Raw genomic sequence first — 142,078 nt, forward strand, 5'->3', positions numbered from 1 at the left:
TTCCTTCCAAGGGAGTAGGCTTATTAGGTATATTTTTATTCGTCTTGCAATTTTTCTGTGCATGTCCTCTCTTATGACAACTAAAACATTTAACCTGCTGATTCGCTTGTTGTTTCAAGCCCGTAATGGCTTGAGCCAACAATTGCATCTTATAGGGTTCTGATCCAATATCATGACAAACCTTAATATAATTTTCTAGAGGCTTTCCTTGTGCTTTGAGAGGCTGTAAAACCTTTGGACATTCTGAATTTGCATTATCATAAGCAAGCATCGGTAATAACATATCCCTTAATTCAGTTTGAGCAATAGTTCTCACCAGATTTTGTTTTAATTGGGCAATAAAATCAGTATAAGTTTCTCCATGAGATTGTTTTACATTAACAAAAGAAGAATAAGACTGTCCCGGGGGGCTAACCTTTTCCCATGCCCTAAGACAAATAAATCTAATTTGACTTATAAGTTGGTCATTGAATTGTAGTTGTCTCTGCATCCTTTGATATGCCCCTGACCCTATTAATTGCTCCACAGTAATATTAAGAGGAGGATTAACAGCTACATTTCTTTGAGCTTGTTGAGAGGCTTTATCTTGCCACCAGGTTCAGAATTGTAAAAATTCTGAAGTGGATAAGCAGGTTCTAGCAATCATTTCCCAATGATATGGAATGAGTCATCAGACTGAGCCAACCCCTGAATAAGACCTGTGGTGTAAGGAGACGTAGTTCCATAGTGTGTGCATGCCTGTTTAATCTCCTTAATAGTTTTGAAAGAGAGAGAGGAGTATGTTCACATTGTACTCCGCCTTGTGGAAGTTGAACATTAGGGGGCACCTCAGTCACGATAACAGGCAAAACCAAAGCATCAAGGTCGCCTTCCCGCCTCGCTGCTTGTACAGCTTGCTGAAAAGATGAGAGAGTAGGTGCAGATGTCTTCGGTGTTATGACCACAGCTCTACATACCCCATCTCCTGTGTATTGGGATCTAGTGAACTATAGGGGCTCCGGCCAAGGAGCCGAAGGCTGGGAGACTGGTGATAGAGGGAAAGCTTCAGGACGGTGTCCCGTTTAACATGGGATTTAGGACTCAAAAATGGAGCCTCTCTCCCCTTCCAAAGGATTACATTTCCCTTTATCCAGATTTTCATAAACATGAGGCGGCCGGACAGGCAACTCCTGAGATACAGGAGAAGCAGGAGCATCAGATTCTGAATCAGAAGAGTCAGACCGTTCAGATTGTAAAGGAGCCGGAGGAATATAAATAAGGTTACACAGAGACCACACACTTACAGGAATGCGTTCCTCAGACTGACAGGCTCTACACAAACAACGCATCACTTCTTGCCCCTCATTAAGACGCAAAGTCCCCTTTTCTGGGTCCAACCAGTGACAGTGCTTATGAATTGCTTGAAATAGTTTCCAAAAAATTCTCTTTCACTCTCACTCCAGAGCTAGGTAGTAAAGGTTGTTAGAAGCACAATATAGTCGGCATGCTTAGAAGGTGATTGCCCCATTGTGTCCCTGATTGACAAATCCACAGGGCAGGGAGGGTGCGGTACTCACCAAGTGCTTCCACTGTCCTCTGATCTCTCGGCTGGAATTCCCCGCGTCTTCTGGCACTGTCAAAAAAAGCCTCAAAAGCTGCTTGCACTCTCAGGACCCTGTTCGGGCGCCAGAAGTAAGGACCAGCCCAACAACGAACTGACCTGAGGAAGCGGTGCCGCAGAAGAATAAGGAAAAAGAAGACTCAGAAATAAAGTGGGGGGTCAGGGGGGCTGATGCCATTCACAGGGAAAAGCCCAGATCCTAATCCTAGCATGCCTTTAATTGTTAACATCCACTTCCTCAGTTCGTGCTCTAGAGATATCTGTTCTTTACAATCTCAGATCAGGGATAAAGATACACAATGCACAGTCCTCAATGTCAAACCCTCAGGCCTTTCATGACTTTGTTTAGCCCTTTGGCTAGTGACGCCCTTTCTCAGCAACTCCCTCAAGGCTCTGCTTAAGGGAACAGTCACTAACAGTTTTCCATCAGTCACATCAGTACTTCAACACCTTGTTTTCAAGATGTCTTTCCACGCTGTGCTTTTTACTGCTCCCAGCCCTTCACCTGGGGGTGATGAGAAAGTCATTCTTATTTTTCAAAGAAGCCCTGTTAATTACAGTACAGGCCTGTGCATAGCCTATTCCCTACACAAATCGGACCCTGTCACATCCTCTCAGAGCCTGAGGGGCTCCTTCTCTCAACCTCAGAATATCTGCGTAACTTCCTCACTCCAGGCCTGGAAGGTCCGTGGAGCTGAGCCTCCTGTTCTGTTCACAGCTGCACTTGGCCCCTAGCCTGGTGCCCCATTCCCAGGCCAGCGCTGAAGGGGATGGAGAGAAGGAGGCAGGCCCACCGTTAGGCAAATTATATAAGTAGTCTTGTTCAGGCTTCAAAGACAAAGCAGAACAGGCTTCTGACCTTGCTTCTAAGCTGCCTGGACACTGCCCTGACTGTGAGTGCCCTGACTGTTTGCTCTGAATACAAGACCTGTGGCACCATAGATAAGATAGTGGACAAATCTTGAAACTGTTGAACCCTTGGAGGAGCCCAGGTCAACCAAGCCCCAGGCTTAGCAATAGTCTAAGTTTTATAAGATAAAGCAACAATATTACCATGAAACCAGAGCGGCAATTTGCTCACAGATTGGTGATGATTTATCAGTTTGTGTCCTGGGATTGCAAGTGGGAACCCCAGACTGCAACCTTTGAACTCTCACCCATGGAGCAGACACGCTGCCTGGGACCCTTTCCCAACTGGAACTCCAGCTGTGCTGTATCACAGGACTTGCCAGTGCTGTTTGAGTCTGGAGGTCAAAACCCAATTGGGTGATGTATTTTCTGCTGTTTCTATTTCTCTTTTCTTTTAATGTTAGTATATTGAAAATAAGCCAGATAATTCCCTAATAAATACTGGTATTATTTATTTGTGTATAATGAGTGGCTTCCCTGGTAGCTCGACGGTAAAGCGTCTGCCTACAATGCAGGAGACCCAGCTTCGATTCCTGGGTCAGGAAGATCCCCTGGGGAAGGAAATGACAACCCACTCCAGTATTCTTGCCTGAAAAAATCCCATGGACTGAGGAGCCTGATAGGCTACAGTCCATGGGGTCACAAAGAGTCACACACTACTGAGTGACTTCACTTTCACTTTTCAATGAGTGGCTTATTTTGTTAACAAATCCTTTGAACCTGAGACGGAAGTGAAGACTTTCGGGAAAACACTCACTGACCACCGTCTTCTCCCCACAGATCCTGTCCTTCACAGGGATGATAGCAGGGGGTCTCCAGGATGGACACAGGGTCACCATAGCCGGGATTGTTCTTCCCTCAGGCAGAAACAGGCACCAGAAACTGTCTCTCAGCCTCACCCCTGAGTGAACCACAATGCTGTCAGCTCAGGAGGGTCCACCCAGCATCCTCTGAGCACCCAGGCCTGGCTCAGGGGATGGGAAGGGCCGGCCCTGCCAACAAGACCCCTGCCACCCGCCATAGCATCCAGGGCACCACTAACCAGACTCTCCAGAGACAGGGGGATGGAGGCTCACGGTTAGGGAGGGAAGCAGGCCAGCCCAGAGGCGGAGTTCTGGGGCTGAACTTCCTACAAGATGACCCAGAGTTACAGAAACAGCAACTAGTTCTGTTTCCTACACCCACCCTCATCTACTTCAGAAACCTCATTTGAGGTGATCTGGACATAGTTAAACTTGTCATCAAAGTTGTAATTCTATCTCTTCCAGTTTTAAGGTGTTTGCTGCAAAGACCTTAAAATCAATTCGAAATATAAATATCTCAGCTCTGTTTCCCATCCCCCGCCTTCCTGAAGGGCCTATCAGGGAACAGAGGAGGGCCTACACACATTCTCAGAGTTGGCAGGGTGCTCAGGTGTTCATGCAGCCCTGGCGGAACTCTGCTGAGCTCCAGGTGGTGGAGAGACCTGGGACCTGTGCCCCATATGTGTGGGGTCCACATGGGCTGCACCTTGAGGTCCACAGTCCACCGACGCCCCTCTGGACATGTGGTCTCTCTCTGAAGCCTCTCTGTCCAATTCCAGCTGGCTTCTGTCCCTGCTGGTCCTCTCATTACTTTGCATGGGGTCTGGGACCTTCTGGATCCTTCCAGGCCCCTCCCCCCACAACCCTACCTTCACTTGTCCATTCTAGATAACTTCCTCTGCCACGTCCCCTGCCAGGTGACACAGCCTCACTGACCATGGGACTCTGAGAGCTCTGAGTGCACCCAGGGGACTCGGAGGGAAGCGAGGCACCCAGTTCCCCAGAAACCCTCCCAGCAGGGGAATCGGCACCTTGACTCTGAACTTTCATCCCTTTCTCTCCCTCTCCCTCCCTCTCCCTCTGCTGACCCTTCCTCCCAGCACAGGATGGCTTTCTACTCCCACTCTGTCTCTAGAGCCTATCTCTACCTCTGACGGTCCCTCTTCCAATGGGAGCTGCTGTTCTCTCCTTCCCTGGGGTGGAATTTTCAAGGGAACCCAGCAATGAAGCTAGAGAGTGGCAAAGGAAAAATTACACCCAGATATTTCAGAAACGAAGGTCCATCTAGTCACGGCTATGGTTTTTCCAGTGGTCATGTATGGATGTGAGAGTTGGACTCTAATGAAAGCTGAGCGCAGAAGAATGGATGCTTTTGAATTGTGGTGTTGGAGAAGACTCTTGAGAGTCCCTTGGACTGCAAGGAGATCCAACAAGTCCATACTAAAGGAGATCAGTCCTGAGTGTTTCATTGGAAGGACTGATGTTGAAGCTGAGACTCCAATACTTTGGCCACCTGATGTGAAGAGCTGACTCATTGGAAAAGACCCTGATGCTGGGAAAGATTCAGGGCAGGAGGAGAAGGGGATGACAGAGGATGAGATGGCTGGATGGCATCACCATCTCAATGGACATGGGTTTGGGTGGACTCCAAGAGTTGGTAATGGACAGGGAGGCCTGGCATTCTGCAGTCCATGGGGTCACAACGAGTCGGACACGACTGAGCAACTGAACTGACTGATTTCAGAAACATTATTCTCCAATTTTAAGAGGAACAGGGACTTAAATTTTCTCACTCTAGAGTCACTTGGAGTTTCCTTTCCTTTCTGTATTCCCAGAGGGAGCAGTTAGGCTCCAATTTACACCAGTTCCCAAGGGCCCTGATGGCCGAGAGCTCACACAGCACCCTGGTGTTCAGGATGCATCCATAAATCACCCCCTTAGTGAAAAAGTGAAAGTGAAAGTCTCTCAGTCGTGTCCAGCTCTTTGTGACCCCATGGACTGTATAGTCCATGGAATTCTTCAGGTCAGAATACTGGAGTGGGTAGCCTTTCCCTTCTCCAGGGGATCTTCCCAAACCCATCTTTACCAGCTGAGCTATGAGGGAAGCCTCGCCCCTTTAGGCGAGAAAGCAAAGGGCTCTGGAAGCTTCCCTGAAGCCCAGTGGTCAGGATTCCATGCTTGCACTGCAGAGTGCAACGGTTCGGTCCCTGGTAGAGAAACTAAAATCTTGCAAGTCAATCCACAGAAACACAGAAATAAAAACCAGGGTCTACAGGTAGAAGGTCTATGAAGCGCCTCTCTTGGGTGATGTACTGTCTGGTTTCCCGCTCCCCCAGGTGTGCTGTGGACCTTCAAACCGACTCTGGGGACAGTGACATTGCCTTCTACTTCTACGCTCAGTTTGAAGATGACAGCGGTGACTATGTGATCTGCAACACAAGGCAGGAAGGAAAATGGGGTACTGAGGAGAGGATTTGTGAGATGCCCTTCCAGAGGAGGGAGTAAGTTTGAGCTCTGCTTCCAGGTAGAGAGCTCGGAGTTCAAGGTGAGTTGGAACTCTCCTCTCTCTTCACTTCAACTGCCTGTGCCTCAGCTCAATCAGACCCAGGGAGCAGCCTTTAACTAGTCACGTGAGCAACATCTTTGTACAGGGAACTATCTCCTTATAAGACTGCAGTCTCCTGACATACCCTCACCTGTATCTACAGGCACACCTATTACTTTTACCCCAGAAATAAGCACCAGATAAGTCACCGTGGTGGTTTTTGGACTCCTGGGTGTTCAAAGTTCAAGTTATTTCCATTTCTCTGTGTAGCCTTTCTTCCCCTCCAGGTCCCTGGGAACATTACTTTTTCTGTTACCTGGTTGCTGCCTTTATCCAGGTGTTATTAATGGCTTAGCTTTGCAGGACATTTCACATGGCTTTTGCAAGCAGAGCACTGTCTCTGGGCTTGAGGGGGAGGGGGGTGAGTCCATCTGTGTCTGTACTTCTCTGTGTGAACACGAATGTCCCCACCTTCTCATCATGCAATGTGATCTCACCTCTCCTCTGCTCCCCAGAAACATTTGTCGAACCCAGATGAGCCAGGACTAGAAAGATAAACCTACTGTGATAAACCAACAACCAGAAGAATTAAAAAGCCAACAAGTAAATCCACGTAGAGATTGTGTTTGGATGCCCTTTGGCTCCCAAGCATGTTCCTGTAACTGGCAGAGCTCTGAAGGTTGATGCCCAGACCTACAAGGAATAAACATGAAAACTAGACTCAGGTTTAAACTTCTGGTAGCAGGCATCCCAGAGGCTCATCTCGATAGGTGATGGTGTATGGGGACCTCTTCACTGTGTACCCTTCAATGAAGTCAACACCATCTACATCGTGGGCGCCATGCCTGCAGAAGTTTCCAAGTCAGGCTGCCCACTTGATACCTGTCCCTTCGGCTGGGTTTGGGGTCCCATTCTTTGTGCCCAGGGCCTGCTGCATGAACCCAGAGATGTCAGCCAGTCTCCTATCCAGTGACTCTGGGGATGCGCCTCCAGCTCCCCTGTGCCGGCCTTCGTGTGTCGCTGTCTCTGTCTGGGACACCCGCTCAGTCTCCTGGACTCCTTGGCCACTCGTGTCTGTTTCTCTCTATCCCCACTCTGCTTAGGACGCTGTGTGGTTGTTGAAAGAACCCAGGCTTGCAAATCAAACTGAATCCTGCTCAAATCCGCAGCTCTGCCATTCTCATCAGCTGGGGGGATCTTAGACAAGTGACTTCACTTCTCCCAGCCTCAGTTTCCTTACCTGTGGAAGGAGCATGGTCTCTGCTGTCCCATGGGTCTTTGTGTGAGTTCAGTGAGGCGATACATGTCAGGAGGCACAGAATAGCCTGTCTGGGCCCCACCTGAGTCTATCTGACCCTCTCAGCGCTTTCGAAGTTTTGAATATCTACAATTCAAAAAGTTTAGGAGGTCAGGAGCAGTTTGCAAGATGAAAGAGTTCTGGAGTTGCCTGGTGGTGGTGTTGGTTCCACAACTATGGGAGTTGCTTCTATACCATTAAACTGCACAGTTAAAAATACCTAGATAATCAGTTTTGTGTAATGTGCATTTCACCATCATATATATAGAAAAAAAAAAAAAAAAGTCAGGCAGATTGCTTCTTCCTCCTGAGTATGGAAAGGGCCCAGGATACAGATTTCCTCCAGGGTGCTAATCAGAATTTCTAGACTGAGTGATTAAGCCTACATTCCTGGGGAAGATCAAAGCTATTGTTCTGTCAGATGTTAAACCTGGGTTTGCTATCATGGGCTTTAGCAAAGCCTGTGGTTTTCCCTTTCACTATTCTCCACTTCATAAGGGATTTGATTTAGGTCATACCTAAATGGTCTAGTGGTTTTCTCTACTTTCTTCAATTTGAGTCTGAATTTGGCAATAAGGAGTTCATCATCTGAGCCACAGTCAGCTCCCGGTCTTGTTTTTGCTGACTGGATAGAGCTTCTCCATCTTTGGCTGCAAAGAATATAATCAATCTGATTTTAGTGTTCACCATCTGGTGAGGTCCATGTGTAGAGTCTTCTCTTGTGTTCTTGGAAGAGGGTGTTTGCTGTGACTTTGCTGTGACCAGTGCATTCTCTTGGCAAAACTCTGTTAGCCTTTGCCCTGCTTCATTCTGTACTCCAAGGCAAAATTTGCCTGTTACTCCAGGTGTTTCTTGACTTCCTACTTTTGCATTCCAGGCCCGAATAATGAAAAGGACATCTTTTTTGGGTGTTAGTTCTAAAAGGTCTTGTAAGTCTTCATAGAATCTTTCAACTTCAGCTTCTTCAGCGTTACTGGTCAGGGCATAGACTTGGATTACTGTGGCATTGAATGGATTGCCTCGGAGATGAACAGAGAGCATTCTGCCGTTTGTGAGACTGCATCTACGTACTGCATTTGGACTCTTTTGTTGACTATGATGGCTACTCCATTTCTTCTGAGGGATTCTTGCCCACAGTAGTGGATATAATGGTCATCTGAGTTAAATTCACCCATTCCAGTCCATTTTAGTTCGCTGATTCCTAAAATGTCAATGTTCACTCTTGCCATCTCCTGTTTGACCACTTCCAATTTGCCTCAATTCATGGACCTGACATTCCAGGTTCCTATGCAATATTTCTCTTTACAACATCAGACCTTGCTTCCATCACCAGTCACATCCACAGCTGGGTGTTGTTTTTGCTTTGGCTCCATCTCTTCATTCTTTCTGGAGTTATTTCTCCACCAATCTCCAGTAGCATATTGGGCACCTACCCATCTGGGGAGTTCTTCTTTCAGTATCCTATCCTTTTCCCTTTTCATACTGTTCATGGGGTTCTCAAGGCGAGAATACTGAAGTGGTTTGCCATTCCCTTCTCCAATGGACCACATTTTGTCAGAACTCTCCACCATGACCCGTCCGTCTTGGGTGGTCCTAAACGCATGGCTCATAGTTTCATTGAGTTAGACAAGGCTGTGCTCCATGTGATTCGATTGGTTAGTTTTCTGTGATTGTGGCTTTCAGTCTGTCTGTCCTCTGATGGAGAAGGATAAGAGGCTCATGGAAGCCTCCAATGGGAGAGACTGACTGAGGAAGAAAATGGGTTTTGTTCTGATGGGCGGGGCCATGCTCAGTAACTCCTTAATCCAATTTTCTGATGTTGAGTGGGCTGTGTTCCCTCCCTGCTATTTACTTGGGGCCTAACTATGGTTGAGGTAATGGAGATAATGGTGACCTCCTTCAAAAGATCCCATGCATGTACTGCTAAATCAAATCCCTTATGATTATACAGTGAAAGTGAGAATTAGATTTAAGGGACTAGATCTGATAGACAGAGTGCCTAATGAACTATGGATAGAGGTTTGTGACACTATCCAGGAGACAGGGATCAAGACCATCCTCAAGAAAAAGAAATGCAAAAAAGCAAAATGGTTGTCTGAGGAGGCATTACTGTGAAAAGAAGAGAAGTGAAAAACAAAGGAGAAAAGGAAAGCTATACCCATTTGAATGCAGAGTTCCAAAGAACATCGAGGAGGGATAAGAAAGCCTTCCTCAGTGATCAGTGCAAAGAAAGAGAGGAAAACAATGGAATGGGAAAGACTAGAGATCTCTTCAAAAAAATTAGAGATACCAAGGGAACATTTCATGCAAAGATGGGATCGATAAAGGACAGAAATGGTGCAGACCTAACAGAAGCAGAAGATATTAAGAGGGGGCAAAAATACACAGGAAACTATGCAAAAAAGACCTTCACGACCCAGATAATCACGATGGTGTGATCACTCACCTAGAGCCAGACATCCTGGAATGTGAAGTCAAGTGGGCCTTAGAAAGCATCACTACGAACAAAGCTAGTGGAGGTGATGGAATTCCAGTTGAGCTCTTTCAAATCCTGAAAGATGATGCTGTGAAAGTGCTGCACTCAATATGCCAGCAAATTTGGAAAACTCAGCATGGGCCACAGGACTGGAAAAGGGCAGTTTTCATTCCAATCCCAAAGAAAGGCAATGCCAAAGAATGCTCAAACTACCACACTGTTGCACTCATCTCACATGCTAGTAAAGTAATGCTCAAAATTCCCCCCAAGCCAGGCTTCAGCAATAGTTGAACTGTGAACTTCCAGATGTTCAAGCTGCTTTTAGAAAAGGCAGAGGAACCAGAGATCAAATTGCCAACATCCACTGGATCATTGAAAAAACAAGAGAGTTCTAGAAAAACATCTATTTCTGCTTTATTGACTATGCCAAAGCCTTTGACTATGTGGACCACAACAAACTGGAAAATTCTGAAAGAGATGGGAATACCAGACCACCTGACCTGCCTTCTGAGAAATCTGTATGCAGTTCAAGAATCAACAGTTAGAACTGGACATGGAAGAGCAGACTGGTTCCAAATAGGAAAAGGAGTACGTCAAGGCTGTATATTGTCACCCTGCTTATTTAATTTATATGCAGAGTACATCATGAGAAACACTGGGCTGGAAGAAGCACAAGCTGGAATCAAGATTGCCAGGGGAAATGTCAATAACCTCAGATATGCAGCTGACACCACCCTTATGGCAGAAAGTAAAGAGGAACTAAAGAGCCTCTTGATGAAAGTGAAAGAGGAGAGTAAAAAGTTGGCTTAAAGCTCAACATTCAGAGAACTAAGATCATGGCATCTGGTCCCATCACTTCATGGCAAATAGAAGGGGAAACAATGGCAACAGTGACAGACTTTATTTTCTTGGGCTCCAAAATCACTGCAGATGGTGAGTGCAGCCATGAAATTAAAAGACGCTTGCTCCTTAGAAGAAAAGCTAGGACTAACCTAGACAGCATATTCAGAAGCAGAGACATTACTCTGCCAACAAAGGTCCGTCTAGTCAAGGCTACGGTATTTCCAGTAGTCATGTATGGATGTGAGAGTTGGACTAGAAAGAAAGCTGAGCGCCAAAGAATTGATGCTTTTGAACTGTGGTGTTGGAGAAGACTCTTGAGAGTCCCTTGGACTGCAAGGAGATCCAACCAGTCCATCCTAAAGGAGATCAGTCCTAAGTGTTCACTGGAAGGACAGATGTTGAAGCTGAAACTCCAGTACTTTGTTCACCTGATGCAAAGAGCTGGCTGACTCATTTGAAAATACTCTGATGCTGGAAAACATTGAAGGAGGGAGAAGAAGGGGATGACAGAAGATGAGATGGTTAGATGGCATCACCAACACAATGGGCATGATTTTGAGTAAGCTCCAGGAGTTGGTGATGGATAGGGAGGCCTGCATGCTGCATGGGGGCCCATGCTGCTCCATGGGGTCCCAAAATTCAGACATGACTGAGCGACTGAACTGAACTGAACTGACTGGTTCCCCACTTCTGAGAAAACTCTCAACCTAACCAAGAGATGCAATCAGATTTAAGGCGTTAGCATCACTCTCAGCTGCTGATCTATAGTCCGCACAGCTTTGTTCACCTTTGGTGTGATATTCAATGGTCATAAGGTATATGTTTAATCCTGTGACACTTGTAACAGAACAAGACCCATGGAGGCTTCCTGGGACAACCGCACCCCACTTCCATGTCTGGTGGTAAAACTTAAGCTAGGCTTTCCCAAGTTTCCAGGAAAAAAATTAATCAGCAAAGTGAGAAAATACAGAAGCAAAGGAAAACAACCAAGCAAGACAACATGATAATAGTTTAGCCATTAAACGCAGTCAAGGACCTTTAGTTCCTCCTCATGGGCTATAGGTAATATTCTGAGCCAAATCCTTTGTGCTGTTTTGCAGATATAGAAACCCCAACCACGTGGAAGGAGTTAACTGTAAGCTGCCCACAAGGACATAGAACCTGGAAACTTGATGTTGATTCCCGTTTACCTCACCACCCACCAGTCTGAAGACATCCATGAGCTAATCACATATCCTGCAACCCTCTCCCTCACCCTGCGTTTAAAACCCTTTCCCTGAAAGGCATCAGGGAGTTTGTGTGCTTTAAGCCATAGCTACCTGCATTCCTTGTTTGGTGCCTCCAATAAATGCTACACTGTCCTTCATCATAACCCAGGATCAGTAGACTGGCTTTACCAAATGTGAATGAGCTCTTAGTGAGTGGAGGTAAATCTGATCTAGATAGTGATGGATAGATTGGAAATTTGGATGATAATTTCAATGGAAAGATTACCTTCTTTAGCAATGGACTGGGGGATACAGATAGGGCATTATCTTTCCAGATCAATGCAGAGGAAAGAAAAGGAGGAGGAGGAAGGGTTTCATGCTTAGTTAAATATGAAGTCTTAATCCATTATCCCCGCCAAAGGCAGCCTGCCTGAATGTCAGCTACTGTTCTTTCTTATCTGTTTGACTTGGAGGTCTCCAGCACTTGTCAGGAACAGGTGGCAGGTGGGGTCATCTTCACTTGTGAGATGTGTATTCAAGATTCAAGAGTTTGACTACCATCTGGGCAGCTGAGAGGACCTGGTCCAGTTCCTTCCAAGGAGATTAAAGGGCAGTGTTTGCTCTTGGTGATTCCAAGCAGATGGTAGAAGACAACTGGGAACATTCCTTTGTTGAGTTGTAGCCAGATGTGTGAAGAAACTAGAATTCAGGATCCAGTCTACTTTGCAGGTATAAGACAAAACCTCAAAGACAATTAAGAGCACTAGAATCTAAGGTCTACAGAGGTGCAAGTATAATTATTCCATGAACAATCCACTTTCCCCAGCTCAAGAGTGGCTTCCAGAATACTCCTGCCCATTATGCCAACTCACCTGTTCAGTTCAGTCAGTTCAGTCACTCAGTTGTGTCCAACTCTTTGCGACCCCATGGACTGCAGCATGCCAGTCTTCCCTGTCTCTCACCAACTCCCGGAGCTTGCTCAAACTCACGTCCATCAAGTTGGTGATGCCATCCAACCATCTTTTCTTCTGTCGTCCCCTTTTCCGGCCTTCAACCTTTCCTAGCATCCGGGTCTTTTCCAATGAGTCAGCTCTTCACATCAGGTGGCCAAAGTATTGGAATTTCAGCTTCAGCATCAATCCTTCCAACGAACACTCAGGATTTCCTTTAGGATTGATTGACTGCTTTCTCCTTGCAGTCCAAGGGACTCTCAACTCACCTGCGTCCAGTACAAAGATGTAGGGCCTGAGGGGCATCATGAAGGAATATGTCCCATGTTGCCCGGGACCCAAAGTACACGTGCAGTGGAGAAAAGCAGGTCATTGGAAAGACAGAATGATCTTTCTACTTTCTCAGTAGAGAACATGTCCAATCTTCATCACATGAAGAAGCAGAGTATGAGGCCAAAAGAAGAAAGTCTTTTGGTGCCAAGATATTAGTTAATAAAAATAGTATTTTCCCAGATTTTTGTGATGTTTAGAGTATTTGTCAACAGCTTTGACTTGAATATGGTGCCCCGCCATCCACCCAATTCACATGACCACTGTCACCCATTGTGGCCCCCAGTAGTTTTTATTTTGGAGAAGGCAATGGCACCCCACTCCAGCACTCTTCCTGGAAAATCCCATGGATGGAGGAACCTGGTGGGCCGCAGTCCATGCGGTCGCTAAGAGTCAGACACGACTGAGCGACTTCACTTTCACTTTTCACTTTCATGCATTGGAGAAGGAAATGGCAACCCACTCCAGTGTTCTTGCCTGGAGAATCCCAGGGATGGGGGAGCCTGGTGGGCTGCCATCTATGGGGTCCCACAGAGTCGGTCACAATTGAAGCGACTTAGCAGCAGTAGCAGCAGCAGTTTTTATTTATGGAAGTGGTAATATTTTTCATTTATGGCAATGATGCAGGGCTTCTTTAAACACAACAAATGCCTATTAGTCGTTTAAAGGAAATTGGGAAGTAAGGCTGATTGGTCCCAAGGGAGTCACACAAGCCTGAAAGCACGTGCCTGCTTAATCAGCTGATAGGGCACAGATTCTTCCCCGAAGGAGGAAGTGTGACCGGATCGTGATGTTGAGCGTGCTGCATCCCCTGGGGCTGCAATTTCTTGTCCTCCTCACCCCTACTTCTGCCATCCAAGGAAAGGACATCTCCGACCCTCCAGAACCCAGCCCAAGGGCCGCCTCCTCTCTGAATGCTCTCAGGGCCTCGCAGGTCAGATACCGGAGGGCACAGATGGAATCTATGGGGTACTTGCTTTGTGTCAGGCATCAGCTAAGCGCCTTAGAAGCTTTAGCTCATTCAGTGCTCACAGCAGTCATGTAAAATAAGGCCCGGGATTAGCTGCTTCTCACAGAAGAGCAAATACCGAGGCTTAGAGAGTGGTGGTGGTGTTGTTCAATCACCAAGCAGTGTTCAACTCTTGGGACCCCATGGACTGTAGCCCACCAGGCTCCTCTGTCCCTGGAATTCCCAGGCAAGAATATTGGAATGCATTCAGATCTTCAGGTGATCTTCCTGACCCAGGGATGGAACCTGAGTCCCACATTCGGCAGGCAGATTCTTTACACTGAGCCACTTGGAAAACCTTTAGAGAGATGTAGGGGAGCAAATTTTGTCACCCCCAAATATGTGCTTTTGCTTTCCCATGAGGATTCATTTAAACTCTTTTTTTTTTTTTTTTTTTTTTGGCCTCAGAGCAAGCAGTATCTTAGTTCCCCTGACCAGGAATCAAAACTGTGGCCCTGCAGTGGAAGCGCAGGAACACACAGCCTTAGCCACAGGAAAACCAGGGAAGTCCCCAGGCTGATTCTTTTTCAGAAATGGAAGACCCAAAGTTTTCCTGAAGTTGTTCAGCCACTCAGTTGTGTCTGACTCTTTGAGATCCCAAGGATTGCAGCACGCCAGGCTTCCCTGTCCTTCACCATCTCCCAGAGCTTGCTCAGACTCATGTCCATTGAGTTGGCGATGCCATCCAACTCTCTCATCATCTGTTGTCCCCTTCTCCTCCTGCCACTCAATGCCAGAAAGAATGTAGGTAAAGGGTCTGTTCCAGAAATAGAGCCATGACCAGTGATATCTATGGAAGAACACAGGTGAGGTGTGGTGGGGGAACCTGGAAGAGCCTCGAGATTGGAGTCGCCTCTGTGCCCAGCAAGCACTTATTTACCAAACATTTGTTTTTCTGTGCATAGCCTTCCTCCTCATTGAAGTCCCTAGACATTACCCTCAACAGTCCCTGGTGTCTTTAGCTGAGAGTGGCGTTTAAGGTGAGGGCTTTGACTCTTTTGTTGGGTTAGTTCTTCTGTATCTCTCACTTGTATATGTGTTATTAAACCCTTGTTAGATTTTTGTCCTGCTAATCTGTTTCATGTCAATTCGTTTCTTAGACCAGCCAGAAGAACCTAGTCAGGTACAGGAAAATTTCTTCCTTCTCCAACATCCATGTTGTGTCAGAATTTCCTTCCCTTTATTTATTTATTTATTTATTTTTTTCTGGCTGTGCTGCGCAGAGTGTGAGATCTTAGTTTCCTGACCAAGGATTAAACTCACACCCTTGGCGGTAAATGGGCAGAGTCCTAACCACTTGACCAGCAAGTAATTCCCAGAATCCCCTTCCTTTCCATGACTGAGTGACATCTCATTGCATGTACAGACCACATTTCACTTCTCTGGTCATCCATGATAGACTCTTGGGCAGCTTCTATCGCATGGCTGCTGTAAATAATACCACGAACACGGGTCTACATACATCTCTTCAAGTCCCTGCTTTCCCTTTTTCAGGGTATACACCCAGGAGGGGAGTTTTTGGATCATACGGGAATTCTATGTTTAGTTTTTGGAGGAATCTTCGTACTGTTTGTTGTCCATCTCAGCCTATGCACAGTAATGCTAGCCATTCAGGAATACCTGGGGCCTTCACGGGGGCCATTACCACTGGTGGGAGCGGCAAAAAGCCTTTCCCCAGCGGGAGACCAAGTTGTGGCTGAACAGGACCTTGGAGTTCCTTTTACAGTTGCAAGACACAGATTAGCAACTATCATCACGGAGCCCAAGGATTATTACCCTCAGGGCCTGAGGGCCACACAGCGACGATGGGCAGTGGAGAGGAGAGGGAGCGAGCACAGACCTGGAGTTCTGCCTTTTTTGGGATCCGAGGGTGGGGTTCCTTGAACCCCAAATAAAAACCAAATATCAGTAACCTCAAACATGCAGATGACACCATCCTTAAGGCAGAAAGCAAAGAGAAACTAAAGAGCCTTTTGATGAAAGTGAAACAGGAGGGTGAAAAAGTTGGCTTAAAACTCAGCATTCAGAAAACGAAGATCATCGCATCTGATCCCATCACTTCATGGCAAATAGAGGGGGAAACAATGGAAACAGTGACAGATTTTCTCTCCTTGGGCTCCCAGATCACTGAAGATGGTGACTGCAGCCATGAAATTAACAGACATTTGCTCCTTGGAAGAAAAGCTAGGACAAACATAGACAGCATATTTAAAAGCAGAGACATTACTTTGCTGACAAAGGTCTGCATAGTCAAAGGTATGGTTTTTCCAGTAGTCATGCATGGATGTGAGAGTTGGACTACGAAGAAAGCTGAGCACTGAAGAATTGATGCTTTTGAACTGTGGTGTTGGAGAAGACTCTTGAGAGCGCCTTGGACTGCAAGGAGATCCAACCAGTCAATCCTAAAGGAAATCAGTCCTAAATTGAAGGCAAGAGGAGAAGGGGATGACAGAGGATGAGATGGTTGGATGGCAACACTGAGTCAATGGACAAGAGTTTGAGCAAGCTCCGGGAGTTGGTGATGGACAGGGAAGCCTGTCCAGCTGTAGTCTGTGGGGTTGCAAAAAGTCGGACTGAGTGACTGAACTGAACTGAGCTGAATTAAAGGGTGGGGTGCTCAGGCAGGAGCCAGGGGGCGGGAAGAGACATTTGAGTTCTCTCACATGATTATCTAGGTTCCCCAAGATTTTCTAGAAACCAGAACTTCATGGGCTAGGCTGGCCTGGCGCCTTGCATTGAAGCTGTCTCCAGCTGGAGATGTTTATTCAAAATGTGTCTTTGAAAGGATGCTTGAGCAAAGAGAGGCTTAATGCTAGGCCCTTAGGGTCAGGCACAGCCCTGCGTTTCCCATCACAGCCTCACCACTTAACATTCCCAGAGCTAGGCTGCTGGACGAGATTTCAGGTTGTAAACAGCTGTGTCATCACCACCCGGACCGAGCTCCAGACATCCTCAGCACCCAGATGGCTCCTGCAGGTCCCTCATAGTTGGCTCCCACACGAGTAACCACTTTTCTGATTGGTTGTTGGATTTTATGTCATCAAAATGCTCCCAGCCTGTGCTCAGCTGTGTCTGGCTCATGGGCTCAACCGTGAGGTTCGTTGATGACCTTGCCTGTATCCTCAGTCCCTTTTTATTGCAGAGGGCTAGTACGCTGTAGGTATATCACCATTCATTTTTCCTTTCTCCGACTTGGAAACAGCGGTGTGCTTCCAGTGCGGGGCTGTGATGAGTGACGCTGTTATGCACGTGTGCATATGCTCCCGTATCTCTTGGGTAAATATCTAGGAGCAGAAGAGTCAGGACACAGGAGAGGTAGAGGTCTGACCTTATTATGACCCACCAACATGTTTTCAATACTGTTGTTTTACACTCCAACCTGCAGTGAATGAGTTCCAGATGCTGTGTATCCCAGTCAATGAGGAAATAGTCCCTGCTGCCCTGGCGTCCAAGAGGATTGCAAAGAATGTGTCCTTCTTTTCCTCTTATTGCTCCAGCTGTGTCTTCTGCATCTTAAATCCACTTGAATTCCGGTAGATCCAGGGATCTGCTTGGGATGGAGGGTAGATAGAGGAAGCAAGTGGGCTCAGTCTATAGGAACACCTCAAAGAAGTCAGTCTTTGCAAATTCTGGGGCACCCAGGTAAGTGCCAGAAGGGAGAGAGGTGCGGACCCATGTGCGGACCTAGGGACACCTGCTCCCCCTCAGTGCCTGTAGGATGTCAGCTGCCTGTCCGGGCTGGACCCTAGGGCCCTGTCCTTAGGGCACGGTGGGACCCACTTGACATCATGGAAGTCTATCGTCGTTATGTCTTTCCTCCCCACCCTGCATCCTTACCCAGCTGATCCGGAGTCTCTGGTTCAGTTAATCATTTCCTTTAACAAGGTGCTCGCGCCCATTAAAAACAGTTTATTCAATACATTGCACCCACTGTCATGTCACTTGAAATTTCATATTATGTCTGAGACCTCTCTGCTCCCCATTCTAAAGCCCAGATTTAAGAGAGAGAAGAGAGAAATTCATAGAGAGGGGGGATCAGAAGCTCCCAGAACATCATTGTACACAAGGATAAGGGAACCTCCAGTATGAGGTTTTCTATTTGTACGACATTTCTTTCTACATGATAATGTTTATATGTGAGGAATAGAATTTTAAAGGGGAGGAAGATCACTTTAAGAACCAAAGTAGCCTCATATGGCTCAGGCTGCCACTAATGAGCTGTGTGACCTTGGGCATGACCCATAGAGTCTCTGAGCCTCAGTTCCCCTGTCTGCAAAATGGGTATAAGCAGGCCTTCCCAGGAGCACTGTCATCCCATACACAGGCAGGTCCCATCACTCGGGCTTGTTGTCTGGACATTCATGACACAGCCACTCGCTCAGGGGCAGTGTCTTCTAGAAGCTCGCTGTGGTGTGCATGTGGTGAGGATTCCTGAACATACATGAACCTCTATGAACTATCTAGTCTCGGATCAGAGAGCAGGAGGAGAGCAGAGAGAAAGGGTCCTGGCTGAGGAGCACCCACTTCCACTCTCAGCCCTCCTCCCTGCCTTTCTCCTCTTCTCTAAGCCCACATCGTCTTACTCCTGGCTCGTCCCCATTGGAGAACTGCTGCGTCGTTTTGGATTCTGTATCTCGTTATGTCCTCTCCTCTCAGGGCCTCATCACTCAGCGTGCAAAGTGGCAGTGGGCACAGAGGTGGTGGAGAGGTGCCCTTCGTGGACACCCAGGCTGCCTATGAGAATCCAGTGAGTTCCCGGGCTGGGGGCAGCCTCAGCGGGCGGGAAGCAGCAGCTCTGGGGCTCTGAGGAAACAGCTCCTGCTGGTGACTGGGGGTTGGGGGAGGGTGGCGTCCTAAAGAAAACACAAGGACAGATACGCCAGCTAGGGCAACCTTACCCACTTGTGCCCCACCCCCGTGTCCCAGGTGTCACTCTGGGTTGGAGCGGGTGTGGAGCGCATGTTTGTGCCTGTGACACACGTTTCCTGAGCTCTCTCCAGGTGCCTCTCCTGTTCTAGGTGCTCAGAGGAGCAAGAAGGACCTACGTAACAACTAGGAAGGAGTTGCTGGGGTTTTTTTTATTGTTTTGCATGAAGGGAGAGGCAAGCAGAGCCTCTGGGAGAGTAACAACTCACCATGGCAGCAAAGGGTACTTACCTTAAGAAGTCCTCCCTGGGTTCAGCCACTTAATAACTGGGTGACCTCAAGCAAATGGGCCTCAGTTTCTGTATCTGTATAATGGGGATAATCCTCCAGTCACCGCCCAGGGCTGGGGGGAAGATTAGTGACTTAGTCCATTAAGAGAACTTGAATGGTGTCTACCCCACCGTGGATGCCACAGAGGTGTTTTAAATTGTCAGGAGTCTGCGGACAGCAAGGAAGCCCTCCTGAGGAGGTGTCAGCCTGCTGAGAGCAAGGCAGGGCGGGTCAAGGGTCAGGGGTCAGGGAAGCAGGTGCCCCTGCGCTGTGGGGGCACAAATGGCTGCCTTTTTGCTTCCTTTGTGAAGGCACTGTCTTAGGAAGCCTTGCTTAAACCAGGGTTCCCCAAACCCCAGCCCACAGACTGGTATTGGTCTCTGGCCTGTTAGGAACCAGGCTGCACAGCAGAAGTTGGGTGGCAAGAGAGTTAGAAAAATTTTTTGTGTATTTCCAGCCACTCCCCATCACTCCCATCCCCACGAGCTTAGAAACATTGTCTCCCATGATACCAGAACCTGCTACCAAAGGTTGGGGACAGCTGGTTTAAATCCTTATCATCCCCATATCATACACATAAAACTGAGTTTTATAGAGGTAGACGCAACTTGGCAAAGGTCCCTAGAGAGCAAGTGGCTGAGGAAGGAGGTGCCCACAGAGACAGCCCTGGGAGAGGAAGAGGCGGGCAGGCGGCAGCAGCCCAGGTCCCAGGAGGTTGCTATGCTCTCTGTGTCCTGGCCCGGCCCTGCAGTAGGTGCCTTTTCCGGCCTCAGCTTCCTGAGAGGCTGGACAGGTGGGCTGATGGAGCCCTTCACAGGTGGGGGTGGAAGGGGGGCAGCAAGTGCTGGGGGGCTGCTGAAGCTCACACTCAAGCCCACAAAGAGAAGGAGGCGGGCCCACTGACCACTGTGTTCTCCCCGAAGCCCCTGTCCTGCACAGGGATGATAGCAGGGGGTCTCCAGGATGGATATAAGGTCACCATCATCGGGACCTTTCTTCCCTCAGACAAAAACAGGTACCGGAAATTGTGGTGTCTCTCAGCCTCACCCCTAAGGGAGCCACAGTGCTCTCAGCTCAGAAGGGTCCCCCCAGCATCCTCTGAGCACCCACATCTGGCTCAGAGGAAGGCCCGGCCCTGCCAGCAATGCTCGGCACCCCTGCCCCCTGTCCACAGCATCCAGGGCACCGTTAAGCAGACTCCCCAGAGAAAGAGGGGAATGGAGGCTCACGGTCTAGGGAGGAAGCAGGCCAGCCCAGAGGAAGAAGTTCGAGGACTGAACTTCATACACGATGGCCCAGCGTCGCAGACACATCAACTTCCTTCCTTCCTACAGCTGCCTGCATCGACTTCGGGAACCTCGTGTGGGCTGACCCAGAAACATTTAAACTTGCCTCACAGTTGTAATTTGGTCTCTTTCAGTTTCAAGATCATTTCTGGAAAATGCTAAGCCAATTCAAAACATTAGTATCTCAGCTCTGTTTCCCATCTCCCTCCTTCCCAAGGTGGGCTGTCTGGGAACTGAGAACTTGCACATATTCTCAGAGCTGGGAGGGGTCCTCAGGTGTTCCCAAGGAGCTCTGCTGAGCTCTGGGGGGCTGGGAGGCCTGGGGCCTGTGCCTAGTTTGGGTGGGGTTCTCATGGGCTGCACCCTGAGGTCCACAGTTCCCACAGGAGCCCCTCTGGACATGTGGCCTATCTTGCAAGCCTCTCTGTGCAATCTCAGCTGGCTTCTGCCCTCACTGGTCCTCTCATCACTTTGCATGGGGCTCAGGACCTTCTGGATCCCTCCAGGCCCCTCCCCCACAGCCCTACCTCTGCACCTGGAATCTGGATGATTTCCTCTACCACTGCCTCCCCTGCCAGGTGACACAGCCACACTGACCATGGGACTCTGAGAGCTCTGCATGCACCCAGGGGACTCGGAGGGAAGTGAGGCACCCAGGCCCCCAGAAACCTTCCCAGCAGGGGAATCGGCCCCTTGACTCTGAACTTCCATCCCTCTCTCTCTCTCCCTCTGCTGACCCTTCCTCCCAGCACAGGACGGCTTTCTACTCCCACTCTGTCTAATAGAGCCTGTCTCTACCTCCGAGGGTCCCCTTTCTGGTGGGAGCTGTTGTTCTCTCCTTCCCGGGGACGGAATTTTCAAAGGAACACAGCAATGAAGCTGGGGGACTGCAAAGGGAAAATGACCCCCAGAGATATTTCAGAAACACTCTTCATTTTAAGAGGAGTAGGAACTTAGATTTTCTTGTTCTAGGATCACCAAGAGCTTCCTTTCCTTTTGGTTTTTCCAGAGGCAGCAGCTAGGTTCAGCTTTAAGCCAGCTCCCATGGGGCCTGCTGGTTGAGTGCTTACAGAGTGTCCCAGTGTTGAGGACAGCATCCAGAACTTGCCCCCTTAAGTAAGAAAGCAAACAGGTTCTCAGGAATTCCCTGGTGGTCCAGTGATTAAGACTCCACGCTCCCAGTGGAGAGGGCGCAGGTTCCATCCCTGACTGGGAGACTGACGTCTTGCAAGCCAAGCCACAAAAAATATAAACCGAAACAAAACACAGGATCTCCAGGCAGAATATCCATCAAGGGCCACCCATGGGTGTGGTCCAGCACCTAGCCCTGTGGGGAGGACGTGGGGGCGAGGCATCTGTCTGACTTCCGTGTGTTAGCTAGGGAGCCTGAGTGACCCCAGGAAGCTGCGAAACATAGAGGTACTGGGTTCAGGCAAGGTGGTGGAAGTCAGACCCTCACTCCCTGGAGAAACTCAGATTGGACGGACTTGATTTGGAAACATGAGTGAGTGCCAACTGGGAAAAGGCAAAACAAACATTTACTGTGCCCCCTCCCTGATAGCTCAGCAAATAAAGTTTACGCCTGCAACGTGCGAGACACGAAAGACACGGGTTCCTTCCCTTGCTTGGAGAGAGGCCCTGGTGGAGGAAATGGCAACCCACTCCAGTATTCTTGCCTGAAAAACCCCATGGACAGAAGAGCCTGGCAGGCTACAGTCCAAAGGATCTCAAAGAGTTGGACAGGACTGATTGACTACGCATGCTTGGTGAGTCAGGTCCCTTGGAAGCTCCTTTTGTGTTCACGCTTCTTATAGTCACGGCTATACTCAGAGAAAATTGAGACGTGAGGGGCTTTCTCAGAGGAGAGTTGAGAATAAGTGTTACTTGCTCGGGAGCATACTTGGGCTGCCTCAGTCATCATTCCCGAAGGAAGGCAGTCACCCCCTCTCTGGGTGAGGCAGCTTCAGGATAGCAAGGTCACTGCAAGTGACAAAGAGTGCAGCGCTGGGGTCAGGGTCCAGGCCTGCTGACCTCACTCAGGTCAGGTGGACACACAACAGCCTCCACTGAAGGGCAGACACACACTCTGAGATCCCAACACCTGGAGACCTAGTGTTTATTGTGTCTCCTTTAGACACCATCTCTGTAGGTGTCCCATCAATGCACCTGTTCCTTCTATTTGTCCTCTTCTTTATCAGCTGAGCAGACCTGGGCTGGCCTCCAGTGAACCGCCACTTGTCCCCAAAGACTCTCATAACCAGGCACATCTCTCCCCTTCCATCTTGGACACAAATTTCTTTACCCATTCCCTCCTTATTTTTCGAAAACCACACTCTAAGGGCAAACTGTGGTAACTGCACAAAAACACACTAAATGCAATTAGGTAGACAAAAGCGATGGCAGCAAACCAGGCGCGGCACCAACCAGCCAACGCAGATTGCTCACAGGTTCCCAGACGGGTGCCAGTCAAAGTGCGAGCACCTCCTGTTCCCGCCCTTGGCAGTCAGCCAGCACACTGTCTGATTTCCCACCATCCAGGTTTGCTGCGGGCTTTCAAACCAGCAACAATGACATTGTCTTCCACTTCAACCCTCAGTTTAAACATAACAGGTGTGTGGTCTGCAACACAAGGCAAGAAGGGAAATGGGGGACTGAGGTGAGGATCTGGGAGGTTCCTTTCCAGAGGGAAGGTCCTTTGAGCTCTGCTTCCACTAACAGAGCTCGGAGTTCAAGGTAAGTTGGAACTCTCCTCTCTTCGCTTCAGCTGCCTGTCCCCCAGCTCAGTCAGGCCCATTGAGCAGTCTTTAAATAGTCACGTGAGCAACACCTTTGTACAGAAAAGAGGACCATTTCCTTGTAAGGCTGCATTCCCCTTACACATCTTCACCTGCATCTGTGAAGGTACACCTGTTCCTTTTTTTACTCTGGAAATAAGCACGGGATAAATCACCACAGTGCTTTTTGGCCTCCGGAGTCTAATGTTCAAACTATTTCCGTTCCTCTGCTCTAGCCCTTCTCCCAGGTCAGGTCCCTGGGAACATTTGTTTTTCTGTTACATTGTTGCTTAGTTCTGCAGGGCATTGCACATTGCTTTTGCAAGCAGAGGTGTCTCTGGGCTTGGGGAGACGGGAGGGGAGCTGGCCATTCATCTCTTCCCATTCTCCATCCCCTATCCTGGTTAGGTGGCCGTGTGGTTCTAGAAAGAACCCAGGCTTGGAAATAAAACTGAATCCGGTTTGAGTCTCCTGTTCTGACATTCTCATCGGCTGGGAGATCTCAGAAATGACTTCACCTCTCCCGTCCTCGGTTTGCTCACCTGTGGAAGGAGCATGGTCTGCTGTCCCAGGGGTTTTCGTGTGAGTTCGATGAGGCACTCTACATCAGGGGGCACAGAATAGTCTGTCTGGGTCACAGCTGAGTCTATTTGACCCTCTCTGTGTTTTCAAATTCTTGAATGTCTACAATTCATAAAGGGCAGAATGTCACAGAGCATCAAGCTGAGCTCCCTGAGTCATACAGCGAATTCCCAGGGGCTATCTATTTTACTTATGGTAATGAGGGATGGGAGATGAGAGGGAGGTTCAAGAGGGAGGGGTCATATGCATACCTATGGCTGATTCTTGTTGATGTATGGCAGAAATCAACACAGAAACCAGCAATATTGCTTTACAATATTTTAAAGGAATTATCCTCTAATTAAAATTAAATAATTTTTTTTTTTAAAGAAAAGGTCAGGAGCTGTTTTGCAAGATGAAAAATTCTAGAGCTACAGGGTGGTTTGTTGGCTCCCCGTCTATAGGAGTCAACTTCACATCGCTAGACTGTACAGTTAAAATACTAAAGATGGTCAGTTCTTTGTGATGTGCATTTCACCACCATTTAGGGGGGAAAAAAAGGTCAGAGAGATTGCTTCTTCCTCCTGAGGATGGAGAGAGCCCAGGAGGCACCTCCAGGGTGCTGACAAGAAAATTCCAAACTGGCTGATTAAGACTACATTTCTGGGGAAGGTGGAAGCTGTAAGTAGGCCAGGTATTACATCCAGGTTTGGTATCAAAGGCTTTAGCAAAAGTGTCTTCATTTTGACCTTGTGGTTTTCTCTTTAAATATTCCCCACTTTTGAGCAAACTCTCAGGTTAACCAAGAGATAAGGCATTGGCGTTACTCTCAATAACTGATCTGGAGTCCCCATCGCTTTGTTGACCTCTGATATGGTATTCAGTGGTCATGATGTTTTTGTTTAATTTCCGTGACATTTGTAACGGAGCAGGGCCAATGGAGGCTTCCTGTGACAGACCCACCCCTACCTCCCTGTCTGTAGTAAAAATGTTAGCCTCCTAGGCCTTTCCCAAGTCCAAGGAAAAAAATTTAATTGAAAAAGTGAGAAAAGTGCAGAAACGGAGGAAAACAGTCAAATAGGTCAAAATGACAATAGTTTAGCCACTAAACATGGTCTGTGTGTTTAGCTCCTTTAGTTCTTCCTCAGGGGCGATACATAATATTCTGAGCCAAATCCTCTGTGTTGTTTTGCAGACGTAGAAACCTCCACTAGGTGGAAGGAGCTATCTCTACGCCACCCACACCCATGTAGACCTCAAACAGGCTGGAACCAGAAGCTTGATGACACTGACTCCCATTACCTCTCCACTGTCAACTACAAATTGTCACTTACCAAGAGCATTGTCAAGGATGGAACAGCAAAGGCGTTTGCCATCTGCCTCTACGGAGAGAAAACCCCATGCTGCCGATGACCTTCAACAACCCTGAGGGAGTGCAGGGTGGAGGGAGGCACTCTGTGCTCCAGGGAATCAGGTGGGACAGGTCTTCAGATAGTTGGATGCTTTTAGGAACTGCTACTGCTACTGCTAAGTCACTTCAGTCGTGTCCAACTCTGTGTGACCCCATAGATGGCAGCCCACCAGGCTCCCCCATCCCGGGGATTCTCCAAGCAAGAACACTGGAGTGCGTTGCCATTTCCTTCCCCAATGCATGAAAGTGAAAAGTTAAAGTGAAGCCGCTCAGTCGTGTCCGACTCTTAGCAACCCCATGGACTGTAGCCTAGCAGGCTCCTCCACCCAAGGAATTTTCCAGGCAAGAGTACTGGAGTGGGCTGCCATTGCCTTCTCCGCTTTTAGGAACAGATTTTATTATCTCAATGCTTGCATCTCCTCATATCTAGGGAGGGAAGTCGCTCAGTCGTGTCTGACTCTTTGTGACCTCATGGGCTGTAGCCTACCAGGCTCCTCCATCCATGGAATTTTCCAGGCAAGAGCACTGGAGTGGGTTGCCATTTCCTCCTCCAGGGGATCTTCCTGACCCAGGGATTGAACCTGGGTCTCCCACGTTGCAGGCAGGAGCTTAACCATCTGAGCCACCAGGAAGCCCTATGTCTAGAGAAGCACTAACCCCCTTCATGGTGACATCAGATCCTCATGACTAACAAAAAGCCTTTTGTAAAATGAGTGTTTCATGGTATTGAATCCCTCTTCACCAAAACCTTACGTATTGACCTTTTCCCACTGCCGCTTTGGAGCAGTCTCTCAGAGCTATCTGCATGGCAGATAAAGATGGAGAAGCTCTATACAGTCAGCAAAAACAAGACCGGGAGCTGACTGCGGCTCAGATCATGAACTCCTTATCGCCAAATTCAGACATAAATTGAAGAAAATAGGGAAAACCAGTAGACCATTCAGGTATGACCTAAATTAAATTCCTTATGCTTATACAGTGGAAGTGAGAAGTAGATTTAAGGGACTAGATCTGATAGACAGAGTGCCTGATGAACTTTGGATGGAGGTTCATGACATTGTACAGGAGACAGGAATCAAGACCATCCCCATGGAAAAGAAATGCAAAAAAGCAAAATGGCTGTCTGGGGAGGCCTTACAAATAGCTGTGAAAAGAAGAGAAGCAAAAGGCAAAGGAGAAAAGGAAAGCTATAAGCATCCGAATGCAGAGTTCCAAAGAAAAGCAAAAATATAAGGAAGCCTTCCTCAGCAAACAATGCAAAGAAATAGAGGAAAACAACAGAATAGGAAAGACTAGAGATCTCTTCAAGAAAATTAGAGACACCAAGGGAACATTTCATGCAAAGATGGGCTCAATAAAGGACAAAAATGGTACGGACCTAACAGAAGCAGAAGATATTAAGAAGAGGTGGCAAGAATACACAGAAGAACTGTACAAAAAAGAGCTTCATGACCCAGATAATCACGATGGTGTGATCACTCATCTAGAGCCAGACATCCTGGAATGTGAAGTCAAGTGGGCCTTAGAAAGCATCACTATGAACAAAGCTATTGGATGTGATGGAATTCCACTTGAGCTAGTTCAAATCCTGGAAGATGATGCTGTGAAAGTGCTGCACTCAATATGCCAGCAAATTTGGAAAACTCAGCAGTGGCCACAGGACTGGAAAAGGTCAGTTTTCATTCCAATCCCAAAGAAAGGCAATGCCAAAGAATGCTCAAACTACTGCACAATTGCACTCATCTCACACACTAGTAAAGTAATGTTCAAAATTCTCCAAGCCAGGCTTCAGCAGTACGTGAACTGTGAATTTCCAGATGTTCAAGCTGGTTTTAGAAAAGGCAGAGGAACCAGAGATCAAATTGCTAACATCCCCTGGATCATTGAAAAGCAAGAGTTCCAGAAAACATCTATTTCTGCTTTATTGACTATGCCAAAGCCTTTGACTGTGTGGATCACAATAAACTGTGGAGAATTCTGAAAGAGATGGGAATACCAGAGCACCTGACCTGCCTCTTGAGAAACCTGTATGCAGGTCAGGAAGCAACAGTTAGAACTGGACATGGAACAACAGACTGGTTCCAAATAGGAAAAGGAGTACATCAAGGCTGTATATTGTCACCCTGCTTATTTAACTTCTATGCAGAGTACATCATGAGAAATGCTGGACTGGAAGAAGCACAAGCTGGAATCAAGATTGCCAGGAGAAATATCAATAACCTCAGATATGACACCACCCTTATGGCAGAAAGTGAAGAGGAACTAAAGAGCCTCTTGATGAAAGTGAAAGAGGAGAGTGAAAAAGTTGGCTTAAAGCTCAACATTCAGAAAACGAAGATCATGGCATCTGGTCCCATCACTTCATGGGAAATAGATGGGGAAACAGTGAAAACATTGTCAGACTTTATTTTGGGGGGCTCCAAAATCACTGCAGATGGTGATTGCAGCCATGAAATTAAAAGACACTTACTCCTTGGAAGGAAAGTTATGACCAACCTAGATAGCATATTCAGAAGCAGAGACATTACTTTGCCAACAAAGGTCTGTCTAGTCAAGTCTATGGTTTTTCCAGTGGTTGTGTATGGATGTGAGAGTTGGACTGTGAAGAAAGCTGAGTGCTGAAGAATTGATGCTTTTGAACTGTGGTGTTGGAGAAGACTCTTGAGAGTCCCTTGGACTGCAAGGAGATCCAACCAGTCCATTCTGAAGGAGATCAGCCCTGGGATTTCTTTGGAAGGAATGATGCTAAAGCTGAAACTCCAATACTTTGGCCACCTCGTGTGAAGAGTTGACTCATTGGAAAAGACTCTGATGCTGGGAGGGATTAAGGGCAGGAAGAGAAGGGGATGACAGAGGATGAGATGGCTGGATAGCATCACCGACTCAATGGACATGAGTCTGAGTGAACTCTGGGAGTTGGTGATGGACAGGGAGGCCTGGTATGCTGCGATTCATGGGGTCGCAAAGAGCCGGACACGACTGAGAGACTGAACTAAACTGAACTGAACTCACAGCTATCTGAGATGGTGCCTCCCAGGCTATAATCCTCATTTTGCCCCAAATAAAACTTAACTCACAACTCTCATTTGTACATCTTTTTTCAGCCAACACCACCAATCAGAAGATATCCATGAGCTGATCATGCCCCACTGAACCCTCTACCTCACCCTGTCTTTAAAACCTGTTCCTGAAAGCCATGGGAGCGTTCAGGCCTTTCAAGCGTTAGCTGTCTGGACTCCTTGCTTGGCGCCTGCAATAAATGCTGTGCTTTCCTTCCCTGCCACCCAGTGTCAGTAGATCGGCTTTACTGCAGGTGGGTGAGCTCTTAGCGAGCAGAGGTGAATCTGATCTAGTTACAGGTGGATTGGAAACTTAGATGATAAATTCAGTTCAAAGATTACCTTCCTTAGCAATGGCTTGGGGGATTTAGATGAGGGTATTGTCTTTCCAGGTCAATGCTGGAGGAAAGGAAAGGGAAAAGGAGAAAGGGTCTCATGCTTAATTAAAGAGTTGACTCATCATCTTGGGCAGAAGCAGTTTACCTGAATGTTAGCTACTCTTCCTCCTCAATTTGGTTCAAGGTCTCCAACATTCGTACAGCACCAGGTATCGGGTGGGGTCTTCTTCACTTGTGAGATGTGTATCCAAGGTTCAAGTTCCTGGAGCTTGACTGCCATCTGGGTAGTTGGGACGACCTGGTACAGTCCCTTCCAAGGAGGTTAAAGGGGAGTCTTTGCTCCTAGTGGTGTCAAATCTCCTGATGGAAGATAACTGGGACTCAGTTTGGTGAGTCACAGCCAAACTAAGTGCTTTCCAGCCTCAGCTCAATCAATGCTCATGACAATCATATCAAATAAGGCCTGCAATAGGCTACATCTTGCAATGATGAAAGACTGAATCAGTGTAGGGAAGCAAAATTTGCCATCCCAAAATGCATCACTTGGGCATAAGGATTCATTTAGGCTGAATCTTTTTAAGAACCTGAAGACCTGAAGATTTTCTTGTTACTCCCCCTCAACTGAAGCAAAGAATGTAGATAAAGGACCTGTTCCAATAATAGAGCCGTGACCTACGATATTTACAGAACATGGGCGAGGTGTGCAGGGTTTCACCTGTACAGATCAGAGTTCACTCTGCACCCAGCAAGCACTTATTTGCCAAGCATTTGCTTATCTGGCTTCTTCCTCATTGAAATCCCAACCATTACCCTCAACATTCTCTTCTGTCTTAGCTCAAGGTGGTATTTAAGGTGAGGGCTTTGGCCATTTTGGTGAGTTAGTTCTTCTGGGTCTCTCCCGTGTATATGTGTTATTAAACTTTTGTTAGATTTTCTCCTGTTAATCTGTCTCCTGTCAATTTAATTCTTAGACTGGCCAGAAGAACCTAGAGGGGTAGAGGAAAATTTCTTCCTTCCTCAACATTATCAAAGTCCACATGTGCTGAAACCTGGGTCAGAATTCCCCTCCTTTCAAGGCTGAATGAGATTGCATTGTATGTTTGGACCACGTTTTGCTTATCTAGCCATCCATGATAGACACTTGGGCTGGTTCTGTCTCTTGGCTGTTGTAAATAATACCATGAACATGGGTGTCCCAACATCTCAAGTCCCTGCCTTCAGTTCTTTAGGGTTTATACCCAGAAGTGGAATTGCTGGATCATATTGTAATGCTATGTTGAGTTTTTAGAGGAACCGCCATACTGTTTTGTGACATCCGTCTCAGCCTACGCATGGTGATGCTGTCAGTTTAGGAACATCTGGGGGCGCTCACATGGGTCTTTAGAACCTGTGGGAGCCCCCAGGTCATTAGCCCAGCTGGAGCCAGTGCAGTGGCTAGACTGGCCCTTGTGGTTCTTACTCCTGTTACAGGATGCAGCTCAGCAACAACCATCTGGGAGCTTTGAAAAAAAAAAAGGATTATTATTCTCAAGTCCTGAGGGCGACATACGGAGATCATCCAAACAGGAGGTGGGAGTGGGGGCCCTTACTAGGGTCCAAGGTTGGGGTGGTTAAGCAGGGACCAAGGAGCAGGAAGAGACATGTGGGGCCCCACACATGGTTACCTAGGTACCCCCAAAGCTTCCCAGGAAGGAGAATGTCATGGGTGAGGCCAGACTGGGTGCTTACTTAGAAGTTGTCATACAGCTGGTAATGTGTTTACACAAGATGGGTATCTTCGAAATAGATGCTTTGACAATCAGAGGCTTAACGCCAGGCCCTTCGGATCAAGCACATATACCACACTTCCCATCACCACCTCCCCATTAAATATTCCCACCCACAGCACAAAAGGCCTCCTTCCTCCACATCCTCATCAATACTTGTCAGTTTCTGGCTTTTCAAGAGTGTGAGGTTGCCGACACATTTAGAACAGATCCTACCATCTACGATGCAGAGAACGGAGAGCCTCAGACAAGTGTCTGGACTTTGAATAATGGAGCTCTGAGGGCTGCCTCTCACCTCCTTAAGACCAAAGCCAGGCCCTGGGAACAAGTCTCAGTGACTGCACGGTGATGCCAGGCCGCTGAGGTCAACCGTGCCAGGCACTGGGTCTTGGAGACGCCTCCCTACTATCTCCATCACCTGAAAACCCATTGGCCTTCGTGTTGGCTGTTGCCCCTCCCTGCAGGGCAGGAGCAGAGGACCCTGGGCTCTCCTTTGGGGCTGGACTTCCTGGGACTCACCTCCAAGCCACCTAGCAATGCCAAAGTGAGTCCTTCCTGGAACTCTAGCTGTCCTTGTGTCTGCCTGGGCCCTGGGAGGTGTTTTGTGTTTTTTTTTAATATATCTAAAAATGAAAACAGAACTTTATTGAGATATGATTCAGGTAAATCCACAGACCCTAGTCTGCTGGATGAGTTTTTATGTTGTAAACAGCTGTGTGGCCACCACTGAGGTCAACCTCTAGGACATTTCCAGCACCCAGATGACTCTTCAGGGTCCTTCTCAGTTGGTGCCTCCACAGGTCATCACTATTCCGACCAGATGTTGGGTTTTGTGTCATCAAAATGCTCCCAGCCTGTGCTCATTTGTTTCTGGCTCCTGTGCTCAGCTGTGAGTTTCAGTGATGAACTTGCTTGTATCTTCAGTCCCTTTTTGTTGCTGAGGGCAGCCCACCGTAGGGCCTCCCTGTGCCTCAGACCATTAAGAATCTGTCTGCAATGCAGGAGACCTGAGTTCGATCCCTGGGTTGGGAGGATCCCCTGGAGAAGGGAATGGCAACCCACTTCGGTATTCTTGCCTGGAGAATTCCGTGGACAGAGGGGCCTGGTGGGCTACAGAGCATGGGGTCGCAAAGAGTCGGCCACAATGGAGCGGCCAGCGCTTCCGCTCTCAGTCCATTGCAGGCATATCACCATTCCATCTTCCTTTCTCCTGCTGGTGAACAGTTGCGTTGTTTCCAGTAAGGGGCTATGATAAGTGAAGCCGTTACGCACACGTGTGTATGTTCTCATCCATCTCAAGTAAATATCAAGGAGCAGAAGAGCCAGGACACAGGAGCGGTAGAAGGTTGACTTTATTATGATCCACCAGCAAGTTTCCCAACCTGCAGTGAACGAGAGTTCCAGTTGCTCCAGATCCCAGTCAATGAGAAAACAGTCCCCTTGTCCCTGGTGTTGAAGAGAATTGCAAAGAATTTTCCCTTCTTTTTCTCCTTTCTATTCCAACTGTGCCACCAGCCCCTGCTCCTTAAATTCGGTCAAGTTTCAGTTGATCCAGGAATCTAGTGAGGATGGAGAGGGGAGAGAGAAGGCATACAGCCTCAGCCTATGGGGACATCTCAAAGAAGTCCATCTTTGCAAATTCTGAGGCACAAGAAGGGAGCAGCCCTGGAGCACCTGCTCCCCACTCGGTTCCTTAAGACCCTCGACTGCTTGTCCAGCCTGGACCCTCGGGCCCTGTCTCTGCCACATGGTGGGGGGGACCCTCTTGACTTCAGGTAAGAATATTGTTGCTGTGTCTTTCCTCTGCATCTCCATCCACGATCTAGTTGATCCTGAGTCTCTGTTTCAATCATTTCCTTTAACAAAGTGGTGGAGCCAATTAAAGACAGCTTATTCAATATACTGCCCTGGTATCCATGTCAGTTGGAATGTCTGGGACTTATCCGCTCCCCATTCTAAAGCCCAAAATCAAGGGAGAGAGAAGAGAGAGACTGGTAGAGAAAAGGGTCAGAAGCTCCTGGGGCATCATTGTACACAATGCTCAGGTAACTTTGGGCTTCCCTGGTAGCTCAGCTGGTAAAGAATCCGCCTGCAATGCAGGAGACTCCGGTTCAAGTCCTGAGTTGGGAAGACCCCCTGGAGAAGGGATAGGCTACCCACTTCAGTATTCTTGGGCTTCCCTGGAGGCTCAGACGGTAACGATTCTGCCTGCATTGCAGAAGACCTGGGTTTGATCCCTGGGTTGGGAAGATCCCCTGGAGAAGGGAAAGGCTACCCACTCCAGCATCCTGGCCTGAAGAATTCCATAGACAGAGGAGCCTGGCAGGCTAGAGTCCATGGAGCTGCAAAGAGCCAGACACGACTGAGCAACTTTCACTTCCCTTCACTTCAAGGTAAACTTCAATGTGAGGTTTTATATTTGCAAGACATTTCTTTCTACGTGATTATGTTTTTCTTTTCTTTTTTTCCATGCCAGGCAGCATATAGACTTAGTTCCCTTGTCAGGGATCAAACCCATGCTCCCTGAAGTGGAAGTGCAAAGTCCTAACCACTGGACTACCCGGTTTTATAATGTTTTTATATTAGGAATAGAATTTTAAAGGAGAGGATACCTTTTCCAGACCCTACTGATGCTTTTGAACTGTGGTGCTAGAGAAGACTCTTGAAAGTACTTTGGACTGCAAGGAAATCAAACCAGTCCAATACCAAAGGAAATGAACCCTGAATATACATTGGAAGGACTGATGTTAAAGATGAAGCTCAAACACTTTGGTCACCTGTTGCAAAAGGCCAACTCATTGGAAAAGACCCTGATGCTGGGAAAGATTGAGGGCAGGAGGAGAAGGGGCGACAGAGGATGAGATGGTTGGGTGGCATCATGGACTCAACGAACATGAGCTTGAGCAAGCTCCGGGAGATGGTGAAGGACAGGGAAGCCTGGTGTGCTGCAGTCCATGGAGTCACAAAGTGTCAGACGCAACTGAACACCACCAACCCCGAGTGGCCTCCGATGGCTCAGCTGCCACTGATGAGCTGTGTGACCTTAGGCATGACCCTGAGGCTCTCTGAGCCTCTGTTACTCTGCCTGGAAAAATGGTTATAGTCAGGCCTTCCCAGTACCACCACCACCCCATGCACAGGCAGCCCCCGTCTGCATGGGCCGTGCCAAGCAGTCCCACCATTGTCTGGACTTTCAAGACACAACCTCAACATCAGGGAGTGTCTCCTGGAAGCTCGCTGTGGTGTGCCTGTGGTGAGGATCTCTGAGCCTACAGGAAATTCTGGGACCTATTCTGACTTGGGGTGGAGCACAGGAGAGAGAGGAGAGAGAACACTTGGCAAGGAGCACCTGCTTCCATCCCCTGCTCTTTCTCCACCCATTTCCTCTTGCCCTGGGCTCCTCCCCATTGAATAACTGCCAGATTGCTTTGGTTTCTATTTCTTCATTAAGCCAGCAGGCGAAGTGGCTGTGGCTACAGAGGCGGTGGAGACATGGCCTTTGGTGGTGCCCAGGCTTCCTACATAAACCCAGTGAGTTCCCGGGGCTAGGGGTGGCCTCAGCTGGGGGAGGGGAGGGACAGGGGTCACAGCTCCTGCAGGTGACAGGAGCTCTTGCAGGGGATGGGGGAAGGGGGGCATCCAAGTAAGAACACAAGAAAGGCAGACACGCCAGCCGGCATGATCCTGACAGAATTTCTGCTCCGAGCTCGTCTTGTCCCCCTAGCACCACTCAGGGCTGCAGCGGATGAGCATCACCAGGATTCAGGAAGCAAAGTTTTACTGAACTTTCTCTGGCTGCCACTCCTCTCTAGATGCCCAGTGGGGGAAGAAGGGCCCACATCATAACTAGAAAAGAGATTATTAATCTTTTTTCTTTTTGCACGAAGAGAGAGGTACACAGGGCTTCTGGGGAGGCTAACAACCCAGCTTGGAAGCGAATTGCACTTACCTTGAAGATGGCCTCCCTGGGTTCAACCATGTACTAGCTGGGTGACCACAAGCATCCCAGGTGGCTCAGTGGTAAAGAATCCGCCTGCCAGGGCAGGGGATGCAGATTCCATCCCTGGTTGAGGAGGATTTCTTGGAGGAGGAAATGGCAACGCATCCAACATTCTTGCAGGGAAAGTCCCATGGACAGAGGAGCCTGGCGGGCTACATTCCAAAGGGACATGACTAAACAGTTGGGCACGACTAAACCACTGAGAAGTCATGCATATGTGACCTCCAGCAAGTTGCTTTACCTCTCGGGGCCTCAATTTTTGCATCTGTACAACAGGGATAATCCTCAAGTCACCGCCTAGGGCTGGGGGAAGAAGTAAGCGAGGCAGTCCACTGAGAGAGCTTGAAAGGTGTCCGGCTCACTGTGGAAATGTTTAGAATCAATAGGAGTCTGGGGGTGGCAGGGAAGGCCTCCTGAGGAGGTGTCTGCTCCCTGAGGGGTGAGAGAGTAAGGCAGGGCAGGTCAAGGCTATCTGAGAAGGACTCTCTGGGGAGTTATGGGGGAGAGAGGGCACTGTGGGGTGCAATGCAAGGGCTGTGTCTTGTGCCCTTTGCCTCTTGTGTGGAGGCCCCATTGCAGGTGGCCTTGTTTAAACCCTGTGAACCTTATCATCCCCAGGTCATAAATGGAAAACAGGTTCAGACAGGTGGAAGTCACTTGTCAAATGTCCCCAGATTGTAAGTGACCAAGGAAGCAAGTGCCACGGAGAGAGCCCTGGGTGAGGAGGAAGCAGGCAGGCGGCAGGCTGGGTCTCAGGAGGTTTCTATGCTCCCTGCGTCCTGGGCCTGGTCCTTCAAATCTCCCAACCTCAGCTTCCTGAGAGGCTGGGCAGGTGGGCTGCTGGAGTCCTTCCTGGGGAGGGCTGGGGGGACAGCAGCTACTGGGGACTGCTGGGCTCCCACCTCCCCGGGCGCCCCGCTGGGCCTGCCTGCTCCAGGCAGTGTCCAGTGCCCCTCAGCCCACTTTGGGGGGCTCCTGTTGGGGTTGGAGGAAGCTGCCCCCCACAGTGGGTGCTTCCACGGTGACCCTGGGGTCAGGACGTGACACCTAGGCTTCCTTCTCCCTCAGATGGGGGACCTGGAGCCCCTTCCAGGCCCTGACATTTTATTATTCTAAAGACACATTTTTCCTTTCTAATCCTTGGGTTCAAAAGCCAAGGATTTGAAACTAGAAGGAAATTTCTTCTATTGACAGCAGGGCCTCAGAGTCTGGACGAGAAGGAGGCTGGTGCAGCCCCCCAGGGACCAGCAGCACTGTTCACCCCATGTGGCCTCCCGCCCCCAGGTCACCCAGTGACCTCTAGTATCCTGGACCTCACTTCCTCCCAAGTGCAACGTGAGAGTCACTCCCCCGGCCAATCGGCTGAGTCACTGCCTCCAGGAAATGCCTCAGGAGCACCCCTATTGCTCGCCCATGCCCCGCTCTGGTCTCATCTGGCCCAGCCCCCAGAGGGCCAGGAAGGCAGCAGCCATCAGAGTCAGGACAGGACTCGCTGTTTGGTCCCAGAGGATCAGGGCTTCATTGTGAGGAGCGGCCCGGGTCAGGGCTAAAAGCATGGGTGTTGGGATTCAAACCTGTCTGTATCACTGCCCAGCTGAGTGACTTCGGGAAAGTGGGCAACCTTCTTGTTCCTGTTTCCTCATCTGTAAACGTGGTACTAATAGTGACCAGCAGGGCTGGGAAGATGAGTTAACTCAGACACGGAAGGGAGGCCACCAGAAGGGGAGCGGTGCTGCCCCCTGCGGGTGAGCCCCCTCGCCAGCTATGGCTGGGTGGCCTCTGTGACACTGGGTCTCCAGAAGGGGGCTGCCCACCTCTGGCCAGCAGGGCCTGGTTCCTCTTTCTGGAAGGATCTAAAGACGAGGGAAAGATCTTCAGTCTCCAGGCATGGCCAGGAGCTGAGACCTAGTTCGATCCCAGCAGAAGGATTAAGTCACCCTGCTGCAGATAGCTACCCTTGTCCCGTCCTTCCAGCCAAGGGCTTTCCACTTAGCCTTTCACCTAATCCTCTCAAGGACACTGCCAGGCTGGCCTCGCTAGTGTCTCACCGTTCTGAGGAGGGAACTGGGGGGCAGACAGGTCATGTGACTTGGTCAACATCAGAGCTGCCGGCTTGGGGAGTTGGGAGGCGAGTCCATGCTGTGGAACCATAAATCCAACTTAAAAATCCTTCTTCCGGGTCCTCTAGGTGCTGCTGTTTCTTGCTAAGATCACAGACACACAACACACACATGCCTGGAGGGGTCCTCGGCCAGCCAGGCTTAAAGCAATACAAGTTCATTCTGTTACAGTTCTGAGGTCAAAATCTAAAATCAAAGTGTCAGCAAGGTTGTTCTCTGCTGGAGGCTTCAGGGGAGAACGTTTCCTTGCCTTTCCCAGTTTCCAGAGGCTGCCCGCTTGCCTCGGCTTGTGGCCCCTTCCTCCTTCTTTAAAGCTAGCAGCTTCTCACTTCTGTTGCCACATCTACTACTGACCCTCCTCTTCTGCCTCCCTCTTTGAGGACCCTGTGACTACACTGGGCCCATGCCGACAATCTGCAATAACCTATCTCAAGATCCTTAACCTAATCACATCTGCAAAATCCACTTTGCTGTATAAAGTAGTATATTCACAACTTCCAGGAATTAGCATGTAGACATTTTTGGCAGGACAGAGGGGAGGGTGGTAATTATTCAGTCCACCCTACCCTCCTTGGAGTCAACCAATATTAATGGTTTGTTTGAATCATTCCAGAAATGTTTTTACATAATGCTTTGTTTATAATTAGTCAATATATGTATATAGTCTCTCCCACAGAGAAGGCAATGGCACCTCACTCCAGTACTCTTGCCTGGAAAATCCCATGGATGGAGGAGCCTGGTAGGCTGCAGTCCATGGGGTCGCTAAGAGTCAGACACGACTGAGCTACTTCACTTTCACTTTTCACTTTTATGCATTGGAGAAGGAAATGGCAACCCACTTCACTGTTCTTGCCTGGAGAATCCCAGGGACGGGGGAGCCTGGTGGGCTGCCATCTATGGGATTACACAGAGTCGGACACGACTGAAGCAACTTAGCAGCAGCAGCAGCAGCCTCCCTCACCCATTTTTAAAATAATCCATGTGGAATCATTCCATATCAATTCTCAGAGTTCCCTTCTTCCTCTTCTTATGAAGTCTCCATAAAGCCCATTGTATGGAAATACCAAATTCTTCCCAGTGGACTTTTGGACTTGCTTCTGATTCTTTACAATTATAATGCAGCTATGAATAATCTTGTCTTTAGGACTATACTCAATTTGAAACAATCTTGTGTTTCAGAATTTGAGGATGCCACTTAAGACATTAAAATCTCACAAAGCTTTCTGGGGGAATCATTTCCTAAGATTCTTTACTGCCTGAGCCACAGCTTTCTTGGTGGCTCAGAAGTTAAAGAATCTGCCTGCCGTGCAGGAGATTTAGGTTCAATCCCTGGGTCAGAAAGACCCCCTGGAGAAGGGAATGGCAACCCACTCCAGTATTCTTGCCTGGAGAATCCTACGGACAGAGAAGCCTGGCACTATAGTCCATGTGGTCGCAAAGAGTTGGACATGACTGAGCAGCTAACACACACACACAGACACATTTCCTAAGATTAACTGTACTGCCCGCCCCCGTGGCCCACACAGGGCTTCCTCCATCCCACCTTCCTTCGGTGCCCTGAGGACCTCATCCCATCACACTGCGCTTTCAGTTCTTTATACCTTCATGTGAATATGCTTGAGGGAGGCGCCCATGCTGCCAGAAGGATATATTTTAAGCCTTGTCTTTCATAATGGTATGAAAGTCTCTTAAGAGGCTTCAACGACCAAATAAGGGGATTCTTCTCCAGGAAAGTCCGCCATGCTGGTCAGCCTCACTGGGTCAGGCTGATTCTACTCCAAAATCACTGACATGGACAGACAACAGAAAGAACTCAGAGATGCAGAGATGTTGTAATTTGCTTAAGGTCACCAAAGTATTTACTGGCAGAGTTCAGACCTGACCTGGGGGGCCACAAAAGACACCTCTGCCCAAGGTGCACGGAGAGCACAGTCTGTCTGAATGGGGTCCTGGCATCACTGGGTATCTCCCAGGGCCAGCTGTGCACACCGGGCTCGGAGGGGTTTCCCTGGATTCTGAGTGGTTGTGCGCCTCAAGGACACAGGGTAGGACTGAATTGGGCTTGTGGGTGCTTTTTTGTTTGGCCTGCACGGTGTTTACTTTAATTTGCTGCCAAGGAAAATGTATAATGTGGAGAGAACAGTATCATCAACAATATACACCCATCCCTCAGTTTCAACTCTTGACTTATCTGCTTCACTTCTAGCCAACCCTCCTTCCCTTCCCATCCCTGGATTATTTTGAAGCAAATCTAGACATATTATCTCATTGCAAACATTCATTATGTGCTCCTATCACAAAGAAACTCTTTTAAAAGGATTTTTGCCCCAGAAAGTAGAAAGCTTTACAGAGAAAAAAAAATCCAGATTCCTGTCTTCTCCTAATAAGCTGGAAGCTCTGTCCACACTGGACTGGAAGGTAATCACGGTTACAGCTGAGTGGACACTGCTCTTTGGATGAGGAAGATGATGCCTACTTTGCCGCAGTCCCCACCACTCCCGACTGTCCCCTACCTGGCCAGCTCAACTATGCAAATCATCTGCCTCATTTCTGCGCATTGCATGTGTGCATGTGTGTGAGTTTTTTCCTTCTTTTTTTAAAAAAAATTTTCTATATTTTTATTTTCCATTGGAGTATAGTGGCTTAACAATGCTGGGTTAGTTTCAGGTGTACAGAAAGTGATTCATCATACATATATATGCATCTATTCTTTTCCAACTTCCTTTCCCGTTTAGGTTGCTCCATATCATTGAGCAGAGTTCCCTTGCTATACCGTAGGTCTTTGTTGATTATCCATTTTAAATAAGCATTTGATTTTTGTAGGGAATTGACTTAAAGGAGAAGGGAGACAAGACTTCAACAGCTTGAAAAACGTGAAAATTGACTAGGAGATAGTACAGTGTGTAAGGCAGTTTGTAGAACCCCATTAGGCATTTGGAAGGAAGCTTCCAAAGTTGAGGTGTTAACTAATTTAGGAATTTTGTTCAGAGACCAGGGTGGAAGCGGTGGGGGGGTGGGGGTGGGGGTGTAGAGAGACAACGTACTACACGATGGAATCTTCCACAGACTTTCTCATTCAATCATGAATCTCACCCCAAAAGTGGGGTTTATCCCTATTTCACACATGAGGAAACTGAGGCAAAGAGAAGTAAAGTAAGCTTCCCAAGGCCACTCAGGTAACGAGCAGCAGAATCAGGATTCAAACCTGGACAATGCCTGGCTCTAAGATGAAGCCTCTTCACCAGAACCAAGGATCCTTTATTTATTTAATTATTTATCTGCTTTATTAAAATCTTTTTATGTCTGCACTGGGTTGCGTGCAGGCTTTCTCTAGTGTGGCGAGAAGGAAGCAGGAGGCACTGACCGCCATCTCCTCCCCACAGGTTGTCCCCTTCACTGGGACGATCCAAGGGGGTCTCCAGGATGGACACAAGATCACCATCATTGGGACCGTTCTTCCCTCAGGCGGGAACAGGTACTGGGAATTGTCTCTCTCAGCCTCGCCCTGAGTGAACCACGGTGCTGTCAGTTCAGGAGGGTCCACCCAGCATCCTCCAAGTGTCTGCACTTGGCTCCGGGGATGGGAAGGGCCTGGCCCTGCCAACACTGCATGAGACCCCGGCCACCTGCACGTAGCATCCAGGGCACCATTAAGCAGACTCCCCAGAGACGGGGGGTGGGGGGGTGGGGGTGGGGTGGGGGGGGATGGAGGCTCACAGTCTAGGGAGGGAAGCAGACCAGCCCAGAGCAGAGTTCTGGGACGGAACCTCATACACGACGACCCAGAGCTGCAGATACGTCAACTTCCTCCATTTCCTGCAGTCACCTGCATCTGCTTCAGAACCCTCATGTGGGCTGACGTGGAAATATTTAAACTTGCCTTCAAGGCTGCGGTTTGGTCTCTTTCGGCTTCAAGGTCTTTGCTGCTAAAGTCAATTCAAAATATAAATATCTCAGCTCTGTTTCCCATCCCCCTCCTCCCCGAGGTGGGCTGTCTGGGAACACAGAAGAGCTTGCATATATTCTCAGAGGCGGGAGGGCCATCAGTGGCTCAAGCAGCCCTGACTGACCTCTGCCGAGGGCTGGGTGGCCCAGAGGCCTACAGCATGTGCCTGTGTGGGTGGGGTCCAGGTGGGCTGCACCCTGAGATCCACAGTATACACCGAGGCCCCTCTGGACACATGACTTCTCTCAGAAGCCTCTAGATGACTTCCTCTGCCACTGCCTCCCCTGCCAGGTGACACAGCCTCACTGACCATGGGACTCTTGAGAGCCCTGAGTGTCCCCAGGGGACTCGGAGGGAGGTGAGGCACCCAGTTTCCCAGAAACCGTTCCAGCAGGGGAATCGGGACCCTTGTTTCTGAACTTCCATCCCTCCCTCTCCCCCCTTCCCTGTGCCGACCCTTCCTCCCAGCACAGGAGGGCTTTCTACTCCACTCTAACAGACCTGTCTCTACCTCCGAGGGGCCCCCTTCCGATGGAAGCTGCTCTTCTCTCCTTCCCTGGGAACACAGCCATGAGGCTGGAGGATGGCAAAGGGCAAATTACACCCCGATATTTCAGGAACACCGTTCTTCACTTTAAGAGGAACGGGGACTTCGATTTTCTCACTCTAGATTGGAACATCCTTTCCTTTTTTTGTTCCCAGAGGGAGCCTCTAGGGCTCAGGTCCCAGCCAGTTCTGTTGGTCTTGCTGGCTGAGAACTCTCCAAGCACCTTAGTGTTGAGGACAACAACCCAAACTTACCTTCGTAACTGATAAAGCAGTGGGTTCTCAGGGTTTCCCTGGAAGGTGCGTGGGCACCCTTCCGCGCTTCCACTGCAGCGGGCAAGGGTTCCATCCTTAGTTGAGGAACTAAGATCCTGCAGGCCATGCTGCACAGTCCAAACAAACCAAAAACCAAAAATGGGCCCTGCAGATAGAGTGTCCACTGAGGGCCGCCCATGAGTGTGCTGCAGCGCCTGGCTCTGTGGGGATGACACGGGAGCGAGGCACACTCTATGATTGCTGTGTGTTGGTTGGGGAGACCAGAGTGACTCTGAGAAGCAGGCTGTGAACCGCACTGGTTCTGAGTTCAGGCAAGGTGGTGGGACGTAATTCTTGCTGGAAAACCTCAGATCAGAACTTGGTTTGGGGATGTGCAGGAGTTCCACCTGGGAAAAGTCCCATCGACAAACATCGACTGCACCCCCTTCATGAGCCAGGCCCCTTGGAAGCTCCTTTTTTTTTTTTAGCCATTACCTTAGAGTCATGGCTGTACCCAGAGGAGGTTGGGAAGGTGAGGAGAGATGGGAACAAGCAATCACTTACTAGGCATCATCCCCGAAGGCAGGCAGTCACCCCCTTTCCTGGGTGGGGCAGCTTGAATAGCGTGGGCTTGGTCATTGCAAATGACAAACAGGGCAGAGCTGGGCTCGGGGTCCAGGCCTGCTGACCTCACTGGGGGCAGGTGGACACACGATGGCCTCCAGTGAGGGGCAGACACACACACCGAGGTCCCCACTGCCGGAAAGCTAGGGTTTATTCTACGTCTCCCCTTTAGACACCGTCTCTGTAGGCGGCCCACCAGGGCCATAAGTCCTTTCCACTTGCCCTCTTCTGTCCCAACTTAATGGACGTGGGCAGGCCTCGGCGACCACTTGATCCAAAAGGCTCTCACTTCCAGGCACATTTTTCGAGTTCCAACTTGGATACAAATTTCTTTACCCATAGAAATTCACACTGTAAAGGCAAAATGTGGTAACTGAACAAAAGCACATTAGTGCAAATTAGGTGAACAAAACAGACAGCAGCAGACTAGGGCTGGGCACCAACCAGCCATGCAGGCTGTGTGTGGATTCCCAGATGGATGTCAGTCAAAAGTTTGAGAACTTCCTGTTCCCACCCTTGGGAATAAACCAGGACACCAAGCACTGCCTGACTTCCCTCCACCTAGGTTTGCTGTGAACCTTCAGACCGGCTATAACGACCATGACATTGCCTTCCACTTCAACCCTCGGTTTGAAGAGGGTGGGTATGTGGTCTGCAACACGAAGCAGAGAGGAAGCTGGGGGCCGGAGGAGAGGAAGATGCAGATGCCCTTCCAGAGGGGGGGTTCGTTTGAGCTCTGCTTCCAGGTACAGAGCTCGGAGTTCAGGGTGAGTTGGAACTCTCCTCTCGTCGCTTCAGCTGCCTGTCCCCTGTCTCGATCAGGTTCCATGTATGGTCTTAAAATAGTCACGTGAACAACACCTTTGTACAGAGAAGAGGATCATTTCCTTGTAAGGCTGCAGGCCCCTTACACACCTTCACCTGCATTTACAAGTGTGCCTGTTGCTTCATTTACTCCAGAAATAAGCACCAGAGAAGTCACCATGGTGCTTTTTGGCCTCCTATTTCCATTTCTCTGTTGTACCCCTTCTTCCACTCCAGGTCCCTGGGAACATTTCTCTTCCTGTTACCTTGTTGGTGCCTTTATCCAGGTGTAATTAATGACTTGGTTTTGCAGGGCATTGCACATTGCTTTTGCAAGCAGAGCAGTGTCTCTGGGCTTGGGAAGAAGGAGGGGGTGGGGTGAGTCCATCTGTGTCTGTGCTTCTCTTTGTGAACACAAATGCCGCCACGCCCTTGTCACGTAACCTGATGTCACCTCTCCTCTGCTCCCCACCAACATTTGTATGTATATTTCAATATGCATATTTCAGTAATACCCCAGGTGAGCTATGATTAGAAAGACAAACAACCAAAAGAGTAAGAAAGCAATGACTGGAGCCAGACAGAGCTAGTGCCTGGATGCCCTCTGGGTCCCAAGCACGTTCCTGTGACTGGCACATCTCTGAAGGCTGATGCCCGGATCTATAGGGAATGAATGTGGAACCAGATGCAGGCCTAAGCTTCTGGAAGCAGGGGTCCCGGAGGCCCAGGTGTGTGCCCACCTGGCTGGAGCCCCCTCCCTGGCATGTGCACGTCTCTCCGCAGGTGATAGTGAACAGGAACCTCTTCACGCAGTATGCCCACCGCGTGCCCTTCCACCGCGTCGATGCCATCTGCATCACGGGCGTCGTGCAGCTGTCCTCCATCAGCTTCCAGGTCAGACTGTCCACCCAGCGCTCGTCCCCAGGGGCTGGGTGTGGGGCCCAGTTCCCTGGGCCTGGGCCCTGCTGTGTGGACCCAAAGTGCCAGCCGGTCTCCTTTCCACGCCCCTGGCTCCCTTCTCCTCCTCGTGTTGCTGTCTCTGTCTGGGACACCCGCGCAGTCTTCTGGACTCAAATGCCACTCATCTCTGTTTCTCTCTGTCCCCACTCTGCTTAGGAGGCTGTGTGGTGGTAGAAAGAACCCGGGCTTGGGAATCAAACAGAATCCAACCCAAACCCCCAGCTCTGCCGTTCTCATGGGCTGGGCGATCTTAGACACATGACTTCGCCTCTCCCAGCCCCAGTCTCCTCAGCTGCGGAAGGAGCAGGGTCTGCTGCCCCACGGATCGCTGTGTCAGCTCAGCGAGGTCACAGCCATCGAGGGCACAGAACAGCCTGCTGGGCCACTCCCAGGTCTATCTGATCCTCTCTGCGTTTTGAAATTTTTAACATGTAACCAACATCTGAAAGGTCAGGGGCAGTTTCACAAGATGAAGGAGTTCTGGAGTTGGATGGTGGGGATGGTTGCACAACTGTGGAAGTCAACCTAACACCATGACCCACACACTTAAAAAGAGTTTACGATGGTCTGTTCTGTGGGGTGTGCATTGTGCCACAGTGCAGCAGAAAAAAGGTCAGGTAACAGCACACAGAAGTCTGGATTTCGGTTTTTTTGTGTGAAAACTGGGAAGACTGGGGTATGGTGGGCCCACACTCTGTGGGGCCTCAGGCTACTGACTGGAAGCTGCCGCCACGACTCTGGTATCTGTGCATGCACCTGGAGATGGGAAAGGCACGCGGCCGGCCCTTAACAAACACAGGGTCCTCTTCTTTGGTCTGCATCTTCCATATTCCTTCCCTCCTTAACTCTCTCCCATGGGGGTGGAGGAGAGAGGAGAGAAAAGTAGAGATGGAGAGAGAGATGGAGGTGGAGAGAGAGACAGAGATGGAGGTGCAGGTGGAGAGAGGAAGTGGAAAGAGAGATGGAGAGACGGTGATGGAAAGAGAGAAGGAGGTGGAGATAGAGAGATGAAGATAGAGAGACAGAGGTGGAGGGAGAGATGGAGAGAGATGGAGAGCGAGATAGAGGTGGAGAGAGAGAAAGGCAGAGAGAGAGGTGGAGGTGGAGAGAGATCGAGGTAGAGAGAGATGGAGGTGGAGGGAGAGATGGAGAGAGATGGAAAGAGAGATGGAGGTGGAGAGAGACAGAGGTAGAGAGAGATGGAGGTGGAGAGAGATGGAGAGGAGATGGAGGTGGAGAGAGACAGAGGTAGAGAGAGAGATGGAGATGGAGAGAGACAGAGGTAGAGAGAGATGGAGGTGGAGAGAGACAGAGGTAGAGAGAGAGATGGAGGTGGAGAGAGATGGAGAGGAGATGGAGGTGGAGGGAGATGGAGAGGAGATGGAGGTGGAGGGAGATGGAGAGGAGATGGAGGTGGAGGGAGATGGAGACGAGATGGAGGTGGAGAGAGATGGAGAGGAGATGGAGGTGGAGAGAGATGGAGAGGAGATGGAGGTGGAGAGAGATGGAGAGGAGATGGAGGTGGAGAGAGATGGAGAGGAGATGGAGGTGGAGAGAGATGGAGAGGAGATGGAGGTGGAGAGAGATGGAGAGGAGATGGAGGTGGAGAGAGATGGAGAGGAGATGGAGGTGGAGAGAGCGCTGGCCAGCCTACTGTCACTCCTTGCAGCCCAGCCTTCCCTCTGCGGGTCCTGCGCATCCCTGGCTCCCCCACCTGTCCGGTTAGCTCCTCCCTGCCTGGCCCCTGCTTTCCCACTCTTCCTTGGCTACATTAACGCTTCTCTTCACCCCACGGCGCCTTTTGTTTTAACAGAACATCCGCGCAGCTCCCAAGCAGCCCGTCTGCTCCAAGGTGCTGTTCTCCCCGGCTGCCTGTTTCCCACCCAAGCCCAGGGGGCGCAAACCAAAAGTGAGTTTAACAGAGGCCTGGGGAGGCTGAGCCGTCAGCACAAAGGACACAGTGTCTGAGACACTGGTCTAGTCAGCAGGCCAGCCAGGGTCTCCAGGCCCCGTTATACCCAAAGGTTCATCCACACCCCAAGCCCAGAGCTGGGGACCTGGGAGTTGTCCTCAGCTCTTCTTTCTGTCATTATCTTTCTAGGGCACTGGCGCCTCTCCTCCCAAAGCCACTGGCTTGGTCCAGGCCATCCGCCCCCTCACCACCCCACCCACAGCCTGGCTCTCCACCCCCACACACCCACCTACCACCACTGTTTGTTCCCACGCACAAATCCAATTGCATCTTCCCCCTGCTTTAAAGTCCTAAAGGCCCCAAGTCCTTCCAGAGAAAGCCCAGATTCCCCAGCAGAATCTGCAGAGTCCTCCCCAGGCTTGCCCCAGTCCCCCTCCCGGCCTCACCCATGACGCTCTCGCAGCCTCCACTGCTCACGAGGGGCAGCCTCAGGCCACCGCGCTTTTGGCACATGCCGCCCTGTGCTGAAAGCTTGCTCTGCCACTCACCCCCAGCCAACCCCGAATGGCCCCCCGAAGCTCTCCTTGAGTGTGGCTCCTGTGGAGCACCGTCCCTGATTGGTGGATCACCGGATGCCCCTGCATCCCTAGACTCTCGATATCTCTGCGCTACGTCAGTCATCATGTCCTGCTATAATTGTGCTTATGTATGTCTCTCCATCACTCCTCTCCCCTGCTTCCCTATACCCACCAGGCCCTCTGTGGGCTCAGATTGTAGCTGGTTCATTCATGTATCCCAGCATTTTCCGCAGCGCCTGGCATGCAGCAGGGACTCAGTTAATGAACGTGGAATAGGTTTGCAAGAGGAACAGTCTGCTGGGTGAAGGCAAGGTCCCAGACAGGAACGGGAGCAGGACCTGCCCTTTCCTCAGCCACTTAAGCAGTGAGGACTGAGGGGAGGCGGGGGTCTCTCTACCCAGCCCTTCCCATGCCCATCATGGTGCAGCCAGGGCACCTGCCTCCTGCCATGTGGACCCAGGACTGGTAGAGCTCCAGGGAGCCTTTGCAGGGCAGCTCGACTCCGGCCCTGGCCTGGGGAGGATGGGGCGTGATGGATACTAGAAGAACTGGGTACCATTTTGGATTTTATCTCTTGTTATCTGGGTGAGCTCGGGCAAGTTGCCTAATTTTTCTGAGAACTGGTTGCTTCGCCAGCACAACAGGAGGTAAGGATGCCCCTCTCATTTGTAAAGCCTTGAAGCCAGAGCCTGGCACACAACAAATCTCCAGCCAATGTTAGTGTTCACCTTATGGGTGAATTAGGGCCCCAGGAATAATGGTTTTGTCTCAGGGAGCTAAAGGAAGCGAAATGGTCTGCACCAGATATGGCCTCCTCTCCTTTTGAGGGCTTTGCCGGTGGCTCAGATGATAAAGAATCTGCCTGCAATGCAGGAGACTCGGGTTCGATCCCTGGGTTGGGAGGATCTCCTGGAGAAGGGAATGGCAACCCACACCAGTATTCTTGCCTGGAGAAATCCCATGGAAAGAAGAACCCAGCAGGCTACTGTCCATGGGGTCACAAAGAATCAGACGCGACTGAGTGAAACACTTTCACTTTCCCCTTCTGAAGGAGCCAGTGGGAAAATTCACCCTCCTCCACTTCCAACCCCTCCCGGACACTGTTGCATAACCACACTGTATCCTGGGGGGATGGGTGAGCATCTGGGCGCCCAGAAGGCTCAGGAAGGCTTGCTAACAGCAGGAAGGAGGCATTTCTTCCCACAGGTCTAGCTGCCATCTTACGCTCACGCGGCACCAATGTTAACCACCGTTTTCGCTTCTCATCCCCTTCAGCCTCCCGGGATGTGGCCAGCCAACTCGGCTCCCATTGTAAGTCTCTTGCCTCTCTTTAGAAGCTTTTCGCTTTGTTTCTTCCTGTGGGTTAAAAGAGAGCTTCCCCAGTGTCTCAGAAGGTAAAGAATCTGCCTGCAATGCAGGAGACCCGGGTTCAGTCCCTGGGTGGTAAGTTAAAAGGAGGAAGCAAGCCAAACACTGGGCGTCTCCCACTGGAAGGTGGGGCCACCAAGGCCAGACTGCTGGACCATCTGCCTGGCTGTGGGGGTAACAGTGGGAGGGCTTGGGGGGAGGGGGGAGGGTGGCTGGCCCTGATGAATTGGGAAACGGCCCAGAGGGCCACTGGTTTGCTCAGGCCCCTGTCAGCTGTGGGCAGCCACAGGACGCCAAGACCCCACTTCCACTTCTTCCTTCTGCAAAGTGAGGCTATGCTGGAGTGATTCCCCTAAGAAAGACAGGCCACACACCACAAATGCATATTTGTTCTCAGAAGAAACCTGTGCCCCTATCTCATGCCCTTAAGAGAAGAAATATCTCTGCTCACCAATTCGGAGGTACCTCCTGGCTGGTTACAAGCTCAAGATGAAACTCTCCCAAGAGGAGAGAGTTAAGTGCTACCTCTGGGGGCAGGTGGTGGTCTTCCCACAGGTGAGAGCTGGTTAAAAACGTGGTTTCTTCCTTCCAGACTCAGACTGTCGTCCACACCATACACAGCACCCCTGGACAGATGTTCCCTGTAAGTCTGAACACTGGTCAGCTCACAGCCCCACTACGTGCCCCTTTACCAAAGGCTGAATTCTCTAGGTCCAGAGTCAGGAAGAAAGCAGTGTAGCGAGGAGAGTGGGGACATTTGGGGCTGAGGTCCTTCGCTCAGGGGGCATGCACACAAAACTCTCCTTAGAGACAGTAGAGGTTCTGGATCAGGCTGGATTTACCCAGCGGCGCAAGAAATTGATCCCCTAGCGGCCACTCCAGTGTTCTTACCCAGAGAATCCCAGGGACGGAGGAGCCTGGTAGGCTGCCATCTATGGGGTCGCACAGAGTCGGACACGACTGAAGCGACTTAGCAGCAGCAACTGATCAAGGACGTACGCTGCTTCTCTGCCTCCGCCTCCTGCCGGGACAAATTACACAGGAACCTGGAGTCAGCGGGGCTGTCCTTGGAGGGGCTGAGGGGCGGGTGACCATGATGAGATCCAGGCGTACACAGGAAGTCCCACCACGGCTGATATGGGGAGGAAGGTGGCTCGGAAAACCCAAGAGCTGAAACCTTTACTACTTCAGTCTCCTATTGGGGCATCCTCTCTAAAACGTGCCGTCTCACAACAGTTTATGCATACGCGTGCGTGCGCACTCCTGCCCTGACGTTCTCAATCTCATTTCAACAGAATCCCGTGATCCCACCCGTGGTGTATCCCAGTTCGGTTTACGTAAGTGGTTTCTCAGGGAGGTCTGGTTTGTGCTGTGCAGGGTTGGGGGCAGGGGGAGAGGGCAGCTTTCAAAATTAAAAGCATTGCCTTAGTAAACTGAAGTTCTGGAAACTTCCAAGTAACTTAGAAGACTTACAAAAGGAGCTTTCACCTTTAAAATCATCCCTTCACCCTGAGCATATCATACAGCCTCCCCTTCTCAGCCTAAGCATCCTTTGCATCCAACCAAAGCTCTTTTTCTGAAGGTAAATGTCCATTAATTTGAGGAATGCTGGAAAGGTTTTCTTTGCCGTTTACTGAGCCAAGTAAAGATTCCATGGAATTCTTTCTTGAAGATGCTCACAGACACAGCAAACTGTGGGCTGACAGTCCAGACGCGTTGAAATGGGCACAAAGGTCCCCCTAGGGTGGCGGCTGCTCTGGCTGCTCTGGCTGACCTGCCCCACCCCTCCCCACAGCAACTGCCTTTCTTCACCTCCATCCTGGGTGGGCTGTACCCCTCCAAGAGCATCCTGGTGTCGGGCACCATTCTGCCCAACGCTCAGAGGTAAGCCAGGCCTCCCGGGGAGAAGAGACACCCCAAGGTCATTCTGGCCACCCCTCTGCCTTGGGGCAGAGAGTCCATGGGAGTGGCCCGCCCCCCAGGTTCTACATCAACCTGCGCTCAGGGAGTGACATCGCCTTCCACCTGAACCCCCGCTTCAACGAGAATGCGGTGGTCCGCAACACACAGATCAACGGCTCCTGGGGGTCTGAGGAGCGAAGCCTGCCACGAGGGATGCCCTTCTTCCGGGGCCAGAGCTTCTCGGTGAGATGTTGCCACCTGGAGCTCGAATGGGCTCTCAAGGGGCAAATGGAGGAGCGGGTGGAGGGCATCTCGGGGCACATTGATCGAGACATGAGTTGACGCCTCTAGCATGAGGCCTGGCCTCAGAAGAAGAGAAAGTTCACCAAATGACTGCTATTATCATTTTATTGTTACTGTCCTGCGTAAGGCAGGGGGCAAGTGCTATTGGCTGTTACGGATAAGGAAACTAATTCACAAGTGTAGGTTCCTTGCTAAGGTCACACAGTCAATCCGTGTGGGATGGGACTTGAGAAGGAGGGGTCACTCACTCACTCACTCACTGACTCAACAGTCATTTATCAGCTATTTCATCCAGGCCCACTTTGAGCAGGAAGTATCCCAGGGGCTGGGGGGACAGTTATGACGCCAGCAGTCTAGGTCCTGACCCCACGGCGTTTACAGCCAAGGTGGGAGGAGGAAGAAGGAAACGATAGACAGATCACCGTGGAACAGCAATGGGTACCACGCGGGGAGCAAAGTAGGATAAGGAACAGTGAGCCCCAGGGTCATGCGGCCTTAGGTGGGGGCAGATCTCAGAGGAGGCCAGAGTGCATGCGGGATCTCGGTGGAGGGAGGAGCCCAGCTTGCAAAGATTTAGGAGCAGCAGAGAGAAGGGTCATGGGCATGGCCTGTCTAGCAAGCAGGGAGGACAGGGAGGTGAGGGGTAGGGGGTGGGAATTCTGGAGGCTGGGATGACACAGAACTAGATTCTCAACACTGACTACATACTCAGACCACCTGAGAGCTTGGAAAAGAAAAATCAATGCCTGGCCCCACCCCAGGACCATTGGGGGTGAGCCTGGGCACCCGTATCTTTTTTGGGGTGCCCTGGGTCTTCATTGCTGCGCGTGGGCTTTCTCTAGCTGCGGCAAGTCGGGCCTGCGCTCTCTTTGCCTGCAATGCGCGGGATTCTCTTGTGACAGCTCGCGAGCTCAGTAGTTGTGGCACTTGGGCTTAGTTGCTCCGTAACGTGTGGAATCTTCCCAGACCAGCGACTAGGCTGGTGTCCCATGCATTGGCAGGCGGATTCTTAACCTCTGGACCACCAGGGAAGCCCCGTCTGTGCTTTGAAATATGCCCTCATACTCCTCTCCCAGAGTTGAAAATGACCAATAGAGGGCCTTGGGGGGCAGCGAAGGAATCTGGATTTTAGTACCAGGTGTTGGTATGTTTCAAGCCAGAGAGCGGTACACTTTGATAGCTGTGTGACCTTAAGCAAGTGACTTAACTGCTCTGTGCTTCAATTTCCTTGTCTGAAATATGGGGCTACAAGTAATACCAGTCTCGTGGAGAAGCGAGAAGGAAATGAGATTGTGTTCGTGACATGCTTAGGACAGTGCCTGGGGTGCAGGGACCACTCTGCTGGTGTCAGCGTGCGGTGGGCACGCTGATAGTCTAACAGAAGTGCTGCCGCTGCCTCTGGAGGATGTCGGGAAGGAAAAGACAAGTTAAGGGGCTGCCGCCGCGGAACACAAGCACTGACCACGCCTGTGTGCTGGGTCCTAGGGGTATGGATGACAGAGGCCAGGCCTAAGGGGGCATCTGACTTGACTCGATGGGGGTCAGGAGGTGGGGAGTTTCCCTGATGGCTCAGCAAGTAAAGCATCCGCCTGCCAATGCAGGAGACATAATGGACATGGGTTCGATCCTTGGGTTGGGAAGATTCCCCTGGAGAAGGAAATGGCAACCCACTCCAGTAGTCTTGCCTGGAGAACCCCATGGACTGAGGAGCCTGGCGGGCTAAAGTCCAGAGGGTCGTAAAGAATCGGACACGACTGAGCGACTGTGAACACACAGGAGGTGTGGGAAGGCCGGTTGGAGTGAGGAGGCTGAATCCTGAAGAAGGATTAGCAGTGATCCGTGTGGACAAGCCGTGCAGGGCGGGGAGCGATGACATTCTGGGTGGGGGTGCGAGGCGGGGAACACACTATGTAAAAGGCGCTGGGAAGGAGAGCGCAAGGCATGTTTGGGCACGAGTGAATCCTTCGATGTGGCTCAAATGCAGGTGTGGGTCTTGCTTGACTGAAGTTTGGGGGAGTTGGGAAGGAGGGAGGGAGACGAGCCTGCCTTCCGCTTGAGGACAGCCCAGGTGGGGTACAAATGCCGGGGGCCTGTCTGTCCAGGTGTGGATCGTGTGTGAAGGCCACTGCTTCAAGGTGGCTGTGGACAGTCAGCACCTGTTTGAATATCACCACCGCCTGAAGAACCTGCCCGCCATCAACAACCTGGAGGTGGGGGGCGACATCCAGCTGACCCACGTGCAGACATAGACCAGCCCTGCCCTGTGTTGCTGTCTGAATCTGCTCACCACCCACATCTTCCCTGCTTCAGCCCCAGCCCCAGCCCTTCCCAGGCCGCCCAGCATCTGGGGGCTTTGCTGGAGAGGCCACGACCTTGGCTGGCTCTGCTCCTGGCTGCAGCCAGCACGGAGCGGAGAGGGCAGCTGGCCGGGACTGGGTAGCACCCGGATCCTACAGAAGACGGGTGGTCCGCAGGCAGAAGGCCCTGTTCAGTTCCCGTGGCAGAAAGGGAGGGTCCTGGCCTTCCCAGGCTCCAGGCCTGCAGCCCCACCTGCCTCGAAACCACATTCCCATCCCCCATTCAAGTTCACCTAGTCCGAGTGCCAGCTGTCACTCCGCGTGGGAAGCGGCGTCCTCGACCCCTCCCCTTTCTCCAACCTTGACCCTCTCCCCGCTCTGTTAAATCTACCCTGCTGATACCCCTCTGGCCCCCACTAATGGACCGGAACCGTCTCGGTAGGGGGCTGTCCCTTTCCCCAGTGTCCTTCGAATAAAGAAAGGAAGAAAAAGACTTGTTGGTTTATTAAATGAATCTTGAGACGTGTTGTTGTCTCTGGAATTGGGATGATCCTGGCTGAGGGAAGGGGGAGGAAAGATCACTGGCTCACTCTGATCAGGGGGCTTCCTGACATTGCAGCCTGCTCCCAGCGGGTCTCCCACCAATCCCACAAGGGTGTGGGAGAAAGCTCAGACGCCCTCTGGACGGGAATCTTTGCTGGAAGCTGGGTGACAGAGGTGAGCCCCAGAAAACCAGTGGCTCCATGCTTCTGCAATGGGCCGCATGGCAGGCCGGTTCAGCAGAACCCTGAGTCCTGGGGGGAGGAGGAGCCGGTGAGCTCCAGAGAAGCTGGCTCAGAAGAGAGGCCTGTGTGTGTGGTTCTGCTGTGGATCCCCCGGCATCGAGGGTCAGTGTATGTGGGGAGTGGGAAAAGACTCGGTGTGGGGGTTCCGCCGGTCACAGAGCCAGTGCCGGGGGACCCGGCTCTGTGCCCGCATGACGCCAGCACATCCTACTAACTCCAAGAATCCAGTCCTTGGGAACCAGGGTGGGCTTGGACCAGCAGCACCTGGGGGCTCCTTAGAAACACAGAATCCGGGTTCTGCGGCAGACCTCCTCAGTCTGCAATGTAACGAGCCCAGGTGGTCCCCTGCTCGCTGGAGTGGCAGAGGCGCTGGTCCAGGGGACTGTCCTTGACCACGTTGTACAGACGCATCTCTAGGACACTGCGGTGGCGTGCCCCTCCTCCCCACCCCCCGGCCACCCAACCTGAGCAGGAATTGGGGAGGGGAGAAGGGGGCCAAGGAGCCAAGGAAACAAGAGTCCAAACCCAGGCTGGGAGCCAGATTTAGCCAACCCTCCACCTAGCCCCTGGCTGAGTTCCTTCCTTGTTCCCACCAGGTTAGGTCCCTGAAGGAGCCTTCCCCGTGGAAGACGTATGTCCCTCACTCATCATCAAGTCCTTGACACGCAGCCCAGCCTCACCTGCTTTGTCACCCAGGAGCCAAATCATTACTGGCCAAACTGTCATGAAACAGGCAGCCCAGAGCAGAAGGCGGTGACTCCCGAGACAGGGCTGTGGGGCAGGCCTACACTAAGGGACCGGCAGCTCGCGGCTCAGCTGGCGCCCTCAAGCCAGCCTGTGCCTCCTCGCCTCCATCACAGGTTTTCAGATGTGCACAAAACCTCATGTGCTGCCCCCAGGCCCAGTGGGCATTCCAGAGAAGCAGCGTAGCCAAGCTGGTATGTCCCTTTGTGGGGGATTTTTGTCCAAGCAAAGGTAGCCCCACCACCACCCCGCCAACCCTAACTCTGTACAGCTTAAGGCTGCTTTCCTTACAAAACACACACATACATATACAGTGTGGTTAAAATAAAATATATTTCGTATAAATATGTCCATCATGGAATCATACAAGGAAGGCCCAAGAGGCAGACTGGGGTTTGCTTGTTTTAAATACAGAGGCATAAATAACTGTACATGGGCAGTTAAATACAGAGTGGCGTGACAGCGCCTCCTAGTGGTCACTCCAAATGGTGCAATCAAGGAAGTTCCATCTTTCTCACCTCCTGGCCAGAACGGCTGCAGATTTAGTCTCCAAGGGACCAGGGAGGCCTGTCTCTCCATCACCCCGGAGCAGGGGCTCAAGAGAGACAAAAGGTTCCACCCTGTCTCCAAGGCTGCTACTTGGTAGCAGGTCAAGTAAAGGGTTTGAGAGGGAAGGAGATGGGGAAATAAAATGAGAAGCTTGGGGATATGATCTCCCTTCAATCTCCCCAGTCCTGTGACCTCAGATAATCGAGAGTGGGTGCCATCATTAAGGTCCAGGGCAGCAGCTTTAACTTGTGTTGGCGCCTGGAGCTCTGGGATCGCTGGGCGCTGCCCCATCCTTTTTCATCTCATAGGGAAATACAGCACCAAAGATGTCTTCATGATAGCGCTTCTGGCTCTTTAAGGGAAAACAGAGACCAAGGTATTAATATCAGCTCTGTTGGTGTAGCCCCCTCTCACTCAGCAAGTCCAGGGTTCCCTGGTTTCCCCATCACACGGACACTCATGAACTATTTGCCTTCCCAATTGCCATGCTTAGACTAGATTTGAATCTCACTTAAGACTCTTTAACTCTCATGAGCATCCACTCTGGTGTGGACCACAAAACATCTCCCCAAGCTTTATGATGGCCATTATAGCCTGTTCATTGGAAAAGACCCTGACGCCGGGGAAGACAGAAGGCAGGAGGAGAAGGGGACGAGATGACGGAGGACGAGGTGACTGCATGGCATCGTTGATTCAACGAACACGAGTCTGAGCAAGCTCCGGGAAATGGCGAAGGACCGGGAAGCCTGGCGTGCTGCAGTCCACCGGTCGCAAAGAGTCAGACACAACTGAGCGACTGAACAATAACAAAGCCTGCCCTGTGCTTGTCCCACAGGGCTCCAGGCACTGGGGGCTCGGGGATGAATATGGTTGGGAAAGGCTGTGCTCTTTCTCCCGGTCTTCAAGCTCTTTGATGCACAGCAGCGAATTAGGGACTCTGAGTGTCTTGCAGAAAATCAACACGTCTGCCTTTGTCCAACTGAGCAACCAGATCAGGACAGACAGGCAGGCCTTCTAGCACCTCACCAGCTCTGGCCTCCCACCCTCTCTAGGATCCCTTTGAGATTAGTCTGAGCCTGAGTCCCCTGGTCCCAGCTCCCAGGCCCGAGCCTGTGCCCCGCATCCCGAGCCCACACACCACCAGTGGTCCTACCTTGAGCTGGAAGAAATAGTCCTCCACCTGTTCCTCATTCAGGCTCAGCGCAGTAGCCATCAGCTGCTTCAGGCTGTGGGCCACGTCCCGGGCCATGCGCACGTCCCCGCAGACATAGAGGTGGCCTTGCTCTTCATGGAGCACACGAAGCACCTCACCCGCCAGCCGCTGCCGCAGGATGTCTTGAACATAGACCTGAAACCAGAGGAGATGGTGGGTCCAGGGCCCCGCTATTGAGGGCAAAGGCTGCGGTCAGGCCTCCTGGCCATGGGGAGGTGGGGAGCGGGCACAAGGGGCTGTGGGGTGAGCACCCTCCCAGCCAGGGCCTTGCATGGGGACAATCAAGGTCGAGATGAGGAGGTGCACTGGCGCCCTGCCTGGCCCAGGCCTGAGCTGGGGCTGGAGAGGTGAACACCGGCCACAGCCCTGTCCTTGAGGAGCTGACCTCCAGTGAAGCTCCCAGATTTAGCACACTTGCTCTGAATTTAGCATACTTCAAAGAGGCATCAATCAAGCCACTTGTCCTGCCCAGGGCTCTGAAGCCCATCTGCTTACACCCCAGAAAAGGGAGCCTCTCAGCACAGACTGTCCAGGGGACCCTCCTTGTAATTCAGAGCAGGGTTCCCCAGATATTCAGAAGTCCTGGAGTCAATCGGGGACTCCTTGCTCTTGCTTCACACAAGTGATGCCACCAGGCACAGAGATGCCACCAGGCACGGAATACCAGTGTGGGAGGGGCCCAATGGGACAAGTTCACAAAGGCTGAGCCAAGAGACTGTTCTGACTGCCCAGGCTCTTGGGGCAAAGTGCCTACTGGGGTAGCAGAGTGAGTCAGCAGGCCATTCAGGGAACAGCAGCCACCCTCCAGCCTTGCGGTGCCTGGACCACCACCCACCCAACAGTTGTACATCCAGAGTGGGGAGCCTTCAACAGGCTGGGCACTGGGGATGAACCCATACATGACCCTGACTAGCCCTGACCATCTCAGGACCTGTCTCTTCTCCTGGAAGAGTAAACATACTATCAGTAGCTTCACAGCACCGCTCTGGTGACTGCATAATTGCTTCCATTTTATTTTTAAATATTTATTTGGCTGCACTGGGTCTTTGTTTCGGCCTGCAGGATCTTTAGTTGCAGGATGCGTGATACAGATCCCTGACCAGGGATCAAACTCGGTCCCCTGCATTGGGAGCACGGAGTCTCAGCCCCTAGAACACCAGGCAAGTCCCTTGCCTCTATTTTGGAGCTGAGGAGGTGAAGGCTCACAGAGGTAAGGGGCTTGTGGGGAGCCAGACACCCACCATAGTCTGCTCTGTTAATGCTCCACCCTCTCTACACACGCAGTTGTGGCATTTACCTTGGGCTGGTCAGGCAGGCGGGAATAGGCTGTGTGCACCTCATGCAGCACCCCCTTGCGGGCCATCTCCAGCATCTCCTCCCAGTAGAGGTGGTCCTCTTCCGGGCGGCGGCACCCAAAAACCAGGGTCATGCGGCCGCCCTGGAGCCCTGCAAGACCCAGAGCAGGTTGCAGTTGCCAGGGTGGCCAGCAGAGGGCAGGCGGATCTTGCTGCAAGGCTGGCTGAGCTGGGCACCCAACTGGAATCCCATTTCACCGCCACATCCTATCTAAAATAGTACTGTCCCTATTTTACAAATACGGAACCTGAGGCCCAGAGCATTCATATCATTTTTCCACACAGGCTGAGGTAAACTTGGGAGAGGGGCCAGGAAATGTCTGTGGGATGGTTACAGTTACAGTTTTACTCCTAGGCAGGCACTGGGCACCACCCCTCCCCATCCCCGGGAGCCCTCCAGTTATACCTTTGTGCTCAGCCTCATGGAGCCGCTGCTGCCAGAAACTGCGGAAGGGGGCGATGCCCGTGCCGGGCCCGATGAGGATGCAAGGACGGGAGCGGTCCTCGGGAAGCTGGAAGCCACTGGCACTGAGGGGACAGAAGGAAAGAGGTCCTGTCCTCAGACACTCTGGGTCCAACGCACACACACAGGACAGGGGCACGGGTGGAGGCAGCAGTGTTGAGGGGCGGGGGGTTGCAGTGGAGACAAGGAGCTCAAATTTGGTTTCCCAAGTCCAGCAGGCTATTTCATGTCCCCCACCCAGGTGAACTACATTCACCATCACCTCACCCTGGGGTCCTTTGGGGAAAAAGGCTGAGCCTCGTTGTTCTGAGCCCACCACCACTGTCAACCTCTGTCCCTGCTAGAGACGTGGCTGTGCTCTATTGCTAGGGGTTAGAATGGAGAGGCCCAGTGTGATGACCCCAGTGCCTTCTTTACAGGCCAATAGACCCAGAGTGGCTTCTAAACCCCAGAAGCCTCCCTTTCAACCCAGTATTCCCCAGGGCCAGTGGTCCCGCAGTAGACACAGTGGAGGGAGTGCCTACCTTCGCACAAAGCAGGGCACCGGGTCCTGGGGCTTCAAGCTGCTGAGCCACGTGCTGCAGACGCCATGGTGCAGGGGACCTTGGCCATCTGCAAGGACAGCACACACTGACCAACATGGCCCCCACCACCCGCGCACGAACACTTTCAGTGGCTCCTCCCTGAACTGCCCGCTCAGGCACTCAACAGGCTTTAATCAGAGGGCTGCTTTTCCTCCTGGTTCTGAGCTCTACTCTCTATGTGCCCAGAGTCGGCAAAAGCTGAAAGGGACTCAGAGCGGGCAAGGCGCTCTCGCTGCAGAAGCTGAGTCTCAGAGAGGGAAGGTGACTTGTACAAGGCCCCTCAGGTCACAGCTCAGCTTCCCTAACTTCTACTCCAGCGCTCCTACCAAGAAGTCCTGTTGGTTTCCCTCAGGGCGGAATCCTGCTTTCACAGGATGTGCACCTGCCTCCGCTCCCCGAGGACTGAGCCCTGGCCTCTGCGGATATTCTTTGAGTGAAAGTCGCTCAGTCACTTTTGACTCTTTGCCACCCCAGGGACTGTAACTGTAACCTGCCAGGCTCCTCTGTCCATGGGATTCTCCAAGCAAGAACACTGGAGTGGGTAGCCATTGCCTCTTCCAGAGGATCTTTCCAACCCAGGGATGGAACCCAGGTCTCCTGCAAATGTTCTTTAGCAGAGCGAAGAGGGTCTCTGCCTGGTTTTCAGAAACCATGTGAATGTGCTTCTCAGATCACATCTATAAAGAAGTTAGCTCGGTGCCTGTTTCATAGTGATCTCTCCCACACTCCTCCCACTGCTGTTAACAGGGCTGGAAGATGAGTGTTTAATGATGAGGAGATCATCATTTAATGATGAACGGCTGCCCAGTAAGTAGCAGACTTGGGCTGTTCCACAGCCACTGCCCCAGCCTCACCTCGGGTGCGGTACGTGAGCACGGCCACAGTGAGGTGGATCTCCGTGGGTGTGAGGTCCCTGGAGGAGCTGATGGAGTAGTACCGGGGCTTCAGAATAGGGAGCTGGGAGAGCAGGAAGCTGGCAGATACCCGCAGGGACGGGAATTCCTCCAGCACCTCCAGGAATGTGGGGCTGTTGGTGAACTTCCACTTGTTGTAATCTGAGGGCTGAAAGCCAAGGGCAATGTGAGTGTCTCTGGGAGCTTGCTCCACACGGAGGGAAGAGGCTGTCACAATTCAGTATTCATTCATTCACTCACTCGTTCATTCCCACAGCAAATATTTCAAAGAACTAGGTGCTGTCCGTGGTGCTGAAAACACTAAGCTGGAGAGGAGTAGCATTTCTCTAATCTGTGTGCTTAAAACCTTACTGTCAACAACTGGTGGGCAGCAGTCAAATATTTATCATAATCTAATCTGGGGGAGTGTTTTGGAATCATATATGGGCAGCAGTCAAATTTTTATCATAACCTAATTTAGGGGAGAGCTTTGGAATCATATCCTGGAGAAGGAAATAGCAACCCACTCCAGTATTCTTGCCTGGAGAACTCCATGGACAGAAGAGCCTGGCGGGCTACAGTCCATTGGATCACAAAGAGTAGGACATGACTGAGCAACTAATACCTTGGAATCATACAGACCTGGGTTCAAACCTTGCCTGAAGGCTCTTACTATTTGTGGGATCTTGTCCCCATTACTTCACCTTTGTGGAGTGAGGGCAGCATCGCCTACCTCGTGGGGATGTTGTGAGAATTAAGTGAGAAAATGTGTGCCAAGTTAGTGCAGTGCAGCCACAGGAGGATGGCAGTGGAGGTGACTGGAATCAAGATAAGTAGAGATAATGGTGATGGTAATAACGATATCCAGTGCCTTTGCAAAGGGCTTCCCTGGCAGCTCAGTTGGTAAAGAATCCATCAGCAACGCAGGAGACCCCAGTTTGATTCCTGGGTCAGGAAGATCTGCCGGAGAAGGGATAGGCTACCCACTCCAGTACTCTTTGGGCTTCCCTTGTGGCTCAGCTGGTAATGAATCTGCCTGCAATGCAGGAGGCCTGGGTTCGATCCCTGGGTTGGAAGTGCCTTTGCAAAGACTTGGGCCTAGAAAGTTTCCTGTGAGTTAATGCATTCTTTCATTCATTTATTAGTTCAACTACTACACATCTGTTACTATGTCCATTCATCCACACCAACTATCCTCCAACACTTCCTGAGTTCCAGGTTTCTTCCAGGTGTGGGGAATACAAGAGAGAATGGTTCTCCTTTTCTAGCTAATTTCTGAGGAAGGGCACTTAGGTTGCCTCCTGCAGACATTCAAAACACTTACTTCACTCAATGCAACTATGTCCTAGAAATGGAATGGAAGAGGATGCCTGACTTCCCACCAGCCTTTGACAAGTCACACTTTGGGAAGTTGGGGTGGATCCTCTTGAAGCTTAAAAACCAGCTCTAGGCTCAGGCTCCCCCTGACTCTGGGACCCTGCCCCAGCCTCACCCACCAGCCCCGACCTTCACCTGGCATAGGGTCTCCAGCCTCTGCCTCTCAGCCTCTTCTGTGGCCAGCTGGGCCAGCTTTCGAAGCAGCAGCTGGGTTGGCGGGGTGGTGATGTCCAGGAAATGGGTGAGAGCCTGGCTGAGTGAGCAAGGTGGCAGTCGCTTATCCTTGACCCAGTAGCTGCCTGAAGAGGGAAGAAAGGAGACAGGGTAGGAAATAGGCCCCATTTAGGTTTCCCAAAGAGTGATTAGGCATCTGGGACAGACATCCTCCACCCTCCAGCTGCAGGGGAGAGAAGACACTGAAATTCTGGTTCCAGGAACAGTAAAAGGGCTCACATGACCAACTCAAATGCAGAGGATGGTGCTCAGAGATAGGACTGCTAGGAAAGGCTGATCAATAGCCCCCTGAAGGGCACCTAAGAGGACACAATCCTGCAAAACTAACGATGCACCAGAGTCCAGTCCTTCTCTGGCACAGACTTGAACTTCAGCAGTACACACACAGGTGAACTACAGACTCACAGTGACTAAATTCACCAAAAACTGATGTACACCCTAGAGGTAGATGAGTTGTTCATTTAGAGAAAAGCCCTTTTCTATCCTGTGGTGGCTGCTTCTGTTATAATAGTAATTATTATGACTATTCTTGCATATCTGCCCCCCTGTACTAGGTAATAGGTTTTCTGAGGGCAGACATGAAGTCCATTCATTTTAGCACAGGTATATAGCCCAGATGGGGGCTTCCCTGGTGGCTCAAATAATAAAGAATCCGCCTGCAATGCAGGAGACATGGGCTCGATCCCTGGGTCGGGAAAATCCTCTGGAGGAGGATATGGCAACCCACTCCAGTATTCTTGCCTGGAAAATCCCATGGACAAAGGAGCCTGGTGGGCTACAGTCCATAGGGTCACAAAGAGTCAGACATGACTGAAGTGACTTAGCACACATACACACATAGCCCAGGATATAGACGTTTCGTAGCCTGGTATACAGATGGTATTGGGCTTCCCTGGTAGCTCAGAGGGTAAACCATCTGCCTGCAATGCGGGGGACCTGGGTTCAATCCCTGGGTCAGGAAGATCCCCTGGAGAAGGGAATGACAATCCACTCTAGTATTCATGCCTGGAAAATCCAATGGACGGAGGAGCCTGGTAGGCTACAGTCCATGGGGTCGCAAAGAGTCGGACACAACTGAGCGACTTCACTTTCTTTCTTTCTATACAGATGGTGGTGGTGACAGTTTAGTCACTAAGTCGTGTCCGACTCTTGCAACCTGAGGGACTGTAGCCCACCAGGCTCCTCTGTCCATGGGATTTCTCAGGCAAGAATACTGGAGTGGATTGCCACTTCCTTCTCCAGTGGATCTTCCTGACCCAGGGGTTGAACCTGCGTCTCCTGCATTGCAGGCAGATTCTTTACTGCTGAGCCACCCGGGAAGCCCCCAGTATATAGATATGAGTGGTTAAAATTTCGATGGAAAAATGAATCAATCAACAGAAGTGGCCAGTTAAGGAAACGAATGAAGGGGAAAGACAGCCCAGCCTCTGGTGTTGGGCAAATAGTTCAAGGAAGAATCCCTTCTTGCTGGAACTATTACAGTCCAGAATATATAGCTCAGAATAAATAGTCCAGAACTATTTGCAAGGCTACTTTGGGGCAGGCTTCAGGAGCCCCCTACTCAGCCAGAAGGACAAGACTAGATGAGTGTCTGCAGCACAACCCATCAGTGGGACTGGGGTGGGGGGGGGAGGATGCTGAGGTCGCCTCAGCCAAGCTCCCCTGCAGAAGGCTCACCATTCTCACAGAGGGTCTCCAGGCGCATGGGCTGGTGCGGGGCAGGGCCATCCACCACTCGCTCAAGGATGCCTTGAACCAGGGCTGGCTGGTTGCATGGGAAAACTCCGAGGTGCTCTCCCGGCAGGTAGCTTGGAGCTTGGCTGCCCTCACAGGAGAGTTCCACCAGGAGGGTGGTGCGGCTGGAGAAGGAAAAAGAGGCCTCTGATGACGCCACCAGGATTTCCTCCCATGCTCCCCGATGGGTGGGCCAGCTTCCCCAGGAAACATGCCCTCCTTTCGTGTTCCTGCCTGGTTCCATGAACACAGGTTGCTGGCATCCCAGGGCTAGGGTGCTCAAGAGGGGTGGGGGCTGATGGGGACCATGGCTTCTCCATGGGGAGAGGGTGGGCAGTACCCCTCCCATGCCACCCTCCACGAGAGCTTGGCCACAGACTCTGCCTAAACAAAGCATGTCACTGGGAGATACGTGGGCATTGGGACAAACCTTTCCTAGCGTCAGCACAAATGCGGTTCTTATTAGAACACAGCCCAGTTTTGCTAATGAATGTAAGGACAGCACAGATCAACCTCTGGAGAATCCACAACACCGGCTGCCTGGCAGGGAAAAGCCCTGCCCTGTCAAAATTTCTGAAAGTTCTTAAGAAAGCGCCAAAGGGTTTGAGTTTCTCTTGCCCTCCTTTTTTTGGTGAAATGGGTAAATCACAAAGGACAGGAAGTAAAGCAGCTGCGTGATTCCCAAGCTGGAAAACTGGCTCGTGGTTAATGCAGACCTGATGTGAAGGTGTTGGTGGCCACAGGGGTGGGCAGTTTAGCTGGTCCTACCAATAGCACCGTAGCTAAGGCCAGCGGACACTTTTGTTTTCTTCTTTCAAAGACTGACTTACTTTGGTCTTCCCTTGATTAAAATAAAATCTGTGGGGACCTCCCTGGTGGTAAAGAATACGCCTGCCAACGCAGAGGGCATGGATTCAATCCCCAGTCCAGGAAGATCCTATGTGCCTCGGAGCATCTAAGCCCATGCGCTGCAACTATCAGAGCCTGTGCACCCTAGAGCCTTGCTCTACCTGCGCTCCGAAACTAAAGCGTAGCCCCTGCAGACCGCAACTAGAGAAAGCTAGCGCTGCCAAAAATAAATGAATACGTGAAATCTGTATTCTGTATTTCACCCCGGAAGTCCTGTCTTCTGCTCTACCTGGATTTCGGACTCTGCAGATTCTGCTGCGATTTGAGCCTCATGGTGAACACAGGCTTGGCGTGCATACTGCTCAGGGCTGTGGAATAGAGAGACGGTGAAGTGGCGACGTGGCTTGTAAGTGTTGGTGGGGCAGCCTGCACATGCTGAGTCAACTACACCCGACATTCCCCTGGGTGCCGCACAGTGACGGTGCTGGGATTTTCCTTCCCTGCCTGTTTTTTCCCACTATGTTTCTCAATCACAAATAAAGACCCTTGTTCTGACAGAAGGTGCTTGTGCTGCTGCCAGGTGCTGGGAAATGCAATTTAGATGCCCCCAGTATGGGGATTTCTAGAGCATCCCATGGCTTGGGATCCACAGGAAAGCACAGTTGAAGCTGAGGATATCCTAAACATGCAGAAACCTGCAGGACCACCGCAGCTGCGGTACAGACAAGAGCAATCATGGGAGCACAGCATCGATGGGGCCATCCAGAATTCCCGGACCACAGCCTGGAATTGCCTCTGCAAAATGTCCTTCATTAATACCCGGATGCCACTGGAGCTGGAAGGCTGGGGCCCAAGTCCCAGCTTGGCCTTGTGCTAGCAACTTGTCGCACCTCCCTGAACTTCAGTTTCTCTGTCTGCGCTTTCCACTTGGGCTGAGTGTCAGAGGTCACTTAGAGCAGGTGGACAAAGAGCCCAGCACAGTGTCCAGCACACGGGAGCACCCTTCTCTTTCCACCACCCTGCCAGGGTTTCCTTCTGAATACCCTTCCTCAGAGACCAGACAAGCCCTGGGTCTTACATCCCTACAGACTCTTGGACCCAATGAGAGAGAGACACCTGGTAGCCCTAGACTAGCTGCCTCCGTTCAGAGGGTCCTAGTGGTCTCCTTGGGCTTCCCAGGTGGCACAGTGGTAAAGAATCCATCCACCATTGCAGGAGACACAAGAGACCTGGGTTAGATCCCTGGGTCGGGAAGATCCCCCAGAGGAGGGCATGGTAACCCATTCCAGTATTCTTGCCTGGAGAATCCCATGGAAAGAAGGGCTGGGTGGGCTATAGTCCAGGGAGTTACAAATAGTCAGACATGACTGAGCAACTAACACACACGTGCAGATACACACACACACAAACACAGAGTGTCCTCCTTGACCATAGGGCTCAGGGCTCAGACACGCCCACCCTGGCAGGAAGGGCAAGCAAGCTCCGCGTGGCGCAGGGAAGCAATACCTTTGTTGAGGTCCAGAGGCTCTGAGTCCTGCACGAGCCTGTAGTGGTGTGGGTCCCAGGTCACACTGGAAGTGTAGAGCTTGGGGATCTCAATGTGGTGCTTGCCACTGACATCGAATGTCTCACAGGCTGCCTGGATGAAGATGGAACAGACCAGTGTTAATAACCATTCCTGTAATCAGCAGCAGCATCACCACCCCTGGGGCTACCACATTCCTTACAACTGAGCCAAGTGCTCTAACTACTAAGGACACTTATCTGGCAGGGCTATTATGAAGACTGTATAAAGTGTCTGGTTCTAGCATGGAGTAGCTGTTGCTTCTATTATGATTATTAATAATGACAGCATCTCCTTTTAACTGCATGCCCACACCATGAGACAGGTTTGATTGCTCCCATTTTCCTGATGTGGAATCGTGTGGAGGAGACCTGGGCTTGGGAATCATGCTGGCCCCTCTCAAGCTGGTGCTCATAAGCCCTGCTGCGGAGTGAAAGACTTTGCTTCAATGAGTTTTCTCAGTCAGTGGGGTCAAGCTGCAGGCCCTAAAGACCTACTGAGATAGCCCTGTCTCCAAGTTCTCTGTAGCTGGGACACTGAAACAGGACAAGGACGTCAGGAGGTGACCTGGATAATCAGAGAGGAGAAAGATCTTAAACCACAGCTCCCCGAGGGCAGCGAAGCATCTTATCCACCTTCTCCCACCTGAAGGACACATATCTCAGTGGAGCTCTTCTGGGGGCTGTTGGGGTGCAGCAGTGACCTGAGTCCTCCAACCTGCGACCCTGCCCACACTGGGACCATGCCTATAGGGCCCAATGGGGCGGTGACCGCCAGGATGCCTGGCACAGGTGTCTGGGGCACAAGCGCACCACAGCCTCCCTGCCCATGTGGTGGGGCAGCTCCCAGCTGTGAACCGACCTTGAAGGTTTGCACGGCCCAGCTGCGGAAGGCCTCCTCCTGCCCGCTGAGTTCGTCCCCTTCCCCAGTTGGGGCAAGCTGAGAAGCCCCCAGCTGGGACAACTTCTGGTCGATGTCGTGAGCAAAAGCACAGAACTGAGGGTACATGCTGGAGCCAAGGCCAAACACGGCGTACCTGCCAGAGGAGGACACGCATGGAGCCTGGGTGAGCCGACCCGCCACCTGCCCCAGAGCCAACAAGCCACAGGCCAGCCCCCGGACACGTTCATGCCAGCTGGGCAAGGATCACCAGGGCACGCATCCCCTTCCTGTCTTCCCTGACTGCCGAACCTTGTCATCAACTCCCAAGACCAACCCCACCCCTGGCCTGCAGACCCGAGAAAGGTACTTGGTTTTCCTGCTTTGACCCATGACATCCCTGAGGACAGGCTCTCTTTGGGCCTGGACGTCCCAGAGAAATTCCCTTCTTATACATCCCCAGCTCCATTGTCAGATGGAACCCAGAGTCTGGGAGCAGGGAAGGGCATTACCGGAACTTGTTGGTGAGTTCTTTCAGCATCAAGAGGGACTTCTTCAGTTTCTAGGAAGAGAATCATAGAAGTCTCAGCACACGATCAATGAGAGCACTGCTTTTCCTAGTCATCCAGTGGCTCATCTGGAAACTGGCCAGATCTGGCAGGACAAAGTCCAAGATCCTCAAGTGGAAGTTGGTTTATGTGGACCACCTGGCTGGGACTCAGGGATAATTTCAGCCTCAGCAACTCATGGGGGCCTGACCTTTGATGGGGGACCCAGGAGAGCCCAGCCCTGGCCGGGCGGGGGGTGCTGTCTAATAGCAGGGTATCTCTAGAGGGTCTCCTGATGGCACCTGAGCCTTTCTTCTTGTCAGATTGACGATTGGTCCCATATTCTCTGAAATAACCCTGATTTCCCAGAAACTCAAGATAACTTCCCAGTGGCCAGTGGTAAAGAACCTGCCTGCAATGCGGGAGATCTGGGTTTGACCCCTGGGCCAGGAAGGGAATGGTTACCCACTCCAGTATTCCTGCCTGGAGAATCCCATGGACAAGGAGCCAGGCAGGCTATAGTCCATCGGGGTCGCAAACACTCAGACATGGCTGAGCAACTAACATTCTCACTTTGTTTTTCTCCAAGATAACTTCAGATGGAAAATCAAATCACATGGTAGGAAAATATTCTTTTTTCTATAATTTTTAAATAGTTACTCCTGTTTCAATTATTTTATTTTCTTGTCCTAAACACTAGGGAAAAAAGATCTCAGATCACTGCCAATGGAGACTTAACACTTCTCTAATACTTGCTTGTTACTCTTTTTGAAGAACAAAGCAAGCCATGATTAGGCAACAGGATCTGGCTAAAATTCAATAACTGTTTGACTTTCATTGGATTTACGTGGGACCACTCTTTGCTGGCTTTCCATTTGTGAGACTGATATAAAGTTTCCTCTAAAAATGATTTTTTTAATTTAAAAAGGCAAGTCAATTTACTGAAATATATTAAGCACATCATAGGCTTGGCAGCTCGAGTATACACCAGTAATTACCAAGGAGGAAGGCTGATGGCTAACGTTAGGGCAACCCAGAGTGATCGGAGCTCTCACTCCCAAATGCCCTCCTTAGGACATGCTGAGTCCCCATGTCCTTTCCTTGGTCCTTTCGGGCCCTTACCAGCCGCCAGACCCCTGGGCCCTGGGCCCTGGGCCACCCACCTCTCCGTTGCCAGGGGAGTCTCCGTTGCCAAAAGTGCTGGTCACCACCAGCAGCAGCTGTTCCTCCTCCAGATGGCTCAGCCGGTACTGATCCATGCAGAGAACCTGCAGAGCACCCAGGGTGGATGTCAGCCCTCGCTTCCCAGGCTGACTCCCTCCACGCCCTCCCCAGGCATCCAACGCTTGGGTCCCTGTCATCAGCTCTGTCCCCTGGTGCCTGCCATGGTGGAGGTAAGTACTTAACAAGTCCCTGCCAACCTAATCTATTTGCACACAGCGTCCTTGGTTCTTTGACTCTCCCACGGCTAGCACATCAGCCAGCCCTGGGGGGTCTGCCTCCAAAACACTTCATGTCCCACATCACGTCTTACCACTTGCACCGCTATTTCGGATTCCAAGAATGCGGACATATTTTTCACAAGAACAGGATGAGTGGGTTACAAAATTGCTCAACTCCTTTGGCATCTTGGAAACACAAATGCTTTGCCTGAAGCTAATCTCAGGTGAAACACGTCAGGGCCTCAGGTTTCTACCCAGGCCAGCCTGACCTGGGATGCCTTCAGTGAGTTCAGTGACGGAGGCTCAAATCCAACACTGCTAGAGGGAATGAGTCACCCTTGGGGTTTGTTTTATTTCTCTGCATCTTATCCATTCTCTGGGTCCTTCGCCTTTAGGCCCACAGCCCGTATAGGACGTGCTCAGCAAATGTGAATAACATTCCCCTGGGACAGTTCATATATACGGAGACATGGCATCATTAGGAACATGTTTCTCAAATTGTGTTTTCTGGAACACTATGAAAAGCTTATCTACTGGGTAAGTTGGGAAATCGGGACACATATCTCTCCTTCTATCACAGAGTTGCAAAGTATGCCCTGAGGCTCAGGGCTACCTAGGAGCAGAGCAATCACTGTCACTCCTCCCAGACTTCCCCACACACAGGCCGAGGCAGCTACCTTGGGGTTGAAGGCACAGCTGAACAAAGCCCCAAGGTCTTGGGCCAGCGTTTCCGATCTCCCCGTCTCTGTTGCAAAGAGGATCGTGGCTCTGACCCGGGATGACATGGCCTTCTGCATCAGCACCGAGGCGAAGAGCACGGCTCTGTGGGGACAGACAGTGTAGGTGCCAAGTCAGCCTTCCAAACAGGAAGCTTAAAGCAGGGCAGGTTGAGGGAAAAGAATCCAGGTCAACCTGCCACTCAGGTCCTTTGGGAAAATAGAGGAGAGAGAACTCTGGGGCAGAGGTGGCAGGTGACCCATGGAATTGGGGTCCGGTGGCACCTGCGGTAAAGAACCCATCTGCCAATGCAGGAGACATAATGAGACACAAGTTCGATCCCTGGATCAGGAAGATCCCCTGGAGGAGGGCATGACAATCCACTCCAGTATTCCCGCCTGGAGAATTCCATGGCCAGAGGAGCCTGGTGGGCTACAGTTCATAGGGTCGCAGAGTCAGACGCAACTGAAGTGACTTATCATGCACGCACGTCTGGGAATCAAACCCTTTCTCTCTCTCTTTTTTAAATAGTTTTAATATGCTTTTAAAAAAAGATTTTAAAACTCTTTATTGGATTCGTTACAATGCTGCCTCTGTTTTATGCTTTAGTGTTTGGGCCATGAGGCACATGGGATCTCAGCACCCCCAGCAGGGATCAAACCCACGCACCAGTGGAAGCGCTGAGTCCTAACCACTGGGCTGCCAGAGAAGGCCCTCCAAACCCTTTCTCTTTGTTTCCTGTCCATCAAGGCCTAGAAGGAAGGGCTGCCATTCAGATCTCAACATCAACCATTCCCACTTACTTGATCAAGACCTTGAATCGAATCTCTCTTCTCTGGGGCCTCCGCCTCTCGTCCTGCCAGACGTGGGTTTTCCAGGCCTCCACCTTCAGAAAAGAGGGCAGTTATGTGGGCAAGACAGGCCCTGGCTTGGTTCCGGCTTGGAGAGACAGAGGGCTCTTTGTGCCCCTTATAAGTTGGGGGCGGGGTGGGGAGGCAAGCAGGCCCTGTCCGCACCCCCTCACTGAAAGCCACACAGGGAAGGGCTGCGTCTGTCTGTCTCCCTCAGACCTGAAGCTCCTGTCTGGCAGAGATCAACTGATTTTCATTCAACTGTCCCCCTGGAAGGAGGGGCCACGTGTCTCTTTTCTCTTGATGTCTCACCACTGGGAAGCCTATATAGACTGTACGTCATGCACAGTCTGACCTGGGATGCTGCTGAGAGTTGGAGGAGGTGCTGGGACAACAGGCCCACAGTGTCCTGGGCAGCCAGTCACCCTCCTTCTCACCTTTAGGGCAAGGAAGCTCCTCCCTAAATCTAACCAAGGTCCTTTTTGATAAAAAGGATAAAAAGAGCCCATTTCACTGGGTGGCAGTTCCTGAGTGCACTCTGGGTAGGGCACCGGGCTGGGCTATCTGTGCATTGGCTCACGGGATTCTTGACCACCTCTGCCATCATGGAGCTGATACCCATCTTTTCAGAGATGAAAAAATCAGGGCTTAGATGGGTGCAATGACCCACCCGAGGTCACACAGCTAGGAAGTGGGAGAATCACCCCAGATGTACGTGGCTGGGAGCCAGGCTCCTGACCACGGTGCTCTGTGACTGTCCACACCCCTCCCAGGCAGGCGGGCACAATGGGCGTGCAGAGCGCTGGGCTACTAAAGGTACAATGAAAGGTGTTTCCTGCAGTCTCAGCTCTGTGGAAATGGACAAAAGCATCCTTGAGGGAAGCCCAGAAAGCATTAAGTATATGCCTCTGTGTCCCTGATTCTTCCCTGTATGTCCTGCACGAGTGAGCATACACATGCACACGCAAACACACACACACACACGCATGTGCAGACACACACAGTCTGAGTGTGTCTCCACCCCTGAGTTCCCGAGGGAGTAGAGGAAGCCCCCTCTTTTACCTGGTAGTAGTAGAAAGGGGACAGGATGTAATTTAGCATTTCCTGGTGGAACACGGGGGTGATGCTTCCAGAAATCGGCGGGACCAGCCAAATCCAGTCAGCTGGGCAGCCCCCTCGGGAGCGGTACTCGTTCTGCATGTACTTCATGAAGGACTCCGCAGCGGAGTGGTGGTCCATGATGGTCACGTTCTGCTTCTAAATCGGAAGGGGGCAAGAAGGCGAGTGGACGAGAGGAGTAAGGAGAGTGGCCGGGGAGCTGCAGGGCTCCCGGATGGACCATGGGAGGGCCTGGCAATCTGTAAAAATGGAGTGTAATCCCCTGGACCCATCCTCACTGGTGACAATAAATACCCAAATGCAAGGTACAGCCAGAGCCTCTGAGGAGCCCAAGCAAGCACAATAGCCGTGGTCAGCCCTCAGACCACAGGCTGCCGCCCTCAGCCCTCTGGGGGCGGCGTCCAGCTTCTCTCCCCAAACTCCCAGCAAATGGCTCTCTGGATGCTGTTGAATCAAACCACAGTGCCTTTTTTGTCACTTGTTGGCAGAGAGTTCCAGGAATCACCTCCCAAAGGAGTGGCTGTCTCAGCTAAGAAGGAACTAGACATCTCTGAAGAGGGCTGAAGCCCTGGGGGAACTACAGCGTATCAAAGACAAATTACCACCATATCCCACGTCTTAAAGTTAGAATCCAAGGGGCCTGAGCCTTTTTGGAATGATTCAGTAAGAGCAGCCACATTGTCTGGCGCAACTCATGCAGTCAAGAGACATTTGTTTCATGGAGTAGTTCAAACCTTGGGCTCTCAATAGCTCTGTGACCTCAGTTTCCTCGTCTATAAAATGGGGATGGTAACAGTTGGTACATCATCATGCTGTTGAAAGGATGCAATAAATAAGGGATGTGCCTGGGGGTCCAATCGCTAAGAATCTGCTTGCAAGAGGGAACATGGGTTCAGTCCCTAGTCTGGGAAGTAAGATCCCAACTGCCATGGGGCAGCTAAGCCCATGCACTGCAACTACTGAGCCCATGTGCCCTATAGCCCATGCTCTGAAACAAGAGATGCTACCGAAATGGGAAGCCCACGCACAGCAAGCAGAGAGCAGCCTCTATTCACTGCAACCCGATGAAAGCCTGTGCACAACCACGAAGACCCACCACAGCCAAAAATAATTTTTAAAAATCTTAAAATAGTTAACAAGTAAAGCATAAAACATGCTCAGTAAATGTTAGCTGCTATTATTATTTCTATCTACCAGGAACTGCATATAGAGGTGGAAGACGCAGCCCTGTTTCTGCCTTAGATCGTGTTCTAACTGTGGGGAGGCAGAAGGACCTCAGCCGTTTCACATGGTCTGACAGAAGCTATGACGGAGGTCAGAGCAGGTGCTGACGGAGGGCTGAGGGAGGGCTATGCTCAGACAGGGTCCCAGAGCAGAGATGGGGGACTTTAGAGACAGCTTCTAAGAGGAGGTGAGTTCCTTAGAGACAGCTTCTAAGAAGAGGTGAGTTTTGAGAGACGGGTACAAGTTAGGCAGCGGACGGGCATTGCTTGAGACCAGGTCAGGAGGCAGGAGAGGAGCCCGCTGGTGGAGGGACTAGTAGGACCAGCCACGCCTTGTAAACTTTTAAATACTCAGCAACTGGGGGCTTCCCTGGTGGCTCAGACGGTAAAGCGTCTGCTTGCAATGTGGGAGACCCAGGTTTGATCCCTGGGTCGGGAAGATCCCCTGGAGAAGGGCATGGCAGCCCACTCCAGTATTCTTGCCTAGAAAATCCCATGGATAGAGAAGCCTGGGGGACTACATACAGTCCATGGGGTGGTAGAGTCGGACACGACTGAGCAACTAACACTTCACTTTTCACACAGCAGCTGCTGGATGCCAGACCAGTTTTAGGCTCCGGAGCCAATGGTGATAGTGGTGAGAATGGCTGCAACAGCAATAAATAACAATAACAACAAAACTGATGCTGGACTTCCCTGGTGGTCCAGTGGCTAAAACTCTGAGCTCTCAGTGTGGGAGGCAGCGGGGACTAGGTTTGATCCCTAGGTGAGGAGCTATTAATATTTAACAGATTCTACATGCTGCAACTAAAAGATTCCTCAAGCCGCAATGTAAAAGGGTCCTGCATGCTGCGATGAAGACTGAAGATCCGTGTGCAGCAACTAAGACCAGGTATAGCCAAATACATAAATAAAACAGAAAAAAAAAAAAAACTAATGCGTTTTGAGTGTTCGCTGTGGGTCAGGGAGTGCAGCTAAACAATTTGCATTGGTTTTCATTTCATTTTTACCGTAACCTAGTGAGGGAGGTACCATTATTATCTCTGTTTTGCAGATGAGGAAATGAGCCCAAGTCTTTTGAAGCTGACCCCGAAGGAGGGTCACGGGGAAGTCCTGCCTGGAGACTCTCAAGCAGTGGAGGGACGTGGTCAGCAGTGGTCAGGAGACTGCTGAGGGTCAGCAGATTTTCTGGGATGTATCCACATCCTGCCAATGTCAGAGCTGATTCTGGGGTCAGGATGTGTGGTCCACAGCCTTGGGGCCTTCCCAAGCTGGGCCAGCTGCAGGGGGCTCTTCCTGTCTTGTCTCAGAGCTTCCCCATGCCCCCTACTCCCCACAATCAGGCATGAGCTTGACCTGTCTATAGGGTGACCAGCCCTAGGGAACAGTGCGTATGTATTTACTGGGTGTTTAAAGTCAGCTCCCGCTACTTTCCACAAGGTCAGGGTTTCTATCTGTTTTGCTCACTGCTCATATTCTTGGCCTGGCCTAGTGTCTGACACATGAAAAATGTACAATAAAACTTTGCTGAATGAATGGATGACTCTCAGCCCAGTGGCCAGGCTTCCAGGACATCTGCCCGCTTTGTGGAGATGATTCCAGCTTCTAAAGCAATAATAGCTTCACACGTCCCATGGCTCCTTCCCACAAGGGGAGTGTTGATATGAGAGAGAGCAGCAGATGCGCCAGAGGGCTCAGCCCCACACAGAAACCAGCCTGCTGTGTGTGGTGGACGCTGCTGCCCAGATAGGGAAGCAAGAGTAACCACTGCTCGTGTGGACGTGGGCTCTGGGTCTTTCACCCAGTGAATACATTTTTAGCATCTCCACATGCCAGACACTCTTCTAGGCTCCAAGGGTAGAGCAGTGAACGGGAGAGACAAGGTCCCTGCCACATGGAGCTTACATTCTAATGGGGCAAAGAAAGAAAGAAGGAGACAGACTTCTCTGGTGCTCCAGTGGTTAAGAATCCACCTGCCAGTGCAGGAGACATGGGTTCGATCCTTGATCCGGGAAGATCCCTCATGCCACGAGGCAACTAAGCCCGCACACCACAGCTACTGAGCGCATGTGCTGCAAGTACTGAAGCCCACGTGCGCAGGAGCCCATGCTCCACGATAAGAGACGCCACTGCGATGAGAAACTCGCGCACCACAACCAGAGAGCAGCCTCCGCTCACAGCAACTAGCAAAACCCGTGCACAGCAACGAGGACCCAGCGCAGCCACAAATAAGCACAGAAAGAAAACCAGAAAGGAAGAGAGGGACTATGTCAGGATCTGATAAGGATTGTGAAGGAAAAGAAAGGGGTAAAGGAATACGAGACAGGATGAAGGGGGGTGAGCGTGCCATTTTTATGGTGCAGAGAGGGCTGCTCCGAAGAGGTGATAATTGAGACCTGGCTGAAGGGAAGGAGCTGGTCATAGGATGATTCGTGGCAAGAGTTTTAGGCAGAGGGAAAAGCAAGTGCAAAGGCCCTACGGTGGGGACCATCTTGGTGAGCTTGAATAAAAGCCAGAATTCCACTGTGACTGGGAGAGCCGTGGAGGATAAAAGCCTGACTGGAGGAGGTGGGAGGTGAGAATGTACTAGGAGGTCTTTCAATGGTTTGGGGGCTTCCCTGGTGGCTCAGACGGTAAAGAATCCAACTGCAATGCAGGAGACCTGGGTTCCATCCCTGGGGTGGGAAGATCCCCTGGAGGAGGGCACGGCAACCCACTCCAATATTCTTCCCTGGGAAATCCCATGGACAGAGGAGCCTGGCGGGCTACAATCCATGGGTCACAAAGAGCCAGACATGACTGAAGCAACTTAGCACATCAATGGTTTTTGCTGTAAATGGAAGTAGAAAACCAAGGTAGCAGCTGCTTAGGGGAAGTATTTGGCTGGCTAGTCATTTATCTCTTTGAGATGGGAATCATTACACCTTATTGGTCATCAGTGGAAATGATCCAGTGGATAAGGAGACAGCTGCTATGAGAGGGGGAGGATTTTCAGGAATCAAAGTCCTTGAAAATTGGGAGAGGATAGGATTCAGTGTTCAGACGCCAGGATTGACCAGTCTTGAGAGGTAAGGAGTTGCCTGTTGCTAGAAGCATTCAAGTTTACACTAGAAGACCTGAGGAGGCTTGTCTCTGTATCCCCCAGCACCTGACATAAACCGGATATTCAACACTGTTGGTTGCACGAATAAAAGAGCAAAGCTGTAAGGGGAAAATCAAGAACAACACGAGCGGCTGCACCAGATAGCCTTCTAACCAGAGCGCCTTCAGACCCACAGACAGCACACATGCCTGGAAGCTGTGGAGCACAGCGACGTTGATCTCAACGACAGCCCGGTCCTTCCAGAGCGAGGCCAGCTTGTGCGTTTCCAGGCCCATCCTTCTGCCCACTTCCTGCAGGGGCAGAGAAATGGGAGTGAGTCGGTCCCTGGGGCCCCACCCGCAGGCCCGCACCTCCAGCCGGCCCAGCTGGACGGTCCTCATTACCTCAAGGATGTTGTATCGCTGGACGTCGCAGAAGTCCCGGACTCCAACCTCCGTGCCCATGTACCACCCGTTGAAGGGGCACCCTGGGAACTCGAGGCCGCCCACCTCAAGCAGCATGTTGGCCACAGCTGGCAGGGCGTACCACTTGAGCTCCAGCTCCTGGAACCATTCGTACCTGGTAGGGAGGCAGGGCTGGTGGCAATGGAGCCTTCACTTCGGCCCACACTCATGCCCTAATAAAAGCTTCAGAAAAAGAGTCAACCAAGAAAACTCCTTTTCAAGTGCTGATCTCTAAGTTCATCCCACCTGGAGAGGTGACTTAGACATAACATGTGGCTAATTACGCATTCATTCATGAGATTATTCAAGCAAACGTATTAAGCATCAAGTAAGTAGCAGGCTCTGGGCTAAATGCTGAGGACTCAACAGAACATAGCAATTAAGGACCCCAGTGTCAGAAAGCCTAGGTTCAAGTTCTGCCTGACTGATTACCAGCTGTGTGACCTTCAGATATTATTCCACCTCTCTGAGCCTCAGCATCCCCACCAGCAAAGCAGAGATAAATCATGGGATTACTGTGAAGATAATAGTACCCTTTGCTTGTATATTCATTCACTCCAGAAATATTTATAACTGAGTACCTACTATGAGCCAGACATCTTGCTAGGTGTTGGGGATATATTGCTGAACAAGAAAAACAAGATCCCTAATTCTTGACCTTATAGACTACAAATAGGTAAACAAATAAATAAATGAGAAAATAAAGACAAGGTGATGGGACTGCCCTTGCGGTCCACTGGTTAAGAATCTGTCCTGCAACGTAGGGGACTCAGGTTGGATCCCTGGTCGGGGAACTAAGATAACTATGACCTCATGCGCTGAGGAGCTGCTAAGCCCAAGGGCCACAACCAGAGAGAGTCCGCTGTGCTTCAAGTGACGCTAATGGTAAAGAACCTGTCTGCCCATGCATGAGACATAAGAGATGCGGGTTCAGTCCTTGGGTTGGGAAGACCCCTGAAGGAGGAAATGGCAACCCACTTCAGTATTCCTGCTTGGAGAATCCCATCCATAGGGTCACAAAGAGTCAGACATGACTGAAGCGACTTAGCACGCACACAGAGTCTGTATACCACAACTAAGACCCGATGCGTGCAAATTAATCAATATTAAAAAAAAAAAAGCACAAAGTGATATGTTAGATGAAGGGTAAGGGTTCCTACCCTAGATTGGGTGTTCAGAAGAGGCTTCTCAGAACAGGTAATGGAAATACCTCATTAACAAGAAATGAACTCTGCAAAATTCTGAAGAAAGGGCCTGTCAGGCAGAGGGAACAGCAAGCGCAAAGGCCCTGAGGTAGGACTAAGTTCAGTATATTTAGAGGATAAAAATAATAGCCCAGCCTAATACCTGCTACATAGTGAGTGTCAATGCATGGAGGTATTTTTGTAATTCAGCCCCGGAGTAGGGGCTGAACCCGATGAGCTCTCGAAATACTGTCACCTTATCCCGCCACCACAGTCAGGAGATGAATGGCGAAGAGAGTTGGCAGGAAGGTCAAAGAGGCCTGGGCGTCCAGCGTGAGAATCTCAGGCCCTTTCAAGGCTCCGCCTCCCAGGGTCACCGCTTCCCAAGCTCCCAGGACCCAGTCTACCTAAGCCATTGCTTTCCTGTCCCCTTCAGCATCTCCTCATAAGTCTGAGGCCTGACAAAGCTGCTGTACAAGGGTGATGTGGTGGACTTGGAAAGCCAGCCCTGCTGGGCATCGAGCTGCTGCTGGCTGGGCTTTGGGGGAGGAGCAGGGAGGGTCCTGAGGACTGCTTTGGAAAGCAGTCTCTCTTTGGAAAGGAGGGGGCATGCATGTGAACTCACGCTCTCAGCACCCACAGCCTGCTTACCTGGGATGTTCCATGGGCACCTCAAGCACAAGGTCAGGGGGGATTTCGAAGAGCTCTGGGTCGCGGCCGTCAGCCTGCAGGACTAGAGGCAACACGTCGAAGCGGCTGAACTTGGGCTTCCAGCCCAGGTCGATGCACAGCTGGGGGCAAGACAGGCCCAGTGAGCCTGGAGACGCTGGTCCCTGGGCCACTCTGGGTTCCACTCTCACCCACCAAAGCTGGGTCTGGTACCTGTGTGAACTCCACACTGGCGGGGTCCCCTCTGATGCTGCCATCTGGCATCTGGTAGCCGGCATAGCGGATGAGCTGGGCATTCCAGACCCGGAAGTCATGCTTCCCATCGCTCCGCTGGGGGAACACGGTGATGGCCGACCTTTCCCAAGACGAGGATGGTACTGTTTGCCACCCGGCTTCGGTGGGGGCTTCCAGCCACTAACCCCCTAACAGGTCCCCCTCCCCCTCCCGTCTTCCCACTCCCCAGCGCTCCGCAGCCAAGCTAACTGAACCAAACCCCTGCAGCCCCGAGACACGCCAAGCTCTCGCCAGCCTCTGTGTAGCCTGTCCACTTCCTGACATATCTGCTCCTTCCTCTCCGCCCCCCCCCCCCCCGCCCCACCCCCACCGGCTCCTACCCTTCCTTGCAGACCAGCGCAGGGACCGCCCCTCCAGGGAGCCCTTCCCACCCTTCAGGCTGTCCCGGCCCTTTAAGCAGATGGACCCTCTCTTTTTGGGGTCGAGTTAGCTGGGTGCCTTTCTGTGCAAGCTGTAGATTCGCAGTGGGCTGGAGCCTCGGCCCAGGGTCCTGCTCACTTCCCACCCACAAGCCTAGCCCTGTGTCGGGTCCCCATCAGGCAGACACTGAGTGTTTGCTGAACAGAAAAATAAATGAGTGACTGAGTGAGTTGGCCTTGACCTCCCTGGTTGGGGGAGGGAGATGGTAAGGGAGACAGTTTGGGGTGGGTACGGATGAGCAGTGAGTCCCTCACCTCCAAGGGAAACACCACACTGGACCCATCAGCTGCGAAACCCACTTCTCATCCCCTCTACAAAGTGGGGACCCTAACCTTGAAGAGTGAAGTTACCTCTTAAAGATCCCCCCTGTCTCCTCCAAATGGCTCTAAGTCAGAAAGAAACCAAGGAAATAGGCCACTGATGAGGCACTAGGCTCATGGAGGCGGGCTCACTGTGAAGACTGCCTGAAGAAGCCAAGGTCTTTCTATTTTCTTCCTCTCTGGCCTCTCTGGGAGCTTAAACCCGCCTGCATCTCTCGGCTAAGCCTCAGGGGGCTGTGCAGGGCCCCAGCTGTGGCCTCAGGATAGGCACACGCACCTGATGTTGCCGTTGTTGGTGGCGTAACGCACGTGTCTGCAGATGTGTTCGAACATTTCCTGGGCCGTGGAACAGCTCCGGGCGTCAAAGACCTGCGCACAGCCCACCCAGACCACGCCCGTCAAGGACCAGGAGGACAGAGGCCTCGGCGGGGCTGATCAGAAGCTGAGTCAGGAGGGACTGAAGGAGCGGCCCAAATCCCCACCACCTGAACATCCTGCAGAGGCGTGCACCCGCCCCCCGCCCCTTCTTCCTTCTTCTGCTTTCCTGGGGGAGCCCAGGCGCTCCCCGACTTGGAAGACCCTATCTAAACCTAACCCTCAAGAGAACTGGATTCTCAAGCACCATGATTTCCACAGCCTAGTTGCTTTAAACATTTCACATATGGCCTCCAGCACATTTCATTACAGCCAGAGCCCGTGTTGTTGGCATTTCTCATCTATTTTTCTGTCCAAGTATTTTTACTACTGTTGTTGTTTAGGCGCTAAGTTGCATCCGACTCTTTTGCGACCCCATGTAGCCCGCCGGGATCCTCTGTCCATGGGATTTCCCAGGCAAGAATACTGGAATGGGTTGCCATTTCCTCCTCCAAGGGATCTTCCTGACCCAGGGATCGAACCTGCATCTCCTGCATTGGCAGGCGGATTCTTTACCACTGAGCCACCCAGGAAGCCCACAGTTACCCAGCAATAAATGTAAAGATGACCTAGGAGGCTAGGATAAAGAAAATGTTTTCTAAAAGACAAGAATTCAATCAAGGTGAAGAACCAGGTCCACAGCAATAATACTAGCAAGGCCGCTTGGTTTCATGCTGGCACTCAGTCTCTCGGATTCAACACAAGGGAGAAAGATGGGCTAGAAATCCTGGTGCAGAGGTTGGAGTCTAGACTCTGGAGGGGTGGGTGTCTGTGAGCCCTCATCTCAAGTGCAGGGATGGAGAGAGAGAAGGTGAGGACCCTGCACACAGCTCAGGGCCCACATGCCCGCCCCCCAGCTTCCTCTCCTGCTCCTCCCTCCTCCGTCTAAGGGCATCGACCTGCAGGTTCGACCACTGGATCCTCCCAATGCAGCGGGGGGCGTTGCGCCAGGCCTGCTTGGTGGCAAAGATGAGCTCATCTCCCGTCAGCTGGTAGGTTCCTGTTGTTTCTATCTCCTTTGTTACCGCTTCCACCCTGGCCAGATGTTCCTCTATTTTTGCCCTGCGGGACAGGAAGACATCAGGAAGATCAACAATGAGATGGTTTTAAATGGAGACTGATTCAATCCACAGAAGCAGGAACTGAACGAGGACACCGGGAGGGCAAGATGTCGCTCAGGGAGACCGCCCCCTCCAGGGCACCTTCATGGGCATGCGTCCAGCGCGCCAAGCTCAGCAAGGCCCCACTGGGCTTAATGCTCTGCTCTGACTGTCTTGAATTCTTAATCATTCATGAACAGGAAGCCACCTTTTTATTTTCACACTGGGTCTTGCAAGTTACACAGCTGGTCCTGATCCCACCGGCACCCTTATTGCTTCCAGGTACCTTTTCTCTAGTCATACTCATCTCAGCGAAGAGCGCAATGCTTTTCAATGGTCTTGCAAGACCCAGACCAGCATCCATCAGGCTGCAGCCACATCCTGCCTCTTGGCCAGGGGAGCACTGATCCACCTTCTCTTGGTTAAGAGATGAGTCAGTTCCTCCCCTGCACTGAAGAGTCACTAATGAGCCAAGTACTGGGCAACGCCACCCATAGTCAGGGTCCCACTGAGTCTGTGACGGAGGCGTTTTTGTGTCCTTGTTATAGTAGGTTATGGTAGGTTAAGTACTGGCCTGGAAACAGAAGTGTGATGAAAAGCAAGCCCAAGATTCAGACTCGGGCTGCCCCGATGCCAAGCCCCAGGCTCTTAACCTTCTACCTTTCACCCTAGGGGGTGGATCGCAAGCCCAGAGATGTGGAGGGCCTGCCCACATTTTCCTGGTCAGGTCCGGGCAGGGATCGGCTCTCAGGACTCAGCCGTCAGGGCCCCAGGGCGGTTCAAGGAGGTGTCCTCCACAGTGTCGTCCAACATTGCAGGGTCCCCACAGCAAGCTTTCTCAAACCCGGTGCCACTTGGCCAGCCCTCCCATGTGAGATTTCCAAACTGGCTTCTGCCCTCCCCTCTCAGGCTTGTAGAAACATCCCACAGCCAGGAAGGTTTCGAAACATGTGCACACAGAGCAACCTTGAGATTTCCAATCAGCGCCAAAGACGTCTGAAAGCGCAACAAACAAAACTATTTAAGGAATGAACTCTTGATTAAGGAGAGTGGACAGCTCAGGACAAAATGGCCTTTCAGTGGATGAAGAGTGTCTCGACAACTCTTCCTTGATTAAAGAAAAAAGCTCAAAGACAAAACACTTGGCGCTATTTATCTTCAAGGACACTCCTCGCATAAGGACCTGCTGGGTGAGGTTGAGGCTGCCCCACCAAAGGCAGCCCTGCCCCCACAACCCGCAAACAAAGCTGCTAGCAATATGATTCATTCTGCATCCAAGCATGGAGACAGTAGTGACTACCAGCACGCTGATGCTGCCAACATGCTTGGTAGTGTTAATATGTGACTTTTTAAGAAAAGATTAAGTTTTCACTCAACTCCTTTAGAGTTTTACATTATACCTTTGTTTTCAAATAGTCACATTTCTAAGGCACTAAAATGCTATGACGCCTATTCTGGAAAAAAAAGGGAGTGGCTTTTGGCATCAGTAAACTGGCTTTGGACAGAACATTCAGAAAGCTATCATTTCTGACTATACAGAATCCTCCACCTACAAAAGACTGAACTGGTCCAGGTGTGGGAATGGGCTGCCATCTGTCACTCACGTCCCCAAGACCTCTTGGGGGAAACCAAGGCACAGACTTGTGACTGTGAAAACTTCTTCCCTCTGTGAAAAGCAAATGGATTTGAATAGCTATCATCAGCAGCCCTGTAGCTTCCCCAGCTAACCACCCCCCAACAGCCTTCCAAACACCAGCAGGAACCCCTTAGGTCCAGCACAAAGTCTGAGCCTTCAAAATCAAAGAGCTGGATGCTAGATCATTGAGTTTTAAAGCAAGGGCTCTGGCAAAATGCCTGAGTTCAAATTCCAGCTCTGGGACTTCAGAACGAGTGACTTTGAACAAGTTACATCTCCTCCATGGGCCCTGGCTTCCTTGTCTGTAGAGCAGGTAGGATAATCACAGTACCAGTCCCATAGAGCTGTGGTGAGCCTTACGTGCAAGGCAGAGTCCAGAATATACGTAGCACATCAAAACAGTGGCCCAGTGAAGCCCACTGAGAAAATTCCTGGGGGCTTCCCTGGTGGTCTAGTGGTTAAGAATCCACCTGCCAATGTGGGGGACACAGGTTCGCGCCCTGGTCTGGAAAGATCCCACATGCTGCAGGGCAACTAAGCTCGTGTGCCACAACTACTGAGCCCACACACCACAACTACTGAAGTGTGAGCACCTAGAGCCTGTGCACATCAAAAGTGAGAGGCCCACGCACCCCAGTGAGGAGTAGCCCCCATTCACCTCAACTAGAAAAAGCCCGTGCGCAGCAACAAAGACCTAGCACAGCCAAAAATAAAATAAATCTTAAAGAAAAAATTCCTGGACCCTGAAAGTCTTCTTAGTCAACAATCGAGCAGAAAACCTAAGGACCTTGGACTTCCCAGTGACAGAGCATTTCCGCAGAGGTTCTATTTACACGACACAGGCAGTAGCAAACCCCTGATGGAGTTCCCAGTCTACTTAGAATTGCCTCCCGAGCTTTTAAAGAACAAGGATGTCCGCCCCCTCCCCACTTCCTGAGAAGCTGATGCCCTTGCCCAGGGGACCCTGGCATCAGTATTTTACAAGGCCCTTAACAGCAACTACTGTGCAACCAGGCTGGAGGATCACTGGCCCCAGAAGATAAGGACCTCTTTCATAGACTCAAGGTCCCTTCCAGCTCACACACTCCAGGTCAGAGCCAGGGGGTGTGGCATCACCAGGAGCCAATCTTTCTGCCACAGTGGGTCCCAGGGTACTTCTGTGGCTCGCTTCCTACAGTAAAGCGCCTTGAGGGGCTGCATCGTAAAAGCCACACTCCCCTCCCAGCCCATAAAACAGCAAATCCATTCCCTCAGCCTTTCTGTCTTACAATCCCTTTGCGTGTTTTTATTTTAATGATATAAATGGACTTAAATTAAGAGCCATATATTTTATGCAACTCAGAGATACAGATCCCAACAGAGAACAGTGCAAAGAGCTCTCTCCAAGTCAAGCAGCCTGAATTCCAGCTGGGACTGAACTCTAGCTGCTACTGGGCTTCCTGGCTCACACCTGGAGGTGGAGGGCTTGGCTCGGTGGTCTCCAAGGTCCTTTCCATCTCAAACATTTCATAATAAAAGGTTTTGCATACCAACTCATTGCTTTGCACCAGGATGCTGTTTCAAACGTATTTAATCCTTGAAACAATCTTAGGAACAGTTTTATCATGACCCTGCTTTGGACTTATGAGGAAGTGGAGATGCAGAGAGGATCTACTTGGGAGGCAGATTTCCCAAAAATACAGAACCAGCTACTGGTTGAGCAGAATCCAAAGTCAAACGTTTAGACACCCGACCCACATTTTCAACCAATACCACCATGCTCCTTTCTCCTACTGTTTTGAGAACCTATCCAAGGTCTTTTCCCTGAAATGCTGTGTCTTAGCCTTGGGTTCACTGCAAATCTGGGAAGGAAAGAGGTTTGGGGTCAGAGGGAGATGGCAGAAAACTAGAGAGTTCAGGGGAGGGAGAGGGAGCGATGCTGAAGGAAGCGAGCCTTACTCTTTGAAGGAGCCATAATACTGGTTGACAAATTCGATAGCTTGAGGTAGAAGCTCGTCTGGGGGGGTTGGCTTGTCCCGGGGTCCTATGGTCAAACTTTTGGGATTCATGATGGATGCCAGGCAAGACTTGGACTTGCAGGAGAGATCCTGGAAGGAAAGAAGAGGTGGTGAGGCTGATCGCTTGGTTCCTCAGCACAGGCATGGATGGCCATCCTCTTCCAGGGCCAACTCTCCTGACCACCTCCTTCCACTCTGGCTGTCCCAGCTCCCCACCGCCCCTCTCTACCTCTGTGGCACCTCCTCCTTGGGGTCGACCAGGCTTTTCCCCCATCCATATCTCCTCTCCTCTGACTGGCTGAACACCACAGGCTGTGGGCTGGGGCCGCCTCCCAGCCAGCCCTGGTTGTCGTTCTTTAGTCTCTCAGTTGGGTCTGACTCTTTTGCAACCCCCAAAGACTGGAACCCTCCAGGGTCCTCTGTCCATGGGATTTTCCAGGCGAGAATACTGGAGTGGGTTGCCATCTCCTTCTCCAGGAGGGTCTTCTGAGCCAGGGATCGAACCCAAGGCTCCTGAGTCTTTTGCACTGGGAGGCGGATTCTTTACAACTGAGCCACCAGGGAAGTCCCCAGCCAGCCCCAGACCCAGAGCAAAGCCAACAGTTTGAATGCTGGGAACATCTCGACTATCTTCTCATTTGAAGAAGCTGATACGACTCCTGGGGACAAACTACTGCTGTTCAGCCAAAATGAATTGAGAAGGGGCAAATCCCGAAGTAGGGGATGGCACAGGAAAAATCCTGAAAGGAAGCACACTCATAGGTGAACAGAGGTCATTTCTGGAAGGCGTGGGAAGTGATTCTGCTTTCATGGCCCTGAAATTTTCAGTTCTTTCCTACTTTACAATCACAGAATGCATATAGACTTAGAATAAGAAACCCAGAAGTCAAGAAGCCTTAAAGGGCACTTAGTCCAACTACTCGCTGGATGCTTGGAACCCCTCTCCAATCTCCCTACCAAATAGCACTTGAATCCTTTTCATGACAGGGAGCTCACTACCTCATGATGTAGTTCAGTTCAGCTTTGGGCAATTCTTGGAAAATTCTCCCCGATATAATGATGAAATCTGTCTCTCTGAGAAAGAATTCATGTGTTCCTGTAATTCTTTATCTCACCTTCTGGATCATCCATCGTCTCTGGGGTAGGGGGAGGGAGGTTGGGAGAGTGGGATGGGATGGAGCTAACAGAGAACATCATTTAGTCCTACTGTGATTCATGAGAAACAAGAGTCTCTGTTCCCAGTACCCTTTGACCAAGCAGATGGCTGTCTGGTTTGCTGACGGGGCCATCTGTTTGATTCATTAACAGCTTTGATGGCTTTGCCAGTTTGGGACAAACGTTGTTCTCGAGGGACTTCCTTGGTGGTCTAGTGATTAAGAATCTGCCTTGCAATGCAGGGGACGCAGCTTCAATCCCTGTTCAGGGAACTAAGATCCCACATGTCACAGGGCAACTAAGCCTGCATGCCGCAACTACCGAGCCCACACTGGAGACTGCATGACATAACAAAGGTCTCACACACCGCAACTAGGAAGCCAAAGAGAAGAAAGAAAAGTAGCTCCTCAGACTGCTCACCCCTTTGGCCTTCTGGTGAAGCGTGTCTTGGAAAGTCACTCCACTGCCCCAGTTTTTGATCCTCACATGCCGTGGACAGGCTGACGGGGGTGCGTCCAGCTTGCCCAGGGGATCTGGAGATGTCTAAGAGGGAGGCAAAAAAAACAGGGATTTCCAAGTGTCTCCAACCCCAGGACTGCAGGGGTCTCTCCCAGCCCCGAGGCCCTGCTTGGGCCTCGGGTGGGCGGGGAGTTGTGGGCGGGCACATGGGTCGAGGTGTCAGCCCACGGCCCTCCTCCCTTTCCGGTAGCCAGGCCACCTGGGCCAGAGTCTGCTGGGGGCTCCAGGTGCCTGGGCCACTGGCCAGGCTCCTGTCCTCACCCAAGAGCCTGCCAAATGCTCTCTCAGGGGAGTTACAACAGGAGGGATTAAGGGGTATACATGGCACAGATTACCATTACAGCCGCTAATCCTGAGAATAGAAAATGGGACAAGGAAGAAGGGATTGCAGCCTTCAGGGAGGCACTGAAGAATATGCAAATCAGTCCTCTGCCCACCTCTGTGGAACGCTAAGGGCCAAAGCACGCGGGGAGGACGGAACCGGTGGACCAGGGACTGGGGCTGGGCCTGGAGGCTCAGCTGCCAAGCCTGGGATCACCTCTGAGGTTCTCACTCTGACTCCACAAGTGGTCTGCTCCCTCCCAGGGCTGCCTGCCCACACAGACAAGTCACCCAGATGCCCACCCCCCTGGGGGTCCACCACTCCTGATCACCATGGTCCACTGCCTCTCTCCCAAAGCTCTTCCTCGCCCCCACCTGTGTCCCTGGGTCTCTACTCACTGCCCAGACCCCAGCGTCCACCAGGCTGTCTAGCCCGCATCTATCTGGGCAAGGGAGGAAGGGGCTTCCCGCACCCGAGTGACTCACTGACCTTTACCGTCCCCGTGAGGGGCTGGGGAGACTTATTCCCGTGCTTGCCTGGGCTGTGACATTTGGGGTCATCCTGTGTCACTGGACTGCAAAAGGAAACAGCTCTCATGAGATGGAGTGTCCGAGGGCAGAGAGGGAACTCAGGGTCGCCTCGGCCGGCCCTCATTTGACAAAGCGGCGAGTGAGGTCTAGAGGGTGGGAGTGAATGTCATGGTTTCCAGCCAACGTGGTGGAGGGGGCAGCCTCTGCACCATCACCATCCTCCTTCCTCTTCTTCTCCCCTCACCTGCCCCCCAACAAAGCCAAAGAGTCAAGAGGGGAGCTGAGCCAAAGTTAACAGGCCAAAGGGTGACCCACAGAATCTCTGTGAAGATGACTCCCTCAGAAGGCAAGTACAAACAAGGTACAGAGAGGAGCTGGCAGGGAACAGCTCCTTCAACCCTGCCCTCCCAGGCCAGCAGTATTGCCCGCCACCCCACCCACTCCCTCTTTGGGACTTCAGCTTTTTTTCTTTACAGCACTTGGTTCATCCTGGTTTATTTATTTATTCTAAAATTTGATTATGGAAAATGTTAAACAGACACAATTAGAGAGAAGAGTGTAATAAACCCCTGTAAGCCTGTCACCCAGATTCAGCCCAATTAAACAATTATCAACCCACGGCCAATTCTGTTTCAACATTACTCTCCCAGCCTTCGTTCTCATTTTAAAGCAAGTCTGAGACATCATGCCATCCATAAATATCTCAGTATTTCTAGAAGATAAGGATACTTTAAAAATATATTGGTTATATTTGCTTGAAAACAACAGATTTAAAAGAATTTAACTTGGGACTTCCCTAGTGGTCCAGTGGCTGGGACTCTGAGCTTCCAATGCAGGGGGCCGGGGGTTCAATCCCCTGGTCAGGGAACTAGATCCCACATGTTGCCACTAAGACCCAGCGAAGCCAAATAAATATTTTTAAAAAGAAGACTTTAGCCTATCGTTTGAAGAAGAAAAAGCCCTGATAGTCTGAAATCACTCAGAAACCATTGGTTCTGGTTTGGGATTTTAGGATTGCTCTCCCTACATATCCTACAGAGAACAGAAGGTGTGAGCACCCCTCTAATAGTCACACCCCACACATGCCTCCCCTGCGGCATCTCAGGAGGAAAGCTTATTGTGTCCCACATTCTCTACAGTCTTTTCTAGGGTGCGCACACATCCCAGGGGAAAGGTGATTACAGAGTACTACAGAGGTCGCTCATTTTCCACCCTTATACACATTTGTGATATGGGAAAACGACAAATGAGTGTGTGCTGTTTTGTTATTAGAAAAAGTAATGACCATTTTGAACTGTGGTGTTGGAGGAGACTCTTGAGAGTCCCTTGGACTGCAAGGAGATCCAACCAGTCCATTCTGAAGGAGATCAGCCCTGGTTGTTCTTTGGAAGGAATGATGCTAAAGCTGAAACTCCAGTACTTTGGCCACCTCATATGAAGAGCTGACTCATTGGAAAAGACTCTGATGCTGGGAGGGATCGGGGGCAGGAGGAGAAGGGGACGACAGAGGATGAGATGGCTGGATGGCATCACTGACTCGATGGACGTGAGTCTGAGTGAACTCCGGGAGTTGGTGATGGACAGGGAGGCCTGGCGTGATGCGATTCATGGGGTCGCAAAGAGTCAGACATGACTGAGCGACTGAACTGAACTGAACTGAATGACCATTTACATCGTGCTGTGCTGTGCTCAGTCACTCAGTTGTGTTGGACTCTTTGCAATCCCATGGACGGTAGCCCACCAGGCTCCTCTGTCCATGGGGATTCTCCAGGCAAGAATACTAGAGTGGGCTGCCATGCCCTCCTCCAGGAGATCTTCCTGACCCAGGGATCAAATCCAGGTCTCCCACATTGCAGGCAAATTCTTCACCCTCTGAGCCACCAGGAACAACCGTTTACATTAGCATTATGTAATTAACTACATATATTATATGGTTGCATTGTATGATGTATAACTATAAAGAGACAGTGTCCCTTTAAGAGAAAATGAGTATGTATCAGAAAGCATCTTCAAAAAAAAAAGAAAGCATCTTCATTCTGATTCAGGTGATTCAGTAGGCCTATACCACGCCCTCCCTGTGACTGGCTATCGTCACCCCACTGGTCTGGTCTGGTGTGCCCCACCAGAAAAGAAGCCAATACAGGGAAATCTGGACACTCAGAACAGGTAAGCCGTGACTGAGTTGTCATCATGGGGCTGCTTACGCGGGAAGATGTTTTGAGGCTGGGGTCCTCAGGGAGGCAATGCCTTACTGCTCTTCTCAAGCTTTTACCATTACCCCCCACCCCGTTCCACCGTTTCATTCTTGTTTCCTCTCCTTTACTTCTGCCTGGTTGGATGGCATCCCTGACTCAATGAACATGAGTCTGAGCAAGCTCTGGGAGTTGGTGATGGACAGGGAAGCCTGGTGTGCTGCGGTCCATGGGGCTGTGAAGAGTCAGACACAACTGGGTTGCTGAACTGAACCGACAGAACTGGAGAACCTGAGATGCTTACTGGTCTACAGTAACTTTTAGATTGAGAAACAACGTCCTTGTTCGCTTAGCAAAACTATTGCCCCCTGATTTAAAATGTTGGGACTTCCCTGGTGACTCAGATGGTAAAGAATCCACCAGCAATGCAGGACACCCAGGTTCAATTTCTGGGTCGGGAAGATCCTCTGGAGAAGGGCACAGCTATCCACTCTAGCGTTCTTGCCTAGAGAATCCACGGACAGAGGAGCCTGGCGGGCTACAGTCCGTGGGGTTGCAAAGAGTCAGACATGACTGAGCAACACACACACACACACACACACATTAAAAAGTTACCTAAAAATCCACTCTACCAATGGACTATATTGAGTCTGACCCTAGTGTCTATGGCTGGATTTTAGGAAGCATCCAATTTCTTCACCATTATAAATAATGCCTCAAACTCTATACGTGAGCTGATGCTGGCTCTGTGTGCGTGTGAGTGTGTGTGTGTGTACAAAGGCATAGAAAAAAACCTGGGGTGGGGGGAATGCTAGCAAATATTAACAGTGATTAGCACTGATAAGATCACAGATGATTTGAAATTTTCTTTATCTGCATCTGTTTTTTCCAACTTTCTTCAGTGACTTCAATTCCCTCCGTAATTGGGAAATTTCTTTTTAACTTGAAACATGAATATACTGAGCTATGCACAGTCTCCTTTCTCCCCTAGTAAGCAGATTTCTTTGGGTTACTTGCTGGAAGATAAGGGTTCACCCAGAGGGTGAACATATCAAGGTTCTGGAATGCAGGTGTTCTCAGATGCTAGGCGGTGTCTGACTCTTTGGTTCTGGATACCTATTGCCAAATTATTGCGGTGCCCATCCAGACAATGCAATTTGGCTAAACCCACAGCTGTGCTGGGTCCTGCTTGATCCTTCACGGGAACAGAGGACCCTAAGGATCTGGCATCAAAAGGAAAGCTGAAGTGCGGCTCTTATTCAGACTCAGCACTGTCCACAGGTGCTCGAGTGACAGGACGCTGAGGTCAGAGCTGCAGTCGGTGGCTCCTTCCGGAGCTGATTCCCTTGCGGTCCCAACTTCGCCACAGGTGTCCATCTCTATATACGGGTGGTGGGGCAGGGGTGGGGTGGGGCAGGAGGCATTCTGGAAAATGGATCTTACTTGTAAAACAAGAACCTCCTTGCTCTCTAACCCTATCTATCCTAACGGGTGTTGCAGCCCCAGTGTTGAAAAATCTAGAAAGCTGCCAAGTGCTGAAACACCCACACAGCCCGCCCCCACACCTCTCAGGGATGCATGTGGGGTTTCTCTGGGTCTTTATGGCTACTGAGTTGCAACCCCTTATGCGTTCTACACCAGGAAAAACTTTTAAGTAAATCCCCATCGGAATCCAACAGAGCGAATATCCCAACCCTATTTTCCCCGGAAAGCCGAGGCTCAGTGCGCACCGGGGTTAGCCTCCCTCCCAGGGTGGACCCCGGCCCGCGCAGTACCTGGCTCGGCGGAGGCGGCAGGCGGGCTGCGGTCGAAGGATCCTGCGGAGGAGCCGGCAGAGCCGGGGCCGGGCGGCCTCGCACGCGGCGCCCAGCCCGTCGCGCATGGCCCGGGGGTGGGCGCAGCTCGGAGGGCGCCCCGCGCCTCGCCGCACTGGCCCCTTTATCGCCACCGGATCCCGCAGCCCCCGCCCCGGGGCGGAGCGAGCAACTCGCTTTCATCCCGAGCCTGGATCCGGGCCAGTGTCTCCTCGGCCGGCGGCTGCCTGGTCCGGGCCGGGCGCCCCTCGCCCTGCGCCTCCGCTCCAGTGGGCGTCCGCGGGAAGGTATGCCTTATGGATGCCACTGGACTGTCTCTGGGCTGAGACTCCGGCCTTGGGTTTGTTATTCCCCATGAAGGAACACTAATGACCATCATAATAGCTCCCATTGTACGGTGCTTCATAGTTTACAAAGCAAACTTTCCTGTCCGTTATTTCATCTTCCCTTTATTACTCCGCTCAAGAAGGCAATTCTATATCGTTATCCTCACTTGATAGGAAGCTCAGGGCCCAGAAAAGTGAAGGCTCTTGCTCAAGGCCTCACAGGAGCCCCAGGGCCACAGCTGAAGTTCTCCCACCTTCCAGGGCTGGCCCAGGAAGTACTATTTCTTTCCTGCACGTTCATTTCGATTCCAGGAAAGAAGCCCTAAAGAAGTGTAGACATAGGGGGTGAGCTTTAGTGGGAGTCAGTGTGGCTGGCCAAGGGCTTCCTCAGTTCCCTTGGAAGCTCCTGGTCCTTATTACCTGGAAGGCGCAACGGGGCCACGGACCTTGCTCCCTCTGTGTGTTGCTCCTTATACCGGAGCCGGATAATTCCTAGGGTCCAGACAAAGGCAGGACAGCAGCCCTCGACCTCAGAGTACGGGAGCCTTCCTACGCATCCTCCAGGGTGTTTAATCCGAAACCCAAATTAAGGTGGAAAGTGGATACATATTTATTCTGAGCCAACTGCAACCCACCTTGATTTTGTCCCAAATCCCATTTAACTTTACCTAGATGTTCTCAATATTTGCCTTTGTCTCTAAAACACAGGCCCACGAACGCCCCATGTTCACTTCCTAATCATTTGTTTTCATAAAATATAGAACCATTACTCACATACAAAGTCCTGGGTCTTATTACACCTGAATGGATTTTAAAATTACTTTTCCAAATCAAAACATATTAATTGGCTCCCACTGCTTTCAGGATAAAATCCCCTTTGTACTGCAGCTTCCTCTTCCAGGAACATTCTCCCCACCCCCACCCCATCAGTGGGTGAAGTCCAGCTGGGCCTGCCTCCTCCCTAAAGCCCTCTCCCCATTCCCATCCCCCAACCCCCAACACGCTCCAGCCAGGCCAGGCCTCCTACAATATTCCCGGAATGGATCCCAGCATCCCCCAGTTCTCCATTCATCCCCCTGTCTACCTCTCTGTCCACCCCACCCTAATTTATAACGCTCTTTAACGTTCCAATTTGTGTGTATTCTTCCCCAAGCCAGTGAGAAGGGTATCCTTTCCCCCGCCCTCTCGCCAGCAGTGGGAACTGGGTCTCTTTTCTCTGTGCCTTTCTCGGCCCAGCACCCACCAGGCCATCGGGGAGGGCCTGTTTAGTGTCAAAGTTATGAGTCTGGACTTGGTTCAAGCCTCAACTCTTCCCCTTTCCAGATGTTGACTTCAAGTAAGTCCACTCAACCTTGTAATATAAGGCTAATAATAATTCCTACCTCATTACTGTCCCAGTAATAGTGTTAATCACTCAGTGGTATCCGACTCTTTGTGACCCCATGGACTGTAGCCCACCCAGTTCCTCTGTCTGTGGGATTCTCCAGGCAAGAATACTGGAGTGGGTTGCCATTCCCTTCTCCAGGGGGTCTTCCTGACCCAGGGATTGAACCCAGGGCTCCCTCATTGTGGGCAGAGTATTTACTGTCTGAGCCATCAGAAAGGACAACACAGTAATAAGGACTTTCTAATCTATTCTGTTTAGCTGCTGTGTATGCAATTAATGGGCTTCCCGGGTGGCGCTAGTGGTAAAGAATCCTCCTGCCAATGCAGGAGACGCGACAGACGTGGGTTGGATCCCTGGGTCAGGAAGATCCCCTGGAGAAGAAAATGACAACCCTCTCCAGTATTCTTGCCAGGAAAATTCCATGGACAGAGGAATCTGGTGGGCTACAGTCCACGGGGTCACAAAGAGTCAGACACGGACATGCTATGCGATATATTATTTACTTAATTGATAAACAAAAGAGCTTCACCGACAGCCCTGTGTCTCCCCAGCAAGGTGTGAGAGGAGTAGCCCTCAGCAAATTATCATTAATGGATGGAACATGCCCAGAACCCAAAGCAGGGCAGCCAGTGTAGTGGTCACCAGCCAACCTGCCTGGGTTCAACTCCTGCCTCTGTTGTTTGCTAACTATGAGATCTCAACAAGTACTTAAGCTTTCTAGCCTTCAGTGTTCCCATTGCTGCAATGTGAGGACAACAAAAAATTCCTTCCTCATCAATTGTTGGGAGAGTTAAATGAATTAATGTGTGGTGTTTTCTCCCAATCATCTCTAATATCTGATTTGAGTACTTCTTTCCAGCCTAGCCCAGCTTAAAGAGATGCGATAAGTCAGCTGGTTTGCTTCAGGTCAACCTACAGCTCAGGTCTCCTGAATGGTCCCAAAACACAAGTCAGTGCTATTAGAGGGTCTGAAATTCAAGGCCACAGCCTATAGGCCACACTGTAAGGATTTGGGGAGGAGGGGGATTCAAGATGATCTCAAAGATTAGGGGATGGATTGGGTCTGGATGAATCAAGGGAGGAATGTGCCATGTACAGGAAAGTGAGGAAGGCCTGACTGAGCAGGTGGGATGGACCCTTGGTCTGGGAAGGGTGATAAGACAGCAGTCAAGCCTCCATGGGTGATCAGCAATGGGGAGCCACTGAAGACTCTAGAGCCAGAGCATGGCTTGCTAGAAGGCAAGCTGGAGTGAGAGAGGTCAGAACCAATGTGGGGGCTGCAGTTAGGGGAGGTCAGGAGGCCAGGGCTGCAATCATGACATGAAGAAAGGCAGGAATGACCAAGAAGAGTCAAGGCAGACCCCTGGGGTTCAGAGACCCCAGAAGGAGGGTGGAACTGCTGTCAGACTGTAGCATCTGAGTCTGGAGGGCCAGGAAGACATCTAGAGGCAACCGAACCCTGCGTTCTCATCCTGGGTCTCCTGGCCACGTTGGCCACCACAGCCCAGACCGCCTGGTCTCCAGCATTCTCTCCTCCAGTTAAACCCACACTCTGTACCTGGACGACCTTGCTCAAGAATCCACAACGGCTCCCATTTCCAAGCAGAGAAAAATCCAACCCCCCCTGCTCTACATTCAAGCTTCCTAGCTCCGGCCTGGCCTCGCCTATCCCAGCCCAACCCCATGCCCGCCCCAGGCCCCATCACAGTCATGCTGGCTTGTGTCTCTGAGGCTTTGGCCACCCTGCCCCCTCCCTGGAATGTCTTTACTATGTCTTTTCACCTCTTCCCAGTCGACCCACCCTCCCACGTCCACACCGAGCCTCCCACTACTGTGCAGTGGCTAGAGGGGACTTTAATGTTGCTCAACTTTGTCCTACTGCCTGCAGCAATTATAATGCTGTCAGCTGAGAGAGATGCTGTTTATGAAGCACGGACTCTGCCAGGCATGCGGCTCAATTGTTTACATGTCAACACTCACGTAGTCTCCTACCACAACCCCAGGACACAGGCATTCCTACCCCTTCTTACAGATGAGGCAGTTGAGGCTTAAGACCAGGGGACTTGCCAAAGGCCACAGGCTTAAGGTTGCCATTAAGTAGTAAAGCCACCTGTTTATCTGGAGAAGGAAATGGCAACCCACTCCAGTATTCTTGCCTGGAGAATTCCATGGACAGAGGAGTCTGGCAGGCTCCAGTCCATGGAGTTGCAAAGAGTCGGACACAACTGAGCAACAACACGCACGCCTGTTTATATGCAAGCCCAGGCTCTAACTGGTGCTGCTTTTCTGGGTTGCCCTGCTGCCTGCCTGCAGGGGGCGCCCTGCCCACTGTAGTCCAGGGGGAAGGCTCCCTGGGAGCCCTGTGAAGCCAGGGGCTTTGGTTTAACTCCGGCTGTAGTGTTATCACAGGTGGACTTGTCTTTCCGAGGGAGTAAGCCTCAACCTGGAGTGCGAGGCCATGAGTTCTCCTAGCTTTGGAAGCCCGTCCACTGATCGGCAGGCTGGCACACTAATTCTCTCTGGTTCTATCTCTGGCTTGCTTCTTGTACAAGGTGCAAGGGACTTTGAAGGAGGTCACACCACACATATGGAAAGTTTCTGTTGCCTTAACTGTAAAATGAGACAATAAGTTGTACTTCACAGAGCCCCCGAGGAGGGCAGCTGAGTGGCAGCCCCTGTGATGGGCCCTAGATGCCCCTGGCCCAGAGTGCTCGGTAAGTTATAATAAACGCTTGTGTTTCTTGAGCGCCTGCTCTTTATGGGCACACTGCTGATAGATCTAGACGCCCACTCTCACGGGGCTTCCCTGATGGGCTGTACAGTCCATGGGGTGGCAAAGAGTCAGACACGACTGAGCTACTTACACTTTCACTTTCCCACTCCCATTTCATCCTCAGAATGCTACAGAATGGGTTGCATTGGTTCCCTGGACGGCAGATGAGAACATCTGAGGCTCAGAGAGGTTCACCTGCCCTAAGTCACACAGCTGGTGAGAGATATCTCAGAGCCAGTGAGTGCAGCCCAGCACAGGGCTTAGATACAGTTCATCTAACATGTCCATGTTCAGCTGTGTGTGACCCCGTGGACTGTAGCCCGCCAGGCCCCTCTGTCCATGGGATTCTCCAGGCAAGAATACTGGAGTGGGTTGCTGTGCCCTCCTCCAGGGGATTGTCTTGACCCAGGGACCAAACCCGCATCTCTTATGTCTCCAGCATTGGCAGGCTGGTTCTTTACCATGCGAGCCACCTGGGAACATCCTGGTAACCTGCCCCAGGTTGATAGTCAAGATATCTAATCACCAGTGAGGCATGCGCACTGGCAATTCAGAAGGGATGTCGGCCACGATGCTGCCTGGTTCTAACCACTGGCCTCTACTGCCCTCGCCCCCATTCTCAAGTCAGGTATTGCATATCAGACGCTCCCTCCAGGACTGTGCCATGGCCCTTCATTCTTCACATAGTGTCAGGTGCAACAGTGGCTACATCAAACCCCAACAGGGACATCAAAGAAGCCTCTGGCGAGAGCAGACCTCCAGTGAGAAGCCAGGAGCAGAGAGAAATTCCGAGTAGGCAGAGTGCAGAATGGAAACCCAGAGGAGACCAGCAGGAGGCAGCAGGCAGCAGGGGAGAGCTTACCTGGACGGGGGCTGGTGGCCTTTTCTCACGTTGTTGTTGATGTCCAGTTCCGTAGTCAAGTCCACCTTTTGGGATTTGATTTTGAACAGAAACTGCCAGGGACAGGCCATCTCTGCGGTCTTGCAAAGCACGTCGTTTGTCTGGATTTAAGCTTGGAGGTTCTTCTCTGCAGGCTGAGGAAGGAGAGGGAGAGCGTGACGGGAGGTTGGGGAAGAGGTGACAGGCCTGGGCCTCCTCGGTGTGATTAGTTCACCACACTGAGGCATCAGTGCGGAGGGCAACATACATGAGTCATGAACTGCCACTTCATCAGGGTTTTGCGACCTCTGCTCCTCTTCTGGAGTTGTACGTGGGGATCCTATGGATTTAATTCTACGAAGCAACGTAACTATCTAAAGGGAGAACACATAACAATAATGACCAAGCACAGACCCTGTGGGCCTCTTGAATGGGACCTGGCGAGCTCCGTGGTTGAGCTGAAGCAAGGTGGCAAGGAACCTGCTGGCCACTGGAATACCATCTGCCTGGCCCTGCAGGCAGAGTACATCACTGGGGAAAGCTTTCAAGTCATAGCTGTGCTAAATCCTTCCTGATTTTTCAGTTATTATCAATGCTGCCATCTGCTCCTTTTTTCAATTTTATTTATTTATTTGGCTGCACCGGGTCTTAGTTTTGGAACATGGAATATTTTATTTTGTGGCTTGTGAACTCTTAGTCCTGGCATATGGTATCTAGTTCCCTAACCAGGGATCGAACTTGGATCCCCTGAGCTGGGAGCACGGAGTCCCAGTCACTGGACTACCAGGGACATCCCTGCTCCTTTATTATTATGGGGGCGGGGGATAATTATTTGTGGGGAAAAAAATGCACTCAATTCTCAACATTTGAGATCATCTTCTTTTAAAAAAGGATCAAAGAAGAAGACCTAAGTGGAGGCCCAGTTCTGGCCTGGGCTTGCCCCACCCCCTCCACCTCTCTATCCCCCACACCCACCCCTGCATATCTCCTCCATGGAAAAAGCATTGGGAGCCAGTGTGGTGAGATGTGGCCCTTGGTAACTGGGACTTAGAATCTTAGAGCCTGGGACTTCCCTGGTGGTCCAGAGGTTAATAATGCACCTTACAATGCAGGGGATGTGAGTTCAATCCCTGGTCAGGGAACTAAGATCCCACATGCCATGGAGCCATTAAGCCCGTGTACCACAACTAGAGAGTCCATAGACCCTGTATCCTGCAACTAAGACCCACTGCAGCCGAATAAATAAGTTTAAAGAAAAAAAAAAAAAGACTCTTAGGTCCTCCCAAATCTGGGTTCAAATCCTAGCCTTATGTGACCTGGCTCAAGTTATTTAAAAGACTCATTTTTTTTCTTCCATAAAATAGGCTTAATAATATTTAGCTTACCTTTCCCCTAAAGCTGCATGTTACAAGGACTGGACAGTATCACCAAGGTAAAAAAGAATTCTCAGTAGATTACTCCCCATTCTCCAAAAAGTTTCCCTTGAAATGTAGCAACTACAGCCGATTTGGCAGAAAACAAAATATGAACAAGATGCCAAACCTCATATTGGCATTTCCTAGGGTTTTTTTTCCACTAGTTTATCTCTATAGGCAGAAAAGTCCCACAGTTTTCTGAGCCTTCCCAAATAGGAAGAAACAGAATCCTCTCAAAACAGAAGCTTCCCCAGAAATGGAGACAACTCACCTTGTGGCTGGCCACGCTGCCTATGCAGGGTCTGGACAAGAGAACTCAGGAGATCTTCACGCTGAGAGCTTTGGAACCGTCTATAGCTGCCCAGTTCCCTCACCAAGGGTGGCTGAGAGGTTTCAGACCAGTGACACTGAGTTCTCTAGGGCTAGAGAGGCTCAGTCTCCAACTCACTGCAAAGTTGTGATTACATCGGCAGCTAAGAGGAATTTATACCCAACCTGTGGCTTGCAGGGAGCCGTTGTTGCATGAGTTTTTTTTTTCCTTTCCCTAGGGAGTGTCCCTGGCTGGGTATACAGTTAGCTAATTTATGACTGGCCTTTGAGTGACTTGATGTTGCTGTTATGTCACTCTGTGTGGGACATCCTCAGTAAACCCAACTCTTCCTGGTCCCAGGTCCAAGACGGTGGTTCATCAGCAGGGTGCTGGGTTCAATAAAGAGGTCATTATGGAGCCAAGTTTTATTTAGCTAAACCATGTTGCCTCACTTTCGTACTCTGGGGGATTTTTTTTTTTTTTTAACACCTCAGCAGGGAGCACTCCAGTTCATTTCTGTCCAGCCTCTTGGTTTTCCAGTTCATGGCAGAAGTCCAGGAAGCCAGGGAATATTGACAATATGGAACACGCTGGGAAATGCTCAGGTTACAGAAGGCCAGTGATGCTGGGTCCTGCCAGTGTTCCCAACAGATCATTCAGCTTGAGGTTTCTGGAAGGGAAGGAAAGCCCTTGGCGCAGAGAGACCTGTCAGATGCTGGTATTGCTAATATCTCTCACTTCAGCTCTGAGTAAGGGAGGGCAGAGTGGCAGGTAGAGTGCTTTTCTACAGGGGAAAAAAAAACCTTTCTTATAACAGAGAGTATATCTTAACTTCATGATACTTTCTTAAAATTCCATTGTATTATAGTGCCTCAAACGCAGTGTCCTTATATGGTATGAATTGTTCCATTGTAAAAGAAAAGTAATAACTATGTTAGGAAAAAATTAAAAATGGAGGGGAAAAAAACCCACCCTTGTTTTCACCATGCTAATGCATTGCTGTCACAATCCATACATTTCCTTCCTGCATTTTCCAAATTAATGCAGGATTCTAATCAATTGGATATGCCTACGATAGGGAAAAAAAAACTGGAGAAGGGAAGGGCTACGCACTCCTGTATTCTTGCCTGGGGAATGCCATGGCAGAGGAGCCATGGCAAGCTACAGTCCACGGGACTGGAGAGTCAGACATGACTGAGCGACTACCGAATAAAGACATGAATAGGAGCTCAAAAGATCTTTGTAGAGCAAGTGGTTGAATGAGTGAATGAATGAAAAATAGGAGTCGACTTCAATGAGTTTCAATGTATCAAGACCATTCTTGCTTTTAGCTGGCTTTAGCCAGTTCAGTTCAGGGAAACTAATGCTACTTGAGGGGAGATACAGAGTCCCTGGGTTCAGGGAGTACAAAGCTTAAAGAACAGATAATTATGGATAATTATATGGAGTGATCCGCGCAGTGATGCAAGGGTGCTACAGCAGGAGAAGCTGAAGCTGCATTGCGCAGGGAAGGTTGACAGGGGAGAGGACACCAGGACAGGGTTTTGGGGAATAATTAGGAGTCTGTCTTACTCTAACCACGTCTCCTATAATTGCTTCCACATATTCTGGCTATATCTGCAGCAAATATGTGTATTAATCCTTTAACTCCTCCAGCAACCCTGAAAGGGTACTACTCCTTGCCATTCATGGACTCCTGTAGAATCTTATCTACTCGACCTCAAAACACCTGGCTGTTTTTGCTTCAGAATATGCAGTTATTCAGTTATTTAATCAATCAGACATATGATAGAGGCATGGAGGCATGGGCAGTGAGATCCCAGGATGTGTGTATGTTGCCTCTCACTTGAGGCTGGTCCCTGGCCCACTTGCATAAATGCTCCCACCCTGATGAAGAAGATCACTCCCAAACGCAGTCCCCAGAGAGTGTCTCTGTGTCTTCATTATCTCGTCAGTGTACCTCCACAAGGGGCCTCCCTTTACATGACCCCCTGAAATACGTGATGCCTATAACCGGCCAGCTGCCTGTGTGTCCACGGCCTTCTTTGATTCCCCTCCCTGTGGATAGGTGTGGAAACCGAAGCACCTGGAGTCTCAGGTGAATCTGTGGCAGAGTCAGTGCGAACCCAGGTCTGGTGACTCTCTCCCTGCTAAATCGTGAGCTCTGGGGAGTAAGGGACTATGCTGTCCCCATCAACCAACATCCCCCGCACCTACTGACCAGCATGGAGTGGGCATGGGGAAGCACTAGATGAATGAATGGTGGATGAATGAGTGATGAGTGATGCCCCTCTAGGGGCCCTGGAGTAGCTGGCCCAGAGTTAAGGCTCTGTAACTGTTTGTTTCCTTTTCCTGTTCCTTTGCATGCTGTTCAGGTTACCAGCCTGAGCTCTGAGGCTGCCATCTCACCTTGGGTCTTACTCTGACTCAGCATCTGCCAACTGCGATTTTCTTGGCTCCTGGCAGCATTTGGGTCAGCAGTGACTGTCCGACCTGAGCACCAGGTTCAGCACCTGACCTCTCAGCCTGAGGTTCTGGGTTCCAGTGACAGTTCTGGTACTGAGCTGCTATGTGGCCTCAGAAACGATCAGGCCTTAGGACTGACCTCCGGCCCTCTAGTCTCTGGGCCTGACTTTTCACATTAGAAAGAGTGGCCAAGATAAAGTGAGTAAATGAGATACTAGAAAATGCTTTGAACTATGGAGCAAAAAGGTAATCATGCAAGAATTTCTGGTTCCCACTGTAGGTCAGAGAGGAACAATTTACTTTTTGATAAAGAGCAAGCAGGTGAAGATCCCCTGGAGTAGGAAATGGCAACCCCATCCAGTATTCTTGCCTGGAGAGTTCCATGGAGGGAGGAGCCTGGTGGGCTACAGTCCACGGGGCTGCGAAGAGTCAGACACGACTGAGCACACACACACTCACACGCAGGCGACATGACCTGCCTTTGAAAGTTTCCTTCTTCACAAGGGTCAGCTGCTGCTGCTGCTGCTAAGTCGCTCCAGTCGTGTCCGACTCTGTGTGACCCCATGGACTACAGCCCACGAGGCTTCTCCATCCATGGGATTTTCCAGACAAGAGGACTGGAGTGGGGTGCCATTGCCTTCTCCAACAAGGGTCAGCACTCTTCTGGAAAAACTTGTGTTTTTTAATTAATTAATTAGTCTGGCTGCACTGGGTCTTACCTGAGACACGCGGGCTCTTTGATCTTCATTGCAGTATGTGGAATCTAGTTCCCTGACCAGGGATCGAACCCTGTCACTCTGCACCAGGAGCACAGAGTCTTAGCCACTGGACCACCTGGGAAGTTCCACCATTAGCTTTTAAATTCCCAATTCTCTTTCTCTGTATAACATTACATTTATGTATTCATCTTCTTATTAGCATAAAATTCATATAACATACAATTCACCATTTTAACTATTTTTAAGCGTTACACGAGGTGGTGTACAACCATCACCACTCTCCCAATCTCTCTTAATTAGCAAATGGCAAAGAGGGGAGTAAAAACAGCACTAAGGATGGTACCCACAGAGAAGTTAGGAGACTACCCACAGTCACACAGCAGACAGTCCCCGAGCGGGGACAAACAGGGCTGCTCAGCTCAGAGCTCTAGTTTGCAGGGTCCAAGGCTGGCTCCCATCCTGGAGGTTGTCATGGATTTCTATATCTGCTGTTCTGTGCGTTCTGGGTCCACTTCACCCTTGGCCCTGCTAACCCGACAGGCCGCATTCCTGCGCATCTGTTGTTGATAGATGAGGCAGGTGAACACTGCTGAGGGGAAATCAAAGCACAGTTTGAAGAGCAGGCAGAGGGTGTGTGGGCCCCCAGGAGGGTGGAGATGCAGGTTCCAAGGCTGCTGTGAAGAAAGCCTCTACCCTACCCAACCCGTGCATCAGGGCACCATGCCGATAGCAGCTGATGCTGGCATTTCTCGGCTTCCTCATCCTGGGATTGACTTGCCATCAGATAGAGTTGGGGCTTCCCAGGTGGCTCTAGTAGTGAAAAAAAAAAAAAAAACCCACCTGCCAATTCAGGAGGCATAAGAGACAAATGTTCAATCCCTGGGTCGGGAAGATCCCCAGGAGGAGGGCATGCCAACCCACTCCAGTATTCTTGCTTGGAGAATCCCATGCACAGAGGAACCTGGTGGGCTACAGTCCACTGGGTCACAAAGAGTTGGACACGACTAAAATTTTAGCACGCACACACGCGCTCCAATCAGTAATTTGCAGAAGAGGAATCTTCAGTTCCGAGAGGGAAGGTGACACTTTGTCACCCAGGGCAGAAGGGGCAGAGCTGGGATTTGAACCCAGAACTGTCAGACCCCAGAGATAGGTTCTCCATGTGTTTATGAAGCGGGGTGAGGGGGCTGTGAGGCAGGATTCAGCATGCTAGTGAGCAGAAGGGTGATCCTCAAGACATGGCCTTTGTCCTCCTCACTCCAGAATAAGGGAGAGAGGGTGACCCTTCAGCATATCCCAAGTTCCATGAGGACAGGAGGGCTCTATCACATTTATCTCCATATTACCTTGGTACACAGTAGGTGCTCAAGCAGCGATTACATGGCGGATCTGTGCACTTACCACATGCGTAGTAACATCCAGACAACCCTGCAATGAAGATGTCATTGTTCTCATTTTGTAGCAAGGCACCGAAGCTCAGAGAGGCGGCCCACACTGGCTCGGGGACCCAGGGATCAACATGGGACAGCCACAACTGCGGTTCTGCGTGCTCCCAGCTCTGAAGCCAGGGGGGCTCTGCCCTGAGGGTCTCCGTGCTGACTCCAGCACTCTGCCAAGTGCTGGGCTGTGTTGCATAGATCCTGAGGGCACCAGATCTTCAGGGATGGGGGCTCGAGGGCTTCAGGCCGTAGGGGGAGGACTTGAAGGACAGAAGGACTTAGGTGGGGGGAAGAGACAGAGGAGGGTATCTCAGGCCAGGGGAAAAGCCTAAACCTCCCCTGATGCTAAGTGCTCTGTCTCCACAGGGAGAGCCTTCTCTCTCTGGATCCAGGGAATTCCCATTCCTGGTACTGGCTGCTCTCAGGGTGGTCTGAAGGACTTAGGAGCAGCCTCCCAGCTTCAGCCAGGCCGGGCGGCCAGGCAGCCTCAGGCAGGCACTGCAATGGCTGATTCATCAAGTGATGTCATTTCGGCAAGGCTCGAGACAGTCGGGCTTACCTTCACCCCTAGTACACATGGGACCGTGAGGTCATCCTGGGGTCGTGAATGGTGGCCCAGGCCCAGCTCAGCCAGGTGACCCTGGCCAGATCCTTTCATCTCACCCCTAACCTCACTTTCTTTAGCTGCCAAAAGAGATCAGGAAGCACTTCTGTAGGATTTTCCTGAGGATAAAATGAGATCCTCTCTTTTTTTTTAAAGAGGTTTTATTTTAAATTTCGTCATTATTTTTGGTGGCACTGTGTCTTCACTGCTGCATGCGGGCTCTCTCTAGTTGCGGCAAGCAGGGGCAGCTGCAGCTTCGGAGCCCAGGCTTCTCTCTGTGGTGGCTTCTCTTGTTCCAGGGCACAGGCTGCAGGGCACTCGGGCTTCAGTGATTGCAGCACGCAGGCTCAGCAGTTGTGGCGCACGGGCTTAGTTGCTCCATGGCACGTGGAATCTTCCCAGACCAGTGATCAAACCCATGTAACCTGCATTGGCAGGCAGATTCCTATCCACTGTACCACCAGGGAAGTATGAGGCCCTGTCTTCAAAGTACCAGACACTCAATAAATCCTAGGGGTTCCCATCCTGGCAGATGGGGAAGCTGAGGCCAAGAGTAGCTCGTTCCCAGGTCTCACGGCAGTTCGTTCTGGCCCACTTCCTCTTTAGGCCAGCAGGCCCCTGACCTTCCTGGTAGCTACATCAGGCCCTTCTCCTCCTCCTTCCCCAGGCTCTCTGGTACCACCTCCCCTACCCTTTGAGATGATGACATGGATGCCCTCTCCCCACGAATAACCTCAGCACTCTGCACTCTCAGATGCTCAGTAGATGCCCTTACTGGTGATGCTAAAGGTCCATATCTGCATGACCTGGGATCTCTTTTTCAAATGACAAGTTTCCCAAAACGTGATCAATCCAGAGGAGATTTGGGGTGGTAGGTGGTGCTAGTGGTAAGAACCCACCTGCCAATGCAGGAGACTTAAGAGATGCAGGTTCGATCCCTGGGCCAGGAAGATCCCTTGGAGGAGGGCATGGCAACCCACTTCAGTATTCTTGCCTGGAGAATCCCATGGACAGAGGAGCCTGGTGGGCTACAGTCCACGAGGTCACAAAGAATCAGACATGACTGAATGACTTAGCATATACCCGGAGTAACCTTTTTTAATTTTAATAGTTGAAATATTTATCAATGTGTTTACTGTCTACGACCATTTACTGACATTTCATGTGTGGGAAATGATAAAAATGGATTTGAGAATTACATTTATTTAAGTTAAAAGAGGAGTAGGTTTAAGCGGAAAATATCGGAGCAAATAATAATGTAGTATGCAGGTGTGACAAAAATTATGAAGGTGGGATGCAAGAAAACTGCAAGGAGCATCCACGAGAAGATGTGTGACTTTGGTTCTTTCTCTGCACGTGTGCCTGTGTGTGACCTGTGATGTCGCTTGTCCTATTTAGGCTTCATGCCCCTCACCTGACAAAGGAAGGCAAAGGGAAGAAGCTCTCCAAGGATCCTCCAGTTCTGATACCCTAGGTTTCATGCAAGACCCCTGGCCCTGAGCCCCTCCCTTGTCATTTGTTGACTAACCACTGGAGGGCGTGCGTCACACAAGGTCTCCTGAGTGTATGCCACCTTGAATGACTTGGAGTTGACGGAAACAGAGGGATTTTTGCTGGAAATGACCCAGTTGTTACCTAAGGTGGACAGACCTAGGATGGACCAGGATTTGGACGGCTTTGATCGCTGAGTCCCAGGAGTATGACTCACGCTGGCTGGCACAAGCCCAGCACTTCACTGGTAGGCTGGGCACAGTGGGTGATGACCTGACCAGCTCTCGGGGGCGGGTCAGCCAGGAATTTTCTTTAAGGGCCCAGTTTCGTGTTGATGCTTCCCAGAACATCGTCCCTTTTCTGCCCTTCTTCACTGCTTCTCGGGTTGAGGATTAATACTTGGCGTGGCATCAGGGCAAGTCCTGAGGTGTGGTACTTCAAAGGTCAAAGATTAAGGTGCAATTGGTACCTTAATTCGGTGCAGAGGACATCAGTAGGGGAGCAAGGAAGGACAGGTAGCCGTCAAGTGTGCAATGCTAAGCTAGTAACCGCAACAGGCAACTGGAGTTCAACCCCACAGAGAAACCTAGGTAAAACCCAGACCTCACCCAAGGTATGAGACTTCTGACTATTTGCCCGACAATTCTAGAGCATCACTTACAGGAGCAGGGTAGGGGCATTAACTCTGAAGGCCTGCTATGGGCAGGGTAGCCGTCCTTGGCTCTGGAAAAGCCCACAGGCACAAAGATGCCAAGGCTGGACGCACTGCCATGAAGGATGCGGAATGGGCTAGGGTTAAGTCAAACGGAAGACAAGTGTCTGGTCACTTTCTCCCCCACTTCAGCCTCTGAGGCTGTTGGGTGCTGATCCAAAGAGAAGATCTAAATACCTTCTCACCAGCTTGGGTGAGCGCATTGTCTTGGGTCCTCCCCTAAAGAGCTGTGCATCTTTTGTCAGGCCCTGTGTGCCTGCTGGGTCTCTGTTTTCTCAATTAAGGTTCTCTGCAGCCTTTCCAGCTCTGATCTCTGGGTTTTTCTGAGACTCCCCAACTCAAGCACATCTTGTCTCGGGTGCTCTTGGGAGAGTTTCCTTGTCGAGTGGAATGCCCTCCAAGAAAGCAGAGCACGGCAATAACCAGTGCCAGTGATTCCAGACGCAGGCCACAGAGATGTTCAGGGCATCATTGCACAGAAGGCTCAGAAACAACCTAAATGATCATCATTCAAGAAAGGCACCCTGGTCCAGCTCTAGGGGCCAGGGTTATGGTGGACAATTACACGAAGAAATGAAGTATTTTAAGAATATTTTATGACAAGGAATAATGTTTATGGTATCAGTAAAAACATCAGATTATAGTGTAGAATCACCCCCATCAAGTAAAATAAAGGCATAAAAAGACATGAGAAAAAATATTAAAAGTGGTAGAAAGAAAGGTGCTAGTTGCTTTCTTGTTTACCCTTCTTTGTATTTTCCCTACAAGAACGAGGCTGGGGCAGGGGGCACAGGCAGTTTGTTCAATGTGTATGTAAATCAGAACCTGGAAAGGTTCTCTCAGAGTAGGTTGATGCTTTGGGTTTTTAAAAATATTTATTTATTTTCTATTGGGCCTCACTGAGTGGGTCTTCATTGTGGCATTCAGGATCTCTAATTGCAGTACATAGGATCTAGTTCCCTAACCGAGGGTCAAACCTGGGTCCCCTGCATTGGGAATGTGGATTCTTAGCCACTAGACAACTGGGGAAATCCCAGAGTTGATGCTTTATTTCCTCCTGCCCAGGGAATGTTCCTCTCATGTTACTGTAGGAGCGAACTTTGGCCTTTGGCATCTGACACTTGGATTTGTCCTGCCTCATCCTGGTCCCTATTTCAACATCCTTCCCTTCTCCTGGGAGCGCCCCAGCCAGCCACACCTTTGCATAAGTTATTCTCTCTGCTTGGAATATCCTTCCCGGCAGCTCCCCATCCCCACCCTTCTCAGACTCTGCTCCACTTCATGATGCTGTCGTCTCTAAAAAGTACTCCTGACCTTTCATCCCCAGGCCTCCCTGGGTTCCCCTCCACCTCCACACTAATCCCACTCTTTTAGTTCTGGACTCACTCATTTGTCCCTCTATGAGCTGCAAGCTCCTGAAGGCCAAGGCAACATCTCACACATCTCTGCTGCACCAGCACTGTGCCAGACAGATAGTAGATGTGTCAAGACAATTTCTAATTGAGACATGATTCACACATCATAAAATCCACCCTTTAAATGTGTACAGTTCAGTGGGCTTTATATTCACAAGGCTGTGTAACCATCAGCAGAACCTAATTCCAGAACATTTCCATCACCCCCCAAAGAAACTCCATACCCATTAGCGTCTCTCCCCCCTTCCTCCTCCCTCCCAGCCCGAGGCAACTGCTAGTCTGCCCTTTGTCACTATGGACTTGCCTATTCTGGATATTTTATATATATGGAATATGTGACCTTTGTGTCTGGCTTCTTTCACTTCAGTTCAGTTCAGTCACTCAGTCATGTCTGACTCTTTGCGACCCCATGGACTGCAGCACACCAGACTTCCCTGTCCATCACCAACTCCCAGAGTTTACTCAAACTCATGCCCATCGAGTCGGTGGTGTCATACAACCATCTCATCCTCTGTCATCCCCTCTCCTCCTGTCTTCAATCTTTCCCAGTATCAGGGTCTTTTGCAATGAGTCAGTTCTTCACATCAGGTGGCCAAAGTATTTGAGCTTCAGTTTAACATCAGTCCTTCCAATGAATATTCAGGACTGGTTCCCATTGATTGGTTAGATCTCCTTGCTGTCCAAGGGACTCTCAAGGGCCTTCTCCAGCACCACTGTTCAAAAGCATCAATTCTTTGGCGCTCAGCTTTCTTTATGGTCCAACTCTCACATCAATACATGACTACTGGAAAAACAATAGGTTTGACTATACAGACCTTTGTTGGTAAAGTAATGTCTCTGCTTTTTAATATGCTATGTTTGTCCTAGCTTTTCTTCCAAGGAGCAAGTTTCTTTTAATTTCATGGCTGCAGTCACCATCTGCAGTGATTTTGGAGCCCAAGAAAACAAAATCTGTCACTGTTTCCATTGTTTCCCCATCTATTTGCCATGAAGTGATGGGACCGGATGCCATGATCTTAGTTTTTTGAATGTTGAATTTTAAGCCAGCTTTTTCACTTTCCTCTTTCACTTTCATCAAGAGGCTCTTTAGCTCCTCTTTGCTTTCTGCTATAAGGATGGTGTCATCTGCATATCTGAGGTTATTGATATTTCTCCGGGCAATCTTAATTCCAGCATTTCATCCAGTCCAGCATTTCGCATAATGTGCTCTGCATATAAGTTAAATAAGCAGGGTGACAATATACAGCCTTGATGTACTCCTTTCCCAGTTTGGAGCCAGTCTGTTGTTCCATGTCTGGTTCTAGTGTTGCTTCTTGACCTGCAAGCAGATTTCTCAGGAGGCAGGAAGGTGCTCTGATATTCCCACCTCTTGAAGAATTTTCCACAGTTTGTTGTGACCCACACAGTCAAAGGCTTTTGCATAGTCAATAAAGCAGAAGTAGATGTTTCTCTGGAATTCTCTGGCTTCTTCTATGATCCAGTGGATGTTGGCAATTTGATCTCTGGTTCCTCTGCCTTTTCTAAATGTACTTGAACATCTGGAAATTCTCGTTTCACATACTGTTGAAGATTAGCTTGGAGAATTTTGAGCATTACTCTCACTTAGCATAACGTTTTCAGGGTTTTTTCATGTCGTAGCATGTATCCGTACTGCATTCCTTTTTATGACAGAATAATATTCCATTGTATGGACATAGCACATTTTGCTTATCCATTCATCAGTTGATGGGCATTTAACTTGACTTCATTGTTTAGATATTATGAATAATGCTGCTATGAATACGTGAGCACAGTTTCGTATGAAAAAATATTTTCGGTTCTCTTGGGTATATGACAGGAGTGGAATCGCTGGGTCACAGGAGAACTTCACGGTTAACTTTTTTTTATTGTTTAACTTGTGGAGGAACTGCCCTAATATTTTCCAAAGGGGCTACTCCATTTTATGTTCCCACCAGCAGTGTATGAGGGTTCCTATTTCTCTATTCAACCCTTGCCTGTCAACTATGCCTGTCTTTTTCATTATACAATCACTTCCTAGTGGGTGTGCAGTAGTCAATGGACTTCTGATGAATGAATGAGTGGCTGGCCAATGGACGGATGGATGGACATGTAAAAGTAGGTGTCAGTCCCTGAGCTCCGAGATCTGATTTTGGTGGGAGAGCCTGCTCCTCCCGCTCGCTGGGGGCCTGCACTAAGTGGAGAGACAGCAATCTGCAGACTGCCCCCACCTGTGGCTCCAGACACCCCAAAGCTGCCTCAGTTGGCTTACAGCTGCTGGGTGGCTTTCGGCATGGCTCTGAATGGGACCTGTTTCTGGGTGGGGCTAGCTCTGTAACCCTTCTGGGCCTTGGTTTCCTCTTCTGGGAAATGAAAATAAAGCTCAGCATGTGGAATGACTGTAGGATGAAGCGATGCACGTAAACTGTCCACAAAGGGCACAGAGTGGGTGGTGCCTTTTTCCAGACTGTTTTCTCAGAAGTCTGCCCCATTCATGCATAAATGTCACTTCACTGGTTAACTGCTGGACAAGAGTTTGAGAAGAGAGAGGCGGTGGAAGGGGTAGGGGAAAGACCGGAGGTTTACAGATAGCAGGGAGCAGCAGCAGGGGCAGCCGGCGGCTGTGGAGTAGGCGGGCAGTGCAGACAATCCTGGGAGGATTATCACAGGCCTCCACCGGGCATTTCCTCCCAGGCATTTCTGTCCTCAAGCTCTCCGGATTTTCAGATCTCTGAGTCTTCTATGTAGGCCCTTGAAGGGCATTGGTTGGGGGCGCTGCCGGGGTGGGGGTGGGTGTTGGGGTGGGGAGCACCTAAGCGGTGCTGATTCAAACTCAACTGCGGGTCTACAAGCCAACCTCATGGAAGGGAGATCGAATACCAAGATGTAGGATGGCATACGGGTTATCTGTTGTGCCCAACTTAACAGATAAATAATAACGATTCGGAGCCTCTTGGCAGGAATGAGTTTAAGGTTCTGTACTTTAAGGCTCAGCAGGAAAAAGTAGCTGTACCTGTCCTAGCTCAGGAAAAGGGCGTGGTCAGAGCAATGACCCATATTTACTGTTCTGGACCAATATAAGGTGAGCTCTCTGTTGGGTAGTTCCTATGTTGCCTAAGTAATTGTTGATTGGGGCAGTTTAAAGGTCAAGAGAGATTCAGAGAATCTGCTGAAGTGCCTGAGGGCGGTGGTGGCCATGGCTTCTTCCCACTCTAGCTGTCTTCCAGAGGCTCTAGCACGTGTCAGGAGGTTGTGTCCAGTTTACGGGAAACCTGGGCAGAGGTTTACAGGAAGCCCCGGGCAGAGGGCGTCACTCACGCAGAGAGGCCATGGAGTGTCGTTAGAGCCTGACCCGGTTGGGGGGAATTCTTAGCTCATCTGAATGGCTCCCGGTGAGCCAGTTCCCTGGTTCTGTGTAACATGGGGCCACGAGCCTCTTGGGGCTTCTGGTCCAGGTGATCTGATGGACCCTGATCAAGAAAGTAAAGGTGCATGAGGGGGAAATGTATGCTCTTAGTTTGACCAGAAGAGAAAACTGCAGCCTGTACTGGGTGGAGAGAGATGGAGAAAGTACACTCAGAGAGGAGCAGCTTTGTGACTGCAGCTTGGATTTGTCCCTGTTTTGTCTGTGAAAAAAAAACAGCCACTCAGTCATGTTTGACTCTTTGTGACCCCAGGGACTGTAGCCCACCAGGCTCCTCTGTCCATGGGATTCTCCAGGCAAGAATATTAAAGCGGGTAGCCATTCCCTTCTCCAGGGGCTCTTCCCGACCCTGGGATCAAACCTGGGTCTTCCATGTTGCAGGCGGATCCTTTACCATCTGAGCCACCAGGGAAGCTGGTTTTGCCTGTAATTCTGTGTTAATTGTTTTCTCATTAATACCTAATTCCCAGCTGGAGAGACTCCTAGAAGCATTGGGACATCTGCTCTGGCCCAGACACTTCTGAGGAATTTCCTGGGCCTATTTACCTGCTGTGTACCATGTGACCCCTCCCGGTCCATTGAACAAGGGTGGGCACCTCACCCTGGGGCAGCCAGTGGTCTCAGAGGTGGACCCTCTGGCTTTGAATATTTGAACTGGAGACAGAGAAACAGCAGTTGACAGCAGTGTAGACCTCCAAAAGACCCCCAGAAAGAAGAGAGAGGGTGGGAGGCAGAGGGTGGAGGAAGCCACCAGTAAACAGGAGTCTGGGGTGGGGAGCAGAGGACAGATTGCAGGACACACCAGATGGGCAGGGTGGAGGAAGCCCAGGCACTGGACATGACCACCTTCCGGGTCCCGAACTCTCCCCCAGGCTTTGTGACTCTGGCCATGTGACCCAGCTTCCTTATTGCCCAGAATATTCTCCAGTGAACTCTTTATTCCCCAAAGAAGCCTATATGAGAGGCTTGCGTTTTTGCAACTCCCTAACAAAGCCTAACACGGGTATTACTGCTTTATTGAGAAAGTTTCCTATTTCACAGTAAAAATGGAAGCAAACTGTTTATCAGGGACTGAGGAAGGAGAGGAGCTAGACGATGATAAGGCTCGATGCTGGAAAGTACCCTGACTCCGCATCTTCCGGGGCTCTGGAACAGATGGTTTTGCTGAAGTTCCTGTTGGAAAGCAATCAACCTTTCATGGCCTGCTAAGTGACTTTGCTGCTGCTGCTGCTAAATCACTTCAGTCGTGTCCGACTCTGTGCAACCCCATAGACGGCAGCCCACGAGGCTTCCCCGTCCATGGGATTTTCCAGGCAAGAGTACTGGAGGGGGGTGCCATTGCCTTCTCTGATTAAGTGACTTTAATGAAGGCCAATTTTATGATTGCCTGGTGCACCCACCTGTCCTCCCTGGGTAATATGGAGGCACGGACTTTCTCGCCATGAAGCCAGAGAAGTCAAATGCTTGCCCGAAATTACACAGCATCTACCACCTGACTTGTTGAACAGTGAAAAATGAACAGAAACCTCAATTAAACAGACTTGGGAGATCACACAGCAGAGCTCCTCTGACCTGTGCATCTAGCAGAGCCCAGCAGGAAGAAGAAAGACTCCTCTTCTTTCCCGGCAAGCACTCAGCCAAGGAAAGCCACAGATGCCTTGTCTGCACAGACTTCCCAGCTTCCTTTGCCCTCTATAAAAGCAGTCTTCTTCCCTTGCCTTGCAGAGACTTGCACATGGCTCTTGGACCCCAAATTGCAATTCTCTGCTGATCCCAAATAAACCCATCTTTTAAAAAAATTTTTTTAAAAACCCATCTTTGCTGGAAAAATATCTGGCAGTGTATTGATTTCAGGTCAACCAGAGCTTCAGTGCGCTTCTCAGCTTAACTCCACTTCCCACACACTAGGTCTGCAGTCTGCCTGAAGACCTGCAGTCTGCCTGTCTTCCCTATTGTAGCTCAGAGGGATGAATCCAAGAGCCAGGAAGAACGAGGGAGGATCTCCAGGGCAGGCAATTCCTGAACAGAGCTTTGTGTTTGAATTAGCATTGGTTTTTCTTTCTTCTGATGTGCAGATATATGAGTGTTAATACTTGTATAAATTCATGTGACCACCACCATATTCAGGATAGAGAATAGTCCCATCACCCTGCCAAACACACCATACTCCCAACCGCAACCCCCTGGAACTGTTATGTTCTCCGTCCCTATGGAGAGAAGTTTTGTCTTTTATAGATTGTCATATAAATGGAATTATAAAGTGTGTAATATTTGAAACTGATTTATTTCACCCAGCATAATGCCTTTAAGCACCGTCATAGTTTGTTCTGTTCTGTTGCAGAAGAGGAAGCCACTGTATGGACAAATGACAGTCTAATAATTCATCCACTGAAAGATACTGGGTGGTTATGTTTTTGACAGTTATGGGGAGAGCTGCTGCAACCATTTGTGTGCAGCTTCTTGCATGAACATAAGTTTTGTTTCTCTAGGTTACATGCCTAGAAGTGGAATTACTGGGTCTTGTGGTAACTGTATGAGAAACTGCCAAACTGTTTTCCAGAATTGACCATATTAAGAATTCTGTGTTGGTCCAGTGTCTGCACTGCCACAGCAAGGTGCAGGGGTTCAATCCTTGGTCAGGGAATTAAGATACCACATGCCGTGATGTGGCATAAATAACTAAATAAATGTAAACAGCTTGTCACCTCTTTCTAAACAAACAAACAGACCCAGAATGGTTACACCGAATCACATTTCTACCAACAATAATGAGAGTTCTAGGAGAAGGCAATGGCAACCCACTCCAGTGTTCTTGCCTGGAGAATACCAGGGACCGGGGAGCCTGGCGGGCTGCTGTCTATGGGGTCACACAGAGTCGGACACGACTGAAGCGACTTGGCAGCAGCAGCAGCAGCAGCAGTTGCCCCACACACTAGCCAGTCCTTATGATCGTCAGACTTTTGTTTGTTTAGTTTAACAGGTTGTAGGAGTATCTCACTGTGGTTTTGCGTTTCCCTAGTGACTAACGGTGCTGAGCATCTTTTTGCGTGCCTATTTGTCATTTGCATATCTTCTTTGGTTAAGTGTCTGTTCAAGTCTTTTGCTCTTTTAAAAAATTTGGTGTTTGTTTTCTTCCTGTTGAGTTTTGTAAATTCTTTTTATACTCTGCGCACAAATTATTTTCCAGACACATAGTTTACAAATACGGTCTCCCAGTCTTTTCAATTTCTTTAAAGTGTTCTTATAAAGCAAGTGTTATTGATTTTGCTTTTTTATGGATCATTAAGCAGGGTTTTGAAGAACACACCCGAAGGATTCTAGGCAAAGGACATACTATGTGCAAAGCAGCTCAATACTGCTGGAGAGGAGCATGTGGGGTAAGGGGTGGAGGGAGTGACTGGATCTTAGAAGGATCAGATCCCATGTCCCCAGGATGCCACACCAAGGAGTACGGACAACTTGTCCTGTAGGTGAGGGAACCACCGAAGGACATGGCAATTGCTTGCTTTTATTTTGACTAACTTTTAAAAATGAGTTTCTCATAGGAAAACACAGAGCAACAAAAAGACAGTTAAAACCCTGCGTGATCCTACCACCGAGAGGGGAGGTACACTCATTAACATTTGGGCTGGTTCTTCTTTTCATACACACATGTACACATACATTTTCTCTTTTACAAAAATGAGGCCATGTCATCATACTGTTTTAGAACATGTCTTTTGCTTTTGCTCAACAATAATATCTGTGAACTCTTTCCCATATCATTATTCTTTTACTTCCTCATGTCTTCAGTTAAGATTATTATTTTTTTGGGCCTCCCTGAAGCCCTGGTGATTCAGTGGTTAAGAACTTGCCTATCAGTGCAGGACACTGATTTGAACTCTGATCTGAGAATATCCCACATGCCATGGGGAGACTAAGCCTGTGGGCCACCGCTCCTAACCCCTTTATTGGAGCCCATAAGCCGCAACTACTGAGCTCACACACCACGATGCGTGCCCTGGAGCCCAGGCTCCGCAACAAGAGAAGCCACTGCAATGAGAAGCCGGCACACCTCAAAGAAGAGTATCCCCCACTCATTGCAACTAGAGAAAGCCCGAGCAGCAACGGAGACCCACTGCACTCATAAAGAAATAAAGAAAATAAATTTTTAGAAAATTAACCTTTTTCTTTTTGTTATATTTTAATGTAAGATTTCATGCATTTAAATTAAAATGCCCAACATGAAAACCATGACAATATTAAGAACTACCATTTGGTTAAAGGATAAGAACACAAACAATAGCATCATCTCTGTGGTGAACACGTGTCTAGTTCTTCCTATGTGCCAGATGCTGTTCTTTATGTATATGAACTCCTGTCCTCTCCAAACAGCCCCTTGAGGTAGTGGCATTATCTCCATGTGACAATGGGGAAAGGCGCAGAGAGGTTAAACCAGCTTCCCCAAGACCACACAGACAGTGAGTGGCAGAGGTAGGACTGGAACCTCTGGGTATGGAAACACCAGGTGGCCATGGAGGATGAGGGGGCACAGGGGTCAGGGGTGACTCCTAGAAAGCTGCTGTGACTGAGGAGCAGAGGTGCCACTTACTGAGCCAGGAAGATGGAGGAGGAGCTGAGCTAGGGGTCGGGGAAGGTCAGGAACTCGAGGCTGAAATGCCTGTGGAACAGGAAGGCAGAAACGAATGAATGTTTGCAAATGGAAAAAAGAAACGCACGAATGAATGGAGAAATGACCCACTCCAGGCAAGGACGTTCACAGCAGCGCAGCAGAAAACTCTGACCAGTCAGGTCAGGGAAACCGTAACGCTGCAGGGTCTGGTTGAAGAGGGTCACACAGCTGTTTACAACAGGGAGACCCATAGACATACAGGATCTGGGAGCAGTTGTTTTCACCAGTGTTCATCAAGTACCCAGGGTCTGGCAACTGCTCCATCCACAAGTTACTATCGCTACTCTGAACCTGGGATTGGGGGTCCGGTGGAGACCATGTCCACCACTGGGTCCTGCCATCCCGACACCCAGCTGGGAACAAGGCACATTCCTCAGCGGTCAGGGCAGGAGGGAGGTGGTGGGATGGGGGACGCTTCCATGCTTCTTCTCAGAAGACAAAGGGCTCTTCATGATTTAATTAAAATGCCCATCAAAGGCCTCAGAAGATAAAGGCTAGTTGGAATGAAATAAAAATTGCTGGAGTGAACATATTACCAATTTAATTTCATTCTGGGGGCATCTATGAGGTTCCAATATTAAAGAGAGAATCCATCACTAAATTCCCATCTGTCCTGCCATGAGTGAGTGAGTAGGTGAGTGAACGTCACTCAGTCGTGTCCGACTCTTTGTGACCCATGGTCTCTCCATGGAATTCTCCAGGCCAGAATACTGGAGTGGGTTGCCATTCCCTTCTCCAGGGGATCTTCCCAACCCAGGGATTGAACCCAGATCCCCTGCATTACAGGCAGACTCAGACTCAGGTACCATCTGAACTACCAGGGAAGCTCCATCCTGCCATACTGGGGGCATTTCTGAAGATGTCCAAGTTCTGTTTGAAGAGACCCGGGGAGCTCTTAGCAGCTGAGCTCATCTGTCCTTTGTTTCTCCGTGAGAGGAGAGCTGTAGGGGGTGAGAGACTCTAGAATACAGAAGGCACTCAATTAGTGTATGTGAAAGGGAAGGAAGGAGAAAGGAAGGGAGCGGGGGTCAGGGGAGCTTTGGGTTTAGAATTCAGCTGATTTGAGGGTGAGTCAAAGCCTTGCATAACAGCTTTTCCTCCAGATAACCCCATGACTCCCTTCCTCCCCGCCTTCAATTCTTTGCTCATATGCCCCTTTTCACTGAGGCCAACTTTGCCACCCGTTTAAAAGTACATCCCTTCCCCAACCCTGACCTTCCCCCTTCCCTGCTCCATCCATCTCCCCCAGAACTTAACTTCACATCCTATATAATTTACTAATTTGTTTGTTCGTTGTCTATTTCTCCCCACTAGAATGAAGGCCCCGTGGGAGCAAGGATGTTTGTCTCTTCTGTTCATTGATGTATATATATACCCCGTGCCTAGCATCATGCCTGCCTCGATAAATATTTGTTGGATGAAGGCATTGATTCATCTGGCAGAGAATAAATTGTTTTTTAATAATTTATTAACTATCTCCTTCCAAGGAAAGTGAGTCTCAAGAATGACCCTGACTCTTCCCAGTGTCTCAGTAAGTCTCTGACCGTCTCACATTGGTTCTTCCTGGTCCAGCCTGCAGTCTCCCCTGAAACCAGTCCAGGATGGCCTGCCAGTCCTATGCCTTTTGTATAGCTCTGACTTCGAGCAATAGAAATATTTCATAAACACTGCACAGATTTTAAAGTGTACATAGTCTATACCAATCAGGAAGTGAAAAATATAAGCCCTTTCTCCAAACTACAGAAAAACTGGGCCAGGCAACGCCTCTTGTCAATAAAGAAGAAAAATTTAAGTTCAAAAAAAGAGAACAATCCTGGGTTAGCAGAGCCCACCGATCCAAAGGTGACATCCCCTGTTCAGCTGTACCTGCAGACTCTCAGGTATAAACTGAGAAGAAGGGAAGAACTACTCTTCCAGCATCAACTCAAGGGGCATAGCTCTCACCCCCAGGTCTGCTCCCCAGCTCTGTGCCCACCAGCCAAGTCCAAACCCCATACACTTCGGAAATGGTGAGAAATAACAAGCGCCTGTCAGCCCCTTCCTCGGAGTGTCAGAGGGAAGTCTACAAGAGCAGCTTTCTTGTCCCTTGCAGATGGCAGGGTGGCTGCTGGGGCTCACGTAGCCAGGGGGAAGGCCCTGGGGAGGAAGCCAGGAACACTCTGGACAGTAGTCATCTGTCTGGAAAACATTAGTCCTCAGTCTGATGTGCGCATAACCTGAGCCCAGACACTCTTTCGCTTTCACTTACAGAAATACACAGTTTTGGGTCTCAAAATACTCAGGAGTTTCCTTGGTTACTGCTGCTGCCAGTACTGGTTAATCTTTCAGTGTTTACAGCCTATTCTCCTCCGGAAGCAAACATTCAGCCTGGGCAATGTGACGAGTCATGAAAACATTGTAAAATGCAAAGCAGGCTTCTTTTCTCCAAGGGTAATTTCTTGGAAATCTTGTTTTGCCAGCAACACCTAAAAAATCTGGCCTGGTGCAACATCCTTCTAAGCATTATGGAGACAGAATTTTAGAAATGGAAAGAACCAAACTTTTCCCCTTGTATGTCCCATCCACCTTAGAGTTGATGGCTCCATACTATTTCAGCCCAGAGCATCCAGACTCCCTGCCCCTTCATCTCTTTCTTCTGAGGCATAGTTCAGAGACCTTCTCACTAGTTCAGAGACCCTCTCAGATTTTAACACTCTACGGGTCCAGATCCCTTTTAAAGACTAGATCTAAGATTAAGTCCACCCCTCCTACTTTGGCTGGAAAATACAGACTTTTCACTAACTTGAACTGGAACAGTTGGGTTTCCATAGGGAATGAATATAAAGAATTTTGGGCCCTACATCACATTAAACACAAAATTTAATTCAAAATGAATTGCAGGCGTAGACATGAAAAGGTAAAACAATAAAGCTTCTAGAAGAAAACATAGTATGAAATCTTCTTGACCAAGGGGTAGGCAAAGATTTCTTAAGCAGAATGCAAAAAGTTCCAGCTGTAAAAGGAAAGTTAATAAATTAGACCTCATTGAAATTAAAAACTCCTGTTCATCAAAAAGATATGATTAAGAAGGTAAAAAGTTAGCCATAAACTAAAAGATATTTGCCATACTTACAAGTAACAACATATTTTATATATTTTTGTATCCCAAATATGGGCTTCCCAGGTGGCACTAGTGATAAAGAACTCACTTGCCAATGCAGGAGACATAAGAGATGCAGGTTCGATCCCTGGGTCGGGAAGATCCCCTAGAGGAGGAAATGGCAACCCACTCCAATATTCTTGCCTGGAGCATCCCATGGACAGCGGAGCCTGGCGGGCCCTAGTTCATAAGATCACAAAGAGTCGGACACGCCTGAGCAACTTAGCACACATGCACACACATCCCAAATATGTAACAAGGTTCTAAAAGTCAACAAGAAAAAGACAAATGATCCAATTATTAGGAACAGCTGAAAATTTTTACTTCGCAAAAGAGAATATTCACATGGCCCAAAACAGCATTTTAAAAGGTGCTCAACATCATTAGTCACCAAGGAAACACAAAATCCACAAGGAGCTACCACAACATACTGACCCAAATGGTGGAGTTGAGTACCTGTAGCAGAGACTTGGAGAAGGCAGTGGTACCCCACTCCAGTACTCTTGCCTGGAAAATCCCATGGACGGAGAAGCCTGGTGGGCTGCAGTCCATGGGGTCGCTGAGAGTTGGACACGACTCAGTGACTTCACTTTCACTTTTCACTTTCATGCATTGGAGAAGGAAATGGCAACCCACTCCAGTGTTCTTGCCTGGAGAATCCCAGGGACGGCAGAGCCTGGTGGGCTGCTGTCTATGGGGTCACACACAGAGTCGGACACGACTGAAGCAACTTAGCAGCAGCAGCAGCAGAGACTTATATAGTCTGTGTAGCTGAAAATGTTTATTATCTTACCTTTTACAGAAACAGTTTGCTTACCCCCCGATACACAGCAGGTCTTTTTGACAAAGACCGACTCCCTAATACATGCAAAAACCTGACTGATTCTCACAGACAAAATGCTGAGTGAAAGAAGCCAAATACAAGTGTACCCTGTATGATTCCATTCAGATACGGTTCAGCAGCAGGCAAAATTAATCTCTGGTGATGGAGGTCAAGCCAGTGATTACCTCTGTGTGGATGCAAGGAAGGAAGTAAGAGGGACCCTGTGCTCCGTCTCTTGATTGGGTCAGGGTGGAGATTCCACTGGTGTGTCATTATGCAAAAACCCATCAAGCTGCATAGTGTAATTTTGTGCATTTTACTGCATATAACTTTTCTTCAATTTTAAAACGGAAAAAGTGCTGGTCTTCAGGCAGGGCTTCCCTGATAGTTCAGTTGGTAAAGAATTCGTCTGCAATTCAGGAGGCCCCAGTTCGATTCCTGAGTCCAGAAGATACGCTGGAGAAGGGAATGGCCACCCACTCCAGTATTGTTGGGCTTCCTTTGCGGCTCAGCTGGTAAAGAATCCTCCCACAATGCGAGAGACCTGGGTTTGATCCCCGGGTTGGGAAGATCCCCTGGAGAAGGGAAAGGCTACCCACTCCAGTATTCTGGCCTGGAGAATCCCATGGACTACATCGTCCATGGGGTCACAAAGAGTCGGACACAAGTGAGCAACTTTCAGTTCACATCAGGTCTACCATATGCAAAGCACATTAGGGGGGGTTTCTTCTTTCATCCCAGAGACTGAACTCAGTATTAGAGTGGCCACACCCTGGCCGCTTGCTGACTCAAGCATGCCAAGATCTTGGCATTTCTAGCCACAGGCCACCATGCTTCATACCACTTGAGCCCATCCACCTGGCTCCAGAGAGCTAGATCCAACTGACGGTGTCACAGGCGACTAGTCTTCAGACTTTAGGACAACTGTAAATGAGCTGAGAGTTTGCTAGTGATGCCTATTCCTGGCCCCTCCTCCCCCAGTTTCTACTTCTTTCAGGTCCTGGGTGGCATCGTCAGTAGTTCGGCATGTGAATCTGACCCAGAAGATCTGGAGACCACACTTTAGGAAGCGTTGCTGTGCAGGCTGAGGCAGGAGGTGTGAGGGAGCAAAGGGGAAGAGACAAATTGCTCTAGAAAGGGAAGAGAGAACCTGCGAGGAAGAGGGAGTGGGTGAGACTGAGGGGAGTAGGGAGAGAAGTACTGATCGGAAATGGGGTTGGGGATCTTTATTAAGCTGGTGTCTAGGGGAACACCTTCTCCATCTCTCCACCCAAGTGTTGTAAAGATCCCAGTTCTTATTACCATACTAAGACGTGCCCACCTCCGAGGTGAGCTCAGGATGAGAAAAGAGCCTGTTCTTAGAGATTCGGTCACATCTGGATTTGATAGCCACCCAGGAAAATATGTGTCATCCCCCTTTCAGCACCTGGGGCCAGTCATTCCCCTTCATAAAGCCCAGGTTCAAGCTGCCCCTTCCATCATATTCAGGCAGGTTTGTTTGGTTTTTTTTTTTTTCCTATTTAGGAAATTTTTTTTTTTTTTTAAGAAAGCACTTGAGTGGTGTTCTTTGATTTTTCTTTCCATGGTAAACTGAAGTTTTACAGAGAATCCATACCCTTTGAACTGGTGGTTTGAGCTTCTGAATGAACAACAATCAACTAATGGGGTTATTTTCTTCTCAGGGAAGGAATGAAGAAACTGCAAGAGAGAGAGGTTTACCTTTTATTTAAGGAAAATTGGAAGAAAATAAGTTATAAGTGGTAGCCTTACTAACAAACAAATTTAACACTACCTGCACCTACAGAACATGATTTGGAATTGTATAGCTTTCCCAATCCTACTAGGTCAAGGTGTATTAGAAAAAATACGGTATTTTCCACCATATGCGTTTCATGTTGCCTGTGTACAGCTCTGGAATTTTGTGGACCTAGGGAAGGAACAGAGAGTTAAAAAGTAAAACAGACACTCAGTATTCGGGCCTGTGGAGAGTCATGGGAAAGCAAAACCCTTTTACTAGATTTGATTTTTTTAAAAAACAAAACGAAAATAGGAAAACTGTGCACACACCATGGGCAAGATCAACTAAGCCAGACAATGTGGCCAGATGAGTCTGCAGGAAATAGGTTGCATTAAGAAAACTGATGGAGTTTTCAGCAGCCGTTACAAAGAGCAAACAAAGCAAGACGTGATAATATCACAGGACTTGTGAAAAAACTGGGGGACAAATACCTCCACAAGCGCTTTCCCGCTTTAGGAATCTTGGAGAGGAATGGGCACTGTGGTTGCCTCTGGGAAGGGAAACGGTGTAGGAGAGAATCAGGGTTGGAAAGCCACTCCGTCGTGTCCAACTCTATGCCATCCATGGAATCCTCCAGGCCAGAATACTGGGGTGGGTAGCCCTTCCCTTCTCCAGGGGATCTTCCCAACCCAGGAATCAAACCCAGGTCTCCCACATTGTAGGCGGACTCTTTACCAGCTGAGCCACAAGGCAGAGTTGGGAGGAAGACTTAATTTCTATCCTACATTCTTTGAGGCTGTTTGACTTTTTCACCCTGCATAAATTTTGTCTACTAAAAGAGTAAAAATTAAGAAACGAAGAGAGGGAGGGATGGGAGGAGGGAATAGAGTATTTGGTGGGCATTTGTTCTTGAAAAGCCAGCTCAGAGCTGTTCTAGAAGGAGAAGCACGCACAGGCTCCAGAGTGTTCCTGCTGGCCAGCCCGTGGTGCCCACAGGCCGCGTGCCAGGTCTGTCACCGTGCCCGGCACTCTGTCCTCCATCACTTGCTCCACAGCCTGAGGTAAGAACATGTTGTCTTGAGGTCGTGCCCACACCCTGGGTGGAAACACCATGGTGTTCCAATGTGGAATTTCCAGCAGCTCTTGCAGCACAGGGTAGGAGTTTGGAAAATGAACTCCAAGGCAGAAGCAAGAAGTGCAGAAGGGACAGGGGTTAGAAAATACACAAAGAGCTGTCAAAGGGCCTCCTGGTCCCTGTCAGAGCATAAGAGATGACAGGCAGGACAGGGCAGTGGTTACAGGTCTGGACCCATGTTATCTGGGGTCAAGTCCTGGCTTTTCCACTTAAGAGACTGCGAGACCCTCCAGAACATCATTTCCCCCATGTACAATGACAAAATCTACCATGCAGGAATAGTGAAAATTAAATAAATTAAGGTGTTAGTGTTTAAGTACAGAACAAACACATAGTAGATGTTAGCTATTTATGGCTCCTCTATTTTCTTTGAATTCTCATAGTACTGTGTCAGACAGGATGTGATTATTGGTCTGTTTTCTCCTGATACATCAAAGTTCAGATCAATAAACTTTGTTAAGGGTTAGACAAAGGAGTCTCTGATACCAAGCACAGGGTTTCATCCATTACATCAGCATTTCCCAAACTCTGTTCCAATGAACAACTGATGTATCCCCCAAATCTTAATGAATGTTCCTCCAACACAAGGTTTTGTGACCAATAAGTCTGAGAAATACTGATTAAATGAAATTAATCAGGTTATTTACTGTAAGATTCGTCAGAGCCTTTAAAATGCTAATCCACCCATGACTCCATGATGGAGTAGCATTTCCCAAGTCATGTGACCACTGAATGATTTTGTTTTCCGTGGCATACATATTAACACACAGAGTAACATTAAGGTTCTATGAAAAATAGCTCTGGACATGCTTTGCTACATTAAAGGACAAGCACGTCACTTCCCTGGTGGTCCAGTGGATCGGGGGACACGAGACACCTTGTCAGATCCAGTTAAGTCTGTGAGCCACAGCTACTGAGCCCAAGCTCTGGAGCCCAGCTCCACAGTCAGAGAGGCCATCACACATAGAGGCCCACACGCTGCAGCTAGAGAGGAGCCTCTGCTCGCCACAGCTCGAGAATGCCCTCGCAGCAACGAGGAGCCCACGGGCCACAGCAAAGACCCAGAGCAGCCATAAATAACCAAACATTGCGAAAAGAACCAGCGCGACTAGAAGAGGGCTATTTAAGATCTGTTTTCATGTCAGTCTCCATCAAAGAGAAGGTCTTCCAACCACGAAGTGTAGAACACATGTGGGCACGGTGGTTAGGACAGGGATGGTGAGCCACGCGAAGTACATGAGCACGGAGGTAAGACCGGGATCTGAATTAAGATCTTTTGTTGGGGGGGAGCGTGCTAGGTCTTCACTGCAGCGCGTGGCTCTTCATCGCAGCACACAGGCTTCTCTAGTTGTGGCACACAAACTTAGTTGCCCCTCAGCATATGGGATCTTAGTTCCCCAACCAGGGATCGAGCCCATGATCCCTGTAATGGAAGGTGGAATCGTTACCACTGGACCACCAAGGAAGTCCCCTGAAGGCAAATCTTGAGTTCCCTGGAATGATGGGTCATTTGCTATCTCGGAACCTCAGTTTCCTCATCTATAAGTTGGCAGAATAACAACTACTTCGCTTGGCTGTTTTACAATTTAAATTTCAGTGAGTAATATCTCAGGGTTAGTTTCCTTTCTTCAGTTAGAATGTTTTCAGTTGCAAACAGCAGACAGAAACACTTAAATTGGCTTAAACAAAAAGGGAATTTACCAAAGTAAGTAGAAGTCCAGATAAGGTTTTACCAGCGCTCATGATGTAATTAGAGTAGGTGATAATTCTCACTGTCAGGAAGCTTAATGCCCATCCCTGGAAAAATTCTAAACTGAGTATTGCACAGATGATCTTTTAGTGCCTTGATCTCTAGGGACCAATGCAAATTCACTAAGAACAAGTCATTGGAAGATAGTCCTTTTTATTTTTTCAAAAAAAAAATTATCCCATCAGGGGACCAGTGATTCTCAAGCTGTGTAGGCAGGCACCCTAGACAGCTCTCAGAATTTCCAGAGGCATTTTCTACCAAATTCCCTTGGCTGATAGATCTATTTTAAAAGTGGAATAAATAAGCATTGCACAGGCCATGGGCGAAAAAAATGTTTGAGAAGCACTGTCACAGCCATAGTATGACTGGTTCTCAGAAAGGGCATTTGATAAAACCTCTCTTGAGGGCTTCATAGATAAATACGCCTGGGGCATATGAGCAGCAGCAAACAACAGCTCCTAATGATGAAACACTATACAGTTTTGTGTAAAACACACAGAATCTTGAATTTTCTATTTAAGCAGAACTTGAAATCTTTTATTAAATGTGCATTGGTTATATGTATACTGCTCAATGATGGATAAATTGTGAAGTCCAACTTATATTCAGTGGATTAAAAAAGAGTTGTGTACCAAGATGCTCATTTTAGCATTATTTATAGCAGACAGGGAAAACAATGGAAAAGCCCAACAATAGCAAAATGGTTCGTAAATTATACAAAAGAGTATTAAGGTAAAACACAGACTAAACGAAAGAATTATCATATAGTCATTATGATGTTACTTGGGATTCCCTGGCAGCTCAGCAGTAAAGAAACTGTCTGTGATGCAGGAGACACGGGTTCGATCCCTGGGTTGGGAAGATCCCCTGGAGAAGGAAAGGGCAACCCACTCCAGTATTCTTGCCTGGGAAATCCCATGGACAGAGGAGGCCGGTGAGCTACAGTCCATGGGGTTGCAAAAGAGTTGGACACAACTTAGCAACTAAACAAAAAAATGATGTTACATAGCCTCATTATGAAGCAAGATTGTGAAGAACACATAATGACATAAAATATATAATCTGAATTTTGTTTTTAAAAAGTTTAAACACAGAGAAATGGATAAGAAGGTAGAATGAATGATAAACATGTTAATGATTGATTTCTTTTTCTTTTTTTTTAACCTTTCTATGGTTTTCCAAAGTCCCTCTCTTTTATAACTAAGTGGGGGAAACAGCAATAAACGTTCTTTTAATATATCGTTGGGTGTTTTTACAGATCATAAGCCCAGCATGAGTCAACAGTGAACAGACACATCTGCCAAAAATACTAAAAACTCTCTGCTCCTGAAGAGAAGCAGAGTGTTCTGAAAATAGGAGGTGACAACCTTTGGCATACAGATGGCTCATCCTCATATGAAACTTTGTGTCCAGTTCAGGAAACCACATTTTTAAGGACATTGGGACACTGCGGCATGCCCAAAGTAGGGAAAGAAAGGACATTAGGAAAGTTTATACCATGTCATATTTACTCATTAATGAATTCACCTATTCAACCTCAAAAGTACCTCTTAGGCACTGTAGGTGAAATGGGAGAATTATATCAAAGGATGGTTGATGCATATAAGTTGGGGGCACAATAGCTGTCTACAATATTTTAAGGTCTATCATGTGGCAAATGGACCGGGGGCATATAAAGTTTCAAGAGTGCATGGAGGCATATATGGTCAAATAATTTTCTACAAGGATGCCAAGACCACTCAATGGTTAAAGGACAGTCTTCATCAAATGGTGTTGGTTTGATGAATATCCCCGTGCAAAGGATGAAATTGGGTCCTCCTCTTACTCCTCATTTCTAAAAGTAACTCAAAATAGATCAAAGACTTAAATGTAAGAGCTAAATCTACCAAAGTCTTAGGCGAAAACATCATGGCATTGCAATTAGCAATAATTTCTTGGATATGATAGCAAAAGAACAAGCAATGAAAGAAAAAGTAAATACATTGGAATTCATTAAAATTTAAATGGAAAGGAAACCCAAAAAAGAGGGGCCATATGTATATATAGATATGGGCTTCCCTGGTGGGTGGGATAGTAAAGAATCTGCCTGCAATGCAGGAGACCCGGGTTGGATCCCTGGGTTGGTAAGATCCCCTGGAGAAGGAAATGGCTGCCTGCTCTGGACAGAGGAGCCTGGCAGGCTACAGTCCATGGAGTCACAGAGAGTCAGATACAGCTGAGTGACTAGCACTTTCTCCTTCACTATGCACACATACAGCTGATTCACTTTGCTGTGCAGTAGAAACCAACACAACATTGTAAAGCAATTAGACTCCAATAAAAATTTTCTAAAAAACGTTTCTGGGCCAAAGGACGCTATCAACAGAGTGAAAGGAAATCCCCCAAGTGGGAGAAAATAATTGTAGCAAATCCTATTTCTGATCCTTATGGGATATCTATATCCTCGACTTATATCCTGATAAACCCACGGGAAAGTTGAAAATATCACAAGTTGAAAATGCATGTAATATACCCAAACTACTGAACATCATAGCTTAGCCCGCCTTAAATGGGCCCAAGCCACTCACATTAGCCTACGGTCGAGCAAAATCATTTAACACTAAGCCTATTTTATAATATGTTGAATATCTCTTATAACTGATTGACTGCTGTATGGAAAGCGATCAGCGCGGTTGGCTGGGTGCAGAATGATTGTTAAGGGCATCGGCTGTTTTCCTTCATGATTGCTTGGCTGACTGGGACCCGCGGCTTGCTGCTGGTGCCCAGCATCAGGAGAGAGTATTTTCTCTCATATCGCTGACCTGGGAAACATCAAAATTCAAGGTGTAGTTTCTACTAAATGTTTATCGATTTCACACTGTCGCAGCTCAAAACCAACACAGTTTGGAGACCATCTGACTCTGTGTGTGTATATATTTCTACCTGCAACTCTAATCTTTTCTGACTAATGATAAGGATTAATAAATCTCCAATAACTTAACAACCAAAACACACAGCCCAATTAAAAAATGGGCAAAGGACTTGAATATACATTTCTCCAAAAATGATTTACAGTACCAATAAATACATGAAAGGATGCTCAATATCAATACTTATCAGAGAAATGCAAATCAAAACCCCAATGAAATACCAGTTCACACACATTAGAATGATGGCTATTATTGAAAAAGTAAAATAGAATAAAATAAACAGATAATAACAAGGGTTGGTAAAGATGTGAAAAAATCAGAACCCTTGTATATGGCTGGTGGAAATGTAAAATGGTGCAGTCACTGTGGAAAAAAGTATGACAGTTCCTCAAAAAGTTAAGCATAGAATTATCATACGATGTAGCAGTTCTACTTCTGAGTATATGCCTAAAAGAATTGAAAGCAGGGTGTCAGGACTTCCCTGGTGGTCCAGTGGCTAAGACTCTGTGCTCCCCATGCAGGGGGCCTGGATTCGATCCCTGGTCAGGGAACTAGATCCCACGTGCTGCAACTAAGAATTCTCACGCTGCAAATGAAGATCCCACGTGCCGCAACAAAGACAGAGGAAGCTTCATGCCGCAACGGGGACCTGGCACAGCCAAATAAATAAATACTTTTTAAAAGCAAGGTGTTAAACAGATATTGTACCTCATGTTCATAGCATCATTATTCACAAGTATCCATTGACAGCTGAATGGATAAACAAATGTAGTATATACTTTCAATGGAATGTTACTCAACCTTTAAAATGAATTCTGACATGGATGAATCCTGAGGACCTGATGCTAAGTGAAATAAGCCTGTCCAAAAGGACAAATATCATATGATTCACATATATGAGGCACCTGTATGTGTGTGTGTGCTCCAACTCTTTGTGTGTCCAACTCTTTGCGACCCCATAGCCCGCCAGGCTCCTCTGTCCATGGAATTTTCCAGAATACCAGAGTGGTTGCCATTTCCTACTCAAGGGAATCTTTCCGACCCAGGGATAGAAACTGCATCTCCTGCGCTGGCAGGCTGATTCTTGATTTTATCAACAGCGCCACCTGGGAAGCCCATATGAGGCACCTAAGGTGTCAAGGTGTCGTCACTCAGTCGTGTCCGACTCTTTGTGACCCCATGGACTATAGCCTACCAGGCTCCTCCATCCATGGGATTTTCCAGGCAAGAGTACTGGAGTGGGGTAGCCATTTCCTTCTCCAGGGGATCTTCCCGACCCAGGGATCAAACCTGGGTCTTCTGCATTGCAAGCAGATGCTTTACCCTCTAAGCCACCAGGGAAGCCCCACGAGGCACCTAGAAGTAGTCAAATTCACCATCAGACAGTGCAATGATGGTCGCTGGGTCTCAAGGGAGGGAGGGATGAGCGGTTTAATTAATCGTTTAATGGGCACAGAACTTCAGTTTGGGAAAATGAAAAGTTCAGTAGATGGACTGCGGTGATGGTTGAGAATACATAAAGGGAGGGTCATACCCACCAGGATAGCTAAAACAAAAGACTAAGAACCAAGCGTTAGCAAGAGCATGGAACAACAAACTCCCATACATTGCTGGTGGGAATGTAAAAGCTGAAACTGCTGCTGCTGCTGCTGCTAAGTCACTTCAGTCGTGTCCAGCTCTGTGAGACCCCATGGACGGCAGCCCACCAGGCTCCCCCGTCCCTGGGATTCTCCAGGCAAGAACACTGGAGTGGGTTGCCATTTCCTTCTTCAATGCATGAAAGTGAAAAGTGAAAGTCAAGTCGCTCAGTCATGTCTGACTAGTAGCGACCCCATGGACTGCAGCCTACCAGGCTCCTCAGTCCATGGGATTTTCCAGGCAAGATTACTGGAGTGGGGTGCCATTGCCTTCTCCGAAGCTGAAACTATGACCCAGCAATTCTATTTCTATATATTAACCCAAAGAAGACACTTCATGTGCAAACAATAATACACACACAAGAATGTTTATAGGGCCCTTTATCCATAATAGTCAAACACTAGGTACAAGTAGAATGCCCATCAACAGAATAATTAATTAATTAATTATGGGATAGTCATAAAATGGAATACTATTCAGCATAAAAAAGAAAAAACTTGAGTTTACAAAGTGAGATAAAAGAATCTCACAGATGCTATGCTAAATGGAAGAAATCAGATAGATAATGGATCATTTCTCTTGCCACTTTCAAGAATTTTTTTCTTTAATTTTTAGAAGCTTGATTACGTGTCTTGGCATGAATTTTTTTTTTTTTAGGATTATCCTTTATGGGACTTTTTCAGCTTCTTTAATCTGTGTCTGTTGCCAAGTTTGGGAAGTTTTCATCCGTCTTTGCTTAAAATACATTTTAAGCTTCACTCTTTTCCTAGGGCTCCAATGACACAAATATTCTTTTGTTATAGTCTCATAGGTCCCTACAGCTCTGTTTTTTCCCATATATTTCTTTTTACTGTTCAGATTTGAGAATTTCTATTTTTTATCACCAAGTTCATTAATTCTTTCTTCTGTCCTCTCTCTATTCTTCCCTTAAGCCCATCAACTGAGTTTTAAATGTTTGGTTACTGCATTTTTCAGTTCTAAAATTTCTGCTTGATTCTTTTTCACATCTTCTATTCCTTTGCTGAGATTTTTCAGTTTTTTATTTGTTTCAAACATGTTTGTCATTGCTTGTTGAAACATTTTCATGATGACTGCTTTAAAATCCTTGCCAGGTAAGCCTAGCATCTGTTTCATCTTGGCACTGGTCTGAGAATCCCATGAAACGTTATACAACTACAGTCTAGGGGCCTGAGATGCTAAGAAAAATTGTTTCTGATTTCCCAAAATTATGATAGGAACTGAGAACGAAGGGAACTGGATCTACCATGTAGCAAATTCCATGAGCCACCAGGGAGTTCCCTGGGGATCCAATGGCTAAGACTTCAGGCTCCCAGTGCTGGGGGCCTGGGTTCAATCCCTGGTCGGGGAACTAGATCTCACATGCTGCAACTAGGTCTCAGAGTTCACACGCCGCAGCTAAAGATCCGCATGCAGCAGCTGAGACCTGGAACAGCCAGATAAATAACCTAAAGACAAAAAAGCAAAGTCCATGAGCCACCAGCTTGAAGTAAGCCACCTTTCCCCCAGGCCTGTCAAGAGATTAACGCTCATAGGAGTCAGGCACAGACCCCTTCTCTCCACCACCTGGGTCTATATAAAGCTGGTGGTTGAGGGTGAGAGGGGAGATGCTTCTTGGGGGAGGACAGTGTTTGTGAAAAGAAGTTCTTCTATCCTTACTCCCCTGGGGATGGAGAGGGAGGAGTGGGCCTTCGACTAGTTCAAACAGGGATGAGACTCAGTAAAAACCTGGCAGTGTCTGCACGATGGGGAGATGGACACTTCATCGCCTAGTTGATGTCCACCGAGCTGCCCTGGCGCTACTGGAGTGGCAGCGTCAAGAGAGGGCAAGAACTCTCCCCTCCACCCTGCCAGCAGCCAGGACCTGCAGGTGCCAGAGTTGGGGCGCTGGAGAGCACGATGAGCTGGGAGGCTGCTGGTTTGCTGGAAACGAGGAAGCAAGCTCCACTGGGCACAGAGGCAGGAGTGGCAGGGGCTTCCTGCTGGCAGTCAGCCTGAGCATGTCCAGTCTCAAGGGACTCCTACAGCCTGGCAAAGTTGCTTGACACCATAGTGTACCAAGGGGGTATGGTCTGCGCAAGTGGGAAGGAGTATTTTATCACTGACGTTGTTTGATATTTTCTGGGCATAATGAGGACCAACACAGACTGACTTTTGTCAGTTTTACGATTGCTTTTAAATTCTGTATGGACAGTGCCCCCAGCATGCCCACCCCTCAACATGCCACTTGACCTTGATGTTGACACTGAGTCTCTTGCAGGTGGGCTCTTAGCAGGTGCCTCGTCTGACCTGAAGCAGGGATTATCCACGGAGGACAGAGGGGTTGACTGACAGCAGACATACCTCACCCAGCACGCACACTCACATCTCAGAAGGAGAGGAGCCTCCTGGGAGAGGAGGCCTGGGAGAGGAGGGATGTTTGGAATTGAAACAGGATTAAAGTTTTTAAATGGAGAGAATGTACCTAACATTGTTAACAGTAAGGTTTAATAACTTAAACGAGACTGTTCCCTTCCCGCTGCCCCAGCTTTATGGAGCTGTAACTGACAAATAAAATTGTATACATGTGTGACATGTACAAAAGACTTTAATAAATGCAAATGACTAGCGTTATGAGGACAGCCTGAGAAGTCCTGTTGCTTGCTCATCAACAGAAGCTTGCCTGCAGAAAAGAGGGCTGAGAGCACCACTCTCAGATAAATGCTATTTATCAGTATCAGAAAAATGATATTATTCCTTGTTAAACAGTCAGTGAGGTGCAATTCCTCAAGTAAAGCAGCTATATTGGGGTTTTTTCCTACAATAACACATAGGTACATTTTTCTGGGAAGACAGTATATGCTTTCAACCTATTCTCAAAGGGCTCCTGGATTCAAAGAAGATTCAAGAGCATCAGGCCTGCAGACAACCCAGTCCCTTACCTGATGACACTTTCTTAGTATACTGTGTTCAGCAGACATTATCTCACCTCTGTGTGGCCATGGACAATCTGCTAACCCTCTCTGTTCCCAAAGTTCATCACCTGTAAATGAAAATAACACCACCAACCTCACAGGGCTGTTAAGAGCATCAAATGAATAAATGTAAGGGAAGTACTTAAAATAGAAGCTGCACTTATGTATTTATATATGTGTGTATATATACACATATATATGTATACATATATATATACACACACACACACACACACACACACATATATAAAGTGCAGTGGTTCAGTGGTAAAGAAGCTGCCTGCAATGCAGGAGACCCCAGTTAGATTCCTGGTTAGCGAAGATTCCCTGGAGGAGGAAATGGCAACCCACTCCAGTACTCTTGCCTGGGAAATCCCATGGATAGAGGAGCCTGGCAGGCTACAGTCCATGGGGTTGCAAAAGAGTCAGACATGACATAGCAACTAAACAACAACAAATAGAAGCAATGGCTGTTATTATTTTTTTTACTACTTTTACTTTCTGTTCCTCTTGGGAAGCCAGAATTTCTGCATGAATGTCAGTCTCTCTAGCAAGTGGCTCAGTTAAGTGATGCCTGTTTCTGAGAAGTATTTTTTTCCTACAGCAAAGTTAAGACAGAGCCAAGAGCCGAGAAGGGATATTAGCCAAAGAGCTGAATCACATGTCTCACCCAGACAGGGAAAACCCCACAGTTGCCATGCTCAGAACAAAACTGGGTGCCTCAGAATGCATCAGTTTAATAAAATGGGGAAGTTAGGGAGCTCTCTTCCTGTCCTTTGACTTGACTTTGCTTAATGTCCCTCCCATAAGGGGACAGCCCCTTGCTTCTCAATGCCAATTCATGCCCTCTGTTGTCCATAAGACAGCTCAGTGTTCCAGAAAGAAGACTGTTACTCATCACCCCTGCCATTCACTTGGCATCTTGTGTCTTCCAAAGGACGTACAGCCAAAAAGAATCCATCCCTAGGCTGTCCCCAAGTGGAAACTGTCTCATTTAGAGGCTTATAACCAGGAGATGGAATGGGCGCGTTCAATTCTGTACCTACTTCCTTGTGAGGCAACTTCTCTCGATCCAGAGAAGTTGTGAGCTTCCCTCCAGAATGCCTCATAGGATTGATAAGGGTCTCCCTGGTGCCAAATGCACTTGCAACATGGACCTTTGCAGATGGCTCCAAAGAACCAGATGAGAGACAGCAAGGAAACAAGTTAATTGATTTCCTGCAACTGTGTATCAGAAAAGCTGCTATTGTATATACAGTCAAACACTGGAACTGGGTCAGTTTGGTAAAACCAATATTTGTCCTTGGGCAGGGACCCACTCTTACTATAGATAGCAGGCGGGGCTTTCTTCTACCATCCCAGGAAGTCCATACTCCAGGTGGAAAAGCCAAAATGTGCCCACTGGGAACTTCCTACAGTTGAGGCTCCTGCTCAGCCCATGAAGTCAGTGCTGTTCTTCACGTTTCCTTTGGCCAAAGGCTGTCCTGATTGTTTCATTTTCTCTCTTGACAGCATCACACAGGGGTAAATACAGTATTGAGCAACCAGTGGAAAAAAGAAGAAACGGGGATTTTCTGGTGGTTTGCTCAAGCTGATTTGTTTGTAGTACCTGTTCTGGCTGTGTCTCTAGCATCCATCTTTCTGGAAGTCAATTCATGACGAGCAACCACTTCACATCCCTGAACCAGAGTTGAAAATAAACGTGACATAGAATTAGGCTTATATTCGGAGCATAATTACGAGTTGACGGCTTTCCTTGGAAGAACCATCACTGATTTATGCTTTCATGATTTCATGGTAAGATGGGGGCCACTTTTGCTCCTGCAAAACTACAGCTGAAGACATCTCTGAGCAAGTTATCTCAAGTCCCTTATATGAGGATCTACAAAATTTAATTTTCCAATAATATAATGCCAGGTGAATGCTGGCATTCTTCAAACAAAACTAGATGCAGCTCAGCTGCTTTGCTTCTCCATCTCCTCCCCTCCTCCATCTCCTTCAGATAATGATGATGAAACTCACATGGCCCACATTTCTACTTTTGCCTTGGGTGTTAGGAAGCTCAGGGTTAAATTTCATGCTCAAACTATTTTATCCACATTTCTGAAAGTACTTCCTATTTTTCCATAACCAGCTTCCAGTCCATTTTTAAATTTTCCATTTTCACTGTATTTAAAATTATAAAACCCTTTCTGTCCTTTGTTTTTATTTAAATAAAGAAGCAGACTAAAATTAATTAACTAATTAAACATGAGTTGGGAAGATCCCCTGAAGGAGGAAACGGCACCCTGCTCCAATATTCTTGCCTGAAAAAATCCCATGGACAAAGGAGCCTGGCGGGCTATAGTCCATAGCATCGCAATGAGTGGGACACGAATGAGCACACACACACAATTAAACCTGACTTTGGGGTTAAGTGCCCACGTTCCTTAAAATAGTTGATCACCCAATGTTCAGTGAGGCATTGGTTACAGCTATTGTTCACAAAGAATTGGCTCTGGGTGGGGTTTGGGTTACTGATTTGAATCTGTTTTCTTGGAGCCAATTTGAATTCACTGGTAAGGCTGAAGGACTGTTACTTCCTACAGTCCTTTGTTCGAAAGGATTGCGTTTTGCATCACAGCCCAGGGAGACAGGTGCAGTGAAGCAAAACAGCTTTTTTCTCCTCTCTCCAAACGCTTAGCACAACTACACACATCCATGTTCTTATCTTTGAGCTAAACTTTGCTACAACAAGGAGCCGCCCCGCAACATTCTCAATAGAACAAAAGATTCCTAAGCCTTGGGAAACAGAAGGGGTCCACTTGTTAGAACAATTATCAACTAGTATATTACAAGAACAGCTACATTTGGACTGAGCTCAAGGTTGCTACAGTGAGGTGTGACTGTTTCTGGTTTACAGGTTGAGTAAATGCAGGACTCAAATTTGTCTTAGGTTTCCATTATTTACAAAATCAATCAACCACAATTCATTAATTAAAGCCCTCAGTTAACTGGAATTTTATCTATCCATCTCATTCCTAAACGTAGATGCTCAGCTTTTAACACAAAAGGCCAAGTTACAAGAAGTTAAGTGTATGTCTGAGAGATAACAAAAGTACTAATATCCAAAGAATGACCTTGATTTAGCTCAAGTTTTTGGCTGTCTGTACCCAAATTGGAAAAAGCCTTGCTGTACTCAGCCCATAGACACTATATATCATCCTTGGCTACTGAAAGCAAAAGCATTGTCTCTCAATATAATTTTTTAAAGTTTTTTTGATGTGGACCATTTTTTAGAGTCTTTATTGAATTTGTTATATTAATTCTGTTGTATTGGTTTTTTGGTCCTGAGGCATATGGGATCTTAGCTATCTAACCAGGGATGGAACCCACACTTGCTGCATTGGAAGGTGAAGTCTAAACCACTGGATCGCCAAGGAAATCCCTATAATTCTGATTAAGGACACAAAAGTGTATCAATCAAGATAGAGTGAATTTCTGTTCAAGTAAATCAGGAAGAGCAAGATATCATAGCACTCTCTTCCATAAGCACCCTGGAGAAGAAAGTTTTGCCAAGATGCTTCTCCTTGAGACATTAAAAAATCCCACTCCCACCCCGTGTGACCTGACAGCTTCAAGTCAATTCCTTAAGGAAGTAAGGGTGTTACAGAAACCAGTACTCGAGAAACCAAGCTCCACACTAGGAGAGCTGGAGAACACAGGTTTATTATGCCAGCCAGGCCAGAGGAGTTAACACTTCAAGCTCTGAGCCCGGAACAAAGGGATTACAGAGTTTTTATAGACAGACTGTAGTGGGCAACACTAGCTGTCAATAGGCTGGTTTAAACTAAGGGGTTTCGCGCACTCGTGGTAACACTAGTCAAGATGGGGAGGAGGATGCCTGGCCTGGACAGGCATGATTAAGCAGATTTGCGGGGTCTAGGCAATTGCAAAGAGCAGGACAAGGGTGAGTGAGATAAACTCCAGTTCCTAGTATTGCAAGTCCCCACTTTCTGAGACTACATGACCTACGTGATCTAGATTTTGCAAGGGGCAGGCTAAGTTACAGAGGCAGAAGGAAGTTATGTAAAATTTTAACTTTTCCTCTTCAAGGGGAGCAAGTAAGTAAGCCCTGGGCCACAACTACTGAGCCCACCTGCCACAACTGGAGAAGCCTGTGCACTACCCCCTTGCGTTGCAATGAAGATCCCTCACAGCCAAACAAAGAGAGAGAGAAGAAGAACGAACCTGACCATCATGGTCAAGAACAATTTACCAAGGGGGACAGGGATCAAAGTGGGGAGACTAGTTCAGAGGCTATTAAAATAAGCCAGGCAAGAAATGATGGTCACTTGCACAAGGATGGTGGCAGGAGAGGTGGGGTGAAGCGGTCAGATTATAGGTATAGAGCTAACAAGATTTGCTAATGCATTAGATAGTGTGGTGGGAGAAATGGAGAGTAAATGGTGACTGCAAGGGTTTTCCTTGAGCAACTGGAAGGGCAAAAGCACTTTACCTGAGAAGAAGCAGATGGCAGGCAGGAATGGGAGGAAGTAGGATTTGGACACCTCCCTAGAGGTGAGATGGAAACTACAAACCAGGAAGGTGTGGTGTCCTTGAAGCCAAGTGAAGAATGTGCCTGAGGGAGAAGAGAGGAGACGGATAACTGCAAATGCTGCTGATGAATTCGCTGAGATGGGGACTGAGAGCTGAGTGATGGATTTAGCAACCTGACAGCCACTGGGGACCTTCACATGTGAGAGAAAGTCACTCAGTCGTGTCTGACTCTGCGACATGGACTGTACAGTCCATGGAATTCTCCAAGCAGGAATACTGGCTGGAGTGGGTAGCTTTTCTCATCTCCGGGGAATCTTCTCAACCCAGAGACTGAACTCAGGTCTCCTGCATTGCAGGCAGATTCTTTACCAGTTGAGCCACAAGGGAAGCCCAGGGGACTTTAACAAGTGCACTACTAATTACTGAAGTTTTCAGGCATCGGACCAAGCATGGAAATTCAAGTTCTGTGATGTGGAAGATGCTGGAAGAAAAATGAGCTCTTAACTCCACATTCTGCAGCTGTCTTGGGAGTCATAGCAGCAAGTCACACCTAGACCTGCAGCACCACAGACCCTAAGCCCAGAGAGAGTCACATTATTGATACAAGCAAGGCCATTTGTGTGACAGCAGACAGAGAACTGCTGGGAGTTCAAAAGTAGGGTCCCAAGTTCCCAGCCAACCCACGGGCTCCTGTAACATACTGAGAAACCAACCGACTAACCAACTCAGAAGCAAAGCAAAGCAGTATCGAAAAGGCAGCAGCGGTAGCCTTATAAAGCTATCTGAGATCTAAACCCTTCCACCTCCAAAAAGAAGTGATTAGAACAATCATTAAGTTCCTTTAGGGCAAGGACTCTGCTTCACAGTCACACACCATGCCTGGAACAGAGGAGATACTTAACAAGGGTTGCTTGTTGATTGGCTGATTGCTACGTCTCTTACATGTTATCTCATTTCATATTCACAATACTCTTCAATAGAGTCACAATACTCTTCAAGAATTGATGCTTTTGAGAATAAAACCTACCTGACCTTTAGGGCACGAAACATCAGAACTTGCTGCAATGGGAGATCAGGCCTTTATGTAATCCATTTACATTAGAGAGAGAGCATTTTCTTTTGCTTGAGAGGTTGACATGCCTTCACGTGTTTTCCACTTAATCAGCAGAATCATTTAGGCACTGAGGGTTTTGATGATCTCAATAAAAATACCTATTTATGTTAAAAAAAAAAAAAAAAAGAATTGATGCTTTTGAACTGTGGTGTTGGAGAAGACTCTTGATAGTCCCTTGGACAACAAGGAGATCTAACCAGTCAATCCTAAAGGAAATCAGTTCTGAATATTCATTGGAAGGACTAATGCTGAAACTTAAACTCCCATACTTTGGCCACCTGATGCAAAGAACTGACTCCTTGAAAAAGACCCTGATGCTGGGAAAGATTGAAGGCAGGAAGAGAAGGGGATGACAGAGGATGAAACAGTTGGATGGCATCACCGACTCGATGGACATGAGTCTGAGCAAGCTCCAGGAGTTGGTGATGGACAGGGAAGCCTGGAATGCTGCAGTCCATGGGGTTGCAAAGAGTTGGACATGACTGAGCGACTGAACTGAACTGAACTGAACTTCAATATATAGGTGTCAAGAAGAGACATACTAGAAGACAATTCACAAAGATGGTCAGAATGAATTCCTTTAAGTATTGTGCACCTAATGTTTACCAGGTGGTTTCTGCAGACTTTTAATCCCACCACGGTGCTCTGTGATAGACGGTGAGGCCTGGTGCGCTCCAGTCCATGGGGTTGCAAAGAGTCAGACACAACTGAGTGACTGAACTGAACAATGCTCTAAGGTGGGTAATAGGATTCCCCAGTTTACAGATGAGGGAGAAAGAGGCTGAAAGAGCCAAATACCTTGTTCTGGACCAGTGGACTGAATTTTGGCTGTATACCAGAATACCTAGAAAAACACAATAAGACATTACAGCAGAAGAGAAACTGTCATGTAGGAGGAAGTAGAATAACATGAAACCTCTAAGCTAATGCAATTGCCAAGGTCAAACACTGGGGTAGGCAGCAATATGCAACAAACTGAACATAGGTTTGGGAGTTGGACAAACTTACATTTGAATCCCAGAGCCACCAGGTGCTCATTATAAAGCTCTGGGCAAGTCATTTAACTTTTTGGAGCTTCGATTTCCTTATCCATAAAATGAGGTAATAATAATTACTTTGAGGATGTTGTATTACATGAGACAACTTGCATAATTGTAGATACGCAATAAATGCTAGTCCTCCTTTCCTCAACCTAACCGTCAAGGGAACAGGGGAGACGGAATTATGTAACTGTTATTATTTCTCTGCTTTGTTTCAACGGTTCTCAGAGTGCTATTGTAACCCGCAGCATCACTTGGGAATTTTTAGGATGCCAATTCTCGGGCCCCACCCACACCTACCGTCTCAGAACCTCTGGGGATGGGGCCCAGTAATCTGTGATTGCAGGTGCTCTCTGGTTTGAGAACTGTAGCTCTGTTTCATTATGGACCCTGTCTGCAACATAGCTGTGGCGGAAACTTGAGTAGCTGAGTAACTTGGCAAGATCACAAAGTTATTCACTGAAGACGCCATTCAAATAAGGATCTCAGGCAAAAGAGTGCTCTTATTCCCAACAATAATTACCAATGGAACATAGACTTTTCTCATTTTACAAGTGAAAATATGGGACTCCCCGCCTTTGTGAGCCTTAATAAACTTTCTTATAAGGCAGTTTCTCTGCTCATGTTTCTTTTCCCTACTCAAAACTATGCCTGGTGGTTAAGTACTCTATATATCTTCTGTTCACTCATGGTGAGGAAAAATATGTTAACATGTATAAATACATGTTAAATAACCAGGCTCAAAGTAAATGGGCATGCATGTTAATTCAGGGTGTCATTCTAGGACTGCGGGAGTTGGCACAACACAGCTCTAAGAAGAAGAGGCGTTTGGCCCTCCCTCCTGTGGCCAAAACATCATAGCTGGGTGTGCATCCAGGCAAAGCACCAGGGGTGGGAGGGGAACAGATTTTCAAAGTACGGTAGTCCCGGACAGCACGTGCTATAAACCGGCTCTTAGAGGTGTCCTGATTTTCACGGTGAAATACTTTCACTACAAATGATTTCAAGCTACCATGGTTGAACACCCTGCTAACAAAGTTGCTGAATATTCAACCATCAGCAGTGGGCAGTGGAGCTGGCCCCAGCACACCGCTGTGACATCTACTATCGGTGGGCCCAATTTTGACATGGTAGGTGGCACAGTGTTTTATTTATTGTACTTGCAAGTACCTTCAGAATGCTTTACAGTATGCCTCCTGAGGAAGTAATCACACTGAACGTGACTTTATGAACCCTGCCTGATTCTCAGGAAACCAAATTTACATGTTGGATTCTTTTAGTAGAAACAATTATTTTGACTTTACACCTATTTTTTTTAACTTGAAAAATTCTCCTTTGTTTTAAAAATTGCAATTATGAAATCTATAGTACATGTAGAAAAATACTTTTTAAGACATGCATGTGATTCAACACAAAGCAAATAAACACTCATGCAGTGATCATGCAGATCAAAAAATAGAACATTGCCAGCATCTCATACCCTACCCCTCCACTGTCCATAGTTACCCTTTTCTCTTTCTTTTTTTTTTTCCTTTTCCCTTTTCTCTTTCTAAAAGATTGACTCCTTCTAAATGGTAATTGCTTCCTTGATTTATTTGACAGATGTCTATCTAAACATGCATTCTTTTTTTTTTTTTTGCCCCACAATTTTTTTTTTTTAATTTTTATTTTTAGTTTATTTTACTTTACAGTACTGTATTGGTTTTGCCATACATTGACATGAATCCACCACGGGTGTACATGCGTTCCCAAACATGAAACCCCCTCCCACCTCCCTCCCCATAACATCCCTCTGGGTCATCCCCGTGCACCAGCCCCAAGCATGCTGTATCCTGCATCGGACACAGACTGGCGATTCGATTCTTACATGATAGTATACATGTTTCAATGCCATTCTCCCAAATCATCCCACCCTCTCCCTCTCCCTCTGAATCCAAAAGCCCACTATACACATCTGTGTCTTTTTGCTGTCTTGCATACAGGGTCATCATTGCCATCTTTCTAAATTCCATATATATGTGTTAGTATACTGTATTGGTGTTTTTCTTTCTGGCTTACTTCACTCTGTATAATCGGCTCCAGTTTCATCCATCTCATCAGAACTGATTCAAATGTATTCTTTTCAATGGCTGAGTAATACTCCATTGTGTATATGTACCACAGCTTTCTTATCCATTCATCTGCTGATGGACATCTAGGTTGTTTCCATGTCCTGGTTACTATAAACAGTGCTGTGATGAACATTGGGGTACATGTGTCTCTTTCAATTCTGGTTTCCTCGGTGTGTATGCCCAGTAGCGGGATTGCTGGGTCATAAGGCAGTTCTATTTGCAATTTTTTAAGGAACCTCCACACTGTTCTCCATAGTGGCTGTGCTAGTTTGCATTCCCACCAACCGTGTAGGAGGGTTCCCTTTTCTCCACACCCTCTCCAGCATTTATTGCTTGCAGATTTTTGGATCGCGGACATTCTGACTGGGACTTTACATCTATTTTGACTGGCAGTTGTGAAAGCAGGATGACCAAAATTATTATTTTCAACTAAATAGAATGTTGACAATAATATGAAGTAGATTAGATGGTAAAGATAAGTTCCTTCCTTGAAAATCTCTTCAGAAAAATTATTATATATAATACAGGTTTATTATATTATAATATATATTATAAATATATATAATAAATATATAATTGTATATTTGTCTATATTATATATAATACAGGTTTATGTTTATAAACATAAGTGTATGTTTATATTATATATTAATAGAAGAGTTTTATAAGTATTAAATAAAGTCTTTGGCATAATTTTACATGGTTAGATTTTCAGGAAATTTTATTTGTTCCAATATTTCTATGTATTGCTGAGAAGAAGAATGAAGTGAATTATAGTGTTCTGAAGTGAGGTAGTTGACCTCAATTACACAAAGGATAGGAAATTTTTAGAAAGAAAATCATGGTTTTATTTTTTGCCTGCAGTCTCAGGATTAAATTCACTATCAAATTCTTTTTTCTATTCATTCTTAAATTATCCCAAGATTCTTGTAACCTCATAAATAAGACAGTAGACTAAATCAAATGCATTTCAACATTTTGCAAATTCTAATCTTAAAAATATAACCTATTTGTTCATAAAATTTATTTTTAATTTATATCTAGCAGAGTATTTTATTATTTTTTCAGAGAGTAGAATTTTTTAATATTTATTTCTATTTACTTATTTGGCTATGCCGAGTCTTAGTTGTTGTGGCTTGCAGGATCTTTAGTGGCAGCATGTGGGATCTAGTTCCCTGACCAGGGATCGAATCCAGGCCACCTGCATCGGCAACACAGTCTTAGCCACTAGACCACCAGGGAAGTCCCTTGAAAACAGTTACGAGTGGAAGTGAAAATTGATTCAACTTCTATGCATGGGAACTTTACCACCTCATTCAAACTTACAAATATATCGACATGTACCTTTTCACCCAGCAAGTCCGTTCTAGGAACTTACTCTGCAGGTACACCTGCCGTGTATGAAATGACGCTTGCTCAGCATTACTCACTGCAGTGTTGTTTATGATAGCAGCAGAATGTGTCTCTCAATAGGAGAGGACTGAAAATGTTGTGATGCCTCCATGCATCCCAGTGGACTAAAATAAACCATAAAAAAGGATAAATGAAGCCTCTTGTGCATTTTTTAAAAAAAGAATCCTAAGATACATTAAGTCTTAAAGAAAACCAAGATCAGAGCAGTTTGTAAATGACTACCATTTGTGTGGGTTCAGTTCTGTTCAGTTCAGTCGCTCAGTCGTGTCTGAGTCTTTGCGACCCCATGAATTGCAGCACACCAGGTCTCCTTGTCCATCACCAACTCCTGGAGTTCACTCAAACTCATGTCCATCGAGTCTGTGATGCCATCCAGCCATCTAATCCTCTGTCGTCCCCTTCTCCTCCTGCCCCCAATCCCTCCCAGCATCAGAGCCTTTTCCAATGAGTCAACTCTTCGCATGAGGTGGCCAAAGTACTGGAGTTTCAGCTTCAACATCAGTCCTTCCAAAGAACACCCAGGGCTGATCTCCTTGCAGTCCAAGGGACTCTCAAGAGTCTTCTCCAACACCACAGTTCAAAAGCATCAATTCTGGCGGTCCTAAGATGGTGGAGGAATAGGACGGGAAGACCACTTTCTCCCTCACAAATTCCTCAAAAGAACATTTCAACGCTGAGTAAACTCCACAAAACAACTTCTGTAGGCTGGCAGAGGACATCAGGCAACCAGAAAAGCAGACCATTTGCTTCAAAAACAGGCAGGAAAAAATATAAAAGATGAAAAAGGAGACAAAGGAGGTGGGGAGGGAGCTCCGTCCCTGGAAGGGAATTTTAAGAAGAGAGGTTTCCAAACACCAGGAAACACTCTCCCTGCCGAGTCTGTGGCAAGCCTTGGAAACACAGAGGGCAACATAACAGGTAGGAAAAATAAATAAATAATTAAAACCAACAGGTTACAAGCCCAACAGTAACTCCCCCAGCAGAAAAGCAGCACAGACGCCTGCATCCGCCACTGGGAAGTGGGGGCAGGGCAGGGACGCGCGGGAGGCGCGGGCTGCAGTGCTTTGCAAGAATCGGGCAGGAACGCCCCACGCGCAACCAGAACGATCTAACTTGGGCTAGCAAACCAGACTGTGGGATAGCTACCACGCGAAAAGCTCGAACATAAGACACCGCCAGGACCGAGCACAGAACAAAGGACAGAACGGAAAAGCCGGCTGCAGACCATCCCCCACCGGGGACAGGCAGCCAGAGCCCTAAGGGCTGGAAAGGGGCAATTGCAGACCCGGAGAGACTTTACTTACCTAACTGCAAGCCGGCTTCTTTGCTAAGACTTCTGGGGGTGCTGGACAGTCACCATCTGCCTCACAAGGGGCGCCAGCGGTCCACCCAGAAAATTGAGCAGCAGAGGCAGAAAAGGCGACAAGTCACAGCGATCGCGCTCGCCAAACACCTGAGCTACTCAGACCTGGGAAGGGCACAAAGCGCAGTCCCAGCCGAATCTGTGCCTCTGAGGGCTACCTGAGCGCCGAACCTGAGCGGCTTAGACCGGGGAAGTGCACGCAGCCTAGGGCCGGCCTCAGACGGTTCCCGGCTGAGCATCGTAGAGCCGCAGCGGTTTGTGCGCCGCGAGAAGGGACAGGTCCAGCGGGGCTGAGACACTGTGTGCACACGACAGCGCTATTTGTTTGCAGCATCCCCCCTGCCCACAGCGCGCCTGAACTAGTGACCCTGAAAAACCAGCATAAAGAAGAAGTTAAACAGAGGGAACTGCCTTGGAAGTGACCCCATACTGCCCCCAACATCAGAGAAGGGCCAGACTTATTTTTACTATTTTTAAAATCATTCCTTTTTTTTTCTTTTTCTAACTTTTTTTTTTAATTGTTACGTCTTCTATTTCTCCTCTAATTTTCATTTCTATAACCTACTATTACTATTTTTTAAAAAAAAGACCTTTTTTTTTTCTTAAAGCAAACACCATATATAGTCTTTGGGTGGTTGTTGTTGGTGTTTTTGTTTTAATAATTCTTGTGACTTTTTTTTTTCTTTTTTCCTTTTTCCTTCTGCTTCTTTTCTTTAATATTGTATTTTTGAAAACCCAACCTCTACTCTAGATTTTTAATCTTTGCTTTTTGGTTTTTGTTGGCAATTTTGTACTTTTAAAAACCCAAACTTCACTACCCAATTTTACCTGAGAGCGAGATTACTGGCTTGACCACTCTCTTCTCCTTTGGACTCTCCTTTTTCTCCACCAGGTGGCCTCTGTCTCTTTCCTCCCCCATCTCTTCACTATCCAACTCTGTGAATCTCTGTGTGTTCCAGACGGTGGAGAACACCTAAGGAGCTGGTTACTGGCAGGATTTGTCTCTCTCCTTCTCATTCCTCTCTCTTATCCTCCTGGCCACCTCTGTCTACTTCCTCCCTCTCCTCTTCCCTCTATAACTCCGTAAATACCTCTGAGCGGTCCAGACTATGGAACACACATAAGGAAGTGACTACTGGCTAGCTTACTCTCT

At 49.1% G+C, this 142,078-nt stretch overlaps 2 protein-coding genes and 3 long non-coding RNA genes across 8 annotated transcripts; 3 read left to right on the plus strand and 2 right to left on the minus strand.

The window, feature by feature from the left end:
• Positions 1-13,522: 13,522 nt before the first annotated feature.
• LOC132657332 (uncharacterized) lies at positions 13,523-19,724 on the minus strand. The gene is made up of 2 exons (XR_009595323.1): positions 19,128-19,724; positions 13,523-17,517 (listed from the first exon to the last, which is right to left on the minus strand). It is a non-coding gene; the product is annotated as an uncharacterized LOC132657332 (long non-coding RNA).
• A 2,326-nt stretch (positions 19,725-22,050) lies between these two features.
• On the plus strand, positions 22,051-28,277 carry LOC132657331 (uncharacterized). Its single transcript, XR_009595322.1, has 2 exons — positions 22,051-22,218; positions 24,983-28,277. It is a non-coding gene; the product is annotated as an uncharacterized LOC132657331 (long non-coding RNA).
• A 5,525-nt stretch (positions 28,278-33,802) lies between these two features.
• On the plus strand, positions 33,803-52,469 carry LGALS9 (galectin 9). 3 transcript variants are annotated; one of them, XM_004012487.4, is made up of 11 exons: positions 33,803-33,892; positions 39,865-39,956; positions 42,418-42,619; positions 43,440-43,550; positions 45,430-45,525; positions 47,382-47,417; positions 48,067-48,117; positions 48,770-48,811; positions 49,270-49,358; positions 49,457-49,619; positions 51,782-52,469. In XM_004012487.4, exons 1-11 carry the CDS (start codon positions 33,854-33,856, stop codon positions 51,926-51,928), a joined length of 1,068 nt encoding a protein of 355 aa, XP_004012536.3. In that variant the 5' UTR covers positions 33,803-33,853; the 3' UTR covers positions 51,929-52,469. The 3 variants fall into 3 exon arrangements, with proteins under 3 accessions (XP_004012536.3, XP_004012535.3, XP_027831045.2); XM_004012486.4 differs by lacking the exon at positions 45,430-45,525; XM_027975244.2 differs by lacking the exons at positions 45,430-45,525; positions 49,457-49,619 and having other exon boundaries at positions 51,782-51,860.
• Positions 52,470-53,819: 1,350 nt separating this feature from the next.
• On the minus strand, positions 53,820-96,451 carry NOS2 (nitric oxide synthase 2). 2 transcript variants are annotated; one of them, XM_042255454.1, is made up of 27 exons: positions 96,264-96,451; positions 94,560-94,732; positions 85,165-85,249; positions 84,255-84,377; positions 82,621-82,769; positions 78,846-79,008; positions 77,810-77,901; positions 76,712-76,853; positions 76,481-76,620; positions 74,586-74,760; positions 74,391-74,492; positions 69,820-70,014; positions 68,710-68,792; positions 67,867-68,011; positions 66,911-67,015; positions 65,712-65,761; positions 65,182-65,356; positions 64,263-64,395; positions 63,046-63,124; positions 61,851-62,032; positions 60,075-60,238; positions 58,524-58,731; positions 57,610-57,697; positions 57,029-57,150; positions 56,565-56,713; positions 55,208-55,402; positions 53,820-54,406 (listed from the first exon to the last, which is right to left on the minus strand). In XM_042255454.1, exons 2-27 carry the CDS (start codon positions 94,667-94,669, stop codon positions 54,296-54,298), a joined length of 3,465 nt encoding a protein of 1,154 aa, XP_042111388.1. In that variant the 5' UTR covers positions 94,670-94,732; positions 96,264-96,451; the 3' UTR covers positions 53,820-54,295. The 2 variants fall into 2 exon arrangements, with proteins under 2 accessions (XP_042111388.1, XP_012040772.2); XM_012185382.5 differs by lacking the exons at positions 94,560-94,732; positions 96,264-96,451 and adding an exon at positions 89,173-89,310.
• Positions 96,452-107,956: 11,505 nt separating this feature from the next.
• LOC121820565 (uncharacterized) lies at positions 107,957-110,832 on the plus strand. The gene is made up of 2 exons (XR_006061109.2): positions 107,957-108,227; positions 109,611-110,832. It is a non-coding gene; the product is annotated as an uncharacterized LOC121820565 (long non-coding RNA).
• The last annotated feature ends 31,246 nt before the right edge of the window (positions 110,833-142,078 follow it).

Source organism: Ovis aries, chromosome 11, assembly GCF_016772045.2.
Source record: "Ovis aries strain OAR_USU_Benz2616 breed Rambouillet chromosome 11, ARS-UI_Ramb_v3.0, whole genome shotgun sequence".
Taxonomy (NCBI): Eukaryota; Metazoa; Chordata; class Mammalia; order Artiodactyla; family Bovidae; genus Ovis; species Ovis aries.

What these genes read in the sequence shown, in the direction of transcription:
- NOS2 (XM_042255454.1), bottom strand. Translation starts at nt 94,669, where the DNA reads ATGGCCTGTCCCTGGCAGTTTCTGTTCAAAATCAAATCCCAAAAGGTG. An exon ending in CCCTCACGGGGACGGTAAAG is followed by an intron (nt 84,378 to 85,164) that starts GTCAGTGAGTCA and finishes CCTCCCTCTTAG; the next exon opens with ACATCTCCAGATCCCCTGGG. An exon ending in GTGCCCATGGAACATCCCAG is followed by an intron (nt 74,761 to 76,480) that starts GTAAGCAGGCTG and finishes CCTCCCTACCAG; the next exon opens with GTACGAATGGTTCCAGGAGC.
- LGALS9 (XM_004012487.4), top strand. Translation starts at nt 33,854, where the DNA reads ATGGCCTTTGGTGGTGCCCAGGCTTCCTACATAAACCCA. An exon ending in CTTCCCTCAGGCGGGAACAG is followed by an intron (nt 39,957 to 42,417) that starts GTACTGGGAATT and finishes CCCTCCACCTAG; the next exon opens with GTTTGCTGTGAACCTTCAGA. An exon ending in TGTCCTCCATCAGCTTCCAG is followed by an intron (nt 43,551 to 45,429) that starts GTCAGACTGTCC and finishes TTGTTTTAACAG; the next exon opens with AACATCCGCGCAGCTCCCAA.